Raw genomic sequence first — 108,177 nt, 5'->3', positions numbered from 1 at the left:
CCGAATGGATCTTAAGGCCATCATAGCTTCCTGCTTTCTCATGTCACCAAGTTGAGGCCCTGTAGTTGAACTTGTTTGTAAACAGTTGAAGAATGATTGCCTTTTGCATTACTACCAAGTATTTACTATACCTTTTTCCTTTCCAACTTCCTGTAAAATGAGTGTCAGAAAAAGTTGGGTCGAACACAAACCAGCTGTGTCCCGATCCTTCAATCTTTTGAGCAGATATTAGTGCTACTGTTAGCAAATATTAACTACTGGTGTTTAGGTAGTGGTACAGAATAATGTTCTGTGTCCCTTGAAACCATTTGATGTGGTTGCTAGTTCTATCCGGTAGATATATGGAGTAAACACTATACTTGACTTATACCTCAGTGCAGTTGAAAATAGGCGACGTTCACAGAGGGTAACCCTTTTGTCTGTGCACCTCAACTTACAGCAAGTCTACGCCCTCAATCTTTGTCGCTTTTGCTTATGATTATAAACCAAAATTTAAAATTTTAAGCTTTAATTTGAAGTTAATTTTAAGGGGTTTTTTACTAATATTTATTTGTCAAACTTGATTTTATATCGCTAAGAATACATATGTAAAAGTTTTATTTATAAATTTATTTTTTTTACAAATATATTGGTCAATCACCCCGTTAACCTGCTAGAAGGAATCTCGCAGAAGTCCTTATAAGACCTAAAATGCATGCTACCATGGAATTAAGGGTTCTTTTATTATTATTGAAAAGTACCTTGATGTAAAAAATTTGCTACCTCAAGATACTATATTTTTACATAAAAAATACGGTACCTCAAGGTATTTTTTTAAGGATGTTAAAAAAGCTATGGAATTAAAGTATGGAAAACGTAAATGCCGAAGCATAGTTTGATTCTTTATTACCTTCCTCCTGAGGCACCAAAAGCTGCACATCTACGATAAGATGTTCCTTAGTGCTGCTAGTGGTGTCTACTCCCAGTGCAAACACAATTCGTTTAACCCTTGTTAGGTTCTCACTGTTTGCCAAATGGCCATTAACAAAGAAAAATAACATTCGGCAAATGGAACTGTTTTCTATATGTAAGTCGTCATAGAATTTCTTGTGGTTGCTTCGTTCCTTGCTAAATGAACAATATCACTGTCACGATAAAATAATCTGTTTTCTATGCGATATAAGTACCAACAAACTCATTTGACAGGCTTTAATAATCCGCGTGTGCAGGTCTACAGTGGATTATATTTGGGATCGTATGTATGTACCATCTATGTGCTTGTGTGGCTACTTTTTATGCTGTAGTTTTTAGTTTTGTGCATGGAGACAATGACAATAATCATTTGATATTGTGAACACATAGGCCCATATGATCTCATGATTCTGATCAGATCCCACTAATTAATTAGTGAGTATATTATTGAAAAGGGAAGGGCAGAGAGGGAGTCAGATTATAATTTACACAGATGAACTAAAGTTGTCGTTTGAATGGAGAGGAGGCCAAAACTAATAATCTTTATTCTCTAATCCAAAATGTAATGCGCAGGCAACTAGGAATGCTCACATCTACAACTCGACCTAAGCCATCACAGCGAAAGCGCCAGGGACCTGACAGGTATGTTTCATCCCTGCCCCTTTAACTGTGTTTACTTGTCACCTTCTGAGTTCTGACAGTAAAATTCAAACAAACCTGTTCAATCATTCAGTATTTGCTTAAGCAAAGAACATCTATAATCTCAGCATTCTTTCTAGGATTGTCTGTAATAGAGCTGAACAGAGATAGATTTTCTAGCTTCCATGTAGCTTCCTTGAGATACTGCGATCTCGTGAAGATAGTAGCATGTAGCACTAGTGATTCTAGTGTATCTCCACTGTACAGTGGTCTCTTCCCGAAAATTTCGCTGTGTCCAGCAAGAGTCCAATTGGTACCCACATGGGTGGGGGGGTTTTGGTTACTATTTGCTCCATCTCCTGGTGTTGTCTAGTGACCTGAACTGACCCACAAATACAAGAGCAGAAAAGTTTGCTTGGAGGCAAGCTCTGCAGTAGTACAACTCTAGTGCCTTGCAAATGCATGCTGAACAAAAACCACCGTGGCATCCTTTGCAAACCGTAGGCCTCTCTCTTCTGTTGGACTCACTTGAGCTGCCCTGAGACAGTGCCGGTACATGCAGCTTGCAATGCAAATTCTGACCGGCGAACAGCGACCACGAGACGCTGATGCGAATGCGCAGGGAATCAACCGATCGATCAGCAGTATATGCATGTGGTGCTGTTTCCTTCGCTTTTGGATTGTACTCGCTACGTACCAGTGTGACATCAATGCACTGTTTCCCCTCACGGGTTCATATGTGTTGCCTGTTGGGGGCTGTACGCATGCCTGCCTGCCTCTACACTGGAAAGCCACTGTCGTTTCAAAATTCTATTGCCAATTCACTACACGACTCGTAGTAGTAGTCCCCATGCTACTGCATCTATCTATCACACCCTTCCATTCATCAATTACCCAAAACCCAAGATTGGACGGTAGGTTGCCGCACTCTACTGATCTGATCTGTATCTGCAACCAGGGCAGTGTCTGTTGCATTTGCACCAAAAGTCCTACTCCTAGAGCGCTGCATAATGTGTCTGCACAATTAGCTTTTCTTTGTTTGTGTCGTGTGGTAAAGATCGTGAAAAGTTGGTGGCCTGCTGAGTGTAGTAGACGATGGGAAAATAAATGCTGGTGGGGATGACAACAAAGCTTAGTAGTAATAAGCTTGCCTCAGCAAACATGTCGCGTCAGGGAGAACAAGCACCCAAGGAACTAAATAACACTGTTGTATTAGCATCAATTATCAGAACATTGATGCTAGATTAGACCTTTGAGCAAGTTCAATAGTATAACCAACAACTACTAGCTCTAATTTATCTATAGCCAATCTAATAGTCAACTCATACCATAGTTACCTACAAAACATCGATACATGGTCTCACATGTCATACACACATTTTGTCATGGAGCCCTTATACAGCTGGCTACAAATTAGTAGCTCACCTCTCTTTTCTCTCTCCTCTTCTTTCTTTAAAATATACTTAAAGCCTGTTACTGTACCTGCTCTTATTATAGATTAGGGACCTGCCTTCAAGAATTCGCTCCATCAATGGAGCACATAGCCAAAAGGGTGGGCATGAATCAATTATTATTACTGAAGCAAAAGTTGCTGGTTTGATCACTTGACAGCGTCCAGGTCGTCATGAGTGCTCTTGAGCTGATTGGTTGGGGTTGCCATGTTACCCGTCGCATTCACGGTCACGTAAAAATCGATCAGTGCACCCCACACAGCATTCATAGGGCCTCCCGTGCGCTGCTGTACCTTTTAATGTCTGATGTTTGCAGACAGTGGCTTGTCAGCCTTGGCTCGAGCACTAGTTGTTGATCTCCGCAAACAGCACCTCCATCCATGGCTCCACCTATCTCCGAATCCCCTTTTGATTATTCTTCATAAGCGCTTAAGTTAATGCCTAATCCTTCCTTAATTGGCATCTTAAATGCTTTAGCTTTTGGCCAATTCGCATAAAGTCCCTTGCCTACTGTTGCATAACACCGGTTAGCTTGAGTCTGACTAAAAGACAATCTAGGCTCTGTTGATCTGCAGCAGGTTCACAAAAATCGACTAATCAATTCAATTCCATATGTATTAAGAGTACGTCTACTGTTTTGTTTTGCCCTCTCTAGTCTCTACCATGGCTGTCACCCAAGTTTTCAAAGACAACAATTTATGTCCTTCAGTTAAAAAACCTAAACACTGTTACTGGTTACTGTTGCTGTAAAGCAGCCGTAGTCTGCTCAAAACGTGCAGGGCCATACTGATGAGCTGCAAACCTGAGCTCAGTTTTGCTTGCTTATTTTTCTATGCAATTAAATTCACTTGATATTTTCGTTTCTACTAACGATTACATGCCAAAATTTAAATTTTTGATTTTAAATTTATAGTTGATTTTATGGTTTTTTGTCATAACTTATTTTCCTTCTTTTGCTTTTAGATCAGTGAGTACACGTATATAAAAGTTTATTTATAAATTATTTCCGTTTATAAATATGTCATTTGACTTTTTAATTTTTTGCTTGAAAAGTCAAACAATCATCCCCTATGAATAAGCATGTTTTTCCATAGGGCATAGGCCAACTCTAGAAAATATCAGCTGGATGTACCTTTGGCTGTAACTATGTTGAAAACTCCCTACGGGTCTTCTCTCTCTCTTTTTTTTCTTCCTATATGGAGCAAAGAAATAACACAATTTCCATGCTTTCAAAGATCGTAGTAGTACTCTGTATTTCGAGGCACTTATGTAAGAATGAATTTACCGTCGTGGTAAATAGATTAGGCTCTACGTATGTCAACGACATAAAAAAAAGTGTGTCAAAAATTCCTTAAGCTTACCAAGATGAGACATAATTTGATAACCTTAACCTGCACTGGTGTTGCAACTTTTATTAGTAAAGTGTGGTTGTCAACTAAGGGGCTGTTTGGGACAAGGAGATAAACCATCGAATGTTTGGACATATATTGTAAATAGTAAATATAAATTTTTAATAAAACCCATCTATAATCTTGGGCTAATTCGCGAGACGAATCTATTAAGCCTAATTAATCCATAATTAGCCTACGTGATGCTACAGTAAATATGCTCTAATTATGGATTAATTAGGCTTAAAAAATTCGTCTCGTGGATTACCACTCATTTATAAAATTAGTTTTTCTATTAGTCTATATTTAATATTTTAAATTAGTGTCCGAACATCCGATATGACGTGGGGCTAAAAAGTTTAGCGCCATCTAAACAACCCCTAAATATCCTCTTTGTTTCGGTCTTTCCTGTGACGGATACTCGTATCATTATTATATGTTGATGTTAGTAAATATCACGGTTAATTAGTATAGTATCAACTTTGATCATGTACAGAACTCTCATAACTACATTTTATAGTTTAGGATGTAACATACTTCCTTAATATGAAATTTTTTGAGTATTTAGACTTTTTCTCAAAAAAAAAAACATAAGTGGGGGAAAGAAGGTGAATAAATCATTGCATACTCCTTTAAAAATTTGTAGCGGTGATCATGGCTATTGAACCATCCCACCACCAGCTAACTATAATTTTTAGAAATAAAAAGATACTGGAAAACATAGGGCTTATATGTCAACCTCTCTACAAATTCTCAATTTTTTGAAAGAAAAAAAAGACTGTATAGGCAAAGGCCCGAGTGTTAGTAATAAATATATGAAGCAATTAAGAGATAATATATAATGATAATTTTTTATTAAATCACTTTGTAATGCTTGAGCATATACTGCTCTAGTCATGGAGCCTCGTTTTTGGCTTTTGCTTATTTAAGTTAAAATTTAAGTTAAGACCTGCCCGAGAACAGCACGGTGAGGGTGGAGGAGCGTGGCCGTAGCAATGAGAAGCATTTTCCTTTGATGATTGCCATCCGAGTGTGCAAGGACAGGCACTGACATAAGGCACATGGTGCTGAATCAGTGCTGAGAGGCAGCCATGTTGCAGCTGTCCATTGGATGCACTCTCTCACACACTGTAGCACAGAGAGTAAGGTGGTAGGCCCCATACCTCGCGGGTCGGGTCTGGGTTTTTCGTTAACCCGACTCCGCAGCATCAATCTCCCGGGGATAAATTTGGATAATGATATGCATTTGGAATAATTCCACGGAAGGTTTCTCAACTTATCTTGCAGTCTGTTTTTAAGTACTTTGACCGTAAAACTGAATACAACTAGTCTCTGAATTATCAAAACCGACGCAAAAGAGGTCCTTCGGCAGTTTTGAAAACGCTTTTGGTTGATTTGGCGCCTACATGGCTAGTTTGACTAGGTTTCTATCCCACGTGACATTGACATGGCGCTTACATGGCAATTATATATCAGAAAAACAGTGGACCAGCTGTGAGATGCATACAAAAATGATTTAAAAATAACAGGCCCACGTGGGCCAATAGTCAGCTATCCAAAAGAAATAAATATGGTAGGGGAGAGAGTAGGAATGACACGTGGGCCCCACCATATTTATTTATTTTTTTGGGTAGCTAACTGTGGGCCCACATGGGTCTGCCATTTTGAAATCATTTTTTGTGTGCGCTGACAGATGGGTCTATTGTTTTCTGATATATAATTGTCCCGTAAGCGTCATGTCAATGCCACGTGGGACGGAGACATAGTCAAACTAGCCATGTAGGCGCCAAGTCAGCCAAAACCGTCTTCAAAACTGCCGAGGGACCTCTTTTGCGCCTGTTTTGATAGTTTAGGGATCGGTTGTATCCGGTTTTGCGGTCCAATGATGAAAAACAGACTGGATGATAAGTCGAGGGAACTCAATTGGACTTATTCCTATGCATTTTTTCCCTTTTGATTTGTTTTGGTTTAGAGCCAAATTCTACTATACTTATATTTTGTGATTTTAACAGTGTCATGCGGATATTTTCTTTCCGATAAATTTTGACATGCTAAGTTTTTTTTGCACTACCAAATATTTTGGTAGTGCAAAAATTGGCTCTAAACCAAACATAAAAAGGCATCAGTCCCTCACCCCAGCCCTAAATTGACGCAAATAAAGCCCAAGAACCCAAAGGACAAATCAACGGAAGAGTGTCTCGCCGACGGCGCCGGATCGGAGCAATCGTCTGAACCCAACCCGCCGCCGTGCATCGCGATTGTGTCGTATCAACGGGCACCGGCCCTCTCGTCTCCCCTACCTACCTACCCACTTTCATTGCATCCCCTGTGGTCCGCTCAGTACGTATTTATATGTTATACTATATATGTTTGACAAACAAATTAAACATGCACATATGCCGGCCGCTGGTAAAAATAAACACACACAATTAACCTACCTACACACGTACTACTGCACCAGCATCACAACAAAGGAATGGGGTCTGGGGCTCTCTACGGTTTTGTTCCTATAGTGATTGTCACTTTGTTCAATCTACATATGTACCATAAAGAATCCGCACCGAGTGACTTTGTTTCACATTTTCATTGTCCTTTTTAATTTTGGTGTATACATGCAAGGACGGAAGGTAATTACGTGTTCTCTCCGTCTTAGAATATATTTTCACCGTACTCAAATGTTTGATATCATTGATATTTTTATACATGTTTTACTATTTATCTTATTTTAAAAATTTATATAATTAATAATTTTTTATATCATTTCATTTATTGTTAAATATACTTTTATTCATGTATATATATTATATGTTTTTTAAAAAAATAAATAAGACGAATAGTCAAATGTATATAAAAAATTCAACGGCGTCAGCACTAGATAAAATATTTTAAAGATAAATCTGAACAATTATCCTTGTAGAGTTGTTAAATAGTAGTAAGGTAGTGTGGCACGTACTTAGGGTCTAGGCAAATGTGGCGGGTGTTTTACGTGCGTACGTGAAGTGGGGCAAATGTCCCGGTTCCAGCGCAGCAGTCCTGACCGAGACATTTGTCTCCACAAATTGACAAATCCGTCGTGTCATCTCATGGGGGAGCTCTGCCTCAGCTCACACCTCACCTACTACTCTCGCCCCACAAATATTGTCGCCATCCTACCTTCGGACCCATGCATCTTTTCTAGTATTTCCATGCAAAATGGAGTAGTATTCTACACCTTCTGAGGGAAAAAAAAGGTATTTCGCTTTTGTTTCTAATTTACTAGTGAGATTTAAACCAGTAGCAAATTTATAATTTCTCAAAAGGCCATGCTAATTACTATACCTTTCCATACATACTTCTAGAATTTTGTATCTTTTAATAAATAAGATGGCAGGTTTAGGTAGGATGAAAAGAATTAAGTAAGATATATTAATTTGACAAGTAGGACAGTGAATGGAATTAATAATTAAATACTAAGCACTGTTAACAGTTGTATGCTTTTAAAATTTTTAATAAGTGCATGCTTTGTGTTGCTCTGTCCATAATGATTGATGCGCGTTTCACGGCCAAACTGAACAATCTAAGCTTCGTCATGGGGCCCATTCAGTAGGTTAAGATACTGTTTATTATCTTAAATGCAGACAAAATGGACAAGATATCAGCTGTGGACAAATGAACTACTACTACTACTAGATCAAAAAAGTGCTGAGCAATGAAGTCCAGCGGTGCTAATTTCGGCTAGTAAAGTTTTATCAGTACCAGCAGCTGCTACCTAATAGGTCTTATCTTTCGGCTAATAAGCAGTTGAGATAGCAAGTGGATCATCACTCATCGCTACACACTTATATATATATATATCTCAACTACTCCCTCTGTCCCAAAAAAAAATTAATTCTCCGGTTTCTATGTCCAACGTTTGATCATCCGTCTTATTTGAAAAATTTTCAGAAAATTAAAAAAATTAGTCACACGTAAAGTACTATTCATGATTTATCATCCAATAAAAACAAAAATATCAATCGGAAATTTTTTTTAATAAGACGAAGAGTCAAAAATTGTAGGTAAAAAGTGAAAATTGGTTTATTTTGGAACGGAGGGTGTACTGATGAATCCCTTCGTTATAAAATTAAGCGGACCAAGCCTCTTCTTTTATTTATTTATATCCCTCTGTCCTAAAAATAATTTTATTTTTCTTCCATTACACACATATCAATAAATAACAAAATAACTTCCATTTTATCAAATTCTAATACAATTGTACCCTATTTTATATTTATATATATATATATATAGAGAGAGAGAGAGTACCTTTTGGGATCTCAAATAATCAGTTAAGGATCAGGATACGACGCCATTAAAGTTTGCTTGTTTACTCCTCAGTATCCGTGATTTGGCTGGGAGGCAACGAGCTTAGGAGATGTCATGCATGCAGGCATTGGTTGTTCTCATAATGCATCCCAATTAATACATCCACACAGAATGTTTCGTTTTCTGTCAACGAAAGCATGCAGGTACATACGTACCCTTGCTAGCTACTCTACTACTCGAACTCGATCTTGATAGTCATTATCGTTAAGATCGATCATCCCGGATAATCATGATGATTCTAAGGCCGCAAGCAAGCTAGATAATCATCGATTACTCGAACGTACGCATGCAAACCCCGACATATATATAATTAATTAGAACAAGTATAATAACATGTCGTAAGTCAGCTAAATGCTAAGATGAAGGAGGGATGACAGGAGAAAGGGAAGAAATAGACCGTAAGCTGATAGCCGGCTCGGGCAACAGAACTAAAAAAATTCTATGAGAGACAAATAAGTTATATATTAATATTAAAAAACTATTTATATGGATAGGCTAGGAGAAGAATACAGATAGTTTTACTGTCGGCCTGTGTTTGTTTTGTTGCAACGCGTTCGTGCAATTAATTAATGGATGTGGCAAATTAAATGTGGTGATGAATGAGTGGTTAATGACGATGTCTCACCCAGAGAGACCGGCAACTTAATGAGCCCAGTGACTTTATAACATCACTGCCCGTACACCATTAAACTCCATGCATGGCTGGCTTCTTGTTGGATATTGGTCGATCGATCTGAAGCAAACAAAACACACACACGCGGACGGACGGCCATTAACATGCACGTCTTCATTGCGGCGAGAAAGATTCAGAGATTTCGCACATACTACAGTAGTATACTCCTATATATATGTGTGTGTGCATCAATGGTTGAATCGATGAGTCACGGGCAAGTGAATCGGTCGCATATAGGATAGGTTGGTTGTTGCAGAGGTTGCATGCTTTGTTGCCGTGTGCGTGGCCGTGCAAACATGCATGTTGGACCATGCTATATGCCTATGCATGCGGATGGAACGTAACGTACCCAAACAGCAGCGAACAAATGCAAGCTCCAACCTCTGCATGGATGATTGGTTATGTTTTTTTAAGTCAAAATTTAAATTTAGAATGGATTTTAAGATATTTTTATCGTAGTTTATTTTTCAAACACATATGTCTTTTGAAATTTTCCCTTAAGCTAAACAAACACCCCATGGATCGACGACGGTGGGCCTGTCACGTCGGCAATGGCATGCGGCCATGTACACCCGCAACGCAACTTAACCAGCGCGGCATTTGCACATCGGTTCGGTTGCACGCTCCCCTTCCTGTACAATACACTTGCCACTCCTTCAAAAACGCATGATTGGAAAATATATCTTCTAACACATTCTCAAATACGAATCCAACGAAAATCTCTTTATCTCACTGAAATCCTATTGAAACGCATCCACGTGTGCCTAATATTCATTTAAAAAAACAGGATTTAAACTTAGCTCTGATAAGTAATGCCATAGGGATATGCTCCGCCATCACAACCCCAGTGTTTTTCCGCAACAACACCAACTTTAATCGCACTACCAAGTAGGTTGAAGCCAGCGGCGGAACCGGAATTATTTCAAACATAAAGCTTAATTAGTTGAATTTATATATCTTTATCTTTATCTTCTAGTTTTTAAGTTTTAAAATAAAATTTCAATGCATATTTAGGATCAGGAGTAGAGCTGCAGCCCTAACCGTCCTACTCCTTTCTCCGCCCCTGGTTGAAGTCATATAGTAGTAAAAGTAAAAGTCCAACGCTAAATCGGATAAACCCAATCTTTTCGCTTATATTTATGCTTATGCTTATAAGCCAAAATTGAAATTTTTAACCTTAAATTTTAAGTTAATTTTGAGATTTTTTTTCTGAAGTTTATTTTCCAGTATTAATTAGTATTTAGCTCGCTAAGAATACATATATAAATTTTTTATTCATAAATTATTATTTATTTGTAAATATGTTGTTTAGTTTTTTTTAAAAAAAAGAGCCAAATAATCGCCCCCTATAAAAACACGCGTACTGCCTGAAGCGCCTTGTATCAAGAGCTGGATGAACAAAAAAGTTCTGGCTGGAATGGAACTGATTAGTTGCAATCACTACTCAGCCAGTAGTACTGGTATACGAGAGCAGCGACCGTATGATGATAAGTCGCCGTCCATTTGACAGCAACAAGTTGTAAGCATCCATCCATAGCTAGAGAAACTAGCTATCCATCTCATCTGTCCTTCTCTTGATTGATCTGGCCTCTTCAATTCGTCCTCTCTTTGTCGCCTGCGTCTCCTCCAAATTATATATCTTCTCCACAATTTGGCACTTTGCATGCAATTGCCTTCACCACTTAATTAGGAGCTCGATCATGCATGATTGCCACAATTAATCCATCTATACTACTAATAATTAATTAATATCAGCCACTAATCATTCATTCATCCATCGATTCATGCATGCATGCATCACTGAGCTTGCATACGTACAGGCTGCAGCAGGAGGACGAGATCGAGCTGGATCGTTGTCGCTAGCTCTCGAACAGAACGTCGTAACAGTGACAGGTTGCTAATTAATCAGCTTTTTTTTTTGTGTTCCTTCTCCTGTTCTAAAAATAATTAAGCTTGGAGGCAAAAAGGAGAGGAATCAATCATCAATCTGCTGATATATATACACTTATGTTAGTGCCTGTAGGGCTGTGATCTAGCATCAGACATGTCGATTGGAGGAATTGTTTGAGCCACTCTTTTGGGTCCATGAGTGAATCATCTCAACTTATGATCAGCCCCACTTGTGGAGGCGACACAGGGATCATTTGTGTGTGTTTATCTAAACAAGGTTATCACAACAGAATTGTCGCATCAATCATGCTCCTGTTTAAACTACTACTACTGACTAGCTAGTATCTCAACTTTCATTCCCAAGTGGATTAATTATTTCGGCCAGCCAATTCATGGATTTGGAACGGGGAAGAGCAATCCCTAGCTAGTTCCTCCTGCAGCCATGCACTCCATAGGACATTCATGTCGGTATCTATTTATCAGGCATCTAAAACTTTGTCTCTCTCAGTTTATTTTTGCAATCCCATAGAATATATTATTTGAGTTCAAGTACATTACACCACGTTCCTTATTAGCAAAAGGTTTTAGGTTTAATTGACGAGGGTAGGCAACTTAATATAAACTCCTACATCCCGTTTTTAATATTCGACTCTGGTAAGTCATTTGTTTTATTCAGAAGTTTCTGGTAAATATAGAGAAATACAATTTATGTTTAAAGTACTTGCAATGATAAAAAAAAACACAATAAGTTAAATGATACTGTGTCTTTCTAATGAGGTGGGTGGTCAAATATGTTTCCACACAACAACGCCGTCAAACATTTAAAAATGAAAATATGCGAGTGTTAATCATTGAATTGGTGTTTATAAAATACATGAATAAATGCATTGAGAATACATAAAGTAAGGAATAATTACATATGATTTGATAAATTAACTGGAGAGTATTATATCCTTTTATTTAACACCATTGACTTTTGTGTCTACGTTTTATCTTTCGTCTTATTCAAAACGTTTATGTAAATATGCAAAACTATAAGTGATGCTTAAAATGTCTCCATAAATAAATTAAATCATAATAAAATGATTAATGATCATATTTTTTTAAAAAAAATGAATGGTTAAGGGCGCGTTCGCCAGGTACTTACCTTCCTTGTTTTCTATGCGCACACTTCCCGAAATGCTAAACGGTGTATATTTTGCAAAAAATTTCTATAGGAAAGTTGTTTTAAAAAATCATATTAATCTATTTTATATTTTTAATAATTAATAATGTACTAATCTATTACTATATTTTTCATGTCACCGTAAGTTAACTTACCACCCCAGTGACCGAACATGGCCTAAGTGTAGGTATAAAAGTCAGAGGCTTAAATAAACAAAATCGGACAGAGTATATATTAGCTTTATAGAGGAGCACCGTGCAATTGATAAGCTACATCCGTCCCTAAATATTTGATGTCGTTAACTTTTTAATATACACTTAACCATTCGTCTTATTAAAAAAATTACATAATTATTAATTATTTTTATATTATTTTATTTATTGTTAAGTATACTTTTATGCATATATATAACTTTATATATTTTAAAAAAAATTAAATAAAATGAATGGTCAAACTTATATAAACGTCAAACATTTAGGGATGGAGGGAGCAATAGTCATCACCTTTTGGGGTTTCGCTTGCAACCCTGCTTGGTCACCTGAGCCTGAATTCAAAAACCAGGCTTGGCCCTCAAAACATCAAAAAAAAGGGCAAATAAAAAGGAAAGGAAGTAATAAGGCACCGCTGGGAGTGCAACTACTACTCACATAGTATAGACATAGGGTAGCCAAATTCTTTATAGTGCAAAGGCTACATAAGCCTTTTCTTTTTCCATGAAAGAAGCTTTGAATCCCAAATGTTAGTAGATGGATCTGGTCAACTGGAAACCAAGTGACAAATAAATTAACAGCGACCAAACCTAAGCTGGAGGCCGGAGCACGATCAAGCAGCAGTAATTGTAGTAGTAAAAGAACAGCTAGCCAGAAACCAAATGGTCCCGGGCAATTGCTGCCGACCAGGGCAGTGATCAGTGCTCTTCTCAGTTCTCATGGCCAATTTGCTTACCCTTTCTTCTGCTTATAAACTAAAATTTAATTTTTTAATTTTAAATTTAAAGTTAATTTTAGTATTTATTTATCATAGTTTATTCTTTGGCCTTTATTTTAGATTGATAAAAACACATCTATGAACTGTTTCTCATTTATGATTTTACCATTGTATTTTTTCTCTGAAAAAAACAAGCAATTACACACTTAGAATAAAAGGCACGGGCTCTTGCAGCTGTCCATTCATGGTCGGTTCTCTGTTGCAAAGTATTACCTCTATTCACGAGACAAGATGTTTGATTTTTTTTATAACGTTGATCATTTGTCTTATTTAAAAATTTAGTATAAATATAAAAAATAACAAGTCGTGCTCAAAGTTTTTTTATAATAAAGTAAGTTACCAGCAAAATAAATGGTATTTTCATAATATTTTGAATAAGATAAATGATAAACTTTGACAAAAAAAATCAAACGTTTTACGTTATTAAAACGGGGAGTAGCTACAGTGATGGTTGCCGGCCGGACAGTGCAGTTGCTTTCATCTGGAGCAAGTGGTAGCAGTTAGCTGATGCTGATCTGATGTGCATATATAATTTTTGAGAATTGAGATGTGGCCAGTGAGGAGGAAGCAGTGCTACCCTGTGCTCCCTTGTGTTGCCTCCAAAGCATCGTCCAGCGTCCTTTGCAGTAGCCCAGGCTCCTTCAACTCACACAACCATCTTGCACGTGTCCTGTCCATCGTCTGCATGCAACCTTCCCCATGAACAGGAGAGAGAAGATTAGACTAGAAAATAAATTATAATAAAAAAACTTAAAATTAACTCGATTTAAAGTAAAAATATTTAAATTTTTGTTTATAAGAAAAACAAAAGTCAAAAGATGAGGGTGATAGAATTACCTCTAATATCCCCTAAAACTTTAAAGAAGACCCCTTCTAATAACCACTTTAGAGTACTTTACCCGTGGTAATTAATTCAGTGAACATAATCACAGAATAACATGTCAATAGTTATGGAGTACTAATTCATGAGATTTTGGTTAGAATCAAGTGCTTATTTGCTAGTAGTACAAAACTAGCGGAGTATTGTGCTAGATGGAAGTTGTGCGTCTGAAATCAACGATCCGTGCGAAACAAATACCAATCCGGGGAGATTCCAGTTGTTTTCGGGGAAATTTGCTGGTCGTTTTCGAATGGTGACCAGATTTGAAGGACGAAACGGGCAGCAGTGGTGGTGACCTGGACTGGAATCAGCGGCGGTGTGACTGCAACCGGCCAAGCAGAAGCAGTGGTGCTGGGGCTGGACTGACACACCGGGGACCACGCAGTTGGTGGCGACAACGGATCCGGAGAACTCGCCCATGGCTCCATGTGCATCAGTGCATGTCACAAACTTTCCGCCTGCCTAATCAAACCCGACCCGTCCGCTCCTCCCCTCCACAAACAAATCCTGTATATTTCTCAGGATCCGGTATGATCATGGTAGGGTTAAGCCCCCTTTAATATAAGAATTTAATTTTTTTTCTACGAAATCCTTTGAATTAAAAGAATGAACCCTATAAAATTCTATGAAATTTATATGGAATGCCTCTTCCTATATAAGTTCTGGAGGAAATTTAACAAGAAGTTAAACCTCATGTAAAAAATCCTTTGAGTCACTGTCTCTCCTCAAATTACTATGTTTTTCATTAAACGGTCATTTCTACGTTTTCCTATGTTTTGTAATCCTCTATTTTATATTTATATTCCTGTCAGAATCATATGTTTTTCGTATTCATTTTTTTTGTTCCTGTGATTCAAATGGACCATAAAGAATTTCAGTGAGCGAGGAATATAGAGGGGATCTGCAAGGAAGTGTTTGTTTGGTTTTTTCTAATGGTATATTTGTAAAAAGATAATCTTTAGAAATAAAACTTTCATATATATATTCTTAACGATTTAAAAATTAAGACTGAAAATAAACTTTGGTTTATGATATTTCGTTTTACACGTGTATTTATATGAAAATCATGTGTTTTCTCTATTTATTTTATTTTATCATGGTGAGTTTGAGAGGGAGAGAAAGAGGGGGGAGAAGAACATATGTAAATTGGATGAACCATCGGTGCACGATTAATTAGCTATTTATTATTTTAAACTTGAAAAGATGGTTAATATGATTTTTAAAGCGTACCGTTTAGTTGTTTTTTTTGGGGTAAGCATGGTCACTAAAAAGATAAGTTTTCACCCTTACAGCATCAACGGATGCACTCATGATCATGTTTCAACGTAGCTCTAAATGTTTAGAAGGCGACGGTGATAATGTTTACTTGGTCTGGGGCAGTAGAGAATGTCAGACAGTGAGAGACGGTTAGAGTAGGGTTAGCAGGAGGATTGGATCCTCTGACATTATGTTAGTACCGTTAAGACCATCGATGTGTGGATTTTACTCTTATTATCCATGCATGTATTAGAGAATGTAATTAATAGCATTACCACTATAGTAAAGTATGCGAATCTGTTAGAAGCTCATCCTGCCTGCCTTCAATCGCGGAATTATACTTCTCTTCAGATTCTTCTCAGAATGCGATTATATGGTGCCAACAGTTCGTAAAATCTCAACGATTTAGACAACATCCCCAATGATACCGTAGTGATTCTCAGGAGTTGTTTTGTCTGTTCCATGCATTGGTTAGGCCAAGGGCATCGTAATAGTACCCCCACTACAGCACAGTGATTACCGGTGTCATGTTCAAAACTCAAAAAGAAAAGGGGCATAAAAGAAACATGTTGATAGAACCTGGCCCTGGATGCAAAACGGAACAACACGACAAATGATCCCATATCATCAGTGAAGCTATACTCCGTAATAAAGATATTCATTTTATTCAATTTTTTTATCAAATATATAAAGCTATATATATATATATAAGTATATTTAATAATAAATAAAATAATATAAAAATAATTAACAATTATGTAAATTTTTTTAATAAGACAAATAGTCAAACGTGTAAAAATATGTTAACGGTATCAAATATTTAGAGAAGGGAGTAGTATAGTAGCAGCAGTAGCAGTATTTCGACATTTCTACAACTATATAACGCTCTTGATCGCCTGACTCTTATAACAAGAGCACCAAAAGCACGACCAAAGGATTCTTTATATTAAAGTTTCGTAATTATATTATATTAAAAATGACTTCCAAGATAGTAGTACTGCTTATATAATTGTCAAATCTAGTAAGTCTTACTAACTTAGATGGCTATCTGTGGGGGCTCACAGGGACTGTAGTCCACAAAAATATAGAGAGGTGAATATGTAGAGTGCATATGGTGAGTCGGTTAGAAGTATCGAAGTTTTTAAAAATTGAAGAGTGAGAGTCCGTTGAATTACACGTCAATTTAAAAATAAAATATTTTTACGTGAACAGCTAAACTAAGATTCATATAACCAAATTTTAGTCGTGCAGTTGAACATGCTCAAAATCAGACAGGCATGTGCTAAGGAGTAAGGGCTCAAGTACAGCAGTTATCGGTAGACCGCATCCATGACCCCACATTTTTGACGAAGGATATATTGCAGACAATACTCTAGTCTAGGTGAGGTTAATTCGGTGTTTTCACGGCCAGAACAGGAAGGTAAAGTAGTACGGTATAAATGCTTGTTGACTCGTCAGCCTGGGCAGCTAGCTCGTACGCTTGCAAGTGTGTGCCAAGGGATTAGTGATGACAGTGAGAGGTCAAAACACCCAAGGTAAGTAAGCCAGTGGTAGTTTCTGCTACTGCCGTGCCATGCATCCGTGTGTTGATGGATTTGTTGGAAATTCTAGCGAGAAGTAGTAGCATGCGAGGGAAGGAGTAGGGATTGCCATGCTCAACACTGGCCAGTAGCCACAGCTTGTTGGAGCTGATATATATGGCTGCAGAAACTGTGGTCTTACGAGCCTTCACGACGGTGCAACAAAAGCGGGGAAAGGGCGGGGGGCGGGGTGAGGGCAGCCATCCCAATCCCATTCCCATGCACTGCACACCACCACACCACACCACATAGCTGAGCTGCCTGCAAAGGTGCACACGCGCGTGCGCACGTAAAAGTCGGTGGAACACCAAAAGATGAGCCAAAAGCTACCGATTTGCATCTTCCGTTTCAGCCCGGTACCAAAGGAATTGGGGTACCAGCTGTTTATTTACTGTCTTTGACATTCACACAGGTTACAATACCAACTACCTAAGGCAAAAGAGAAAATAGTAAATAAATAAGGTTGGCTCTTTATACCAGAGTTATCTATATGCTATTGCTTAATTATTTAAGTGAGAAAAATAATCAGCGATAAAATATTATAGCTTACCTTATAGCTAACATGTTATACGTGTTAGTAGTATGTATAAGCTTATAACTAATTGGTTCTATCGGTAATTTTTCTCTTAAGTGTAAATGTATTAACATTATGTATTACTGTAGCAAACCAGTGAACATATGTATAACAATATAAAACATAAAAAATGAACGGGTATCCTATCCATCTCTAATAACGACGAGGAGTGCCTAGAGCTGTTAGGTATATGGTTTGCGCTTATACCTAGTTAGCATTGTGTTATATGGCTGTGTACAGAATATATTATTTCGTAGTTTGGAAACAAGATAATAAAAGTTAAGAACTAGTTCATCCTATAAGGCTGAAAGAATGAACCTCACTGTTTTAACTGGAGTGTTGTTGAAAGATGGAGGTGGTGCTTAGGGCATGGTGCCAACGTTATGGTGAGGAAGGAAGAGCCTGAGAGTAAAAGAGTGAAGTGAAAGAAAATGCTAGAGTGTGGTGTGGCTTTGGGTCACTTAACAATATATGTTTCACTCGTAGAAAAGTCAGAAATTAAGTGTTTGGATGTCGAAACTAACACGTTTGACCCTCTAATATTTGATATAGACAAGCAATGGCCAATAGACATAGTAGACCATGTCCTTTGAATGGTTATGTAACCAGCGTGAAAAATATAACAGCATATTAATATATAATTAATTAATTAATTAGATATACAAAATATAAAAATATAATGATATTATTCTGTAAATCAACTTTCATATATAAAAATACATGCAAAATATATCATTTAGTATTTTAGAAAATGTGCACATAAAAAAACACAAGAGAATCTGGTTTGTTTAACTAAGCGAAGGAACGCGGTCATATTGTGCCATGACTAAGATCTTGGAGAATGCTACTTTTGTACCGACGAGACGAGGACGACATATGTGAGAGAGGTTTCCAATGCAACTTCTTGTATTTTTTTTCTCTTTCGCTTATGCTTATAAGCTCCTGCCTTCGGCTCTAAATATTTGATGTCGTTGATTATTTTATACACGTTTGTTCATTCGTCTTATTTAATTTTTTAAAATATGTAAAGCTATATATATATATATGAATAAAAGTATATTTAACAATAAATAAAATGATATAAAAATAATTAATAATTATGTAAATTTTTTCAATAAGACGAATGGTCAAATATGTATGAAAAAGCGACATCAAATATTTAGGGACGGGGGAGTAAAATTCAAATTTAATTTTAGAGTTTATTTTGTGGTTTTTTCACCGAAGTTTATTTTGAGCACCAACTTAGATAGTTAAGAATACATACGTAAAAGTTTAGCGACAAATTATGTAAACAGCTAAACAATAAACCTCTGGATTTTTTTGGGACGGGCGGATGGATTATGTCAATTATTCCTCTTTGGGCGATTGCGTCATATCATAAGCACTCACTGGCCTTGACAGCGTAGTTAGACTTTTCTCTCTTCTCCCTATTAGTTGGTAATTATGTATAGCTGGCATCTCGACGTCTGCATATTTGTCTCAGGGTCTTTCGCTTGATCACAACAGAGCGTCACCCTGGGCTCGCTGAAATTGCTTAACGGCTGACCTGGCAAGGTTTTTGCATCCTGTAAACCCAAAGAGCATGTAAATTCCAAGCTAACTATAAATATAAACGTATTACAAGGAAACAAGAGAAAAGAGAAATAAGCATCGAGCTAGGTAGCATGAACTATAAGACATACACATGTGAAACCAATTATTAATATGTATTATATGTTTTATATATAACTATTATATAAATTAATTATTAGATTAACACCGTTGGCTATACTGTTAAACTCGCTCTTTAAGTATCATATCATTTGGAGGAGGAAACTGGAGACAGCCTCGGTCCGGTCCGTGGCACCCAACAACAAAGAAACAAAAGTGGTGGGGGCCCACAGGCGTGGCAGTGGGGCCCTGGGGAAAGTGATGTCGAAATTATCCCCCGTCATTTGTTTATTGGATTTGTGCATTTGCTAGGATGCGCTTCGATCTGGGGCGACGCAGCGAAAGCGACCGTCGCGACAGGGAAATCACACGCCACGCAAGAATTCATCCCCCTCCACATCATTCGCTCGCCAGCGTAATTCCAATTCCAACCGGATCATCATAATTCTCCTTATTATTAAGAGCAGGCAGGCTATAAGCCAACTATAAGTATATTTTATATAGGTAAGATAGGAGAGAAAAGGAACGTGAGCTACTAATTTATAACCAACTACACATGTGTTTGAAGATAAAATGTGTATATAATATGTGAGATTATGTACTAATATTTTATAGCTAATTATTGTATAAATTGACTATTAGATTGACTACAGATGAATTGGAGCTAGGAGCTGGCTATTGAACTTGCTCTAACTCATTCCCTGATTACTACTCCGACGCCTGACGCGAAGAGATTGGCACTTTCTTTCTGCTGTGTTTTGTCTCAGCTCTGATTGATTGCCATCTCGTAGCAACTGTACCAATTTTTTTTTCCGCGAGAGATCCAGCGTGAAAATAAATTATCGAGAGAGAGAGAGAGAGAGGCAGACAAAGCCATCTGCTAAAAGAAATGGTGAGAGACTGAGGAGGCCATTCTTACGGGGAAACCCGCGGTTTGAGAGCATAAAAAAAAAAAGAAGGAAAGAAAAAAACTACCCAAATGGCGTCGCAGCGTGTGAAACAGTATCCCATGGGAGGTGTTGGGGCGGGGGGTTAAAAGATAATCCAAACCATATGTGGATGATAGTTTTTAGTTTGCATGGGGAAGTGTGCCATCTTATCGTGAAAGGCAGCAGCAGCAGCAGCTACTGCTGTTTCGCTCGCTCGCAGTGAGCTGCAGAAAGGACAAAGAGAAACGGGACGGCGGCAGTGGTGGCTGGCTCGAGCCTCGAGAAACGGGGTGGGTGTGGGTGCCTTCACCACCTGTGGGTCCCGGTCAGCACCCGATATTACGCCCGTGTCGCTCACCAAAAGCTCAAACACCCCCCTCCCAATTATTTCATACTACAGTACTCCTACCTTCGAGGCAAACATCATTTTTTTTCTTTTTGCAACTGTTGATTATTAATGTTATTTAAAAAATTAGTATAAATATAAAAATATCAAGTTATATTTGAAGTTCTTTTGATGTGATAATAATGTAAGTCACAAGCAAAATAAATGATATTTCTATAATTTTTAAATAAGATAAATTATCAAATATTATAATAAAAAAGTCAAACATAATGAAGGGGAGTACTTCCCTAGCAACTTCATTTTTCAAGTTTTTTATTCCTGTCTTTAAAGTTTCATAATTCGTTTTATTTGAAAATTTATAAAAAACTTTTAAAAAATCATACATAAAGTACCATTTATCTTTATCATCGTAATAAAAAATTAATTATAAAAAAATTAAATAAATGAAGAGTCAAAACACTATATCCATAAACTAAAAAATAAAATTATTTTGGGACGAAGGTACTGCTTCCTTTTCTTTCAGCCCTCTCCGTTCAAAATAAAATATTTTACTCCCTTCCACGTGTATTACAAAGACTAAATACTTTAATTTTTTAAAGCCAGATATATCCATCCGTAGTATATGCTCCAATACATTTATCATTTCCATGCTAAACTCGAAATGTATTATTTATTTTTAAAATAAAATATTTGTGAAAAAAGTAAGACAAAATTAAAATAGTTTTTTAGAAATGAGTGATTACTGTTACTGCATCCATCCAAAAATATATGTCATTTTTAACTACTTTTGACTTTTTCACGAAATATTTATTTTAATCAATTATTTTCTTGAAATTTGATAAAGTAGAAAATAGAGAAGGTATTTGAAAAGGCATGATACAAATAGATTTTAAATTGTAAGCGCATTTCGGTCCCTGTAGATTTGCAAATATACTATATACGTGAGGAATGCTCAAAATGTAGGTATTCGTTTTTATTGCCGTACGGTCCTCCAGCAATAGAATGGCGCAATCAATCCCCATCCTCCACTGCTGGTACAATCAGGAGTAGCATGGCATATACAGCAGTAAGAAGAAGAACAAGAGGTGAGAAAAAAAAATAAAGGAGAGAAAGAGAGCGATAGAAATTGGAATTGGCCATGGAGTCCTCTCTGAGTGTGGAGGAGGAGCGGATCGAGAGCTGGAGTTGGACATGTATAAAAACGGGGCCCACGGAGATCCAGATCTATCCAACGCTGCACCCATCCAATTCCATCCCCAATTTTGCACCATGGGGAGGGGAGCTTCTCTTTTCACCAAAAACACCCTCGCTAATCCTCCCATTACCTGTCACTCCCCTCATGTATAAAGTAAACAAAAGTTTAGGTTTTTTTCTTTTATACTCTGTCTGTCTTTAAAAAAATCAATTCTTCGATTTTTGTGCCCAGCGTTTGATAATCTATCTTATTTGAAAAATTTTTTAGAAAATTAAACAATTAGTCACACAGAAAGTGCTATTCATGATTTATCATCTAATAAAAATAAAAATATCAATTGAAAAAAAATTAAATAAAATAAAGAGTCAAAAATTATAGGTAAAATATGAAAAATTGGTTTATTTTGGGACGAAGGGAATAGCGCGGGGTGCGCACTAGTCCTCCTCCTCCTAGCTGCTTCTTCTTCTAGCTCGGCTCGGCCTCGGCTCGGCTGCAGTGCGAGCTCGCTGCTCTGCCCTGCTCTGCTCTCCTCTGGGGAAGGAAATGGTGCTCCTTTCTTCTTCTTCTTCTTTCTCGCTGCCTCACTGGCGCCGCTCCGACTGATCCATCGACCCGCCCTTCAGCTTCTTCTATCTTCTTCTTTGCTCTTCTTCTTGAGCTTGCTCTGTAGCACGCTCTAGTGGTGTGTGAGCTTGGCAGTCAGGGCGGACAGCGGAGGCGGAGGAAGCTCGGTCGCTTGCTGGGGAGCTCGCCATGGACGCCTACGAGGCGACCAAGGTGGTGTTCTCGCGGATCCAGGCGCTCGACCCGGACCATGCCGCCAAGATCATGGGCTTCCTGCTCATCCAGGACCATGGCGAGAAGGAGATGATACGCCTCGCCTTCGGCCCCGAGGCGCTGCTCCACACCGTCATGGCCAAGGCCAGGAAGGAGCTCGGCCTCCTCCCGGTCTCCGGTCCGGGGACGCCCACCTCCGTCGCCGCTGCCGCGGCAGCGGCGCACTCGCCCTTCATGCTCTCGCGCCAGAACTCCGGCCGCTGCGGCACTGCGCCGTCGCCGCTGTCGGTGTCGTCACCCTCCTCCTGGGCACCTCCCCCCGTGTTCTCGAGGAACAACAGCATCAGCAATGGCGCCGGGGAGGAGATGGTTGGCCTCGGGGAGGAGCTCATCAGCCCGGCCAACGGCGGTGGACCGCCGTCGCCGTTCTTTGGTGGCGCGGGGGGCGGGGACCCGCTCATGGACGAGCTCCAGCTGCAGGACCAGCTCGCGTTCCTCAACGACGGTGGCGTCCCAGCCGGTCACCAGATGCCCATGTTCGACGGCGGCGAGTGCCGGAGCCCCGGCGCGGGAGACGGCGGCCTTTTCCCCTACAACCTGGGGTGGGCCAACGGCGGCCCCGGGCACCGCCGGAGCGCCTCCGTCAGCGAGCTCTGCCTCGGCGGCGCCGACGGCCTCGGATGGAAGCCGTGCCTCTACTACGCGCGCGGGTACTGCAAGAACGGCAGCGCTTGCCGGTTCGTGCACGGAGGCCTCCCCGACGACTCCGCCGCTCTAGGCGGCGGCAAGATGGACCCGTCCGCCGTGGAGCAGCAGTGCCAGGACTTCCTCATGCGCTCCAAGTCGCAGCGCCTTGCAGCCGCCGCCTTCCCCTACTCACCCACCGGCTCACTCCCCGGCTCCCCCTCCGCGGCTAGCAAGTGCCTTAGCTTGCTCCTGCAGCAGCAGCAAAACGAGAGCCAAAGGTGCCAACTTTCCACCACCGAGCTCCTGGTTTCTTCGCCCCAACCTGTTAGCTCCTAGCACCAGTACTTACGCAGCGCGATTCCGTCGATTTGCAGGGCGGCGGCAGCGGCGGCGCTGATGCTAAGCGGCGACGAGGCGCACAAGTTCATGGGCAGGCCACGGCTGGATCGCGCCGACTTCGCCAGCATGATGAACCCCGGCTCGCGGCAGATTTACCTCACCTTCCCGGCGGACAGCACCTTCCGCGAGGAGGATGTCTCCAACTACTTCAGGTATCCCCACCGCTCGCCGCCGTGCCGTGCCATGCCATGGCCGCCTAAGTAAGTTCAGCGCGTTTGGCCGGTGAAATCTTGGTGTCTGACGCCTGTGCCGCCTTGTAATCGAAGCATCTACGGCCCCGTCCACGACGTGCGCATCCCGTACCAGCAGAAGCGCATGTTCGGGTTCGTCACCTTCGTCTACCCGGAGACGGTCAAGCTGATCCTGGCCAAGGGCAACCCGCACTTCATCTGCGACGCCCGCGTGCTCGTCAAGCCCTACAAGGAGAAGGGCAAGGTCCCCGACAAGTACAGGCAAGCCGAGAGCTTCCCTCTCGCTTCCGGCAACAGTTACACCGGCCACATTGCCCCTCGAAACCCATTAAGCCAATTCTTGCTTGCTGTTACTTCGCAGGAAGCAGCACCAGCCGGGCGATAGGGTGGACTTCTCCAGCTGCACTACTCCAACTGGACTGGATGCCAGAGATCCCTTCGACATGCACCAGCTCGGTAAAGCCTTTCTCTTTCTTTCTTTGTTCATTGGTGATTGGGCGCATGATTGTTTGCTGAAACGCATGATTGGAATGGTGCCAGGTGCAAGAATGCTGCAGCACTCCAACAGCGCCAACGAGATGCTGCTGCGGAGGAAGCTGGAGGAGCAGCAGCAGGCGGCCGAGCTGCAGCAGGCGATTGAGCTCCACAGCCGCCGCCTCATGGGGCTGCAGCTGCTAGACTTCAAGTCCCGCGCAGCTGCGGCGCCGACCCCCATTGGTAATCCGTTCAGCCCGTCCCAGACCACCGCCACCGCCACCGGCGAGTCGCCGCCTGATTCCGGTAGGGCTTGGGACATTTGGTGTATCGCAGTTTCGGCTGCTGCAGCAGATGCAGTTGGCTAATGTTTACCACGAACATTTGCTTGCTTATAGCAGAGCTCGGTAAGGGAAGCGGCTTCCTTCTTCCTCACAAGAAGGCGGTCAACGGAGTCGATAAGGAGGAATCCGCCGGGGAGTCCTCCAGCCCTAACACAGACAGTGACCAAAGGTGGAATTTTGCGATTAACATATCGTCTCATCGTCATCATAATCATTTGTTATTTTCGTCACACTTAGCTTTCATCCAGCAATGCCGAGAAGTAACACTTCACCAAACTGATCTTTTTGGTCCATTTTGCTTCGCAGCGCTGAGCATAATCTGCCGGACAGCCCGTTTGCATCCCCGACCAAGGCAGCCGCCGGATTCGGCCGCGATCCTTTCGCTCCCAGTGAGGCTGAGATCATCGCCAGCGCGTCGACCGGCTGTAGCGCCTCCTACGTTGGCATCAACAATGGCGGCAGCAACGGCGGCACTAACCATCTCCTGCCTTCTGCCCTGGACATGCCATCGCCGAAACCTTATTTCTTCCCCATGTCCAGGTATGTGTGCATCATGTAATGTAATGTATGGCCCAGGTGCTATTTTTGTATTTCAAATTGTACAATACTACGCATCTGGGCGCCATGATTTGCTGAGTGCATTATTATCATGCATGCAGGCTGGCCTCCGATCACGGCGCGATCGGAATGTAAAGTTGTTCTGAATGGAAGTGAGTAATACAACTACTGCCTAATCCTAGTAAGCATTTGAGCTCTCTCCTCCTGCCTTTTCATAAAGTCTATATCAAGCTCTCAGCTCCATGCTTCCTAGTATTGAATCATTTGCTTTTCACCCCCCATTGGAATGATGATGGTGCCTTACTCTTTTCCTCTGGCCTTTGCCATCACTTGCCTCTTGCAGGAATACTAGCAGCAAAGAAAAGAGAATAGTGGAATATAGGAAAAGAGTGGAGAAGTTGCAGCATAGTGTTAGTTTCAGTCGCCCTCCTTTTTTTTTTCCTTTCCTTTTCTTTTTCATTTTTCAAGAAGATAGCTTTATTAAACCATAAAGAGAAGAAAGAGGATGCCCTGGCCTCCAGAAGAGAAGCAGCAGCATCATCATCAATCAAGCCACCAACAACCACACCACCAATGTTTTAAAATGCAGTGCCAATTTCAGATAAAAATTAGGGCCCCCTCCTATTACTACCATATCATATCCCACCTTAGTTACTGTTAGCTACTACTATTACTACCACCCACTCAACCCAACCACCCACCGCCATTGATGAAATTACTACCCAAGTTCTTGATAAGCTACCACCCATTACCATAGCCACTAGTTTTTATAGCATTAGGTGTGATGTTTAGCCACAAGACTAGTACTAGTACCAACCACAAGATACATGTAACACTACTGCCTGATTGCCTGTTTGCAATGGCAGTAAGTACAGCAGATATGTAATGGACCCAGAACAGAGAGTGAGTGAGAGAGAGGAGGCTAGCTAGTGTAGTGTATGTAAAATCACAAGAAGATGAACAAGTCAGTGTAGGTGTCGATGAAGGGGAAAGGACCACTCACTGCACCATTCTGTTGTTGCCAATATGGACATGTGTCAGCCTTGGTGTTCATGGTGATGGTCCCCCTGATCAGCAAATGCAGTCCAATACAAGAAAAAAAAGGAAGTTTTTTTTCTTTTTATAAATCCAGATCTCCTTCGCATCATACTTGCATTGTTTCTACTCTGAATGCGTTGAATCACTCTCATTTCCATTTGCTTTTGAGTTGAGATTCGTGGTTCCTTCCCCCGCCGGAGACGGCGTCGCCGCCGCCTGAGTCTCTCTGTTTGCCCCCTTGTAAGTAGATCCAGGGCCGACGGCGAATGGAGGCGTAACCTGCCCTCGCCGGCGGCGGCGACGGCGCTAGGGCTCGGGTTTTTTTAGTCTTGGGGGGAGATTGGGAGGTAGTCTGAAGTGTGGCTCATGGCGGTCGTCGGATCTTGATCTGACGGTTGAAAGATGACTAATCCAGAAGTATTTGCCTGGCAAAGCATACTAACGGAGTAAAGAAGATTACCTAGGATCGATTTGTACTGCTTGAATTTGCCACTGCTCCAGCGATAGATACCAGTGAGTGTGCTGTCACTCTTTTTAAAAGAAGATTTGGTCGAAAATAAGGATTTCAGAAGAATATATATAGCAGCAGTAGTAATAATGCATTATTGGTCGTGAAATGAAAGAAGGGAAGGCGTAAAAGTGGGCACCTTTGGCGACATGCTTTTGGGGATGCTAGTGCCAGCAGCCCCCCGCAGCGTCAACATCCAGAAATCAAAAGGAAATGGACATCCCGAATACGACGCCACAATTAAACAAAGTTATTACTTCCATTATTTTTCTACCACGCCAATCATATGTACAGTGCTCCCGGTACAGTAATACGTTTTTTTTTCCTCCTTCTGTTTTTTCTTTTTGACGTTTTGACAGACGGATAATACAGGTCAGGGAGTTTTACTGACAGTAAATCAGTAATAATACGTTTTGGGGGTAGATCGGGTCGGCGCGTGAAAAGGGGTGTGGGGCCCAGGATGTCAGGCGTGGATGACGCCCACGTGTCCGTGCGCCCTCGGCCGGTGTGTGTGTGTGTGTGGGTGTGGCTGTTCCGACAAGGACGCCGGGTCCATTTCCTGCCGGATTTCCGCGGAGCAGCAGCGCATCGTCTCGTCTCAGATTTGCTGCTGCAGCTACCCGCCCCAGCTGGTGCTACTGTACTCTACGTGTACATGTATTTACATGTATGGGAGTAAAACTTTTCCTTGTCCTTTTGGAACAGTTTGAAACAGAAGGCATTGGGTGCCATCTTTTGGCTTTTAAAAAGCTAAACATAAAGTAATTTATACATAAATTTTTATATACATATTTTTAATGATCTAAAAATAATTGCTGAAAATAAGTTAGGATAAAAAAATTCAAAGGCTTATATGGGCATAAGCAAATTTTGGCTTACAGTACGCAGTAAAAATGCATTTGCATTGGTACTATTGCACATACACTACTCCTCACTGCAGTAGTTCTGCGAGAACGTAGTTGTGCCACTGTAGCTGTGAAAAAAAAAAAGGCCGTAACTTTTGGGTGTGTCCGCTGTTCGCATGCACGTGAAGCCTTGCAGTCTTTGCAGAGGAGAGAGAGAGAGAGAGTGTGTGTGTGTGGCGTGTAGAGTGGACCAGTCAAACTCAAAGCAGAGCAATTTGCTGGGAATCACCCTGCTTAATTTAATCGATCTGCCTTAATAATCAATCATGCAACTACAGGAGGAGACCGTGTACACTGTACTGCCACTGGTGTGTGTGTGCGCATGCAAATGCAAAGCGAAATTGCAACAGCAAGACGGACAGGGTTTTTCTGAATAGTCAAAGCTTCATGCAGACAGGGAGGGCCACGCTTGGGTTGCAGTTTGGGCTCGTTAATTAATCCAACCTTTTGTATCATCATCAATAAAACGTCCATTTGCTTGGGCCGTGCGTGCGTGTGCGCCGTGTCGTGGTGGTCCTATTTGTTTTGGTTTAGTTTTGTTGACTTATAAGGTTTTTGAACTGACTTTTCGATTTATACAATTTATAGTACGATGGTTTAAGGGAGTTTAAGTTTAATGGTGATACCTCTATTTCAAATAAGCCAAAAAGAAACGTGTTGAACTTAGTTTTTGGTTTAATACTGTAATAGTAGTTTAGGCATTTAGAAACCTAAATAAAAAAGAGAACTATTTAATTTGACATAAAAGTCGCTTTATAAGCCTACATAAAGAGGCATAGTGTCATGTGTCATAAAGTCTTATCTTTTCGCCTCTACTTTGACTCGTAAACTAAAGTTTAAATTTTAGCTTTTAATTTAGAGTTGATTTTGTAATTATTTTTATTATCATTTATTTCTAGTCATACTTTTAAATCGGTAAGTATAGGTACATATAAAAATTTATTTATAAATTATTTATCGATTGATTTTTTTTATAAAAAAACAAACTACGATGCTGTGTAATAATATTGTACGTATAGCTTGTCGTGCTCGAGCTGGGTTGCATGCATGTGCCCTCCATGTGCGCTTCTGCGCTGTGTCCATCTCCGCTTTGTCCCCCCTCACACTGATTCAATACTACATTTTGTATATATATTCTTGTTTCTCAATTTAACATAATCAACCAGTACTCGTACCTTTTCAAAATATAAAATTTAAACATTTATTGTATTAAATTTTGTGCAAAAAAATAATTTTTTGGTACTAACCACAATATTACTCATCACATCAATTACTTTTCATTTAAAATTTGTTCAAATTAATTTATCTTTACCAACACTCCCACCCTTCATCGTTTAATAAGGAAATACGTAGTCTATTCTTTTCAACGTCTCTGATAAATAATCTATAATGTTTTTTTATATATTTTGGGATGGACACATAGTTACAGTAGTAGGTATCGCCCCTCGCATGCAATGCAGGTATAAAAATATGGATCCGTCGATGAAAGCCGATGTGAATCTGTAACTGAACCAAACGACACTGAGTGCAAGATGCTGCAAGTTTCACTGTCTCAGCACTAATGGTACGTACATCCATGGTGTTGTTATCAGCGGCTGCATGTTCATGTCTTGGCGACGTGCCACCATTACGGAGAGCAACGTAAGATACAGCGTACATGTATAAATCCATGTCAATCAGTAGCAGTACATGTAATCCAATCTGTCGAATGCGGTTGAGGAGAAATTACACAGGTTGTTAACAGTTCCAGCAGAATGAACACTAACTACTCCAGAGCTACAGATGGATGGAGACGCCGGGCCGGCCGTCGCGTCGTTGCCATCTCCTACATATGTGGCCAGAAAACGATCGAAATTAGGCAGCCCGGGAGTAGTACTAATCTGATCTGATCCCTCTGCACAAACCACTCGTTCATTCGTCGGATCAGATCTTGCTACTTACGCTCTGCTCTTGCATGCACGGCCAATTCGCTCTCTCCCCAGTCAGCTGGCTTCTTTGGTTCTTTCCTATGTCTGTCTGTGCCCCAGCACCAACACAATCAAAGGTAAAAAATCATCATCTCCACCTGATTAATAAAGTAGTATCAAACCGGAGAGAGCAAAACACCTGAAACCTCAAGGCAAAAGCATGCAACTAGTGCATGCAAAAGCATGTTTTTTTTTCTCCTTTTCTTCTGAATCTTTGCCTGATAGTAAAAAGTATAAAAAGCAGAGAGAAAAAATTAATTGCTCCGATACTAAAGCTTCTGTGACAACCTGACATAAGCTGCCATGGTACGTAGTAGGATTGTACAATCAAATGTTTCATGATTAGTATTCGTGCATTTCCCCCCAACAGATAAAGCGAAAGTATATCTGAGCTGGTTCCAAATAATCAAACCGTCTTCAGAGAAGGAAACATTATTAACCACCTTGAGAGGCAGCAAATGCAGTTTTGTTTTCCAAATTCGAGACAGTGTCTCATCCATCAATGAAGAAGGTGGTGGTAGTGTATATTGGATGGATCATCGTCGTCGAGGCCATGGCCTAGTACAGGAGTAGTACAATTGTTGTTTTTGTTTAGGAGGAGGATTAACTACACTACACTGGTTGTTGCTTGTGCCTCTCGCTTCTTGTTTATTACTCCATCCGGCGCCGTGCGTGCGAGGTTCTCCGCTGCAGGTTTCCGAGGTAAAACACAGCCCGTGCGCACGGGAGACCGCGCCTCGCCTGCTTTCCTTCAAACACACGGGCTGTTCGTTCTACTGCGCGCAGAGGAGTATCACAATTTTTAGTTTAACCAAAATCTGCTGCTCATCAACTGCATGCGTTGTTCTTCTAGGCGAGTTGTGGTTGGGTTCGAGTAGCTACTGTCGGCGTCTCTTGCCGAGGTGTATTTCTTGAACTGTAAGGTTTGCTTCGTTTCAAGTCCGGCTTGCGTATGTTCATCGCTAACGTAACGACTTGCTGATACTCTGTTTTCCAGTTTTGCAGCATACCGATGCGAGGCAGTGCTAGATCACATGCATTTATGACCATCTTCCTATTATAAGTATGATCCTTATTTTGTTTTGACCTTTCGAGAGAATATGACTCTGTTCTTTTACTAGTGTTTTCTTACATTTTTCTGGTCATCTGCGTATGCGCTTCTCTGATTACTAAACGGTATGTTTTAAATTATATGATTAAATATAATTTTGCCATTTTAAATTTCTAGATTAAATTTTTAAACTTTATAGTCGTTAATTTCATCGTTTATATTATTAAATAACTATCATAAAGTTTGAACAATATTTCACTTTTTAAAAAAGTAGCATATCCTTATTTTTTTCCCTGAGAACTCAAAGGATTTATTCACATACACGTGATCTAAATATGTTTTTTCCTAGGGTAAAGAGAGATTTTATTAATGGCTGAACATAGGATTACATTCTTGATTCAGAAGATCAAGGATTTCTACAGGATGTTTTTTTAATGAAAGATGAAAGATTATCTGATTTTTTATAATTATTTAGTAGTATAAAAGATGAAATTAACTACTATAAAATTGAAAACCGACTCTAAAAAGTAAGATGTCGAACTTATTTATAGAAACTTTTGTAAAAGATAAACCGTTAGTTTAACCAGCATGCATGTAAAATATGAGTAATAATCTGGTAAAAAAGGTGCAGGGCCGATCCAATGTGTCGCATACTCGCGTAGCGTTGATGAAATTTGATGGTAGCCCATGAGGTTTTCTCCATTATTTTGTTTGCGCTTAAATTAGGCCCAACAGTTTGCTCATGTGGGATTTTAAAGCCCACCATTGACTGTCACAGCATCAAGCTTCAAGACACAAATTGCAGCCCATGAACATGTTGATTTTGTTTTGTTTTGCTACCGACGAATTTTGGGCGGGTTTCGAGATGCTGTAAATCATGAAATTCGTTAGAATCCATCGAGATTTATTGTATCTGAGATATTCGTCATATATTTGTTAACTTATCAACCACAAGAAAAATTGAAACTTGCAAACTTAATTTTAGAATTCAAATTTAAGCCATTTTTCTTCGTAACTTAGTCTATTTCTAAGAACTCGTTTTCAAATCACCAATAACACACGTATAAAAAACATACCCATACATTATTTTTGTCACTTCGTTCATTTCTACAGCTTGCCGTGCTTGATAAACCAAATATTAGTATACTACAACTGATGAACATGAACTGAGCACCAAAAAGGCCCAGCAAGAGATTTTCAAAATTTATTGCTACACCAGAAGAGAAAAAAAATATATCACCATGCATGCAAACATACAAAACTCATCTAACTTAACGCTCTCTCCTCTAACGTGAGTCACTGACACGTGGTTTCACGTTTCGCTCCTGATAGAATCCACGAGTCGACTAATCACAGTTAGACAATAATACGTTGGAATGGAATTCTCTGACTTAAAGTCAGGAGGACCCGTGTCACTGACATGTCAGACATGGTGAGGCCCACCAGTGTCACCTCTTTTAGAGGATCCCTACCCATGCGAACATGGCAGGACGCCTTCATCGCTAGCTGCAGTTGGATGACGAGCCGAGGAATAATAATATGAGCAAACACTTGCAGATTCAGAGGCAGAAGGGAAGAAGAGAGAATGTCAACTACGTACAGTACAGAATACACAGTGGATGTCAGTGGATCACATGACGGCACATGCACTGCTGGGCGGGTGCGGGTACTCCTCGTAGACGAACTTGCCCTCCTGCACGATCCGGCACCCCTTGCACCCCCTGCACGACGACGGCCCAGGGCAGCACATCGGCTGCGGCGGCGCTGGCATCGTCATCGCCGGCCACCCGCCGCCGCAGGTGCCGCACCCGCCGCAGTACGAGGGGCCTCCGCAGGGCCATTTCGGGATGACTGGAGCGACGACGCCACCCCACGGCGGGTGCTGGTGGCCAGGGAACGCCGGCGGTGCCGGCGCCTCGCACGGCCACTGCGGGTGGACGAAGCCGCCGCCCAAGTGGCTCGGGTCGGTGCATGGCCACGGGTAGCATGTGCCGCACATCTGCGTGAACTGCAGGTTCACCGTCGTCGATGGCGCCACCGCCGCGGCCTTGGGCGCCTCCTCCTTGTCCTTGGGCTTCGGCTTCTCGTCCTTCTTGCCTTCCTCCGGCTTCTTGTCGTCGGTCTTCTTCTTCTCCTCGGTCGTCTTCTTTTCGTCAGGCTTCTTCTCCTCGACCTTCTTCTTCTCCTCAAGCTTCTTCACTGGCACAATCTCGATGTCTTTGATGGCCTCGCAGAGCTTGCATCTCAGCTTCTGGGCGAGCTCCTCCTGCTTGAAGTAGCCGCATATGACGATCTTGTTGCCTTTGTTGTCATAATCCACTCTCAGGATCTTCTCCTTCTCTGACGTTGTTGCAAATGGACACAGCTTTTATCACATAGAGCTCGATCCATGGCCTCACGTCAATTTGATTATGGGATTCAGTTAATTACACGATTCATTAAGCAAGGTACCTTTGAGTTTGAGGAGGACTTTCTGAATCTTCTTGTAGCACTTGTCGCACTCGAGGTTCGCCTTGATGATCAAGCTGACCGGTTGCTATAAAAACCATGGACACAGAGCTTATATTTCTGTAGTGAATTAACCTCAATGCAAAACTGTGGAAGCCAAGCAGGGAGGATTCAAATTCAGGGACTGCATGCTCACCTTGTCTGCCATGGTGGATCGATGGAACAATGCAACCACACTTCAGTGTTCAGCAAGCTAATTAGGAGTGTAAGATCGACATATATAGTGTTGTTAGTCACAGCAATAATCTAATCGGGAACGTACTTTACATCGCGGACAATCGTCGGTGCAGAAGCAGAAGTCTGCGATGATTCGTTACATCGACGTGCTGAAAACCTAATCCCTTTTATTCAAGTACAGAAGATTCCAAACAGCAACTTAACCTAGTGCTCCATGATTAGAGAGATTAGAGCGAAGAGCTAGCCTTGGAAGCCATAGTTTCCAGAGCATGATGGTCTGTCATACAAGAGTTTTTTTTTTTCATGGTATTAGAAAACATGCAAGTTGCCTGGTCCTGAAACTGCTGCTGATTAAAACCGCCCGCCTAATCACAATGCATATGAATGCAGCGAATAATGATGACAGTCAGATTGATGTTCTTGATAATCACGACTGCTACTTACTTGGGTCAGTATCCTCCGGGCCTCTGCCTTTGAGGGCATTGGCAAACTTTGCCGTCGCTTCCAAATACCTATAAAAAAAATTATTCATAAAAGTATTTTCCATTTGCAAACATACCGTCTAGCTTTATTTTTTTCATAGAAAGAAACACATAGTTCTATCATTAATTAAGTTGCTAGTGATGCCAAGCCTACAATGGGTGGTCCAGATGAAAGCAACGGAAATGTCTGCCTTTGCCCTCCTCAAAGGCAGAGGATACGGACCCTGCTTGCTAGCACAGGGTTATAAATTTGAGCCCTTCTCCGGTGTTCTTTATTGACAAAAGAATTTAATCACCACCGTTGATCTATTTTTATCGAATGATTATGATTAAATTATACTACCAACGTCATTAGCAATAGTAGAAATTTAGAGAGGTATTATTATCTTTTTAATCATGAGCTTGGAAAACGTAGGTTATTTGGGCTGTCAGGTTACTGCCAAAAGTCATGTACATATTATTTTCTCTTCTACTACGGATCATAATCTCACCGTCCTGGATAGCACACGAACGAAACGATCTTCTCTTCTCTTCTGTTGGGCTGCCAAAGGTCACGTACGTATGACCTTTTTTGTTTGCTAAAAAAAACTGAATTACAAATACTACTAATAAATTGATTAATAAAGTAATTAAATATTAATTTTTAATCAATGACTTAATTAATCTACTGCTAGTATAATAAAGAGCACCGAAAAGTGACCCTTTAAATTTACGACCCCTCATCACGCCTAATTTTTTTAACTGACTTCAATAATATTTTTAGAATCTAAACTTTTTCATACCGAAATGTTCTGAAAATCGGAAATTTTGGTCCAAAACAATGCCGGTTTAGATGCCAGCTAGGCAGGCGGCTACCTAGCTCAGCATCAGCGTCGGTGAATTCTTAATTTAGAGTTTTCTGTATGGAGTTGTTCAAACCATGCATTCTGGAGTATTGATCCCTGCTTAATTAATTTGCATTTTCAGCAACAGGAGAACATACAGAACCACTGGGAAAATTCATTTAAAAAGAAAATAATTACAAATAAACCACGTTCCAAGTGAGATCAGACAACACATGGAAGCAGCAATGGCAAGAGTTGGAAGAAGTGAGTGATCGATGATGCTTAATTACTCGACTCGCAGCTTCATTAGCAAATTGGTTTTTTTATAAGTCAATAGCAAATCGTATTATACTTGCATGGCAGTCTAACTATGGTCAAATTAAGCAGGCCGGTGTAGATGCCCCTGGATAGCTGGCATAAAGTATAGACTATTAAATGATCGATCCATGTTTATAGTGGTTAATTAGTTCGTCGTCTGATCGATCGATCAAACGCATGCAGCAACAACTCGATCGATCGTCCTGCACCAACCGCGCATATGATATATATGGATCCAGGAGAGAGGTCGATCTGACGCCGGCCGGCTGGCCGGAGGAATAGTTAGTTGCGAAGCATCTTAATCATGTCGCCCCGAGATCGCCGGCGACGATGGGTGGCGATCGACGCCGTGCTTAAGTAATTTGGATTTACATGGACACGGCAGCATGTGACGTGAGACCAGGGATTGTAATATCGGTTATGCCGGTGGGGTCGGTAAGTAACGGTATTATTTTCGGAAATTTCCCAAAATTATCGTTTATAGTTTTCAGAATTCAGGTATTTGGTGAGAGAACGATCGTTATTAGCATTTGAGTATCGAAATTTCCGAAAATTTTCCTGTGTATAACAAAATTCCAAACCCCGTGCGAGACTTAATTGTTGCCTTTCCCCACCATTTTCTTATGCTCGTAAGCTAAACCTGGTGTGCATGGTTGGCCGTGAATATTTTACGACTAGCATTATTATAATTATACATATACATAAGTATATTAATTATTTTAATTTTTAATTCCAATTCTATATTTTTCTAAATTGTATTCCTATGTTCAACCTCATTTTACTTTTATTTACTTTTTAATTCTCAATTTATATTTATAGCTTTATTTTAAATTATAATTATACTCGAACTCTTTTCTACATAATAATTTAAATTTTAGATACTTGTAAGTTTTATTTATATGTTGACTATTTCTCTTAATCTTACTTATTTTTAATTACAATTTTAGGTGTTTCCAATTTGCACTAATAGATAGACTCTTCACACAATATTAATTATTTTTTTAATTTTAATCCGAATTTAGAATTTTCTAAACTGTATTTATACCTGGATTCTTTTCTACCTTTTCTTTATGTTATACAAAATTGAATTTTTTATGATTCCAAATTTCACTTATAGATGAATTCTCACATTATATTACTTGTATTTTTACATTTTAATCCAAATTTTGGATTTTTCTACATTGTATTTACATATGTACTCTTTTTTTGCATTTCTTTGTTTTTAAATTCCAAAAAATGAATTTTAGATGTTTCCAAATTTCACTTATAGATGGACTATTCGCTTAATATTAATTATTTTTTTTATTTTTTTTGGCCTATATTTTGGATTTTTCTAAACTGTATTTACACATGTACCCCTTTTCCTTTTTATTATTTTTAATTCCGAAATTGTATTTCTATTCAGAATTTATTATTTATTTTCCGTTTAACGTGAGATTTTCTACCTGTGAGAGTGAACATACTTTATATATATGAAATGAATTTCTAATCAAATTCTATATATATATATATATGTGTGTGTGTAATAGATTTATGTTTTAAAACTTATCTTCAAAGTTGATTTGGTGTTTTTTTCCCATTGTAGATTTGTAGTTTAATTTATAGTATTTGATTTTAAATTATTAAGAACATGTATAAGTTTTGCCCATACATTATTTTCTGTTGCTAATAAATCGTATGAATAAGTGTAAATGAGACGAACGAGGAGACGTTAATTTCGTTCTGAAACGTAGCAGTAGGAGGTAAAAACCGTGGCCTGGTTGATGCTTTCGATCTCATCAGATATGTACAAACAGATCCATCCATCGGCTGGACCATGTGGGACGTCGTACAGTCTACATGCTTGACTATGCATGAATTGATACACGACGACTTGCCCGTCAGTCAACTAATTAAAGACACATCATGCAATGCACATGCACTGTGTAACGTGTACTAAGTGGGAGTACTGTCTCCTCCATCTATTGGATCAAGCACCGATGTATAGGGCTGTTGTTTTTCGCCACAATACTATACATCCACCCTAAATGTAAGAAATTGTATTGATAAATCTAAGAGCATTTTTTTTCATTCTTAAGGAGGTATCAGAAGGCACCACCGTTTTTCACGTAAAATTTGATACATCTTAATACCTTACATACTAGAAAATATTAAATTTTGAGCATATCCAAGGTATAAAATTTTACATAGAGAACCGTGATACTTCATGGTACCTCCTCAAGAATAAAAAAATTACTCTCAAATTTTACGTAAAAAATAGTGGTACCTCCTGTTACCTTCTTAAGAATAGTAAAATTGCTCTGAATATAAACTAAGATTTGTTTGTTTATCCTCAAATTCCCTTACATTTTGAGACAGAGAGTGTTGCATTCTACAATATCGAAATCGTTAAAAACCATGAGAGTTATTTTGAAGAGAATTCTTGGTTTTTAGCCTACAAGCTGAGTAAGCTTACCAATCCACGACACACTCACTTTTTTACTGAGAAGTAAGTTATATACAAGTAACAATGTAATTATATGTTATGTTTATATCGTAGTTACATTTGAAAGTTTCTATATAGATTTTTTTTTTGAATTTTGTATAATTAGTCCTGACATAGACAATCGGTTCTGCATACACATTGATCACAAGTAACGCAGATGTTGTCATGGGGATATTAAGCCGGCAATCACATAATGGACACGACAGTGAACATTGCACTTACCTTGGATTTTGCAGAGGTCCTTCTGAATCTTGGTGTAACACGTTCCACAGACAAGGTCGGCCTCAGTGAACAGACTGGAATCCTGCTATAAATCAAACAGCTTAATTATCTACATGTTAAATTACTGTAAACAAAGCTTCCGTTCAGTGCACAACAAATTGGCAAGAGCATCGTCTAAGTCCTACTATAATGCTCTATTTATTCATTAGTTTTTTTTCTTTAACTTGCTCTGTTCTAATTAGCAGTGAACAGATATCAACAGGAATGTAATAAATTAAATACGATCAAACGCTGGAACAATCACCTTGCCTGCCATGGGGGAGCAATCCTCAGCAAGTTCTCACAAGTAAACTGCAACGACGAGACATGTATATATACGAAGAGATGATCGTCTTGATCACTATCTCAGTGAGGTAGTAACCATATCTCATGATACCATGATCAATGAAAAAATGCTGCATAAACAGCGACTAATCCCATGCTACTTTTTAAGAAGTTGGATAGCTAACAAAAGACTCGCACGCGATGACACCCCGAAGCTTCGCACAACCACTAAATAATCGAGAGTAGCTAGCGGCATTCAGGCTACAAACTAGCTAGCAATTTGATTTAGATATCCAGGGATTCCAGAAAGTAATATTTTCAGTACAATAATGACAGAGAAGATGATGATTAGAACGACCAAGGCAACAAGGGCCTTCAGCTTCATTCTAGTATGAGTATATGCACTGCACAATGCACAAACGTTGGTCCAAACTCTGAAGAAAAATCAGCAAAAGAAATTCAGAACAGCGCCAGATTCCATCAACACAGGAGGAGACGAGCAAACATACAAACGACTAAACTATGGATTAGAAGGGAGTCAAGGGATGTCTCTGTACTAATAGACACGTTCCACAAAGCAAGAACTAACACTGACCAAACCGTACGGTCTGCCTTACATGAATACCACTCAGAGATTCATATGTGTAAATCTACGAATACTCTGAGAATATGCATGGCAATTCACGATATCTCCCCCTATCTGTTCGTGTGCAACCAACGTCAATCACACTAGAATACATTTCGCAATCGAACTGCACATAACTCACCATATGCACCCAATCAACCACTCAACATGCGCGTTGATCAATGAGTTTTGTCCCTTGTTGCGGTAGCTATTGTACAGTGTATGCAGACAGCGAAACAGATAGGGGGATGTTAACATTTCAATCAAAACACAGTAGGAGTGTCTCAATTGGATTTGGCCAAACCAACCACCAACCTACACTACACCCATTTGTCTCAATTGGATCAAGTAGTAGTACATGCCAGTTGGATGAAGTTTTATTGCCAGATCAAGTTAATGCAATGGCGAATTACTGCTGCTAAAAAATTATTTCCAGCACGCATATCTTCATTTCCACTGTACTGTTCTGATTAGCAGTTAAAATTAATCAATATACCTGAAAGGGGGAACTTGTGCATGGTATTCTCTGATCTATTTTCAAACATGCAAAATAACAAAAGATAGCCAACGATATATGGGATTCGTGTAGAAAAGTAAAGTCTTGACGAAATAATAACTTTCTACTTATGGAGAATACAGAAGTGCTAGCTAACGTAGTTTAGGGGAATGCTAGCTAGAGTAGAGGCAGCTTATATGTCCAATGTCGGGATGCATATTCAGTGGTTCACATTAAGCATAATCCTATACCCCTAGTATATAATATAATCCGATTAACAGTCAAATGAACTAGCTAAAAGTATAAACAGGATGCATGGCAGGCTACATCCAAGCCTTCAATGCGTGATTGGTTCTCTTAACCTCCTAAGGGCTAAGGATATTCTCTAGTATGGGACATGACAATGAACAGGGACCATTTGAGCACTATGGTAGGAAGTGACCAATAGCATGTTACTAGCATTTTTTAATACTCGTGCATCAAATGCAACCGAAGGATATAGATTGCTTGAATAAAGAAAGGATCAATTTGATATATGATATACTTAAAATTAATAATATATGTGATTGGTGAATCAGGGTATTGTGTTAAAGGTTGAATCGAAGTATCTGAAACTCTGGGTCGATCCCAATCTGTCGTCCAGTTTCAGATTCCAAGATTGACAAAAACAGTTCGTTTTCAGTTGTTCGCATGTTATACTGTACTGTTGAAACAGAGTTAACTAATACTCCCTCCGTTTCATAATGTAAGAAGTTTTAGCTATGCTTAGATTCCATCTATTAACCAATGTATATTGTTTATATATATATGTCTAGATTCATTCATATTTATATGAATTTAGGATACGCTAGAAAATCTTTACATTATAAAACGGAGATAGTACTTCCATGAAATATGCAAGGTTGGACCTTGACCACCTGCAGAGGAGAGGACGGAGAGAGAGCACACGCGTGCCAAGGCGGGGAATTTACCGGATTTTTCTGTGGCATAATGGAGCAGATCAACCATGGTGAGAATTGGAGACATGAAGAGCGAGAGGTTTTGCGCACCGTCGGCGGCGCCGGCCATGGGCGAGGAGAGGCGAGAAAAGCGTGGAGGAGGAAGAAGGGGTCGGCTTCGGAGTCCGCGTGGGCCTAGTGTACGGCCCATTCCAAATGAAGCCCAGAAGTACTTGCGGATTGTCACGGCCCATATACGGTGGGACTCTCAGGAGCCGGATCGTTTGGCCCACCTCCCGATATGGAGTGACGGATTATATATTAATTTAATTTTTTAACAGCTATTAATTAATTCTATTTTTATTTTACATGGATACCTTTTAAATCGTCATTTGTCTTATTAAAAGTTATATAATTATTAATTATTGTTTACGATTTATTTTATGATTAAATGTTTTAAACATAACTTATAATTTTTCATATTTACATAATTTTTTTAATAAGATGAATGATTAAACATAGATGAAAAAAGTTAACCGTGGTAAATAAATTAATAAGATTAATGCTCAAGAGATTAATAACTGTGCCAAGTAAACAAAACGAGGGGAGTATAGAAGATACAATATGATATACCCTCAAGAAATTAAAACACTTTCCCATGTCTCGACATGCTCTTCCGTACTTACATAATCCAGTCAATAATAATGCAAGGCATTCAAAACCCAGTCTAACACTAGTAGCAATTTGGTAGCTTAATGCCTTATTATGCAATGCATTTCCTAATTCTTGCACGTATATAACGCAGAAATCCATATATACTCGATCGATTTAATAAGCTCACTTTAATTCTATACTGTTGCTAACTTGGACTCCGTAGATTACTGTTGGTTAATTATCACCAGCTCTGAATCTGATCATGGCAGCTGCTCCATCTGCACACCTCTTCCTCCTCCATTGCTGCTGTCCAGTGGCTCGTACTCGCCGAGGTAGACGCCGAGGTGGTCGGAGAGGTGGGCCTTGTCGACGACCTCGCGGTGGTAGCTCTTGCAGACGAAATACACCACCGCCTGGGCCACCAGCGCCACCATGATCACCGCGCACAGCGTCGCCGCCATCGCCATCCCGAGGAGCGCCCTGTCCCCGAGGCCGAGCCTCATCTTGTCCTCCACCACCACCACCCTGAAGGCCATCTCCACCGCGAAGGAGAGGCCGCTCAGCTTCGCGAAGATGGCGGCCACCGTCCAGAGCTTTCCGGCGAGGAGTGCGCGGCTCTTGCGCATGGCGGCGGCCCCGCGCGCGTCCTCCAGCACCGACACCACGCTGGCCAGGTGCCACACGACGCCGATGTACACCAAGCCGGCGAGGTACACGGCCCCGCCGAGCAGCAGCAGGGACGCGAGGAGGGTGCCATGGTGGCTGTAGAGCAGCAGGACGGTCAGCACGAGCACGGCGATGGAGACGCCGTTGTAGAGGAGGAGGAGCACAAAGGCGGCGAGGAAGGTGTCCACGAGGCGCCTGATCCAGGCCAGCGGGAAGGCGCGGATGCCGCGGCGGAGGTAGAGGTCGTCGTACTTGGCGGCGGAGTAGAGGGAGGCGACGCAGGAGACGACGGCGGCGGTGGAGGCGAGCGACAGGGCGAGGAGAGCGGAGAGGTAGGCGGCCTTGAAGAGGAGGTAGGCGACCCAGTCCGCGGAGCCGCGGAGCAAGAAGAGGAGCGCCGCGAGCGCGGTGCCGGCCGGCGCGGCGGCCTCGAAGGCGTCGTCGTCGGGGACGTAGCGGGAGAAGATGGCGTGGGCGACGGCGACGTTGGCGAGGAAGAGGACGGAGAGCGGGAGGCCGTGGCAGAGCGCGACTCTGGCGACGATCCTGCGGCGGGCGCGGACGACGAGGAAGCAGTGGCGGTACACCCCGAGCACCCCCACGGAGCGGAGATCTTCCTCCTGCGGATCCCAGTCCCACTCCATTGCTAGCTAAGCTAGCTCGATCTCTTCTTCCCTGCTTCGCTTCGCTTCACTCAACTCGAAATCAAATCAAAACTGCTCCTTGGCCGGTGCTGGGCTGGCTGCTGCTTCCGTGCTTCGCTTCGTATTATAGATGATAAAAGGTGGTATTATTCTAGGAATTAAGAAGATGCCTACTCGTTACCTGAAGTAGCCCAAACACCAGGGTTGGCACTCGCTGACACGCTTTACCTCTTTTGCTACAATGGGAAAGCTCACCCGATCGAAGACAGGTGTCGTCGTATCGACGCCTTCTCAACTGACACTTTCTGCTGCTCCGGGCCGCCGGCGACGGCGAACGTGACGTGATGTCATGGATTTGGAGCAAAGGAGGCTCGCAAAAGGCTGGTTGAGAAGGAGCGGAGTTTTCTGGGCTTGCTGCAGTTCTGAAAGGAGCACGCGGCGGCTGCCATGGACGCCCCCTGGTGAGGAGAGGAGAGGGAGGAGGAAGACGACGATGGAACGGTTTGCTTCCCAAGTCCCGTTGGAATACGGCCCAGCATATGAAAGAAGACAAGTAGCGTTGCACAAGTAGGCCCGGGCCGCACGGCCCAAGTAGCGTTGCACATATGAAAGGAGACAAGATGCTTCCTTCTGAGCTAAATTATTTATGTTTATAGATTAATGTACTAACATGTATAATATATCAAATTAGTTTAATTAAATTCCACATTGAATATATATTTACAATATATTTATTTATTTTATGTTGACAAATGTTATTATATTCTTCTGTGAATCTGATCAATCCTAAAGATGTACAAACCAAGAGGGCATGCAATCCTTGTCATCTAAAAAGAAAAATCTTTGTTATTTCAGAATCATAGGCTGTATGTCAAATCAATTTCAAGCTCAAGTTCAAATAATGTCACTTCATTTCTCCCAAAAATGTAATACCCGTATCCAAATTTGACTTGCAAAAAAATCATTGAGGAACTATGGCCGAAAAGTTGCAAAAATCATTGACTTGCACAAAAAAAAAAACATTCCAGTACAGGTCATCTACAGACTACAGAGGTGTCAAAAGCTTCCTACAGAAATCTTTCCGTGGGAAGAAGACGATACATATAATCCACGCGCTACAACTAAGAACAAAAAAAACGGCTATCAGGATTACATATATTTGTGCTTATTGGCAGAAAAGGAAAAGAAAAACAAATCAAGAATCGATGGAGCGTGGAACGTACCAATGAGCCCAGGAGCTCACTGAAAATCCTATCTAACAATCTGGACAATGTCTATCTGGACAATAAGGATGACACCCACCTTTACTTGACGACCCATCAACCATCCATATATGCAACGTATGTAGTCCCCATATTTGACACTCTAATCCCATTGCAAAAATAAGTTAATCAATACCGTCAATTCAATGAATAGATAATGCTTTGTCCACCCTTCGGCCGACAATGATGGCCAACGAGGCAACGACAGCACCCCGTCTGTTCCACAGCTGTATTTGGTGTCCTACTGCACAACACAAACTTTTGGGAGCTATAGTACCCAGTCAGTATGCACATATGGGTGCGACACCTTGATGCACAATTGCACAGTGCTATCAGTTGGTCTGAATACCAGGTTCAATTGTGTTAGCCTGTTAGGGATTTACGTTGCACTCATCCATAAATTTATCTTCTCGAGTGAGGAACCTCTTCCAGTATTTCCTGTAGCTTGGTATACCTAATTCAAGCCAAGGTTTCATATTGCCATTGTAGTGCAATACTGCAGAACTACGTGCAACCTCTTCATCAATTGCATAATCATATCCAAGTCCAGACAAAATCAACCTCTCATCAAGGGGATAAATTAGATGTTGGAAAGATAGCAAACTTAGAGGAAAGGCTGCTGTTCGCAGAGATGTCTCATCCTTCATAACGACCTGAAATACAGCAGAGTCAGATTAATACGTGCCGTACAGTAGTAACCATAAGATGCATAAAAAACAATGGGACGAATAATTCTCAGAGTGAGACAAGAATAATACAAGTAGCTCCTCATTTTCTCTCCAGATCGCCCATTGTTGTGCCCTTTTGTTTTATCATTTTCTATCACAAGAAAATAAATAGACCAGAAATACACCAACCTTTTTCAGAATCAGCAGATAGTTCTCTGTAACTTTGTGCTTCCTCCATTTATCCAAATTTATAACATTTATCCCAGACATCCATGCACATGACTTGGCATCAAATGTTGTACCACCCAAGAGATTTCTCACTTGACCCAGTCTTAAACCACAAATTTCAATGGCACCATTTACATTGTCCCCCATATCAAGATTCCACAAGAAAGAGAGATCACGTTGAACAACCACATCATCATCTAACACAACCACCTTCTTTAGATCCTTGAACATTTCTGGAATGAAGAAATGTGAGTGACTAAAAAATGATAGGTAATCCATTCTTGTCTTCCCAGCAGGTTGCTCAGTGCTCCTAACAAGAACACGGAACTCCTCTGACAAATACAGGTGCCGCACACTAAACTTTGTTAACTTCTCCTTAATAATATCCTCAAAGTTTATAACATGGACAGCTGACTTTCTGTATGATTTTTTGTCAAACCAGTATTTCATGGCATAGAAATTTTGGGCATCAGTTAAGATATGAAAAATGATGCTTTTTGAGTCCTGCAGAAAGACCAACATGAACATCAGCCACACCCAGCTTGAATGTACAGACAAACTAATCATTGTACAGAATAAAAGATCACCACTCACATACCTTTGAACTGCTCACGGTTGAATTGATAACAACTGAAGCCGCAAGGATGTTCTTAGATAGTACAACATAGTGCCTACCATTTGCAGCATTAAATTTGCGAGTAGAAGAGTCATCTGAATCCAATGAAGAGGATTTGAAATACTCTAGTGTCAACCTCATAGACAGACAATGATGGCTCTTAGGCAATGTCTGAGCACCGAGGTTGTAAAGGAATGCACTCTGCTTCATATGAAAATGAGCTTCATCCTCAGTCATGTCAAGTATCTGACGAAGCTTCCTGTCAACATTGTGACAATCTACAGTGCAAGATTTTGCTTTCGCTATTGTTTGCTCCATCTGATCCATCTTCTTGTTGATACTGAAATCAAAGGATAACTCTCATTCAAATTATGAAAGTAGATTTATGTATTGATGATTGGAAAATTAGTCATGAGTTACTCTTATACTCCATTCAGATTAAAAAATGGGACAGAGTAAATTTCACAAAACAACATATAGTTTGATCAAACCATCAAAGAACTAAGATTTAAGGGTATGTATCACAAAACTGCAGATTATCACCAATTTTTTCACAAAACTACAGGTTTAACATCAAATTTATCCCAAAGTATAACTTTTGTAACTTAAAATAGATAATATTGAAACTCTAAAACCTGTAGTTCTTTGATAGTTTCACCGCTAAATTTGTAGTTTTGTGATACAAGACGTTAAATCTGTAGTTTTCTAAGAAATTCGCAGCTAAATCTATAGTTTTGTGATAATTTGGTCAAAGTATGTACTCCATTCAAATGAACTATGAAAGATCAGAAGATCAGAGATTTTATACAACCATTTCGCCTTAAGAGATAAAAAACTTGCAATTTGTAATATATCCAGACCCAGTTCTAGTATAACATGCATTGCTAAGTAGAAGATCACGTCAGTCACCTAGTCATAATTTGACTAGCTAGTTGCAACTTTAAGATGACAATGAAATGAACTATCAAAGACCAGAAGATTAGGCATTAGAATTTAATTCTTACAAGGATGGTAGATCGGCATCAACAGTAGATACACTGAGAACCCTCTCATGGTCTTGTATGTTTTGCTTTATTACCCGAGTAAGTTCCTCCTCTCCTTCAAGCTTAGCAATGCTTGGATAATATGAGCGTGCCACAAATAGTTGGTCCTTTAGCCTTTTCACAATGGAATCCTTCATGACTACTTTGTGTTCTCTGGACCAGAGGCAGTAGCTCCCAAATTCAAGTTGACATGTTTTCGCATTTTCCACTTCATCTGTGTTTGTGCCTTTGTCTCGTCTCTTTCTTTCTTCACTAACCTCCTGAAAGCAATGCATGCTCGTTTGTACCGCTTGTTGGTAAAAATGGTCAGGAAGAAAACTAAAGCGTTGATTATGAAATGAAGCTATGCTTCGCAGATACTAGGATGCAATATATTGAGCATTGCCCTAAAATTTTACCCTTGAAAGATACTGGGATGGGATGCAGTATATTTTCAGCATTGTCCTAAAGTTAGCATATTGGCATGTTATTACTCCCTCCATTTTCTTTTATATGATGTTGGTTAGCTCAAAACTGAACTAATCAATGTCATATGAAAAAAATATATAGGGAGTACATCAGCATGACTAAAAGGAAAGGCCTTTTTTTGTAATATTGCATATCATCCACGAATAATATAATATGTGTTTAAAGAAAATCTAGTACTACTGGGTAACTTCTAGTGTCATACTTACTACTACTGCTACTGAAGGACCGTAGAACTCTGTTTTAATGACTGAGCATGTCATAAAAATAGTAAAATAAACTACAAATTTGAATGCTAGAAAGCATACTCTTGTGCCTCGAGTTAGCTCCTTCACCGTCTCTGATGGGTCAGTTTTTGGTGTGGGAAGAACTGTGCATAGATAATTAAAAAATATTGTAAACATCAGACAGAATAAAAGACCAATCAGGAATAGATTTAGTAGAGCATGTAGACTGCTTAAACAAAGAGCAGCATCGAAAACAATATCAGTATCAGAACGACAACACTATTCCTAAACAATATTTGCATCTAGGTATGTAAAGTATTGGGAAATGGAGTGAAGCAAGAGGGTGGGGCTAAAGAAAACTGTTCAAATATGACATTTAGGCTGAAGAACCACACAGTAAAAATTATGTCCATATATAATCTTCATGATAATACCACTGTTTGTGTAACCCCATGCCAGATTTCCTATTAAGTTTTGCCAGATTACTGTGCATAGCCTATGATTCATGAACAAAATGCTAGCATTGGCAACATTTTAGTCACATCTAAAAACTTAGCCACACATAATTAACTGAACAGTACCTTTTGGTTTAGTGTTAACACGAGAGGTGTGCCTATCAGTTTGTTTATGCTTCTGCAGCTCTCCGCTGTTACCTTTGGGCATCTTCTTTGGTGTATACTGAATGGAAAAAACAAGTATGTGTTATGTGTTGCAGATACAATCACACAACCTTGACGCTTCTAACTTTTCATACTTTTTTGTGAAGTAATTTTTCGTACCTCATGGGAAAAAGGTCCGAGTATTTCCCTTGAGAGGTAATAATCAACAAGGATATAGTGCTGACCTCAGAAAGCTACCGAGTAGACTAAAATTCGCGTCTAAGTTGCAGGTAACAAGGTTTAGACTAGTATCAATCGTCCTGTCCACTCCGTTATTACATCAGAGGAGTATAAGCGAGTGATAAATTGAAGACCTCAGGAAAGCAAATACAATGTTACCATTTCAAAAGCAAACAAAATTACAGAGCAGTCGCCATCACCAAACAGTATTTGTAAATGCAGACCTGCATCAGTCCATTGACAGTACCGTCACCATCCGTCTTCTCCACGTGATGGAAGGAAGGCAGAACAACCTCCTAAATGCCAGCGTAAAATGCACAATAATTAGCATGAAGTAGCCTTCTAACACATCAAAATCAGAGACATGTGCAGGAGAAGGGCGAACCAGTTGCCCTGCCTGTCGGTGCCGCTCATCCGTAGAGACGTACCCTGCATCATTCAAACACAACCCAACCCAAAATTAGGAGGCGGCAGTCAATTTACAGAACCGCAAAGAAATCACAGAATAACCAGATGCGCAGATCCACCGGAAGTGGCACTGATCCGAGCAGGAAGGGGCGCTGCATTCCCCCCTCCCCTAAAACGGCAGCCGCGTGAGGGAGAAGGCGAGGGGCTACCACCTACCACCGGACTGAGAGCGGTCGAAGAGGAAGGCGAGGGGAACGAGCAGCGAGCAGAAGACGAGCGCCAGCACGGCCACGCGCGGGCCCCTCCGCCTCTTCGCCGCCCCGGGCGGCGGCGGCGTCGCCTTCATCGCCACCTCCGCTTGGGGGTCCCTCTACTGACACTGCTCATGGCGGCAACCACGAGAGACGAGAAGAGACGGCTCCGCCCTCCTCCGACGGTCGGGGGGAGGCGGTTGCAGCGCTCGCCGCCACTCCGCTTGGATTCGAACTGAAGTGAGCAACTGATCGATCGAGCGAGCGCGAGTGGGAGTGGGAGTGGGAGTGGAGGAAGAAATTAAAGATGGGGGAGAAAGAAAGAAATAGAAAAGGGCTAGTAGTAAAGCGAAGCCGTTGAGAGGGGCAGCGTGTGGGCGTGACGTGGGGTCCAGGCTGTCACGTGCCTCGTGCCAACCGTGCGAGCGCGCTCGATCAGAGTACTAGTGGGCCCGGAGCATTGGTCGCGGATTTCTAATTGGGCCTAAATTTGGGTCGCTGTCGTGGTCCAGGCTTGGCCCAAAAGTAAACGTGGATCGCAAATCTGTCGGCCGTTACTCTCTTCGTCATAAACTATATACTCCCTTTCCTTCGGTTCCATAATAATCATCATTTTAGATAAAGGTATAGTTTTTAAGAAAAAAATTGATCATTATTTTCTATCACAATGTATATAAAAAAATCAATAAATATTTGATTTGATTTAATTATATTTCAGGTTTAATCTACTTTAAAAGCTATTGACAGTTAAAGTTCTAAGAGTTTGACATCAACCTTTGTTCAAACTAAGTCTTATGCAACCAAAGGGAGTAAGAAGTTTAGTGTTATATTATGAGAAATATTTTGAATATTACAAGTTATTATACTTTGAAACCAACAAGATGGCAAATTATGCACCGAGATTCAAGCTCGACGTGATAACTATTTAAGTTTATAAATAACTAAGTAACTAATATAAAGTGAAAAATATTATTTTATAAAGACAACATGAACTTTTATGTAGAACTTTTTTTTTACAAAAGAAAAACTCAATTTATAAGCTTGGCCACGTTAATCGAAAATACATAATTGGATTCAAACGGGTCAATGTGCCGTCTGTCCGTTCGACGATGAAGGGCCAAGATTCCCCTTCTGCACTTGCTGTCTACTATACCGATTACCGAACCTAAAGTCTTCCCCTGCCATATGTGCCTTCGGTTTTGAGGTCCCTGCTCCATTGGAGGGAAGCGTTCCAGATTTCCAGTTTGGCTATATCAATCATATTGGAGGTTTACTGAAAATCAACAGGAAGCAGCAAACTCACTGGATCATATTGGAGGCTTCGAGCAAACCTACCGCTGATTCTTCTGGTAAGGAATTGGGGTCAGCTGCTGAGTCTTCCAAGGAATGGGGTACTTAATTTGATGATATTTTCCATAGGGGATTTGATTTCTGAATTCCAAACAAAGCAGACAAAATACGGATGGACTACAAAGATCAGTTTGCGAGTTACTCCTTTATATACATCACTCGAGCAAGGAGTCAGTTTCCTAGAGACAATCGAGTGAAATCTTGAAAGTTACAAAATCAAGTAGCAGCCATTCTTCTTGTACACCGAAAAATTGCCTTCAAGGCTGTCCAACATCTCGACGACGCACTCTCTTTTCGATCCATCGAAGTGCTTCACAACATCCTCCAGCGAAACCTGCAACAGGTGAGATTTTCAACGGGGAATAACATGAGTTCCAATCAAAGAAACTTCTGAGAGAATGCCTTACCCCATCGCCGCCTGCAACTAGCTCTAGTATTGCATCCTCGGTGGCACCAACTGCTGCCGTAGATTTTACCCCTTGCCCGTCTATCTTTTGTAGTTTACTTGCTGGCTCATCACCACAAATCAATGAGCCATCAGTTTGGCCTCTCTTTGTCAAAGGGCTTCTTGAATCACAAGCATCTAACTCTAGGACTCTATGTCCCTGATTATCATTTTCGCCAACTTCACTTCCATTGGAGGTGGGCTTTGGTGACTCCTCTGTCTTAGACAGGATCCCATCAGTAGGAACAGTACCAAAAACTTGCTCGGACAACCCAAGTCCCTCAATCACCAAGAATGTCTTGATCACCTCGTAAGTTACCTGCAAGCATCATGTTGCATTTTCCGAGGTGAGTTAGGCCTTGGGAATGCTTTGGATGAACTAATATCTAACTTGGCAGTGCATAAGAAGCAATTGTTTGTGGAAGCAACAAATCTACTTAATTAAAAAAGACAATCTAACTGGCCAAAAACAAACAAATATATTCTAATCATGCATGGAGGAAGAGTTACATTTTCTGGAAGTTCCTCTTTAATTGGCTTCAACCTCTCATGTGATCCAACCTTTGTAATGGCAAGACGGATCTTTGAGGCTATCTCATGTGTAAGCCCTACCTCCTGACAAAACCTACTCCAGTCCATCTCACATCCATCTTGAGCAGCATCAAGTATGTATGAGATAACCGTTTTCTCTTTTATTGGTACTGCTCTGCGGAAATACTAGAATAAACCAGCATGTCAAGCTTTGAACTTGCATATAAATCAGTGGCAAACTAAACAAGCTCAACTCACCGCAATTTTCTGGAACGAAAACTTCATTTTCTGCCACAATTCCCATGAACAAAATTTTGCATCACCCAAGTTTCTTGGGAGATTATTTTGTATAGGTTTTGGAGCAGCAGATATACTTTCTACAGCCGATGAATCATCCAATGGAAGATTCAACTCTTTTGCCAATTTTGTAATATTTTGGATGAAAATTCCACCGTATCGTGAGATGAAGTGCTGAAAACAAAAGGTTAGTTAGTATATGACAAATTATGATCGTGTTTGTTGTATTTTGCAATAGGGTGAACCATGAAGCGCTTTGAAATGCATAGCAGTTGTGTTGCAGTGTGAAAATATGTTAACTACCACTATTTTCCGAAGTGATACCTGGTTAACGCCATCAATATTAGCCAGCCTAGCTACGGTGCTAGGCCTCAACTTTGCAAAGTTTCTTAGAGTCTGATCTCCACATATAGCATACCTGAAATGATGGATTAGAGAAATCAAATTCAATGGTTGGTCCAATAGGTAAAGATCCCTGAACCCTAAACCTATTGTTGCCATTCAATATTTGACTCACGGTGCTGTTCCAATATCTTGTGCAAGTTGCATCCTGACATTCAAGAGTACTTGGTAGATTTTCAATTCATCCTGAAAGAGATATAAATGAGAGACTAAAGAACAATAAAATAGTGTATTTAATAAATAACTCCTCTAAGAATCTTGCCTCAGAAAGTCTTTCAGATTCTGATGGACCTGAAGGATTTAAGCCCCCTTCTTTACACTGGGAACTACCATGCCCCTCTAGCTCAATCATCTCTTCACTCAGCTGTAAAAACAGCGGAGCTCCATCCACTTTATCAGCAGTAGCTAGAAACTTGCACCCATTAGGACTAACACTGAACATAGACACAAGGAGTCAGTGAGCTGTGGGCCTGTGGCTGTTTAAGCATTCCTGCTTAGGTAAACTGAAGTCGACAAATTGGAAAAGAACTAGCGAAAAGGAACAAATACAATACTAGAATACTAGCTTAGGCTGTGGAAAAGAAAATAGTCAATATAGCACCTGATGAATCTATACGTATCACGTACAGTTTCCTTTAAATGATCTGCACACAGAATAAAAAGAAATAAATGGAAGCAACCATGAAGGACGCCAGAAATTGTTCTGACACCTGATGCATAAATTCACTCACTGTAGCCATTGCTGGGTCTAGAACCAGGATCTATATCACTTATGCCACGGAACAAAGTACAGCAAATGAGCTACATTTTCATTGATCTCAAGAATATTTTTTACATAGAAAGGGTGCATGTCCTAATACAGGACTTCTAGGTCGGTTTGCTACAGGGACCAACCTGATGCGGTAACTCGCTTTTACAGTTCAAGATACCTAAGCTAGTAGTAAATTTGCACTTTGGTCACTCCATGCATGTTCCAGTGATAACCTGAAGCAATTCACTTCAGCTTAGTCAAATCCAATTTTACCACTTCTTTCTCAAGAGAAAGAATTAATTTCCAACAGCCATTATTATCAAGTGACAGTACAAAATACTCTGAATTCAAGTGCTAAGGGACAATATAAAAAACAAACATGGTACAAAATTACAAATCTTGAGTTCTCAACAACCCCCCAAAAAAAATGATCTCTAGGAGAAAAAAAGTACTCCCTCTATCCATCTTTGATCAGCGCATAAGGTTGTAGCACCAAGACCAAGGAAAATAAATATCTGGCACCATAAATATAGCATTGAATGCACCATGCACTAAAGAAATGTTCGTGTATGGCCACAGGAAACGGCATGCAGCATGCAACACAGTGGCAGAGAAGAGATTAATTAAATCCAGCGTCCTGCTCAAGGAAAAAGCGAGTTCCCAGCTTATACGCTGATCAATCCTGGATTTCTCAATTTTTTATATACGCTGATCAAAGATGGAGGGAGGGAGGATCCAGGAAGAAGGGTTACCCAAATAACTGCAGCATCACATGAGTGTTGTTTTTTTATAAAAAATGCAACCATTTATTTCTCACAAAAAGGGATCAAAATAACAGTACAAAACTTCAAGTCAGCACACAACAGATATCTTTGTTTGCACAAGTAAATGACTGCAAATAAGTAGAGGTATATAATGGTACCATGCTCTAAAAGCACACTGCCAAGTGCTTTCCACCAGTTTGGTGGATAGTCTTTTCCCCGCCCATGCAATGGAAGTTTATCAAAATTGTTTTCAACGATTTTCTTGCCCTACAAAATGAGAATTAATATTTATTATGCAACACATTCCTTAACAAAAATCACCGTTCAAGGTAAGCAACTAAAAAAATTGTTAGTTGTATCAACTATACCTAATAAAGAACTAATTTTTGAATACATGAAAAGTCTGAAAAATAGGCACACCAAGATAGTTCAGCAAATATAAGACCCAAATATACATTCTTTAAAATTTTTACTAGCATTGATCCTTGTTCCCTAAAACATTATCAGCACTTCAGCACACAGACACAGGTGATCTTATCCAATCAAGTGCTAATAGCTAATTTATGTCACAACCTAGCAAAAATTGCAAACATCAGGATAGAAACCATACACGTGATCCACGGAGAACATCAATTGGCAAATTAAGGCCCCACCGCCCACCACAGGACTTAATGCAGGACAGCAACAAGAAGGATTCTTTTGACAAATCCCTCTCATTTTTTGTCCTTGTGCAGTTGTCACAATTACCTGCAAATCGAGACATGTCAAAAAGCCAATTTTCCACTACCAGTTGAAATAAGAGTAAGACTCAAATCTGTTGTGTACATTTCAATAAATACTTAAAATACAAATACATCTTACTCTTTTCAAATGGGAAACGATAGCAGATGAGTCCAAACTGACTATTAAATGTAAAATATAAACTTACCACAGTCGGTGGTGCGCTCTTCGCCAAAGTACTGCAACAAGAATTTTCTGTGACATGTAGTAAGAAGGCAATACTTTTGTGCTGCCATGAATGACTCCATGATGGCTTTTCGTTGAGTTTGCTGTCAGCGACCCAAAAGAAAAGAGAAAATAAAATAGGTAAACATCTAAAAGAACTAGCCTGCAGATACGTAAGATCTATCCCTTTGGAATGAACGAAGAATGGATGTACATAATATTCACATACACTTTTAGCTTCAGCACAATAGAAATCAGCTTTTGTAAAATCACTTCTTTGGTAATATAGCCAGCACACTGAAGGCAGTCCATCTCTTCCACAACGCCCACTTTCCTGGTAGTAGGATTCCAGGCTCTTTGGACATCCATAATGTATTACGCATCTAACATCTGGCTTGTCGATTCCCATTCCAAAAGCAATGGTAGCCACCATCACAAGTACTTCATCTCTAACAAACGATCTGCAAAGGAGAAGCATACATTATGATAAGCCAATGTGGTACCAAACCAATATTGTAAAAGGCTGCGTGTAGATTATAAGTTGCAATACATTAGTTTTTTTCATTTCATCCATCTAAATATCTTTCTAATTTAATATGTCATGATCTACTGCACTATAAGAATGCCAATACTTTTACAAACATTTCAGACCACATGGCCCTGCAATAGTCATAGATGTACTTCTTTATTTTGTTTCCCTCGTGAAAACTGTGGTGCAATCAATCAAAATCTAAAAGGTCGACAAACAATTGTGCAAATCATTCTTCAGAGAAAATGTTTAACTTGTTTAAAGTATTGGCGAAAATTTCTTATCTCAAGATTTGAACTGCTCAAAACAAAAGGGGAGTAAAAGTAGAAAAACATAATGAAACAGATAAACACAAAATTTAGTTAAGTAGATGGCTGACCTATGGGATTCCTCTCTGGCTATATTTCCCATTCTACCATGGTAAATGCCAGACTTGATTCCAGCAGCAACCAATGCCTCGTGCACCTGATAGGAAAACAATTTTCACAAGTTAGCGCATGTTACCTATAGTGAAAGTTCAAAAATATGAAAATGGATGATACTAGAAGTTGTGGACCTGTTCGGTCTCTCGGATGGTAGTACAGTATATTATTGTTGAGCCACCCGCAGTACAGTTCTTTGAGACATCTTGCACAAGTTCATCGATAAAGGACATAGATCGATTGCATGATTTCACACCGTAGAAAAGGTTAGGACGATCAAATGATCCTACAACGATGTGAGGATTTCGCAGGGTCAAGGAAGTGGTAATATCTCCACGTACCCTACAAAATGATAATGGCACCACGAATTGGTGTGTGGAGAAAACAAAAGGAATTTAGACACTATAAATAAGAATAATAAAGCACCTATGAGGCCATAACAAGTGAACATATTTATATTGAAAAGAATGAGCATCAATATATTTTATTAAAACAGAAATTAGCGGTCAGTTGCATTTCGGGGAATAAGTCAATGCCCAAAACAGCATGGTTTCATGACCTGGAGGGAGTACAATCATATCCCTCAAGTTCTGGCTACAGTATATCTTACACGCATCAAGACCTAAATTTAGGCCCCGTTCAGTTCCCAAAAACATCATATCGAATTTTTAGACACCTAAATGGAGCATTAAACATTAATGAAAATAAGAACTAATTGCGCAGTTATGAGGGAAATCGTGAGACGAATCTTTTGAGCCTAATTAGTGCATGATTAGCCATAAGTGCTACAGTAACCCATATGTGCTAATGACGGATTAATTAGGCTCAAAAGATTCGTCTCGCGGATTCTTGGCGGAATCTGTAATCTGTTTTGTAATTAGATTACGTTTAATACTTCAAATGTGTGTCCGTATATCCGATATGATGTTTTTGCAAAATAAAATTGCAAACTGGAAATGGGTCTTAGTGAAAATATCAAAATGAAAGATGAAAGTTATCCCAAAGTCAGCAACTACCACCCTGCTCCAAATCTATCACTTCTCACACATGTCAGTTCACACTTGAAGACAATAATGGTTAATGGAGGAGGTTACAACTTTTTTCAACCCATTTCCAGTTTCTAGGAATGTCAAGTATTCTACCACTACGGATGCAACTATACCCCTCTCAAAAAGAGAAAAAGGGATACAAATACAAATATACATTCTTATTTTTCTTACTTTAAATAGAGAAAAATTGCAAGCACAATATACATACCTTTGTGTGGCTGTTGCAGTTAAAGCAACAAAGGGTACACCCACAAGGAGGTCACGCAACATATGCAGCTGTTTGTACTCCGTTCTACAACAAAAAAGGAGAATTGCAATCAAGCAAACGTTTGCTATTCACTAAATTGGATGTGTGAGCTTTAAGGGTGGAAGGACAAATTGGTAAGCTGTATATAGCATGAGGTTAATTAATAGCTTTGTGATACATATGTCATCAGTGCATACAGGACTTTTTGTATACATATTTCTGAAAATAGAATCGCAGTAAATTATCAGCACTTTTTGTGAAGGCTTCATGCCCATACAGACATAAGAATAACCTGAAATCATGACCCCATTCTGATATGCAGTGTGCTTCATCAACAGCCAACAGGCAGATTCCAGCAGCCTGCAAGTTACTCCAAAACCTGGGAAGAATATTTAAAATGCTGAATCAATAGACCGATGCTATGTTATCAAACCCATGAGGAACTAGACTGTATGATACATTATCAGATAATTTAACGAACTAAGGTTCAGAAAAGAACATTGATTCCATGTGTCCATGCAATTGCATGTCTCCCACTTCCAAGACAAGCAGTTACGCAATCAACTAGTCTTTTTAGACTAACCAATAACAAGCATAATCACAAAGTGACATGCAACTCGTGTTTATCAAAGGATACTAGAGTCTGCTCTATATCCTGAAATGTTATGAAAATTGCAGGATTTTTACCTTGGAGGAAGTGACATGGCTTTCTCTGGTGTCATGTACAGAACATCGAACAAGCCTTTTTCAGCCTCACCACTAACAGAGACGTCTGTTTGGGTGCTGCCAAGGTATTCAGACTTCACACCACGCTGCTTTAAGCTCATGACCTGTTTTAAGTAGATGACACCAACGATATGTTTTCTTGTATATTAAAAATCAGCAATGATGAAAGCATTAAAGATCTGCATTGCGTATTTAAACCTTACCTGGTCTTGCATCAGTGACAGAAGAGGGCTGACAACAACAGCTGTCTTCTTTGTAACGAGTGGTGGGATTTGATAGCTGGGACAGAGAAAGTTCCAATTAACAATTACTAACCAAGATGAGCTATGTATGTAAACCCAATGAGGATGACCTTAACAACGTATATAGCTCACAGGCCCCACGGTTATTGCCAAACCCATCATGTTTTTGCAAGGGAGCATCAGTACACACTGGAAACTAGACAAACCCAATTCTCAAACAATGTTTTAGCTGCCGAATCAACAAAATGAACAAACGAACACTGCACGGTGTGACAAAGCACAACTCATATATCAACCAAATGCAACATTCCAACTTAGATTTCACCATTGCAGTTATCTAACTTGCACTACGACGGCTAGCAACAGCGGCAGCGCACTCAAAAGGGAGCAGCCGCAGGAGATTTCGCCCACGGGAAACTAACCAAATCGACTTGCCGCTGCCGGTGGCCATGACGACCAAGCAATCCCGGCCATCCAGGACCTTCTGCACGATCTCCCGCTGGCACGAGCGGAACCCCGAGAAGCCGAAATATGTCTGGAAACAGAAACGTCCAGTTTAGCAACACCCATCTGGGGATAGGGTTCAAGTCCGCGGGATGGCGGGGGGGTTACAGTGCTAGGGTTTACTAGGGAATGGGAGGGCGGTTCGGGGGACGAGCACTTGCCTTGAGAGCCGCCTCCATCGTGGAAGGGGCTCCGCGCCGGCGAGCGCGAGGAGGGCCGGATTGGGTGGCCTCGTGGAGGAGGCGGCGGCGGCGAGGGGAACGGAAGATCAGAAGGTGGTGGCGAAATGGTGGGAGAGGTGTTTGTCCCGGGCGCCCGGGCGGGTCATTTTATTGGATTTCCCGCCAATTCATTGCTTCCTCTCTTTTTTTTTATTTTTTTCTCTCGCGCGGTCGCGATTAATAGGCTGTGAAGCCCACCAATGGCCCAATTTATCTCCTGCGAGGCCCACCAGGTCTAAACAAAAAGACGGCAATTCCAAATTTCCAATTACTTTCATTTCACTCGCAATGATGCCGTGATTTCGTGGAAAAAAAATACTAGTATGCATGTTTAGACACAACTACCAGTGCAGTTTTTACAGACCACGCAAATACACCGAAATAGATGTACGGCAACAGAACCAGGCAGCTCCAACTGAATACGTTGTCGAGCAAGGCCTGTGTGTGTAACAGTGAATATCTACTGCAGCAATGCGCCCAGCAAAGAAGGCACATACGAGATTAACTATCATCTCTCCACTGACGAATTCAGCATGTTAAGATAGCTTCACTTAGAGCCAAAAGTCATCTACATAGGTCACAGCGTTCCTGGCCCCAAATATTGATGATTACAAAAACTCCTATGTTAGGCGAAGGGTAGAGAAAATGTCTGGGCTATAAGATCACAACAGGGTCTCGACTACAGTGGAGATCGCCTGAGGTCCTCCTCGCTCAAGCAGAGCCAAAGCAAGATCATGCTCATTCCAGCTCCGAAGCCCAGACGCTATCTTCTTCAGGGTGTCCAGTTTAATGTCACGCAGCCATGATGGGACAAACTTCACCACAAGGAACACAAAGCGTGATACGTATGCCTTCCACGTACCATGGTCACAGCCCAGGAGAATGTGGCCGTCCAATACTCCGGCCATGAAATCCATGTGGGTTCCTACCACCCGTGGCCTCCTTGACAGAAAAGACAGTTTCAGCATAGGAGAAGTTCTTTCGGCTCCCCAGAGCAGGCTACCACAGAAGAAGAGCATGTTGGCCATGGCGTAACCCTGGAGTGTGCTTGAAACTGGTCCAGGGTCTTTCATACTCTCGTCTCGAGCTGACAGCAGAAGCGTAGGCAAGGTCTCCTCATACAATACCTGGACCAGAAGAGGTCCACCTGCAACACACAGGAGTCCTCCACCGAGCATCGCAACTTGATGTGCCATACATGCAGCGCTCGATAATGGCGTACGCCCTGATTTTAACTGTGGAGGGCCAATGGAAGAGAATCCATTTGCAAGTTTGTCAGCCCACTCAATCACTTGCTTCAGGATCACCTCACTTACAAAGTAGGTGTCCTGGAATGTTCGACAACTTCTCAGGTAGATGAAACCAGGGGCCATGGGAAGCTGAAGACCTTGGCCAGTGATTGAATCTCCCATTAAGGCACCAACTCCACGGTTTGCAGTAAAGTCAGACCCACCACACGAGGACAGTAGAAAGGATGAGAAGCAACTTTGGATTAGCTGCGCAACTGCATCTTTGTCTCTGCCGAATGGGGAACGCAGACAAGAGAGGACAATGAAGTCATGCCATCTTCTCACTTTCTGTGTCCACAAAGCTCCTATGATGGGCATGCTTGGCCAGGAACTACCCCCTGTGCAGTTCTCTAGTGCCTGGCCACTGATTGCATGAATGTACTCCAAACTCTTATCAAGCTTAAATGTAATCGTTAAGCTGACCAGTGCGGCCATTGGTAAAGGAAGCATTGGCGGTACACCACCTGCAAAAAGAATAGAAGAAAATATATTTGCAGTGAAATTAAATGGAATGAAGTTAAAAAGATCCTATATAATGATGGAGCTGAAATCTATTGGTAATTGGGTATGAAGCAATGCAACTAAATTGATGCAAATGAATAGGGTGCAGGTAATACGTGGGTAGCAGCTGGGAATCTGAATGCCGGCAGATGCAAGAATTTCCTTTATTTCTGCTTCAATTGAGTGAAGAGAAGCACCAGGACTAGGCCATTCAGTTCCATTCATCGGGACCATTTTCCAGATTCCTCGTGTTATTTCTGCTAAGAAGTAGCTAACAATAGCAGCAATAGAAGCTGGCAAGAAGTCCACAAGATCTCTCAAACCTACAAGACATAAATGAGATTAAGACTTGGGGATGAAAGTGATACAGTGGCATGAGAGAAATGGAGTCTCCTCACTTGTAGTCAAGTCTCGGCTGGAAAATCGTCCATGAGCACAAGCTGTAAGAACAGCTTCAAGAACAAAAGGAACAGCTTCCAAAAATTCCCATGCAGGAACTGTTGGTCTTTGGTAAGAATCATCTGACGTACTTACAGAGGAGCCGCTGACACTACTGCTAGAAGTGGATGAAAGATTGCCAGATGATATGCCAGGTTTGTTCATTTTTCGGCAAATCATACTCAAAATCTTGTTTGCAACTTGATGAACAGGATTTTTGTTGCAAAGACCAGAAAGGGTTGAAGCTATGCAGGCTTGATTCTGAAAATACCAAGCCCTTAACTTGGGGAAGGAATCAATATAAAGTGGTTGAGCAGGAACCTCATTTGATGGACCTATATTGTTGCAGTTTCGATTACTGGTAGACGAATTTGCAAAGTCAATATGGTTGTTGTGCATTAACAGCAGGTAGTCCAGAGTAAGCTCCAATCTAACTGAACCTCCGCGTCCAGCTAGACAGTATTCTTGAGGGGGTTTATAAAATTTCCACAATCGAAGAAGACAAAGAAATGCACAAGAGAACACCGAATAAACTGATATTTCCCCAACAATGGCAGGCTTGTGATTAGATGGAGGCGGTATTGACCCAAAAACTTCACAGATTGGCATTAAAGCTGCAGCCACATCTGGAACCTGTGTTTTACACAAAAAAAAAAAGGTAATAAATAAATATATGTGCAGACGTGCAGTTTGCGCTAATATGACATGAAATTCTGCTAGTTATAAGTAAAACATTAATAGATGGCTTTAGTATATTATGTACAATGGCTCTCAGCCTCTCACAAAGAAAAGGATATGTGGGCCTAATGATACATTAAGCTAGGTCAGTCATTAACTGTAAGCAGCAACTAATAATAGTCATTACAGCTTACTGCAACACCAAGCACGAAAGAATAAGAAAATAATATGTTGGCAAGGAGAGGAAAACTATAGGATTTGAAATTGAGACTATACAGGACTCCACGGATCAGCTCCCACGTTTAAAAGTGAGAAATTATATAATGACGATTGCATGTGATCTTACAGTGTGACACTCATTTGTAGGCAATCCCATAATTTTAACTTCAGATCAGGATGCATTTTTTTATTCAGAACAGTAAAATAAAGGAACTACAGTGAATAAAAAAACAATGCAAAACATTCTCCAGCTTGATATTTTGAGAACAAATTGTACAGGTAAAAAGTAAACGATGCATTGCTTACCATTCCATACAAAGAAATAATGTGGATAGCATCACCATAAGAAATACCAAGCAAAAGTGCATTTAATGTAGACATCTGCGAGAGGTAGTGGCTCACGCTGCCCTGTGTTGAGGAACTTGAGGGCAAGGGAAGTGATAATAGCCTGATCACCATGCGGACTACATGTTCCTGAGACGATACATGCAGTTTAAATAATAATCATTTTAGGTTAAAGAAGGTATGCCAGTGCAAATGGACCTTTTTGGCTTGTTCATACGCACAAGGTTAAAACTTGAAAAAGAACAAAGGCATAGAACAGCAAATGGCCACTTGCAATCGTGCACTAAGATGGTATGACATGATACAACATATAGGAAAGACAAACTTGCAACTTTGCAAGTGGACACAACTATGGAATAAGTGGACAAATCAAACGTGATTCAATTGCATTTCACTTAAACTGTACCAATAAGGTGAGATTTTAAAACCATATGAACATACATATATTGAACTTGCAATGTCAACAGTTTCGAAAGCTCTTTACATAATATAATGCAAAATAAGGTACCTGGATATTCCAACCACAAACAAATGATGCACCACAAAGAATTTTTGCAGCAGCTGATTTTTCTTCTTCTGAACCATTTAATACAATGTTATATAACCTATCCAATTCTGTGGTGCTGAAACAGAAAGCAAAATTAAGCCAGGGATATGACAATGCTGATAGACCAAAAAAAAGTATGAATAGGGAAATACAAGGAATCATTGAAAGGTCAGCCTAAAGATGGATGTCCTAAAGGTAAAGCGCTAGTCCTAGCCTCCTAGGTTTTCTGTTTTAAAATTCATGCTCCAATTGTTTCACAGTAAATCTGAATGTTTGCAAATGCATAGTTTGGATAATGGCAGAAGAGTTGCACATTAAAGTTATCATCTTGTTTGTCCCACACACAGCAAAGTGGAAACAGGAGAAAGTTCCCTAGATGCAGGATGAGTGGTTCACTTGATTGCTATTTACTTGTTGGCTTTTCAGTGGATTCTAATATGTGAAGGTAAAAAAAACTTGCCAACCAATAAGTGACTATAAGGATTATGAGGTCATCAGCAAGGAGATATTGAAGATCAATGTAGATGGATCTGAGGAAAAGTTTGGGGAGTGATGGCTATGGTTTGGAGTACTCCATCAACTCCAGGACAGTTTCCAACCAGATATTGCGGTGCAACGCATGCACTGCAGAATGCTTTTAATATGGACACCCACCACATCATACTAGAGAGATGTAAGGAACTATGTGGTTCTTCGGTTCAGATGAGATGCATAGTAGCATCAGTGATGTAAACATTCAAGGCCATACTCCTAATGGTGAATGGTTTAGCTTGAATTAAGTTTCTACTTTTTTTATAGAGGTCATGTTTTGCTGCCATGTGAACATGCGGATTTCAGCATGGCATTGGATTTTTTTTCAGCCCACATGCTTGGCCTGAAGAATCACAGATTCTGCTCAGCCAGGGTTGTTTAACTCACTGTGCTAATGTAGGTATTTTACCTTCTTAAAAATTGCAATGCAGCAAACCAGCCCATAAAACTTATAATTTTCTATAAGAAGTTACTAGCTGCTAGTATAACTGCATACCTTGAAGCAGGAGTAGCAATCAGAGCATCAATAAGTGGACCAGAAAGAGGTGCTCCTTGCATAAAGTTCAACCAAGGAGATTCTTGGGATAAAGTTGCATCCTTCAAATGCCCAGATGATACAACATAGCCAGGCCATAAGTAAGCAGATGTATCAATCAAATTCCTCGAAATGCAGGCTTCAACTATAAGATGTAGCATATTTCCAACTGAAAAGGGCTATATGTTAAGACAAAAGATGAACCAACTTCCCATACAAAAATAAATATTTTTTCATATAGAAAAAAAGGAAAAGTAGCATGTGAGAGCAGCTAGCAATTGAGCATACATAACAAAAAATAGCAGTCAAGAGGATCCATTTGCCCAGCAGTCAGCCCTCAACAAAATTTATGAACCCTTACTTCTTACACACGCATAAGTCACCGTACACCATCCATAAATATCAGATTTTTTTTAATGAGTAAAGACAAGGCAATCATGCTTTAGATAAAACATAACAAAAGTAACCCAAAATATCCGCATATCAAATCTTGCATGCTTATGGGAATACCTCAGTACCAAATCAAGCATCGCACACTGTTCAACCATCACAAGCCATAAGCACAATATAGGCTTGTTTTATCAGTGGTTTTCATCAAGTCGGTGCCCACCTAACCGATTTTCCAGTGTAGACAATCAGATTAACAATGTTAGGAGTCCTGAGTATGACATGTAGGATACAGATTCCTCTAATTTTTCTTTCTTTTTTTTTTTTTTGCTAACTGAACTTTACTGACACAAGGTTAACCATCCATGGCATCATGTTAGTAAAATATGTACAGGCGGATGTAACAGCATGCAAAATTAGGGTGGTTTTAGGCAAGACCGAGAGGGGTTGTTTTGCATGGTTTTGATAATTGTGGGGAGTCATATACCAGAGGTAATAGCACTAAAGAGTTGGAATAATCTACATGAGTATTGTCAATCTATAAGAACATAGGTGAAAAAAGAAAGAGAAAAGTATTCATGAACAAAGAAAAATTGACATTTTTTTTAAAAAAAAAGTTATCTCATATCATCACTAACAGAAAGGCATGCAATACTTGTGTCACCAAAGAGAAGTGCCTAGAATTCATAGACAGGGGGAATATTGTTGATAAGACCAATCTCAATTGAATATGAGAAGTGTACCAGGTTTTGTCGAAGAGTCATTTTGGCCCATCATGCCAGGGTTGCCACCTCCAGACTTATAGTTGGCCTTAAATATTGCCGCTTTTGAGGCTGCAGCATTGGCTGCATTTACCACTGCTGAAGGAGGTACTAGAAGTCCTGAATACTGGACCAAATCCTGGAGAGATGACACGAGTCCTAATCTTTTTGGAAGATTTTTGCCTCCTTGAACTCCAGATACATCAGTTTCTTCTTTAAGAATTGCACCAATAGATAATGGAATAAGAGCTAACAGCATGCATAATCTTGCATCTAGATGGGGAATTGGTCCTTCGAGAGGTTCTCTAGCCTAGTTAGAACATTAACATGTGAGCTACAATAGAAGTAAATATATATATTCAACAATAATAGACAACACAGGAAAGGTCTATTCACCCGCTGTACAAGGCGAAGGGCAGAAATCCAAAGAGCTTTGAAGGTTTCCTGCCAGCTTGCCTCATTAATTGCTTGGAGTGTCTTGGTCATTTCTGATTCAGATGAACATGATATTAGCCAATAAAAACATGTTAATCTCATAAGGAACTAACAGTATGGCGGTGCGAGTTACAAAAATCATTTTCATCAACATTGGTAGCCAACATGTAAGATGAACTCACGGCACACAGATAGATCGATGTTTTACAGCCATTTTAAAGAATTAAATACAGAAAAACAAACACAAATTTATGTCAGTTTAATTGGATAGTGTGGGCGCACCTTTCAGAACCTCGATAGCAGATATGGCACTTAGATGTTTTCCATCGATCGCATTCTCAACATATATGTCAAATATAACCCAACATGCAGCTCGCCCAGCTCCAGTAAACTGTCCCAGCATGGATCCACTGTATTTCATGTTACCAAGAACACCCAAAAGCCTTTTGTTGTTTGGTTGATAGGCTGAACTGCTAACCCTCCGTATATTCATCAACAGATCATCAATTTTACGATTAGCAGTCAATAGTGTCTCCAATTCCATTTTGTGAGCTTCAACCAAGCTCAACCTCTGGCTTAAAGTACTAAACTTTTCAGGCCTAACCTAGAAAAATCGTCCCGTTAGCATGCATTTCTAATGTGGATTGCTAGCTAGTAGGTACACGCAAAGTGTGTGAAGAAGAGATGCATCATTTAAAGGTTCATAGGCAATTTGTGGTAATATGAATCAATAAAAAAACTTAGAATTGGATAACAACATCTTAATTGTGCAATTTCAAAAAACTGAGCATAACTTACATGTTCAGGAATATCAAGCGTAGAAATGATTGGATCTTCCTATCAGCAACCATCATAAGCATCGCATCTAAAGCCATAGCAGTGTTCTTTCGGCGTAATTGTGCACGGTGCTCATTTTGCTTCTCAGTTGAAACCCCTTTGACATCTAAGTCCATATCTTGTGGCCCTTCGATGGCATAAATGCTCTCCTGCGCCTCTGACAGCCCAGATTGAAAACCACAGTCCTCAAGTGTGCAATCGATGAGTTTGGTGATGACAGAGAGCATGAAGAAAATGACGACATGTCCAGTTTCGATTCCAGAAAATCCATAAGTCTTCGAAAGTTGCAAAGCATCATCGATGGACTTAGTTATCCTGAGAAAAAAAGTAACTGCATTTGAGCAACACCCAGCAGTATACAGCTAGTATAGTAATATACCCCTACTGAAAATTTCCCTGTATGAAGTAAGGTGCGGGGTACAACTTTGTTAAAAGTCAATCGAAAATCATGAAATTTCATGATCTCGAGCTGGTTTGAGAGTCAATCTCGAGTGGAAATTCGAGTTTTCATGAGCCCTGGTATGGTAAAAACATCGCGATCGATTGTACACATCAGAAAATAAAACTGAAGACCGCGTACTTGCCTATCGCACATTCAAAACAGAACTCTTACTTGTCACGATTAGGCCCGGGATCCATGGAGAGAAAGGAGGACGTGACGTTACACTTGAGCAACTCGAGGTAGAGCCGGTACGCCTCTGGCTGCGCCCGCCGCTGCGGCAGCACCCTACAAACCCGCCAAGGAGGAGTCACTCTCCCAAACGCTTGAAACAAGATCACCAAATCCCCGGACGAACTGAGAAAAAAAAATGGGGGGAACCTGGGGGTAAGGAGCGCGAGGACGTGGAGCGGGCAGAGGAGGCGGGAACCCACGGCGTGGCCGACGAGCTTCCACAGCGAGGGCGAGTTGTGCGCGAAGCAGAGGTTGGAGACGAGGATCCCGGCGAGGTCGGCGCTGGGCAGCCCCGCCCCGTCCCCGGCGACGACGCGCGCCACCTCCACCGCCCACACCAGCGGCTGGTCCCCCCGCGCCTCGGACGCCTTGAGCGCCGCCATCACCCTCCTCTCCAGCTCCCCTCCCTCCCCTCCCCCTCCCCCGCCAGCCCTGGCCGGCACCATCGCCGCCGTGGCCACCACGGTGACGCCGCCCGCCGAGGGTTTTGGATTTGGAATTTGTTCGTCCTTCCACTGGACGTGCTGCTCACGTGGACCTCGAGACTTCCTCCGATTCGTGAGGTCTTTTATGAGGTGGGGAACAATGGCGGGGCGGATCTGGGCCGTCAGATCTCGCCCCCGTAGTGCGAAAGAAAACGAGATTTTATTAAAATTATTACTGGTATCTTACTGATATTATTTTTTATATTTATTATTTCTTAATTACTGTTCATATTTATTATCGACATGTTGTCAATTCATTTTACACGTATTTCTCTTCTCATGAAAAGATAAGTTAGTGGAGATGGTTAACATCCAGGGTCTCATATAAAAGTGTTTTGATATATGGGACTTTTATTTATTTATTTCTTTAAGAAATACTACTCCATCCTAAAAAAACAGATTTCTCGGTTTTCTAGGTCGAGCGTTTGACCATCCGTCTTATTTAAAAAAATTATTAAAAATTTGAAAAAAAAATTAGTCGCACGTAAAGCAGTATTCATGTAGTAACAATAAAAATATTAATTATAAAAAATTTTCAAATAAGACGAAGAGTCAAAAACTCTATCAAAAACACATGAATTCGTTTATTTTGGGACGGAGGTTGTACGAGATATACTACAGATCCACTCTCACCCATTATCATAGTTGGTTATTTTTAAAGAGTATATATGCATAAGTAAAGTTTGATATTTATATAAGAAACGAATTTATAACAGAGTATTTGGTAAAAAATATCTACAATAAAAATATGATCTTAAAGATGTAATTTAAAAAATAAGAATATATATATATAGAAGATTTACTTACGTAAACTTTAATATTTACGTATTATTTGCGCGGGCTAACGGGCACGTAAACATTTACCGCTAGACTTTTTAGGCCCCGACGTGACGGGCGGCGAGACGAGACAAAACCGGGTGACCGTGACGGAGCACGAATGATTGGTTACTTCACTTGTGCTGCAAAAAATGGAGCAGCACGTAATATAAACCGTTAAAGCTGTTGGCTCACAACTGGAACAGTGCGGTTTCTGCTCATCTTGTCGCGAATGTTTACGTATACATGTTTATCGAGTTTCGAATGTGTTCTTTTTTTATTAGCGTATTTTGATAAATCCGTCGTTTAGGATGGTGGTGTGAATCCGTTGGTATTTAAGGTGGATTAGTTTCTTGTGAGTTAAGTAAATAAGTACAGTAGCACATGCTATGTTCGATGGATCGGGCCAGCTGTGCCGTCACGGCAGACGTAGAAGCTGACGCAACGATTTTTTTTTTCATTTTGTGGACGGGAAAAGATGAGCAATCTCAGCTGCTACATGTACTACTCCCTCTGGGTTTATTTTGCTTGATGTTATTAACTTTTAATATATATCTTATCATTCATTTTAAATGTCAAACGGTATATCTGTAAACGAAAATCAATTAATGAATAAACTTTTAAATACGTATTCTTAGCGATCTAAAGTAATCGATGCTGAAAAAAAACTTCAGTGAAAAAACTCAAAATCAACTTTAATTATAAGATTGAAAATTTAAAATTTAATAAGCATAGTATAAGTGAAATTTGAAAATGGTGAAAGCGTTTGTTCGAAACGTCAGATAGATCTGAGCGGATGTAGTAATTGTTTTGTTGCGCTCGTCTCCTTGATGACGAAATAAATAAAAGATGGCAATTGATGTCCATTGTTTTGCGTGCCACGTGAAATTTATTAATACGAGTGTATGTGTTCTTCCCTGTTGCTTCATACCTTCTTAAGGTTAAGGTGGTGTTTAGTTGGTGAAATGAAAATTTTTGCGTATCATATTAGATATTTGATCGGATGTCGGAAGGGGTTTTTGGACAAAAATGAAAGAATGAATTTTACGGCTAGCATGGAAACTGTGAGACAAATCTTTTGAGCCTAATTAATCCGTCATTAGCGCATGTGGGTTAGTGTAACGCTTATGACGAATCATGTACTAATTAGGCTCAAAAGATTCGTCTCATGATTTCTCATATAACTGTGTAATTAGTTTTTCAATTTATTTATGTTTAATAATCTATTTAGATGTCTAAAAATTTGATGTGATGTTTTTGGGTGAAAATTTTTGGGAACTAAACGGGGCCTAAGAACGTGAGGAGTATACATGTGCAAAGTAGAGCCAAAACAAATAGCCTGTCAAACACCGAAAAATATCTAAAAGCACTGTTATTACAATCCATCGCGAATCATGGTCACTACGATGATTGACCAGTGGCTAATGGATGATCAACATGTACGTTCCTCGTAATCTCGAGGATAAGAACGTTGACCTTGACTAATATAGAAAAAAACAAACTCCATTGCTGCAGACATGACAGTGTGACGCTGCTGGTGGGCCCAGTGCGCTGAATCGGGCCTCTCTTCCCAACCAGACTGGGCCGACCATTTTGGTAGCCCGCGGCGGCCCAATACTGTGTCATTCCGCCTTGCACAGCAGCCCAGGGTCTCATGCCGTAGTGGGCCGTATTTACGGTCTGTAACTCGGTGTACTGGCCCAGTAAAATGATGTCTATAAACCTTGGCTAGTAAAACGAGAGGTTTTTACCTGTGTGTCATTAAAAAAGATGGTGCCGCCTCTGTACCACTAAAAAATTCGAGCCTCCCTCTATGTCATCGTTGAACTTTATCACGTCCTCTATGTCATTCCGTCCATGTTCTGTGCCATCGTTGAACTTTATCACGTCTTCCATGTCATTCCGTTCATGTTCTGACAGGGTTTAACCATTTAGCAGCTCTGATATGTGGGTCCGAGCTAAAAAAAATCCATTTTGCCCTCCTTTGACCGATGCTTACCGTGTCTCTCTCTCCTCACTTGATTCCCGGCGGCGGCAGCGAATCCCTAGCGGCGGCGGACAAGTTCGCGGACAGGTTCTTCGTGGAACGGTTCCCGGCGAGCCAGTTCGTGAACGACTTCCACACCGTGAAGTTGCCGTTGCTGCCGCCGTGGAGGGTGAACCTCCTGCGCGAGTGTTCTTCCGGATGCTGTACGTGGCGAACACGACGGTGGTGCCGCTCGCCTTCCCCTACTTCAACGAGGTGCCGGCACTGCTCGGCGCACTCAACTCCTAGCTGCTTGCCATCTACTTCCCCATGGAGATGTACTTCATCCAGAGGCAGGCCCCCAGGTGGATCGCCCCTGCAGGAGTTCCGCGTTGTCTGCCTCCTCATCAGCGCGTTCGCGCTCGTCGGCTCCATCTAGGGCCTCGTCAGCTAGAAGCTCGGCTGAAGCTTAATCTAGCTTGGCCTCAGCTTCGGATATATCGCTTTCTTTGTTTAACCGTAATGGAGGGACAACTGCACTGGTACCGATGCATGCGTGTTATAGAAATCGGAGAGCAATGTATATGATTGATGAACGATGAATAGCTCGGGGGTGTGGCAATGAGCACGCGCAAGCCATGCCTGCATCGCTTCGTTCCATGTTGGCATCCTGGCAGTGAGCGCGCGCAAACTATATATCTGCGTGGTCAATTACTGAAATGGTGGGAAAAGAACATGATTCGGGGTGCTTCTTGGAACTGGCAGCCGCTGCCCTTTGTGTTCTTGTGGAGCACATAGAAATATGCATCTCCCCTGGCTGTAAAGATACTACAGGCCTGTGTACTTCCTCCTCCGAATGGCGTAGAAGAAAACAAATTATTAAAATTGCATTTCAACCCTAAGGCAACTAAGTCATTTCTACCCACCGTTAGCACCAAAAACAGACGGAATAGCATGGAGGGCGCGATAAAGTTCGACGATGACATAGAGAAAGGCCTGGACTTTTTAGTGGCACAGAGGCCGGCACTATCTTTTTTAATGACATACAGGTAAAAACCTCAGTAAAATGATGATCACACTTTAGATAAGCCTACTTAACATTTTTTTTGCTACTAACATATAAGATAAAAACGTGGCTAAATATAACTGTGGCATCAACCAAGTAACTAGCTATTTGTTTAGCAACTAACTTTGCTACACCTAGTCTTAGACAAGCCATGGTATTGGTAGATTGTATTTTGTTCCTCGCACAACTTTAACTTGGTAACTCTTAGGGCTTGTTTAGTTGTCAAAAATTTTTTCTAAAAACATCATATCGAATTTTTGGACACCTAAATAAAGCATTAAATATACATAAACATTAAAACTAATTACACAGCTACGGGGAAAATCGTGAGACGAATCTTTTGAGCCTTATTAGGACATGATTAGCCATAAGTGCTACAATAACCAACATGTACTAATGACGGATTAATTAGACTCAAAAGATTCGTCTCGCGGTTTCCCGACGGAATCTGAAATTTGTTTTTCCATTCGTGTCCGAAAACCCCTTCCGACATCCAGTCAAACGTTCGATGTGACCTCTTTAGCAAAAATTTTTGCCAACTAAACAACCCCTTAGTCACATGATCAACATTTCATTCACATTTTTTTTCTAATTTTGTCAATGGTTAGTTTGTTATATTGTTTGCCATAAAAGTGAGCTAAGAACGTGTGATAATATTCGCTCTGGACCAAACATTGCCATAAAAGTGTGCCACGTTTAAGGTTTGGCTCGAAATATTCTTTTTCTTCTTCCTCTTCTTCTTTTGGACGAATAATCTTCTAATTCTTTTCAAGTGCGTTTATTTGAAATTTCTACGTTTCAAAAAGGTCACAGGCGAATATGCTATTTCAAGCGATGGAAAAACACAAGACACCAAATTTTAATGGTTGACGTGCTACTTCGATGCACAGTCAAGAACATCCACATCACTATTCGCTAGTAATACATCAGTAAGCGTACGTACGTAAAATGTACATAAACACCACACAACTAGATATGCGAATACAGGCCACAAAAAGACGAATCTCAGGCCCAGCAAATCTGACGCACAACCGCAGGGATAAGATCGTAGCCGCAACAAAGTACTTAAGCTTAGCAGAGATTAACACCAAACCTACTGTTCTTGCTGCGATTCATCGTCTTCTCTTACTTCAGAGCTTCAGAAACCTTCAGAGTAGTGCAAGACGTTGAATTTCAGATGCAAAATTCGATTTGAATTTATCGAACTTGACTCGAAATTTCATTGCAAGATTATAGCTTTTTTTTTGTTAAGGAAAGTAATGAGGAGACTTACTGAAGTAATCAGGCGCCAAAGACGGTGATCCCCTGCATCATGCACTTGAACTCGCCGAAGTCGACGCGGCCGTCGCTGTCGCGGTCGACGTTGCAGATCATCTCCCGCACGGTGGCCAGGCTGCCGGCCTCGGGCATGCCGAGTTTCTTGAGCACCTCCTGCAGCTCGGCGGCGGAGATGAAGCCGTCGCCGTCCACGTCGAACACCTTGAACGCCTCCTTCATCTCCTCCTCGTCGCCGCCGCCGCCGACGCCGTCGTCGGGGAGGTCCAGCGAGCCGAACAGCGCGTCGCCGAGGGCGCGGTGGAGGGCCTCGAAGTTCTCGAACTGGAGCCCCGCCGCGCCCTCGGGGACGTAGGCGCCGACGGTGGCGGCCAGGCCGGCGCGGTCGGCCTCGAGGCCGAGCGCGTCCAGCGCCTGCGCCAGCTCGTCCACCGTGATGTGGCCGTCGCCGTTGCGGTCGAACAGGTCGAACACCCGGCGGAGGCGCACCGCGTTGAGGCTGCCGTTGCGGAGGCGGAACGACGGCGACGGCGCCTTGGCCAGCGACGGCTTCACCGCCACCGCCGCGACGCTCTGGCCCTGCTGGTCGCCGTCCATTTCTTGGCCAGCTCTTTTTCTCGTCGGAGGAAGGATGCGCGTCGAGTGCGCGGCGAGCGCGAGGCCCTCGTCGTTTATAGCGGCAGAGCGCGACGCGTGCGGCCGGGGAACGCGGAGGCGCAGCGGTTTATTTTAGCGACCTGGCAGTTTCCTTTTTTTTTTTTGCATTTTTTTCCTCTCTATCTATCTATACCGCCATTTCCATGGAGACGATGGACCAAACAAGTTAGGTTTAACAAGTTTGGCGCCATTTAATCTGCGAGATTCCATCAACTTTAATCGCCTTGTGTTCTTTGCAGCAAGAACAATCTCGCTCGTTCAGAGCGCCCCCTTTCTGCTGCTATACATGTGCATTTCAATTTGTTTTCATGGCTGGATGGATCTCCGATTCGCCCAATTCTAGCGACCATCTACCAACCAACAACCTATGCGTTCACCACTTGATTTGAAACCGCCAAGAATCACTGTTCTCAGTCAATACGTCCCCCTTCCACTAGGATTTGTTTATCAATCCACCTTCTGCAGATAATAAACCAGTACTACCTACGTTTTTTTTTTCCTTTTGACATAGATAACTTTTAAATCCAACTTAGACCATTTGCTTTATTTTTTTAAAAAAAATATACAGAGTTGTTTATTATTTTATTATAATTTGTTTAATCATTAAATATACTTAAAGTATGACATGCAATTTTGCGTATTTGTATAAAAATATTTAATAACATTAATAGTCAAACACGGATTCAAACGTCAACGTTAGACTAAAAAACAGCAGGACGGAGTGGTATACATTATCTACTAATAGCAATTAGTACATTATGTCTCGTACTTCTATTACCACATTTTTTCTTTTCGCATAAGCCAAAATTTAAAATTTCACACTTAAATATATAAGTAGATTATAAAGTTTTTTATTGTTATTTATTTTGCATTCTTAGCGTTTAGATCGTTAAAAATATTTTATTCACGTATTACTTTCTATTTATAAATATACCGACTGACTTTTTTTTCTTTTAAAACCAAACAGTTAGGCCTCAAGTTTGGATATACTCCTCCTAAACAACTTTAGGCAGTCCGGAAGCTAAAAATGCGCAGAGCAGAGGCACCGGCGCGAGTGACAGAGCAAGGCAACTTCCATGCATTTCCTTGCTTGTAACCGAGAAATGGCACCACATGCAAGTGCTCCTGAAATCCTGCAGTAATCGCTGAAGACTGCAGTGACTGAGGAGAAAAAAAAAAAGCTCTGCCTGCCGGGTGACCTGCTTCAGTTGACCTACTTTCTTTCAGAATGCAACCAAGGCAATCTTAAATTTTTTTCCCAAAAATATTACATCGAATCTTTAAACATCTAAATAAAACATTAAACATAGATGAACCAAAAAAACTAATTGTACAGTTACGAAAGAAATGTTGAGACGAATCTTTTGAGCCTAATTAGTCCATGATTAGCCATAAGTGCTACAGTAACCACCATGTGCTAATGAAGGATTAATTAAGCTCAAAAGATTCGTCTCACGGTTTCCAGGCTAGCCGTAAAATTCATTTTTTTATTTATGTCCGAAAACCCCTTCCGACATTCGGTCAAACATTTGACGTGACACTTATTGCAAAAATTTTCTCAATCTAAACACCCCCAAGTCTTCCTTGTTTAAAGCTTTACAGGAGCAAATCGTGGATGCAACCTACATTTTAAACCTACAGCTTTCACACACCATTTGTCATTTTATACTTGCACCATGCTAATGCCAAGTTAATGCACACTAAATGTAGCTCAACCCGTGACAAGCATGGGCCCTCCTAAGAAATCTTAAGTAAGCGAGTTCTTCCCTGTGTTTAGCTGATGTCGCTATCATTTGTGCAATGATATGACCATGCTCTCTTTATCCAGATTCCAGACAATGCACTCGATGTCCAACTAACAATGACCGTCGTGTCAAAACCGTGTCACATGAAATTCGGAGCCACAATGATTACTCCCTTCGTTTTATATTTCAATATGTTATGACTATAACAAGATTAATTTATTAATTAATATATATTTTTATATCAAAAACTGAAAAGTCTTACATGTTAAAACAAGATAGCACCAAGTAACATATAGAAAAGTTTGTTATATATGAAATAAAGGTTACAACACAAACTTAAACTTTTGTCCAATAACGGTGTCAAAATCGTTCCAAAAGTACCCTAAATAAACTAGTGTTATACTAGTGCTAACGCAATGACTAAATAAACTATTTTATGCAACCATGTTTTGCAGCCTGTACCGTTTCATGTCTCCTTGTATTAAATAAATTTATTAAATATTTGTATACATGAAATGAACAAATTGATTGATTGTGCAACTCTTAAATAACATGTATTCAACATCTATATTTTTTGCGAGGTTAAAAATAAATACCATCGTGTCTCCTAGTATTACATAAAAAACTAAATCAACTATTAATTGACCATACAATACATAGCATATATTTATTGTATGAACTACTTTAGGTTCAAAAAATATATCGTTTTTAACAAAGTTACATTATTTGTAATGTTTCTACTGGCTGTATTCTCTTTCATTATTTATGTAGAGTTGAGTATATTTCTAGTTCAATGATTAAAAATATCCCGCAATGACGTACCATATGACAAATTAAGTAATTAACATGTTTCACCTAAAACATGGTGTCAACACAATATTCCTAAAACTCGAAATACTCATTACTATTTTTCGGACATTTATTTGATAAATAGTCATTGTTAGTGATTTGGTCGTCTGAGTGTCCGGTAACAGTGCTTTAGAGCCTTAATCATTCAAATGATGAGTGCAGCTACAAGTTTTGCACCAGCTTATGTTATTGTGCCAATGTTATGATTGAACATTGATTTTAAAGGTGTATATGAAAACTTTATAATTAAAAAGTTTATCTATTTATATTTATATAAAATTATATATATATATAGTGTTTGATTTGTTTGGAATTAAAAATATAATTTGCAATATATGAAAATTTTATAACTGGTAACATAATTTCTATTATTGTTGACATAAAAAATGTGATCTGACGTGTCACACACGAAGGCTTGGGAGTCAATCTTAGACAACTCCAGTGTAGGACCTAAATTCTTAGAATGATGCGCGGGCGTGCCAGTCAGTTTGATCATGCAACTGACAAGATAAACAGTAAAACAAGCCGATCGGCTATTGAGCCGATAGGTAACTAATAATCCAGCCGATCAAATGTTTGTCACGCCCGGAGTTTTATCCCAAGCCTAAATCGTAAAAAGAAATTCGTAAATAACAATTGGCTTAATTAACTCAGGAAAAATCCCTCTAAAAAGAACCTAATTCAATTAAATCGAGGCTCGTAAATCGATTAACTGGATTTAAATTCAAATTGCAGAAGTATAAAATTCGACCAAACAAATTTAATTTAAAATTCGGCAAAAGTGGGGTTTTCCTTTTTCCCTCCTTTTTCCTTTCTTTTTCCCTTCCTTCCCAAATTGGGCCGAAGTCCAATTTTCCTCCCTTCCTTTTCTTTTTTATTTTTATTTTTCTTCTCCTTCCTTCCCGGGCCGGCCCAGCCGAGCCGGCCTTCCGCTCCGTCCCCGCGCACGCGCGCGCCTCCTCCCGGCCGGGCCGCCTCGGCCCAGCTCGCCCGACTCCTCCGGACGCCGCGCCGCCGCGAAGTCCGCCTCGCCTCCCTTGCGCCACTGACAGGCGGGCCCCGCCTGTCAGCGACCAAGCTTCGTCCGCGCCAGCCCGCGCCCGCGCCGCGCCAGCCGACTCCGCCTCCGCCCCTCGCCGCGCCGCCGCTGCAACCACCGCCGCAACCGTCGCCGCCGAGTTCGCCGCGTCGTCAACTCGGTCTCCACCGGCCGCTCCGCCCTAGCCGGCGCTGCCACCCTATAAAATCCCCGCGTCGCCGCCCCGCCGCCACTTTCCCCTCTCCGCCCGAAGCTCCCCTCCGTCGTCGTCAGCCGCCGATTTCCTCCTCGGTCGTCGGACGTCGCCGCCCACCCGCGTCACGACCTCCGCCTCGGCTTCGCCGACCTTCCGCCGGCCTTCGTCGTCACCGGTGGTCGCCGAGCTTCCTCGCCGCCTCCTCGTCCTCTTCGCCGTCGTGCCGACTTCGTCGTCCGCGCGTCGCCGTCCGCGCTCGCGACGTCGCCGCCCCGCTCCGTTCGCCACCGTCCGGCCCTTTCTCCTCGCCGACTTGCCGCCGTCGTCCTCGTCGCCGGTAAGCCGTCACTGTCCTCTCTATCCCTCTCTTTTCCTCTCCGCCCGTGGCTGCCAGAGCCGCCGCCGCCGCATTCTTGCGCGCTTCGGCCATCTCCGTCGCCCGTCCGCCGGCCGCCACCCTCGCCTTGTTGTCGCCGACGCGACCCCGCCACCGTCGAAGCACCGTCGCGCTCGTCGCGGCACTGCCGTCGTCCTCCCCGAGCGGCCACCGCCCTGCTGCCGAGCCATCGCTGCCCCCGCGCCGCCGTCGAGGCCGTCTCTCCTCTCCTCTGTCGCTGCCACTTGGCCGCTCCGCTCGACTCCGCCGCCGCTCAGCCGCCCTCTCCCTCTCCCGTTCCTTCCATCATCGCCTCCGAGCTCACCCCGCGTCGTCGTCGTCGTCGGCCGCTGGTCGCCGCCCGACGTCGTCGCCGACGCCGTCGTTGCTGCGCCGACGCCGCCTCCCCGGCTGAACGCCGCATCTCATCCCCCTCTCCCTCGCGACGTTGTCGCTGAGCTCCTCCGCCCGCCGCGCTGCTGGCTGACTCACCGCCGTGCCGCCCCGATCCCTCTCCCTCTCGGCCGTGTCTCCACGCCGTCGTTCCCCTCTTCATCGCAATCGTCATCTTTGCGTCGCCGTCGCCCCTCCGCTCTGCTCCACCACCTTCATCTCCGCCCTTCGTCACCGTCGTCGCACGGTCGCCAAGCCCCGCTGCCGGCGTCCGTCACCGTCTTTCCCTCCCGCCGCTCGTCGCCGCTCTGAGCCGCGCCACCCCGTCGCGGTCTCCGCCTCCTCCGCGCCGACTCGTCGTCGCCGTTCTCGTCACCACCTTTGCCATCGCCACCTTCTCAGTCGCCACCGCCACCTCCCCTTTCTCCTCGGCCCTCGCCGTCTCCGCCGCTCCCGCCGCCGCTGCTCGCACCGCCGACATTCCCGCTTCCCGGCTGCCGTCGCCGTCTCCGCCGCCGCCGGTTCGCGCCGCTCGTCGCCGGGCGCCGTCCTCCGCCGGTCGCCGTCCACCGCCGCCCGGGCATTGCCGCCCCTCTCCCTCTCCCGGCCGGACCCCGCTCCCCTCCTCTCTGTTCCACGGTCGCCGACCGACGGGTCCCACCCGTCAGCCGCCGCCGCGCCGTCCCTTCCTCTCTCTCCTCCCCGGGCCCGCGTGTCAGCCGCCCACTTCCCCTCTCTCCCACTGACAGGTGGTCCCCACCTGTCAGCCGTCAGCCTCCTCTCTCCTCGCTGACGTCAGCAGCCCCATTAATTGCGCAATAATTGATTTAGGACTTTTCTGTTTAGCTAAAAAACCCAGAAAACTTCTAAAATTCATAAGTAATTCATCTAGTCTCCGTTTAGGTCCAGTCAAGTTTTATTAAATCCAGAAAAATGTCAAGAATCCATTAAAAATAGTTTCTTTCTTTGTTTCAGTAGTTTTTAGCCTGTTTTGTTTGTTTTGCCTTGTTTGTCGTAGGTTTTGACCCCGTCGCAGCGCCGTTCGTTCTCGAAGTCGTCACCGAAGTTCCTCGTGGGTCTAAGCAAGGCAAGTGGCACCCTTCTTTGATCATATTGAACCTATGTTTATAAAATTCCTCGCTTTACATTCAAACATGCATTGTTTTATGCAAATCTATTTACTTTATTTATCTATTGGGCATTTACCCTTATACCCGTTGATCCCCATTTATTATTATTGTCATCCCATGGTTAATTTGACTAGACTTAGGGTTAGGCAATGCTTAGCCATGCTTAGTTCAACTAGCTCACCAATTATCGTTTAATTACTGTTACACTTTGATAGACCTTTAATGGTTGAAATCATTATTAATTTCCCGTTGTGGATTAAATACAACTAAAATATTGCTTATGGTGGGCTGTGGGTGCATGGTTTTGAGAGTCGTGCCCATGGCAATTAAGGACCGGTTCTCAGGAAACCCTGAAGGTCTTACACGTACTAACCACAAGCCAGAATGGGCAACGGTGAGACTCGTAATCTAGCTTGTCCCTATTCGACGTACCCAGGCAAGGGTAGGCGTGATGGAGTATGGACGGGCAATCGTGGTGTAACGAAAGCTTCTCCTGCTTCCGGATCTACCAAGGCACAAGAGGGGACTGCCCGACTTGGTGTAAAGGAGGGGGTGAAACCTGAAGTGTGGTACGATTGTCTAGGGATGGTTAGGTGAAAGGTCTTATCATGGTTTCCGTACTGAGGTATCGTGGTGATACGTTGGGGCATGGTAACATGCTTGGCAGCCATGTCTTGTGGGTAAAGTTGTACACCTCTGCAGAGTAAAACTATTCGAATAGCCGTGCCCGCGGTTATTGGGCGAATTGACAGACTCACTGGGATTAGTTGAACCCCTTTAATAATTTTACAAATCTTGGAATTGGTTTGACCCTGCGCAATGTGGTGTAACGTTGGCAGTGGTTTGGGTCTGTCGCAACGTGGTGTAACGTTGGACAGAAGGTTGACCCTGTCGCTACGTGGTGTAACGTTCGACAGTGGTTTGGGCCTGTTGCAACGTGGTGTAACGTTGGACAGTGGATGATTATTTTAATTGCTTACTTTACTTTTGTTTCAGTCTATTTTATCTACTGTTTTGCTAAATTACTGTAGCTTTGTACAATTTAACCTTAGCCTATCCCTTGATACCCTATTGCATTCATTATTCTCCCCTCTTGGGTGTTACTTGTTGAGTACGGTGGTTTGTACTCAGCCTTGCTTACTTTTTCCCCCACCAGAGCAAGTGACAGAGCCTGTGTCAGAAGAAGGTTGTTCCGAAGGTTGAAGTAAGGTTCAGTCCACCGTCGAGAATGCCTGTGGTGTGGAGCCGTCTTCGCTAGCTGAAGCTGAAGATTAGATGGTCTAGTCTTGTTTTCCTCTTTCCGCTGCATTTCGATAGATAATTGTTTTTATTTGTTTTTAAGTCGTGGAACTGTGTATTAATTTGTCATAGTGTGTACTCGGGCTGATGCCTGGACCGAGATTTAATACATGCTATTGTTCAGAAATTTGGTGTAAATTTCTGGGCGTGACAATGTTGATGCTGCAATGGTTAGCCGATAGGACAAACAATCGGGTGTAAAAAGTTTGGATCGGCTAGAAATTCGCTTCAAATAAACTTGAAATAACTATTAGACCAACATAACCCGTCAAGTCACTTAGTAATCCTAGTTGATTGGATAAGCCCCTATAACCAGATTGAACTAGACGTACAGAGATTGGACTTAACCAAGACAGTATGCAGTCAAGCACGATATGGCTATAGAAAACATGAAGATCGATAAGGCTAATAAATAAACCGACGAATTAATTGGAATAGCAATGAATCATATGTTATGATCGGCTAAAACCAATTTGCATGTAATTCTCATAAGCCGATGCAACATAGAGCACAACCGATCTAACTAAATCAAGCCGGTTGGGATAGAAATAATACAGTAAAACAATTGTCTACTTTATTGATGTAAATATGATAAACATGTAGATCGGCAAAAATCATCGCCTATAGACGGCGGACCAACAACCAAGATCTATAAAATATCTAGCCCAGATTGCTAGGTATAATCATAGAAGATCGGACCCAACCGAGACAGTTCAAGATTAAACCTAGCAATATCAGGATAGATACTAAACAGATCTAGATTGCTATCAAGCCAATAAGCCGATGACTAGTAACTTATTGGCTAGTACTCCGATAAAACAATGAGTAAAATATATCAATCCGATATAAACCATCTGACAAACGCAATCTACTATATCGGACCTAACCGAGACGGTACTAGATTAAATATATCAAATAGCGAATATCAAACCAACATAGATCGCTCAAAGTGGTCGACCAGATCAACTCCGTGGGGCTACTATATCTAGCCCGGTGGCCCGGTGGAACATATGACTTACCCCTCCGTCGGAGATCGAGACTATGCAGCCCCACGTCAGGTGCCAAGTTTCGCCGGAGTTAAAACCTCGGAAGAGGGTGGCGATGCGCCGAAAGTATTTGATCTAATTGATGTGTAGATGAAAAACAATAACCCCGGGTATACATATTTATACCTTCGGTTTGAGGCTAGGCCGTGTTGGACACGACATACAACTCCTAATAGATAAAAAGAAATAACAAACTGCTATATAGATTATATCTCTAACACACAAGTCTCGATTAGACTCTAACAAACTTAGAGATAAAGAAAAAAATCTAAACTAACTCTAATTAACAGAGAAAATTAAATTACACGGACTCTGATTATTCCCGAATCTATCTGTAACATTCGAGGCCTAATCGGACTCTATCTCTTATTCGATCCGGACTCCATCGGCTGAATCCGAGTCGTATTCCACCTGGCCTCCTATCTGATTGCCCTGCTTCCTGTCTGATTCGGTCTTTAATCACAGATTAATCCATAGCAGTGATTTGCTAAAATCTGGTGTTAACAATTATATAAAAAGAATTCAATTGGAAATTGTATAACTATATCTTTGTAGAAACTTCCTTCATAGAAGATGATCCGACCCTTTGGATTAGGGTGGATGATTCTAGATTGTAAGAGTTTGTACGAGGAGTAAAATTAGTTGGTCCACTCTAACACAGAAGAAGATTGTTGTTGACGGTGCAAGCTCAAAGCCGAGTATATTTTTTGCAATACCTAAATGGGCTGAAAGCACTGTTCACAAAAGGCCCAGATTGGACTAATCAAACCCGGACCATGTACAGTTGGGCCTCATTTTCTTGAGCAGTAGCCGCACGCCATGCTCCGGCTCCACGATGAGCCTCAGCACCGGCGAGTGCACGTACCCCGGCGACAGCGCCACCTCGAACCTGCAGAGCACGAGCGAGAGGAGCACCTTGAGCTCGGCCATGGCGAAGCTCTGGCCGAGGCAGGTGCGCGCGCCGGCGCCGAACGGCAGGTACGCGTGCAGCGGCGGCCGGGCGTCCGCGAACCGCCCCGGGTCGAACTCCGCCGCGGCGGCGCCCCACAGCTCGGTGTCCAGGTGAAGCGTCGAGACCGGGACGTAGATGTGGACGCCCTTGGGCACGCGCACGCCGCCGAGGACGAGCTCCCGCAGCGCCTGCCGCGACACCACGGAGCCCGCCGGGTACAGCCGCAGCGTCTCCTGGATCACCATCGTTAGCTGCAGCGGCAACAGTTTGGATCGATTCAGTGATCAGCGCCGGCGAGCTAACTTCATGCATGCGTACACGTGCGGCGATCAGCATGTAACGTACGTTCTTCATCTTCTGCAGCGCCGGGAAGTCCGGCGCCAGGCCGCCGCCGCCGTTGCACGCTTCCTGCACCTCCTCCCTCACCCGGCCCTGCCACTCCGGGTGAAGCGCCAGGAGCATCATGCACCACGCGGCGGTGACCGCCGTGCTCTCGTACCCGGCGAAGTAGATGTTCTTGCAGTTGTCCACAACGAAGTCCTCAGCCGCGGCGCCGCCGCCTCTGGCGCTACGGAGCATCGCAGTGAGCAGGTTGTCACCGTCCTCCCCGCTCTCTCCGACGAGGTCAAGTATCAGAGCGCGCACACGCCTGTTGAGCCGCCACGCCGCCCGGCTGCTGCTCGTCGTGGAGAAGAAGCTGAGCCCGGTCACCTCGGCCAGTAGATGCTGCTTCTTGCTGCAGGACACCGCCCTCTGCAGCTGCCTGATCATGTCGAAGATCTGCTTGCCCCTGACGTAGCTGCTGCCGAAGCACGTCCTGGAGATCACATCGGCAGAATAGGCCCTGATGTCATCGTCGATCATGAAATCCAACGCACTCGCGTCACCTCCGTCAGCTCTGTCCTGCCATGACTTGACTAGGACCTGTGCCGAACGCACCATCAGATCCACCATGCCCTACGCATTGCATCATCTCATCACGCATGCGCAGGATCATATCATCAGATTAAGATGAAATTAGAGAATTTTTAACTAGTGTACATACCTTGACCTTGTCGGGGAAGAACTCGGGAGCAATGAGGCGGCGCTGGTGAGCCCAGGCGTCGCCGTTGGACTTGAGGATGCCGTTGCCGAAGAGAGGCTGGTGCGTCGCCTTCATGTAGGAGCTCTTGCCGAGGTCCAGCGACACGCACAGGCTCAGCTCCCGGACCAACTCCGGCCGGCTCACGTGCAGGAACACCATCTTCCCTACTGAATACGTGAATACAGGGCCTACGGCACCAAAACAACGCACACCAATTTCTCACAAACACGACTTATCTAAAAACGAAAAATAATTTAAAATTTAGGGGTTGTCTATTCAGTAGTCGACTGATATTTTTTAAACTGTCAGTCGATTTATTTGTGTGTAAGATTTGTGTCGCACTAATCTTGGCGCTCTTGGCACTCTTATCAGACACCCGGCAAGATCGACTGACACATAGAGGAATAGACAGTGGACTGACAAATAGTAAAAATGTAAAATTTAACCATAACATAAATATAAGCAGAAACGAAAAGATTGGGTAAAAGTTAAGAGTAGTTTCCAATCTGTTCACATGATGCTGATTATGTTCATGCAAACTGAAACTGACGGCAATATTTTTCTTTCGTATGTTCGTTTTTCCAGTCGTTTAATTTCGCTTTGCACATGCGGCTGAGCCATCTACCTGCAACCAATAATACGTGGAAATCAAGGATTTTCGCAGACGGATTTCATAGCCACCCGGAAAAGTAAAGGAAAAATCGGTTTTCTTAAACGGTCATAACCGCCTCTGAAGTCTGAAGATCCATGATCTAAACGTCCATTACCAGGACGGGTTTTCAGAAGATGACAAAACAGAGCGCAGTTGCATTATGGGTCACTGCCACACTTTGCAGCTCCATTGACGCTAGCAGATCAGGGAGGACAGATCACGTCGGTCCAAATCAAAAGCCATATATTCACTCTGGAATCAATGATCGTGTTTATACGCACGCGAAACGTACACTGATCGATTCGATCGCATGCAGCCGTCTAAGGGCAACAGCAATGTATATTGTCTAATAGCAAATCCAGCAGCTTATGCATCCATCACGTGTATTTAGAAATAAATAATATGAAGAGAAAAACAGTCTTCAACATATCATGTATCCTATCATGTAAAAATAGACGACCACCCAAATTGAAGAGAGGTCTCTCCTTCATGCATATTTCAATATCCAATCACAAAAGGAGAGAACAATATCATCATAAGAATAGATGATTGCAAAATATTAATAAAATAAATATGGATGATGCATTGTCTCTTGTAGTGCAAGATAATATGGATGGAAAATCTTTTTTTGGATGGTCATCCAAATGACCATATAGATGATCATATATGCGTGAGTTGCTGAGTTTACTCTAAGTACTCCATCCATGTCATTCATTTTTTTAATAGGTGCATGACACTGTTGATTATCAAAAATTTATATAAATATGCAAAATACAAGTTCTAATTAAAATGTATCTATCAATCAAAAAAAATAAATGATAATTATGTAAAATTTTTAAGTAAGGCAAATTGTCACATGTGTGATAAAAATCAACTTCATCATATATTAAAATACCGATGGAGTAGTAAGCACGGATCCATTAGACATAGGGAAGGTGGGGTCACCTTTTAAAGAAAGAGAAAAATATTTGGAGTGCAGTGAGCAAAGAGCATGAAGAGACGAGAGATTTTAATATCTGTTCAGCTCTTGTTACGGGGCATTTAATTTTTTGTCACTCTTAGAAATGATATCTAACATATTTATCACTTGCTGTCTATGACATGTGGGTCCTCATGTGTCTATAACATGTGGGCCCAGTGATAAATATGTTTGTACCATTTCTAAGAGTGGTAAAAAGTTAATTATTCTCTTGTTACGTGGCAGTAGTGTTATTGTTGATAATACTACTACCCACCTCGTTAGTTGACTTTACAGTGATGGACCAGTTAATACTCTATTTATGTGTCTAAAGATTTGATGTGATGTTTTTGGTTGAAAATTTTTGAAACTAAACCGGGTCTAAGACCCTTTGCCTCTTGCTTTTTCACATACTGTGGTTGCTCTATTTTGCTTTCAAAACGTGGCATGTTTTGCATGAACAGACCGGGCCTGGTCGGTCTGATATATCATCGCGCATGGATATATGTTTTGCTAAATCATGAACATCGCTATCAATCGGCGATCGATGGTAAATTCTCGATCGATCACGTCGTGCAATAAGCTATTTCGACACATGTACAGTGGCTCCATCTGTGTGTGCAACTGCAACAGTGCAACGCTGGCTAGATAGCCATGCATTATTATTCACTGGATTCTTCCTGAAAAGGACACAACTTGGTAGTGACAACTTGTGTTAGTGTACACCAGACAAGTTAATAATTAGTGTACACCATGTTGATCTGGTGGCAAAATCTATATATATGGCTAACTATCTCGTCGATGAAATTAACTTGGTGCAATTACTATGCAAGCTTTTGTTGTTCAATGAACCGATACATATACACTTTTATCTTTTCATTGGTGCTTATGGCTATAAATTAAAATTTATTTTTTTAATCTTAAATTTAGAGTTAATTTTAGGAGGTTTTTTTATCTAAGTTTATTTTTCGGCCACGGCTTTTAGAACACTAGTAATACTATCAAAGTTTTATTAATAGATTATCATGTTTGGTTCACCCCATATTCATAAACTTTTTTATAAGTGTACTTTATAGAAAGAACCAATCTTTACCGTCTTTTAAAACAGATACACGGATAACATATACAAGGAAATATTCGCGCTTTAAAGGATGGGCAGTAATTAAACCCATTCATTACAGCCGTTGATTTCTCCTTTACGACCGGTCATATTGTTCTTCCAGAGACATGACCGATCGAACTAAAGCAGCTAGAACGGCCAGCCATTCGACCAATTCAATTATATTTGTCCTTCTCTTTCAATCAAATTCGTCAAGCATGCAACCAATTATCAAACAGCACCCAAGTAGCTAATTAACGTGAAATGATCATGTATTCATGTCGATCGATGTGTGCAGCACAGCACGTATATATACGTACGTACCGTGTTGTTTTCTCCACTTCTCGTAGAAGGGGAAGACGGCCTGGCGGTAGTCGTGCACGATGGCGGCGGCGCCGTCGCACCGTCGTTCTCCGGTAGCCTTAGTGGCGGCGGCGGAGGCGGAGCTCATGTCGGCGAGGTTGCCGTAAGGGAAGGAGGGGCGTGGCCCGCCGATCCCTTGGCCTCTCAGGCGGGCGCGGAGCCTCTCCGGCACCACCCAGAGGACGTAGTAGAGGTACAGCCCCAGGCTGCACGCCGCCACCGCGAAGCAGCACGAGCTCGCCGCCGCCATGGCCGCCGCCACCATCGTCTCGATCGATCGATCGGTGACGTTGATGCGCAAGATGGCCGGAGAGGGAGACAGAGAGATGACTAGTGGAGAATGAAACTGCGTGCAGGCGAACCGGGCGGTGGTATGGATCGAAGCACGTAAAAGCGAGAGCTAGAGTCCAAATAGCAACTTTGGGAGGCTGGGAGTTAAAAGTGCGGCGAGTCCGGCCGTTTTCGCCGTAATGACAGACAAATATCACGGGCAGGTAGGGTTGTAAATTAAGTAATCATTCAGTTTTATAAGTAAGATTTCCTATTTTTATTTAGATTTATCCATTAATCCACACCTTAAAAATAAACTAAGCTACCAAAAAATTTAGTGCAAAATTTTAATCAATTAAGGCTTATTATATCTTAAGCTACTAATTTTTTACGCTGAAAAATATGGTAACTCGAGATACTTTTTTGAGTAGAGTAAAAAAGCTTATACACATATATATACACACCATATATGTATTTACATTAATTATTAGAGTTTTTTTACCATCCTTAAAAAGTAACTTAAGGAAGTTTAGTAGGTACGTTGTACTGAGGTATTAAAATTTTATACTAAAACTCTTTTATGTGAGTATATATGACATTTTTTTAGCTTACGATTATGCGAAACAACTAATGACGAGTTTCTCAAAATCTATATAAACTGATTATTTCAATTCTTGACTTCTAATTTATTTTCTAAATTTGATGACTTTAAATTCTCGAAATATTAGTGTTCTTATAAGAAATTCTCACTTATGAGGATCTTGTGACAAACAACATGCCCACATAGAGACTATGTGTTCTTCACTGCTGATTGCGAGGTTGGGAAGGGTATAAATGAGCAATTTTAGTCCTTAAGTAGGTATTAAGAGATATTAAAATTTTAGTGTAAAATTTGGTATCTCATGATACCTAAGATATCAAGAAATATCAAATTTTACAGAGAAAAAAATGGTTCCAGAACTGTAAAATTGCTCAGTATAAATAGCCCAGTTTTTACACTGATTTTTTTTTCTGAACAGTGCGATACTGATCAGCCGATTTACTAAACAGTGCCACCAAATGGTGTTCGCGTTGTAGTGAAGCTACATGTGCTAAGAGTATGTTAGTTAGACCGTCTAATCAGAAGATTTATCGATATACGAATTCTTCTCCGAATCAGGCGAAATATTGGACCGCATCTGAAAAAACACGCTTCTTTCTGCATACATTCTGCACGCGTACACCGCACCAGGGGCAATTGCGGTAACCACAGCAAACTGTGAAAAAAAAATAGATATTACCATTACCAATTTAACATTATATCCGCATGATTACGGGTAACAGCGGAAATAGGCTCCTATCTTTTCGCTTACTTTTTTTAAAAGATATTTTTAATATGTTGAAATATTTTATAGTGTAAAAACATAATATCTCTCTAGTAGTTATATCTTAGTGCCATAAAATATCTATTTTCACCATAATTTATTTTTAAATCTACAAAGTTTTATCCATACATTATTTTTTTATCAAAGAGAGAACCAAACGACGCGAGCCCAGTTACATGGTGTAGAGACCTGCTACTCGGAACTTTTCTTTTAGAATTAAAAAGAAAAAGGCTGCATACTCAAGTTAACACCGTATTGGTACTTGAGATAAGCAACGAAGCGCATGATGAGTGATGGTCATGGGACAAAGTACATGGGGTTGGGTACTTTGAAGACACGGTCGCCGAGGAAGTCGCCCTGCAGATCGCTCCACTGGTCGCCGACGTTGCCGCGGATCCGGTACCCTTCCTCCTCCACCAGCTGCCTTCTCATCGCCGACTTGAACACCACCGAACTCACTCCCCGGTACTCTGCCCTTCTGCAATGCCGTATACAGATATCATATCACCACTTCTTTTTTTCCACCCAATTTATACTCTCTCTGTTTCTTATTTATACAATAATATAAATAAGGCTCTTTACTCAAATCTACGGAAATAATATAACAATACTCCTAATACCAATAAAATATAACAATAATTGATTAAATTAAATTATTTGGTGGTGAAGATGTTGGTATGTTTCAGTACAAATTTAGTTAAACTTTAAAAATTCCAACTTAAATAACAAAATTAAAACAGCTCGCGTCCTAAAACAGGGGTAATAACTTATACTGCTAAGAAAAATAGTGAGCCACAATCTCCCGTAAGTAACCAAAGGCCTACAAAGTAAATCGATTTTCACATATGGCTACCCTAAAGAGACCTACTCTGCAAACGATTTTTTGGCAACAGAATGCAAATAAATTAGGCCATTTCCCGTGCCTATGGTTGCTTATATACCAACAAAACGGATCCCTCTGCATTCTATATATCATAGAAATAGCTAGACTAATCACCAGACTGTCGGTCCATCAAATAAAACAATCCCGTTATAGCCGAGTCTTACAGCATAATCCTTCTAAATTTAAATTTAAATTTTTAACGTTAAATTTGGAGTTAGTTTTAGAGTTTTTTTCTCACTTAAGTATATTTTGCGGTCTTGATTTTTAAAGCGCTAAGAACACATATATAGAAAAGCTTGTTCATAAATTGTTTGCAAATATAACGCTTGACATTTTTTCTTGAAAATGCCAAAAAAAACACCCCCTTATTTTCTGCATCGTGTAAAAGTAAATAGCTGGTGTTGTTTTTTTAGTGTAAAACGTGTATAGTCTGTTACGACTAGATTGTCGGTATATGAAAAAGCTTAAAGCATCGAAACTGTCTAGATAGATTGCAGTCCACAAAAAAAATTCGCTGTACTTCTAAAAATATCCTTTACATGCACTCTGCTTTCGAAAGCTAATTAGCAATCTATAGATAGGCTTCTGGCCAGTTGTCTGAAGATAAGAATATGCTAATTATATCCAGCCCCTGTTTTTGTATTCCATCATGATCTTGCACGAATGTCTAGTGGCCCATGAGGATATGGGAGGAAGAAGAAACCAAAAACTAGCACGATCGGTACAGTACAGTACAGTAGGAAGTGAAGTAAGGAAAAAAGATTATCGGTACACAGTCTATCTACAGTCAGTAGTTTGTATTCTTTTCCAACTATATAAAAATAAAAAAATGTTTTCGAATATTTTATGATAACTATTTAATGGTATAAATGATAAATACTGAAATTTATATAATATTTTTTTTAAAAAAATACATCATAGTTTTAAAACGGCACCTGGGCCTTGATTTTTATTTTATTTTAGGCCCACTCGTAATTACAGATATATTGGGCCGTTCCAGTACTCTTTCAGGACCATGCATCTTTTAATTTAGGCCCATTGCTTTACTTAGTTAGGCCCAGTTTTCAGTTGTCAGAGATGGTTTTATTGTCGTCTCGTACCTCATGATGAGTCGGTCGTAGCCTGCGAAGCCGGCGGCGACGAGGTTGGTGGCGGTGCTGGAGCCGAGAGTCTGCTCGTCTCGGCCGGAGAGGATAAAGACTCTGAAGCCTCTGCCCTTGAGCGTCTGGAACAGCTGCGCCATGCCAGGCACCCCCGGGCAGATCGCCTTGCTCGCCCAGTTCTTGAACGCCACCGGATCATACGCCCTGATCCATCCATTATTCAATCATACACATGTTGATTTATATGATCTAGGTAGCAATAATCGTGTAGAGGTAGATATAGATGCACGTATTACGTACCCGAACTGCTTTGCTTGGTAGTAGAACAGGTTGGAGAGGGACGTGTCGTCGACGTCGAACACCCACGCGTCAAGGCCGTCGTCCCCGGCGGGCACCTGGGAGGCGTAGGCGGCGATCTGGTCGGTGACGCCGGCCACGTCGCGGGTGTACTGCCCCCACGCCATGTAGCGCCAGACATAGCCGACGCACGGCGGCGGCACGGTGCGCCAGTTCTTGGCGTTGTTGGCCTCCACCATGACCCGCCAGCTGAGGCAGTAGGGGTCGTCGCCGGCCGGCGGCCAGAACCACGGCGCGCCCTCCGCCGCGACCGCCATGCTCGCCGCCGCCGCGACGAGCAGCACGGCGAGAGTGGCAGCCATGTCGTCGTTGCTCGCAGATAGCTAGACGGCGAGATGCATGGATGGATCGAGATCGAGCTGAGAGGATCATATCGATGCATGGATTTTATGGGCGACGCGAACGCACGTACGCTCCCGCGCTTTAATCCCGTGCTGCCTTTTCGGCGGACAATGCCCTGTGCAAAAAAAAAAAAAAAAGCGACGAATTGGCGCTAAGATATCGGCCAAATGAATCTAGCCTCGTTTTCTTTTGGATTAGGTCCAGTACTACTGACTGTGAGTGATTAATATTAGCGTTTTGCGCTACATGATAAACGTGGACTAAAACTCAATCAAGGCACCAACCCCGGTAATATGTTTGTCTCTTCCTCAAGGATATTAATCTGTAGTTACATCATTCATCAACCAGTTTATCCCGAAAAAAACCCCCTGACAATTATCATTTTTAACCGTCAATTGTTTGACGATTAAGAACGGAGGATGTCATAATTAATTGATGGAAGGAGATATATAGCTGATGTATGCAGGCTCCATTAGTTTCCTCTGATAAAGCAGTGGCAACAACTAGAGTGGAGTGGGTGCCCATTGGACCATCCTAGCTAGCAGCAGCACGCAGCAATATAAAGCTTAAAAGGATTTTCAAGTTGACATTTTTGCGTAGACGATCGAGCTAGCAAGCAAACGGGGGATCGATGAAGCTTCGTGCAACGTACTGGGACACACAGAGCAATTAAAAGTCGCCTCGATCTACCTTTGCCGCTGTCTGTCTGGCCGGTCGTCCGTCGTCGACGTCGATGCATGCATCAGCATCATGCGTGTAAATTGTGCAAGCATAACAAACATGCACTAATCCACATGGATGATCCAAGCAGCTGAGAGCCAGAGAACGAGGACGATCGAGGCAGATACATGATTTATGTCTGATCTGCATGCGTCGGCGACTGGCCCAGGATGCATGGATCGATTTGAAATCTTTGCAGTGTGACAGGAGTGCATGCATTCAGGTAGCTAGAGAGAGGGTCAAACCCTGCATGCATTAGTTTTCCACTGAAAAAAAAAAGATTCAGTGGTGCTTACTGCAGGTGTTACCACTGAGCAGCAAAAGGGCAAGAAAGAAAGAAAAGAAACCGCATAGCATAACCATGCATGAACAGAGGAAGCCACTAGCTTAGCTACACTGCACTGCAGCAGTGGCAGGAGAGAACGTACTGGCCGGCAGGCAGGGAGGTTTGTTGATCAATTTGACGTTGTCCGATCCATCATCCATGGTGTTTGTGTCAGCGATAATGCGCTCCGGCGAGAAGATCCGATACGTTATGGTCGCAGATCATGGCGGTTAATTTGCAAACATGCATGGCCAAAAGCTGGAGCTAGCTAGCTTAGCTTAGCTATGTATATGTAGCTAGCCATAGGCAGAATGGATCACTGGTCCATGCGAGAGGAGGTAAAAGGAAGAGCACTGTTGGCTGTCGCTGCCCTGAGACAGAGGCATGTGTACAGAGACGGCCATGGATTAGAAGAAGAAGAAGAAGAAGACTTGTTTAAGCGATCCTGATCAGAGATTCAGAGGATGGATGGCAGCCAAACCACAAGAACTACTTGACCTCTCTGCACTGCAGTGCTGCCATGATATCGAGGAACAGCGTGCAGACAGGGCAGCAAAAAGAAGAATCCCAGGGTCGCCGGGCCCGGGCACAAAAAAGGAGCAACGGATCGACCGAGGGAGTAATTAACAAGGAAATTGCAGGTGCTTTCGATTTTGATAAAAGGAACGAGATTGAGTTGTGATCCCCACACCCAAAAGAAAGGTTGGATGGATTACAGCCTGAGACATGATCCAACAGCTCCAGTTTTTGGTCCCCAAGGTTTACAATGGCAGGCAGGTTGCCTTTTTCTTTATCTTTTTCTTCTTCTTTTTAGGCTTTTTTAACATACTTAAAAAATATCCAAGATACCATATTTTTACCTTGAGATAAAAAAATTATGCGCTAAAATTTTTGGTACCAAAAAAACTTTTTTTTTACGAGGGAATGGATTAAACAATATGAGCATATCATCTGATCTACCAGCAGGCCCGATCTAGTACAACTACTTTCTCTTGTTGGGCCAGGCCTTTTCACATGTCAGCCCACGGGGCGTCAGAGAGAAAGCGGCCTGGTAGCAACGGCGTCCAATCGAAGATACCGGCGATTAGGGGGCCGAACCAAAATGACAAATACCGAAATTCTAGGCAGTGAATGATCGAGTTTTTGTTCGGTTAATTCAGTTAGTCTGGGAAGGACCCAGAAAATCGATTTAATAAAAAGAATAATCCCAAATGCAACCAACAATTTAATAGGTTAAATGTGACTAAATTCTATTTTCCACACCCATAGGCATCCAACCCAAATTTTTCCCTTGGTCGTGCTTACAATTTTTCATGTTTTGTGATTTTTGCGTTGAAAATTTCTGATTTCTTTGCATACATGAAACTGTTGCTGAATGTCGATCATGATCGAGACTCTGTTCGGTTCTCATTTTTTATCATGCCCGATCTATTCTAAGTTTCTAATGACCATTTTTTATAGGACATATTGATCCTAAGTTTCTAATGATCAAAATTTAATTTAAGACTGAAGATAGAGGCCTAATTAGCCAAGCTGCAGTAGCAGTTGCAAACGCGCCGGCCTGAGTCTAGACACCCACCAATTAGGCCTTGTTGTGACAACACCATTGTCGCTGACTGAATATAATGGTGAGCACTAGCAATGCAGCCTCTGCAGTGGTACTGCAACTAACAAAGGCTGCAAGTTAATTACTGGTCCTCCTCTCCACTCGGTGGTTTTGCTCCTGTGGTACTACTCCTCCTCCTCCATAAAACGTACTGTACCATCACTTCTCTCCGTGCAATCACTCCAGGGCACCTTTTCCCCTTTTCTCCACTGCAGCTGAGCTGAACAATCGTTGGTCATTATTCAGTAATTACCTCTCAAATCCACCGCGAAAACCATAATTATCATGATAATTATGATTATCACCGTGAAAAACCGTTGAAAACACGAGAATACAGTGATAACTGTGATTTTAGAGGTATCCACAGAAACGGAAACCCTAGGCTCCAAACGTTTCGCATTTTAAAAGAAAAAAAATGAAAACACGTTTTTTAAATAAAAAATAATTTGTAGGTAAAATTTTTAATACATGTACATAGATACTGAAAGCAAAAGTTATAAAAATAATATGATGAAAAACCATAAAATCGAATCCAAAATTAAGTTCTAAAATTTAAATTTTGATTTATAAGCCATTGCAACTGTGAAACGATGGGAGCCCTAGTGCCTAGTACTGTTACCTCCATCCTATAGTAACTACAGTTCTATAGTTCAAATATAAATTATAGAATCGTATTTATTATCAGACAGAGGTAAACAAAGATAACTCTCTGCTTCAACTTGAAAGCATTTTCAATGGAACGCACTGCTACGAGCGTTAAAACATCTTGTTGGTCATCGTTTTTTTCTCAAGTAAACCACTAACGACACGTATCTGATTATTAGAGAGTGATTGTTTAGTCAAACGATATATTTAAATAAAAAGTAAGTCATGAATATATTTTTTTATACATGTGTGTTTTTATCAATCTCAAAGGCAAGAAAAAAAAATTAAATTCTATTCTAACATATAAGGTTAAAAATTTAAACTTTGATTTATAATGCAGAAGGTCCGGCGATACCACGATGCAAAGATACGATGACGTAGGCCTGTTAAAAATAATCACTACTACTGGTTAACTGAATAACTGCCATGTAATGTACAGACGAAACAATACACGTACTATATAATATACGAACGTACCAATGTAGGACTACTAGTTGTCCATTGCATCATCACCTGGCAGTATACGGACCTACATGCCAGACAGCTGCAAGGTGACAAGCAGTATACTAGTACGTACCTGCATGTACACTTGCACCTTCACATATTATATACTAATTGATTCCTTTTGATAGCGAAGTGTCTTTCAAGATAGAGGCCGTATGCTGTTTCTTGCAAGCATGCTCTTGGCTGTATTGTCTGGGAAACAAACTGGTAGTACAAAACAATGGCCAGTTGGAGTTATTAGCATAGTATACTTCATCCGTTAAAAAAAAACTTTTTTTTAGCTCACCTTACATTTCACCTCCATCTTTTTGTTATACTTATATGTCAAAATTTTAATCTTTAACCTTAAATTTAAAGTTGATTTTGGTTTTTTCATTGAAGTTTATGTTTCATTATTATCTTTTAAATCGCTAAAAATATGTATATAAAAGTTTTATTCATAATTTATTTTTTATTTACAGATATTCGTTTGACTTTGTTCATAAAAAAACCAAACAATCACCCCCTTATGTCTGTACAAAGTTACAAAGGTTAAAATATCATTCACTCCTTTAAACCCCAATACATTTGCCTTATTTTTTTAAATCTCAATATATTTATCTCCTACTTTAGCAAAGTCCAATACAAGAATTACATAAAAATAAAATTTGGTAGGACAAGCACAAAAGTTAAAAATCTTTTGTGATTGAATTAGTACTGTATTGTTCTCAAATAAAAAAATAGTACTGCATATGAAGCCTGTGTTGACCGCATCTTCCAATGGCCTTATACCCGCAGGTTCTTGGCTCGTAGTAGCCTGTGACTTGTTTTCTTCTGGCGATTCTGAAACTGCTGGCTAGTAGTAGGCTCTGGTGATGGAAATGATAAACAACGCAGAGGTAAACACAAGCCTAACAATCCGCTAATAATAGTGACAATAATACTGTCCTCTGGATTAGTAAACCCCTGGCTGCAGAAGCAGAAGATTCCACACTGCCAACAGACGCCAAGTGCATGTGCTGCATTGAGCTTATCACTTGCTGGCTGTTGCCTGTTGGCTCAACTTCTGGCTCCAACCAAACAGCGTTAAACTGTTTAGCTTCTGAATGTTACTAGTGGTACTGGGTTAATGCAGATCTCTTCCTGTAATTTGGAAGCATGTTTATCGGTTCAGACTCCAGAAGAGCAGTTAAACGCAATATACATCCATTTCCCCGTTGTTCTCTAAACAGAAGCTCTTTTTTTTTTCTCTGAAAAGTATATCCAGCAGACATGTCTTGTTCATGTTCAGTCACAGCAATGACGGCTACCTGAAATCGACATCGTCTTCCGATAATTGGATCAGAATTGGTTCCATCACCTCCAGGACAAAAGCGTCATGGCTCACAAGAAACAAGCTCCGTAATTAAGCACATCTTGATTACCAGAGATTCCAAGAAGCTAGTCCAAGCAGTTTTAATTCTCTTTCAGGTTAAACCCATTGACCTCGCTGTCGCTGTGAGATGAAATAGCACTACTGCTGGAACACTTGACATATGCTTATAGACAAAAATCTCATACCTGTGTGCTGCTACCAAATTTGACTGCCGATCACACGCAAGAGAAAGGCGTGGGTAAGGAATAAAAAACCCATTGGCATTTTAGTCAAAGCAGATAGAAGACAAACATGGTTAGGTGGGTGCTTGTGTCATAACCTGAATAAAATTAAGCAAATATTAAAGTCAGTAGGTAGTGTTTGCTCTTTTAGTTTCATCATAACTATTTATATTTGGTGAGCTATTTACTAATTAGTGATTATTATTATTATGTTAATAGATGATAAAATGGTATATGGAAAATTATATGGATAGTATAAATGAGATATAGCTAGTTAAGCGTAACATGAGTTCGCTATCCACCTCTCAAAGCATGCTTATACAGTCAATAATATAGAGACAAAGCTAAACAATATAGTGGAAATCACTACAAGTTGACAAAAAAACTCTGAAGGAGAATGACAACACAAGGATGAAGCCAAACCATAAATTTGTACCACATCATATTTATATGAGATTTGCTTCAGTCCAATAAAAAGTATCTCGAGGTTCCGGTATATAGCGGTACCAAATCGTTTTTATCATTGGATCTAATAGAATACATCCTACTCAGCTTCAATAATAGGAAATAATTTGATACCTCTAAGTACCGGTACATTAAAATATTTTTATTAGACCGCAGCAAATCTATATATATATATGCAACAGTAGGCAATCACAAAACTATAAAATGCATTGTTGACCTAAAATTCGCCTACCGTACTGACACTGTACCTCTATTATTGTCGGGTTGATAGTGACAGCTCAGTTGATCATTGTCATGTGCCTTTTCTGTAAGGCACCCCCAAGCAGCAAGATCCTGCAACCACATTTGAATAGCTTGTGATATCAGATATTTAGACAATAATTTAAAGTATTAAAAATATATTAATAAAAAACTAATTTAGAGCTAATCTACTAGACGAATTTTTTAAGCCTAATTAATCTATAATAAAGATTTATTATAGCATCACATAGGCTAATCATTGATTAATTATGCTCATTAGATTCGTCTCGCGAATTAGTTCAAGATTATGGATGAATTTTAATAATAGCCTATATTTACTATTTATAATAAATATCCAAACATTCGATATGACTAGGAACTAAAATAAGTACCAAAAACAAACACCCGGCTGGCTCGTTACCTAGGGCAGCTGTATGTGGCACGACATGCATCGCTATTTTGCAATTACTCTAGCCGTTGCAATCCGCTAGAGATACACCCATATCTTTTCATTTTTCTTATGTTTATAGGTTAAAATTTAAATTTTTAATCTTAAATTTAGATTTAATTTTAATGTTTTTTTGCCAAATTTTATTTTGTATGTTTTGCTTTTAGATCGCTAAGAACACATATGTAAAAGTCTTATTCATAAATTATTTTTTATTTATAAATATACATTTTGATTTTTTTAAATAAAAAACCAATCATTCACCCCCAAACAGATATACTAATCCATAGGTTGTTCATCTGTGTCTGGTTATTCTCAGCAATAACAATGTTAGCTGTCGAATGACGTCCGTGGCGTAGATTGAACGATACAAATCATACTTTTGATATGATGTATTCTTTTTGTTAAGGTATAGATCAAATTATATATATTTTTGTCGCTGATCGAAGAACTCAACCTAATGCCAATCATTTATCGGCTTGAAAACTCATGGTTGGATTCTCAACCAGTAAAACTAGCTACTTTATCATGTTTGTCTTTAGCGTATTTATAGAATCGTAAATACACGACTCTATCTAAAAGATTCAAATCTCACTATCTACAATTGCATTTTTAATTAGTGCAGAGGTCAGAAATTATAATTTATTTGAAATAAAAAACTCATACTTCTGTTTTCTCGGATGATACATTCACTGTCTATTACCGATCTATTTACACTTAAATGACAATTTTTTTTCTAAGCACCTCATCTTTTGATTTTTCTTATGCTTATAAGCTAAAAGTTGGATTTTTTAACCTTAAATTTAGAGTTGAATTTAGCTTTTCTTTTACCATACTTTATTTTTTGTTCTTAGATCGCTAAAAACACATATACAAAAGTTTTATTTACATATTATTTTTTGTTTGTAAATATATCGTTTGCCTTTTTTTCCTAAAAAGCCAACAACCACCCAATAAAATCCCTGAAAACAAAAGAAATTCTCTACTACTATTTTTTTTTGCATTTTACATTTTACAATTGCAATTATCAGTGGTACTGTAGTGACAGAAAGAACCGGAAAAGAAGGGGGCCAAAACAAAACAGCATTTACACTTCCATTTATCACAGGCGCAAGAGGAGAAAAAGAGCGATGTGTACTGCTAGTTGTAGTAAGCATCAAGCAAGAGAGTACAGCACAGTGGTGGACTATACCAAGCCAGCCAGCCATCCACCACCGGTGCAGCCTGCACGCTGCTGCCCTCGCCTCGCCTCGCCTCATTCCTCCCCATAAATGCGCCTCCCTCCCGTCTCTCTCCTGTGCTGGCTCGGCTCGAAGACTTCTCTTTCTCTCTCTCTCACACACACACACTAGTAGCAGGTCGACCACTCTGCGACCGTGGAAGGCTGGGCGTGTGTGGGCTGGAGCAACTACCCCCAGCGACCACGGCGCCGGGGGAAGCGGGCGGAGCGGAAGCGCGCATTTCGCGGAATTCCGTGGGCTGTACGTACAGGCCGGCGACCGGCCGCCGCCGGTGAGGTACCCCGCTGCTCCCCCGGCTCCGCATTTACTCCCCTGCTATTTCTATTTTGGTTTGGCTGCCGCCTGCGACCTGCTGCAGAGATGTTCTTCGGCCGCGCTGCTAATTTTTTTTCCCGTTCTTTAGGGCATCGTCTTCAGATTGACAGGGACACAGGGTATTGTTGATGCAGTTGCAAATGTGTTTTTTCAGGGAAAAACGGGATTTTTATGGAATCCTACGGGCAGTTTTGTTGATTGTGTTTCTCTTGTTCTTTTAAGCGGCGACTGTTTCGGATTTTACCCTTACATTTCGAGCTTCAGTTGTACACTCCGTGCTAGTTAATACGGAGTACGTAATTAAGAGTGAAACCGTACCATTTTTCAGTAGAGTTATCTATTCGTCCTTCTAGGTTTTGATCTTTCATTTACTTTGTCAAACCCAATTTTACCTATTTCCGGAATAGGGAGGGATTGTTGCAACATTCATCCTAGGTCTAGTTGATTGGTGCTCACCGCTCAGTTACACTCTACGCCGCCGTTTAAGGTGAACTAATGAACTTGATGGAGTGAAGCATTCTTTTCTGTCCTATTTCCTTTGTTTGTCTGCTCGAAGCGGGTCAATAATAGCGGGAACATATCCACAATATTCAATAAATTTTACTCTTTTTGTTTCATCTTGCGTTTTTGCTAGCTCGAACTGTTCAAGGATTGGATCTTTTTGTTCTTGTTGCATACTTCCGTGGCGGATCTAGAAGATTAGCAGCAAATAGTTACCAAGGGAATACCAGTGTTGTAATTTATCTTATGATGCTACTGCTTTAGTTCAGAATTCAGTCAATTGATCTATACTGTATACGTAAGTCTGGTTTACTGGAATGCCGGTCTGAATGCTGAGTTTTCATTTGGGGGTTGGGGGCTGGAATTTAGAAATGTGTGGATCCTGGCAAACTACTGGGTGCTGACCTACGAGCTTGGGCTTTAGACTTTGGAGAACTGCTCATTTTCCATTTGCTGTCCGTGATTAATAAATTGGTTCATACCAGGTTCTCTTTAAGTGCAAATGAAGTAATTGCGTACTGCTCTAGATCTTGTAGTCAGTAAACAATGCAGTAAATCTGCACTCACGTTGCCATGTGCAGCAGTTTCCCACGGAAAAATATATCAGGCGTTTCCACCTTCCCATGTTCAATCTTTCATTAGGTTACGTTAGCTCCGGTTTTTCCTTTATTTCTTCCTCTTTTCGTTTAAACTTTGCCTAGTGGCTTCTCTGATCAAAGTTGCTTAGATGCCGCATTAGGCGCCCAGAAAGTAGGTCCATTTTGGCCCTAAGAATGCAGAAAGCTGTTGCGTGATAAATTAGTTCGGTTCTGTCGGTACTACTGCATTGCCAGTGTAAGCATGCTATGCCTGATTCTAGGCTCATCTAAGGCTAGTTTACTAGGAATTTCTAAGTACTAGCAAACAGTACATATATGATGTGATATGATCATCTTTGTGGGAGCTGTGGTAGGTTCAGCTTTGTTCTTGCCCTCATCTTTTGTCCCTGCTTTGGTTATGCTTTTGGCTTTTGTGTGCTGACCGTATCATTTTCCTCTTCTTTTTCCTTCTTCCCCATTACTTTCTGTCCACAATCTTTTAGGCCATGTTTTCTTGTTTTCAGACTTTAATGGGGCCATTCTTTAAGGGTGGAATTTTGACCACTGTGTCAATTCTTTGTTCATGTTATCGACATTTCCACAAAGTTATCGAGAAAGATGGCTTGCTTAATAGGAACCTAAAACGTCTGGCTGCTGGTTCCCACAGATAGATAGTAAATCAGGTTCCATGTACTTGATCTCACACAATGTTTTGTGCTGCCTCACTATGTTTTACACAATTATGCTTGATTTACATAGGATTTGTGATCCCTTTGGGGCTTGGGGGAACTTCAGAGGCTTATAAGAAATGATTGGCAACCTGTATTGACATTATTCTGATGAAATGCTGTTCTTATCTGGAAGTTTTTTTCTCCACCGGGCGTTCTTATTTGGAAGTTGGAACTACGTTTGAAATATTAGTCCAATTGTTTAACTGTTATCACTGAATGCTCTCCATTTTTATTTGAACAGGGTGTACTACTTATCTGACATAAATAAAAGAATATGGTGTCCATTTAGTTTCCTGATCTGGAGATTCTTCTAATGGATTGTCTCAGTCTTAGAAGTCCTCTGTCTCTTCTGCTCTTGCTGCAGTTGTCATTTTTGTTATTCAGTCCCTTGTCTTTAGCAGACTTAGCCTCTGAAAAGCAAGCCCTTCTAGACTTCGCCGCTGCAGTATATCATGGCAACAGGCTTGACTGGAGTCAAAACACATCATTGTGTTCTTGGCATGGTGTAAAATGCTCAGGAGACCAGTCACACATATTTGAATTAAGGATACCAGGTGTTGGTCTCATCGGAGCAATTCCTCCAAACACTCTTGGAAAACTTGATTCTCTCCAAGTTTTAAGCTTGCGGTCTAATCGTTTAGCTGGAAGCTTTCCATCTGATGTGACTACACTTCCTTTGTTACGCTCAATATACCTTCAGCACAATAATTTTTCAGGAGATTTACCTTCCTTTTTGAATCCTAACCTCAGCGTGGTGGACCTCTCCTACAATTCGTTTAGCGGTGAGATTCCTATAAGCTTACAAAACCTTTCTCAGTTATCTGTCCTGAATTTACAAGAAAATTCTCTCTCTGGATCCATTCCTGATCTCAAGCTTCCGAGTCTGAGATTATTAAATCTGAGCAACAATGATCTGAAAGGCCAAATTCCTCGCTCGCTCCAAACATTTCCAAATGGATCATTCCTTGGGAATCCTGGATTATGTGGGCCACCTCTAGGTAAATGCTCACTTCCTTATTCACCGACACCTTCACCAGAATCACCTTCATCAGCACCACCTTCGACATCTCCTCATCATGAGAAAAAATTTGGCGCGGGATTCATAATTGCAGTTTCTGTTGGGGGCTTTTCAGTACTGATGTTTGTTGTGGTTGTGTTGGCTGTGTGCAATTCAAAGAGGAAAGGCAAGAAAGAGAGTGGTGTGGACAACAAGGGCAAGGGCAAGGGCACTGTTGTCAGAAGCGAGAAGCCAAAACAGGAATTCAGTAGTGGTGTTCAGATTGCTGAGAAAAACAAGTTGGTTTTCTTGGAGGGTTGCTCCTATAGCTTTGATTTGGAGGACCTACTGAGAGCTTCTGCAGAAGTCCTCGGCAAAGGAAGTTATGGAACTGCTTACAAAGCAATACTTGAGGATGGTACTGTTGTTGTTGTTAAGAGATTAAAAGATGTTGTGGCAGGAAAAAAGGAGTTTGAGCAACAGATGGAACTCATTGGTAGGTTAGGTAAACATGCAAACTTGGTCCCACTTCGCGCTTACTACTATTCTAAGGACGAGAAGCTCATCGTCTACGATTATCTCTCCAATGGCAGTTTCTCATCCAAGTTACATGGTATACTTTTCTTCCTTTTGTCCTTTTTGCAAGATATTGCTAAATCCCTCGTGCTGATTAGAGACTCATAACTATGGTGGCTAATGAATAAACATAAAGAGTCCCACATTTCTTAAAATGTGGAGGCCGCACTAATAAATGTCCATGTCATGCTAATGTAGATACTAGATAGTTGATTCAGTCTCTTGCCCTTTAGTATGACATTGACTAGATATTAACAAGTTTAATTTTTCACTAAAGTTGGAAATAATACTTGTCTAAATTTCTGCATATTTCACTTGCCTGAAGTTGCATCCATATTCCTTAATCCTTCTATATATAGCTGAAGTGTTTGTCCTTGTAGAAAGCCTGATCCTATTTTCTTCTACAAATAGAAAAGTGTGCAGTTCTCCCATACGCTAGAAAAAAGTGCACGTACTCAGAATGCAGCATGTGTTATATAAGCTAAAATAATTAAACGTTTTTAATTGATACTAGTGTTATATAAGTGAAACTAATTAAATGTTAAATTAGTAATATTTCCTACTGATTTGCGGGTGAACATTCAACAGGTATCAGGGGTGTTACCGAGAAGACACCATTAGACTGGAACACCAGAGTGAAGATAATCCTTGGAACAGCATACGGCATTGCACACATTCATGCAGAAGGTGGTGCCAAGCTGAGCCATGGCAATATCAAGTCAACTAATATCCTCCTTGATCAAGATTATAGTTCTTATGTTTCAGACTATGGTCTGAGTGCCCTGATGAGTGTTCCAGCGAATGCATCTCGCGTTGTGGTTGGCTATCGAGCTCCAGAGACCATCGAAAACCGCAAAATAACTCAGAAATCTGATATCTATAGCTTTGGTGTCCTCCTCATGGAGATGCTCACAGGGAAAGCTCCACTACAGTCGCAAGGTAACGACGATGTTGTCGACCTCCCAAGATGGGTGCACTCAGTGGTCAGAGAAGAGTGGACAGCTGAGGTGTTCGACGTCGAGCTGATCAAGCAGCAAAACATTGAGGAGGAGCTGGTTCAGATGCTCCAGATTGCAATGTCATGCACATCAAGGTCTCCAGATCGACGTCCAACAATGGAGGATGTGATCAGGATGATCGAGGGACTGCGCCACTCGGCTTCAGAGAGCCGAGCTTCATCTGATGAGAAGTTCAAGGACTCCAATCCTCCATCAGTTTAGTTGTGTGTTCATATGCCTCACCAGCAGCTGCCAGCTGCAGACCGTTTGATTGTTAGCTAATTTGTGATCGAGTTCATGACAAAACATGGTCGACCTTAGATGCAGACTCAGAAAGCTGAGCATTCTGATTGGAACTATGTATGTTGAATTCTTTATTCTTGACAAATGTAGGTTTTTCCCCAGGGGATTTTGATTGTTACAACCGGGCATGTTGTGATGTGATTTCACTATTTCCTTTCAAACCAATAGAATATTACTGTAGCAGCTACTACCTCTGTCTTCTTAAACTATTACTGTCCATTTCAAAATCATTTTTAGGTTGTTTAGCAGGATTGATTTTTCAGGAATACTGTTGCTACCTAAGTTGTGTTCCACCGTTCTTTCACAACCTGTTGTCATTCAACAACAGGCTTAATCTTTGGTTGCTTACGCTTCACAATTTAATTTTTGTACTTACTGATTCCTGCTTTCCTGATGACCAAATTTAACTTTTGTGTGTGTTAGTTGCTTTATGGTGGTGTCCTGAATTTAAGGTTTATGTGCAACTTAATGCATTATTTTAAACCTTTCCGATGAATATGTTATTTGCAATGGTCATGTAAATGCTGACGGCTTTTAATTTATCACATGAGTTGATTTTGACTGCGATCGCAACCATACGCCCTGTATCGTTTTTGTGCTGCGATTGAAAGTGGATGTCAGTTTATGGGCGTGTTGCGGGGAGTAATTCCGTAGCTCCTGGGGAATTCTAGCACATCGTCCCGTGTCCGAGAGAGGAGAGAAGATAAAATAAACAGGTTTAGGTTATAGAAGATATAGAGGAGAGAAGAAAAAACAAACAAGTTTTAAATATATAGTCAACCATAGCAAGAAGTTTTGTTGAAGATTTAATGGTGTTTTTAACCTTGCTCTAAGAGAGTAACAACTGGAGTCGGTCCTTTGTGTTGTGCACTTGGTTGCACTGACAGAGCTAAATGAGCCTCTGCGCAAATGCAGGTCACTTCGCCTCTTTCGCCTTGTTTGCTGCACGTTTCCTTGCTTCACTCTCACGGTGCTAGCTAGTCTTTCAGCCTGGAGGTAGAGGGCGGCTTGACTTCCTGGAGGAACGGAGCTGGCCTGACGTAGGTGAACCCCGCGAAGCTGCTGTGCCCGGCGCCGCCGGCGACAGGGGTGGCCACCGGCGAGTCCAGCACCGGCATGCTCGTCCAGCACTCGTCGAAGTTGGCGATGCAGGTCAGCCCGCTCACGTTCGGCCGGAAGCTCGGCTGGATCTGCCGGGCCTCCAGCTTCCTCCAGTTGATCGGCTTGAACCACTTGTGCCTCTTTATCTCGTCGCTGCCGCCGGGGCCGCTTCCTAGCCGCTTGCCACCTTCTTTGTGGAGCAGCTGAAATGCACAGAGGGGTTGCCAACTTTTCAGATAACAAACACAAACACAAGTTCATGATTCTTCTGATGCTTACTGAAAGAGTCAGAATTTGATTGTAGTCATCTGATGCATTGAGAAACTTACTCCTTTCAAAAGGGAATGAGCTTCACTGGACAAAAACGATGGAAGCTTCAACTTTTCTTTCACTATCTTCTGCTGAACTTTATCCCTGTTCCCAACAAATGGGGGCTACAACATGCAAAGTGTAAGAATTGTTGGATGGACATGAGAAGCTTGGTCTCTCACGTAAGAAGGAAACACACCTTTCCCGTCAGCATTTCAAAGAGGAGGATCCCAACGCTCCACCAGTCAGCTGCCTTATCATGCCCCCGGCCAAGAATAATTTCTGGGGCCATATACTCTACTGTGCCACACATCGAGTTTGATCTTGTATTCTCATGAAATTCTTTCGCAAGGCCAAAGTCAGTGAGCATGGCCTTGAAATGAGGACGACGAAAGAGAGATCAGCAAAATTTAAAAATGGCAAAAAGGAGATTGTTGGTTGTTACAAAGCATCCTTACATGGCCATTGGCATCCAAAAGGATGTTCTCGGGCTTTAGATCTCTATGCATAATCCCATTCTCATGAAGGTGAGCTACAGCGGATACAATTTCAGCAGTATAGATCCGTGCAAGTTCCTCTCTTTTATACAAAAACGGTTTAGTTTAAAGGTCAGGAACATTGTTTCTTTACAGATAAAGCTACTAGCAAGAAGTAGACAGCACCTGAACAATCCTTGCTTGTAAAGCTGGAAGAAGAGGTGACCCCCATTTATGAAGTCCAGGACTAGATAAAGTCGATATTTTGTCTGTGTTGAAATATTGTTACTAAGATTTGACTAAATGAAATATCAACACAGAGACAAAACCTTGGATACATACACGTACCTGAAAGGAGTACCTGAGCTGCACTACAAAAGGATGGTCAACTTTTGTCAGTATATCTCTCTCGGCTTTCATGTACTCCGCATGGTTATTTTCCAAGATCTTATCCTTCCTCATAACTTTCATCGCGTATATCTCTGAAGTACCTTTCTTTCTCACCTGAAAAACCTTCCCAAATGCCCCTTGGCCCACAAGCTTCAAGATTTCGAAGTCATCAAGCCCAACACCTTCATTTTCCGTTGTGGCATTATCAAACTCTTCATCACTGAGCTGCCCTAGGTTCCTTTCCTTTTCTTCCGAGGTGCATTCTACAGGATCTGATGACCCTTCTGCTTTGTTTAGAGCAAGATTGCTAAGTCGCAAGGAGTGGCTAACAAGTGATGTTGGACCAACAAGAGAATGGGATCGTTTGATTATGACGATAGGATCATTGTAAACCTCCTCGTTGGATTCAACCAAAGGTGCAGGGCTGTCTGGACCAGCTACAGAAATGCCTGTCGGCGTCTGGACTGGAGTGGTACCAAAAACATCCGAGAAATCAAACTCATCACTTTCAGAGACAACATCCGGGGGACCCATTGGGAGAATTATCTTTGCTGTGAAGAGCTCAGGGTGCTGTGCGATGGTTCTTGTCAGATAGGATTTCTGGGAAGAAACCATCACTCAAAGTCCTACCGTTTCCAGGGCAAGCTTCCAGCTAACAGAAACTAAAGACTTGTTCTACAGTAGACTACAGAAGGTTCCCTCCACAACTTCCAAGGATGAAAGGAGATGCAGTGCTGCAAACGGTCATGAACAAGTGGCTGCCAGGAATTCCCAGGTATCCTGCAAAGAGGCAGAGCAAGAAAATGCTGCTCTTTCCTGCTGAATAGGAAATGCTGGATGCCAGTGCTTTTCCTGAACCTGAACTCATGAATCTGAGTTTGTCTAGACTGGAGGCAAATGAATATGTTGTTAGTCTTTCTCTATAGAAAAAGAGAGTTAAACAAAGTCAACAATAGGTAGGCTCTTTAAGGATTAAACAGGGATACTTTTTCGTGGAATTAGTCAATTTACCCCCAAAAAAATCCTTTGTATGAAAAGTTTAAGTTATTCTGAATTTTTCCGAAACATTTTTCCTACCAATGTTTGAAACTATACATAAGCAGCTATCTGATGCTGAACATTGCATTTAGTTATGAATGGCACAATAAAGTTAAATCAGAATCTATCACGCTATCTAGTAGAAATATGTTTCGAACTTCGAAGTAAAAAATGCCAGTTGGCTTGGCCGTCGCAGCCTATCACAATACAAATATCAGATTCATATAAAAAAGCAACCAACGAGCTTCTAACTTTAGAACCTAATCCTTGGAATCCAGTTGAGGCACAGATTCATAAAGTTTCCCTCTAAATTTCTAGAGTGGAAGCATTATCCCTGCTTTAGTAGGAAACAATCAATTTCCTGCTCCTAATAAAGCAGGGACTATGCATTCAGTCTAAAAATTAGCTCAACAATCTATAAACCTAGCTACACTATATTCGTCAACGCCAGATAATTGTACACACTAATAATCCCTAGTAAACCTCAGACTGGATACTGATAAACAATAGCTTGCTGCGAACTTTTTGCTGGACGTCTAAAGAGCAAATCAACCACGATAACCCGATCAGGGATCATCTTTTTTATCACATTGATATTCCCATTGAGCACGCGGACCTCAGCATAAAACGCACAAGCTCGAAATAATCAGTTCGTCCCACCGCAGGTAATCTACCACACCCTAAAATGCAAGCCCTTACGGGATTGAGGAATCCACGGAGGGGATTGGGGAAGCAACTCCCACCTGAAACCTTAACTGATCGTGCAAAATCCAAACCAAAATACAAAACCAGAAAACGTGGCTCGACAAATGAAGCCAACTAATCAAGATCCGCACCGAGAAACGATAGAGGGAGTCATTGTATCGACCAAAATCCACAGCAGAGGGGGAAAAAACGAAACACGAACCGATTAATTTTTCTTTCCGCAAGCACCCCGCCGATCAATCCTAATTTCAGACAAGAAACAAGCCGGAAAAAAAAAACGGGGTGGCGGATTCAGAGATAGACCTCTTGGCCTTTCCGCGGGGGAAAAGATCGACAGCGCCGCTGCGCCGGCGAGCTTGGGTAGCGGCGGCGAAACGAGGGTGGCTGGGGGCGAGGGAGCGAGCGGTTGGGAGGAAGAAGAGAAGGAGAAAGGGGAAAGGGAAAGGTGGAAACGAAATGGCCCACGTGGAGTCGTGGATGTGATGTGAACGCCCGCGTCCAGTTACAGCGTACGCGGGAGGGAGGTAGGGCCCACTCTCCAGTGGGCCGTGGGCCAGACCAACCAGCTCGTTTATTTTTTTTTTTAGGATTTCTATTTAACCATATGGAATATCCTCTTCCGCTTTCGCGCCAAATGTTTGACCACCTGGAGATCGAAAACGAAGTGCAGCCAGCCAGGTTGGCAGCTGGACTCGTGTTACATGCTTTAGGACACCCACGGTGTTGTAAAAAACCAGATAGTAATCATTAAATGATATCTTATTGTCTAGTATTAGCTATTGTGGAAGTAGTACATAGTAACAACTAGAAAGTAGTACTACTGCCGACAATAAGAGAGTAAAAATGACATGTGTATAGTGGTTTCTGACAAGAAGTAAAAAATGGCACGTGGGTAGTTTATACTCGGCGAAGGAATTGAGGAGTGCTGACTTTTTTTACCCAATGAACCCCACCTTACTACCCTCTCGCCAAGATAAGCAGTGGATGGGGTTTCTTCTTACTGCCTCCTGGTGACCGGGTCCCACACTAATACCCATATTGACAATATACATTGGTGTTGCCCTTATGCTTACGACCGGGTCGTCGCCGTAGTATCTAGGATTTTTATTTGGGTGGTCCAACGTATATAATTTTTTAAGAGAATACCTATTGATCAATCGTTTGAAAGAAACTTAATTCATCCATCGAATTTGTTAGTGGTTGAATTGAAATAGAAGAAAAATTAAATAAAGTAGCATGTTCACAAGCATAAATCTTGAAGCAAATTTAATGGAAAAAAAGTTGATTGATAGATTAAAAGTTTTCAAGCGATTGATAAATACAAACCTGATTTTTTAAATTGTCACAAATATAACATACAATATATATAATATAATAGAAATAGAAATTGGGCAAATGTGTATTTTGCATATGTAAATAAATAATATTTTTCTTTTATATTTATTATTATATATATTTATTTAAGTTGGAAAATTTTTGGATGGTCCCGGACCACCCTCCGTCTCCGTACACCACGTCCTTTTTAGGGCGAGTATTTTTGTTTTTAACAAAAATAGGTTTAACCAATTTACTCATGTAAAATGATGTCAATTATTACTTACACGAATAATTCTGTTATTTTTCATAAAAGATTATAAAAATATTTTTTAAAACCACAAATAAACTCATTTTTAAGTCTGGAATATTGATATGTAATTAATAATGTGCTAATGACTTACACCATTTTATGCTATTCTACACATACGCATGTATGAGAGAGATGATTTGAGTTTTATGGGGATAAAACTTGGTGTACACATTTACTTAGATTTACTTAGATTGTGAAACTCATTTTAACATTATACATTTAATCGACT

General features: G+C 41.4%; 11 protein-coding genes and 1 long non-coding RNA gene across 19 annotated transcripts; 3 read left to right on the top strand and 9 right to left on the bottom strand.

Moving 5' to 3' along the window:
• The first annotated feature begins 22,371 nt into the window (after nt 1-22,371).
• LOC102717080 (zinc finger CCCH domain-containing protein 53) lies at nt 22,372-26,456 on the top strand. Of its 2 annotated transcripts, none has more exons than XM_006658081.3 (9): nt 22,372-23,641; nt 23,738-23,914; nt 24,029-24,214; nt 24,315-24,409; nt 24,494-24,733; nt 24,826-24,940; nt 25,078-25,311; nt 25,431-25,510; nt 25,673-26,456. In XM_006658081.3, the coding sequence occupies exons 1-8, from the start codon at nt 22,653-22,655 to the stop codon at nt 25,462-25,464; spliced, it is 2,070 nt and encodes a 689-aa protein (XP_006658144.1). In that variant the 5' UTR covers nt 22,372-22,652; the 3' UTR covers nt 25,465-25,510; nt 25,673-26,456. The 2 variants fall into 2 exon arrangements, with proteins under 2 accessions (XP_006658144.1, XP_015695256.1); XM_015839770.2 differs by having other exon boundaries at nt 22,373-23,641; nt 24,829-24,940.
• Nucleotides 26,457-29,702: 3,246 nt separating this feature from the next.
• LOC107304649 lies at nt 29,703-30,830 on the top strand. Its single transcript, XR_001550716.1, has 3 exons — nt 29,703-29,824; nt 30,601-30,670; nt 30,745-30,830. It is a non-coding gene; the product is annotated as an uncharacterized LOC107304649 (long non-coding RNA).
• A 1,049-nt stretch (nt 30,831-31,879) lies between these two features.
• On the bottom strand, nt 31,880-40,314 carry LOC102716795 (protein PYRICULARIA ORYZAE RESISTANCE 21-like). 5 transcript variants are annotated; one of them, XM_040526039.1, is made up of 6 exons: nt 40,231-40,314; nt 37,815-37,899; nt 33,928-33,995; nt 33,443-33,499; nt 33,250-33,334; nt 31,880-33,138 (listed from the first exon to the last, which is right to left on the bottom strand). In XM_040526039.1, exons 4-6 carry the CDS (start codon nt 33,452-33,454, stop codon nt 32,429-32,431), a joined length of 807 nt encoding a protein of 268 aa, XP_040381973.1. In that variant the 5' UTR covers nt 33,455-33,499; nt 33,928-33,995; nt 37,815-37,899; nt 40,231-40,314; the 3' UTR covers nt 31,880-32,428. The 5 variants fall into 5 exon arrangements, with proteins under 5 accessions (XP_040381973.1, XP_040381972.1, XP_040381974.1 ...); XM_040526038.1 differs by having other exon boundaries at nt 37,815-37,896; XM_040526040.1 differs by lacking the exon at nt 40,231-40,314 and having other exon boundaries at nt 37,815-37,929.
• A 797-nt stretch (nt 40,315-41,111) lies between these two features.
• On the bottom strand, nt 41,112-42,161 carry LOC102710140. Its single transcript, XM_006658908.1, has one exon. It carries the CDS (start codon nt 42,159-42,161, stop codon nt 41,112-41,114), a length of 1,050 nt encoding a protein of 349 aa, XP_006658971.1.
• Nucleotides 42,162-43,072: 911 nt separating this feature from the next.
• On the bottom strand, nt 43,073-48,464 carry LOC102716333 (probable galacturonosyltransferase 7). Of its 3 annotated transcripts, XM_015839920.2 has the most exons (9): nt 48,134-48,464; nt 47,895-47,938; nt 47,734-47,805; nt 47,252-47,348; nt 46,752-46,813; nt 45,940-46,238; nt 44,918-45,275; nt 44,281-44,823; nt 43,073-44,076 (listed from the first exon to the last, which is right to left on the bottom strand). In XM_015839920.2, the coding sequence occupies exons 1-9, from the start codon at nt 48,261-48,263 to the stop codon at nt 43,795-43,797; spliced, it is 1,887 nt and encodes a 628-aa protein (XP_015695406.1). In that variant the 5' UTR covers nt 48,264-48,464; the 3' UTR covers nt 43,073-43,794. The 3 variants fall into 3 exon arrangements, with proteins under 3 accessions (XP_015695406.1, XP_006658141.1, XP_015695407.1); XM_006658078.2 differs by lacking the exons at nt 47,895-47,938; nt 48,134-48,464 and having other exon boundaries at nt 43,795-44,076; nt 47,450-47,805; XM_015839921.1 differs by lacking the exons at nt 47,895-47,938; nt 48,134-48,464 and having other exon boundaries at nt 43,795-44,076; nt 47,515-47,805.
• Nucleotides 48,465-49,215: 751 nt separating this feature from the next.
• LOC102716053 (probable ATP-dependent DNA helicase RecQ) lies at nt 49,216-57,551 on the bottom strand. Its single transcript, XM_006658077.2, has 20 exons — nt 57,534-57,551; nt 57,291-57,403; nt 56,830-56,905; nt 56,588-56,730; nt 56,193-56,279; nt 55,862-55,945; nt 54,739-54,946; nt 54,562-54,647; nt 53,883-54,114; nt 53,637-53,757; nt 53,319-53,455; nt 52,867-52,975; nt 51,795-51,837; nt 51,456-51,627; nt 51,309-51,379; nt 51,116-51,209; nt 50,753-50,965; nt 50,474-50,680; nt 49,926-50,282; nt 49,216-49,852 (listed from the first exon to the last, which is right to left on the bottom strand). Exons 1-20 carry the CDS (start codon nt 57,549-57,551, stop codon nt 49,727-49,729), a joined length of 2,697 nt encoding a protein of 898 aa, XP_006658140.1. The 3' UTR covers nt 49,216-49,726.
• A 348-nt stretch (nt 57,552-57,899) lies between these two features.
• LOC102709861 (mediator of RNA polymerase II transcription subunit 33A-like) lies at nt 57,900-66,300 on the bottom strand. The gene is made up of 12 exons (XM_015839285.2): nt 65,917-66,300; nt 65,710-65,823; nt 65,058-65,411; nt 64,542-64,858; nt 64,221-64,312; nt 63,807-64,134; nt 62,638-62,845; nt 61,572-61,686; nt 61,025-61,192; nt 59,782-60,454; nt 59,500-59,706; nt 57,900-59,346 (listed from the first exon to the last, which is right to left on the bottom strand). The coding sequence occupies exons 1-12, from the start codon at nt 66,213-66,215 to the stop codon at nt 58,256-58,258; spliced, it is 3,966 nt and encodes a 1,321-aa protein (XP_015694771.2). The 5' UTR covers nt 66,216-66,300; the 3' UTR covers nt 57,900-58,255.
• Nucleotides 66,301-70,828: 4,528 nt separating this feature from the next.
• Nucleotides 70,829-72,309, bottom strand: LOC102709582 (probable calcium-binding protein CML24). The gene is made up of 2 exons (XM_040526090.1): nt 71,376-72,309; nt 70,829-71,248 (listed from the first exon to the last, which is right to left on the bottom strand). The coding sequence occupies exon 1, from the start codon at nt 71,972-71,974 to the stop codon at nt 71,384-71,386; it is 591 nt and encodes a 196-aa protein (XP_040382024.1). The 5' UTR covers nt 71,975-72,309; the 3' UTR covers nt 70,829-71,248; nt 71,376-71,383.
• Nucleotides 72,310-80,736: 8,427 nt separating this feature from the next.
• LOC102715773 (cytochrome P450 714B1-like) lies at nt 80,737-87,134 on the bottom strand. Its single transcript, XM_006658076.3, has 6 exons — nt 87,089-87,134; nt 86,692-86,741; nt 85,177-85,615; nt 82,105-82,331; nt 81,405-82,016; nt 80,737-81,310 (listed from the first exon to the last, which is right to left on the bottom strand). Exons 1-6 carry the CDS (start codon nt 87,132-87,134, stop codon nt 80,867-80,869), a joined length of 1,818 nt encoding a protein of 605 aa, XP_006658139.3. The 3' UTR covers nt 80,737-80,866.
• LOC102715495 (acid phosphatase 1-like) lies at nt 86,924-89,567 on the bottom strand. Its single transcript, XM_006658075.3, has 3 exons — nt 89,136-89,567; nt 88,833-89,039; nt 86,924-87,327 (listed from the first exon to the last, which is right to left on the bottom strand). The coding sequence occupies exons 1-3, from the start codon at nt 89,492-89,494 to the stop codon at nt 87,147-87,149; spliced, it is 747 nt and encodes a 248-aa protein (XP_006658138.2). The 5' UTR covers nt 89,495-89,567; the 3' UTR covers nt 86,924-87,146.
• A 7,812-nt stretch (nt 89,568-97,379) lies between these two features.
• On the top strand, nt 97,380-102,406 carry LOC102715219 (probable inactive receptor kinase At5g58300). Its single transcript, XM_006658074.2, has 3 exons — nt 97,380-97,579; nt 99,670-101,038; nt 101,590-102,406. The coding sequence occupies exons 2-3, from the start codon at nt 99,742-99,744 to the stop codon at nt 102,219-102,221; spliced, it is 1,929 nt and encodes a 642-aa protein (XP_006658137.1). The 5' UTR covers nt 97,380-97,579; nt 99,670-99,741; the 3' UTR covers nt 102,222-102,406.
• Nucleotides 102,407-103,054: 648 nt separating this feature from the next.
• LOC102714934 (serine/threonine-protein kinase AtPK2/AtPK19-like) lies at nt 103,055-106,750 on the bottom strand. The gene is made up of 7 exons (XM_006658073.2): nt 106,625-106,750; nt 104,537-105,465; nt 104,375-104,457; nt 104,171-104,291; nt 103,912-104,085; nt 103,733-103,837; nt 103,055-103,606 (listed from the first exon to the last, which is right to left on the bottom strand). The coding sequence occupies exons 2-7, from the start codon at nt 105,191-105,193 to the stop codon at nt 103,280-103,282; spliced, it is 1,467 nt and encodes a 488-aa protein (XP_006658136.1). The 5' UTR covers nt 105,194-105,465; nt 106,625-106,750; the 3' UTR covers nt 103,055-103,279.
• Between the last annotated feature and the right edge of the window lie 1,427 nt (nt 106,751-108,177).

This window comes from Oryza brachyantha, chromosome 7, assembly GCF_000231095.2.
Source record: "Oryza brachyantha chromosome 7, ObraRS2, whole genome shotgun sequence".
In the NCBI taxonomy this organism is placed as follows: domain Eukaryota; kingdom Viridiplantae; phylum Streptophyta; class Magnoliopsida; order Poales; family Poaceae; genus Oryza; species Oryza brachyantha.
The sequence above is the reverse complement of the archived record's forward strand: the minus strand, read 5'-3'. Positions and strand labels throughout refer to the sequence as shown.

Coding starts and splice junctions, on each gene's coding strand:
- LOC102716333 (XM_015839920.2), bottom strand. CDS start 48,263: ATGAAGGCGACGCCGCCGCCGCCCGGGGCGGCGAAGAGGCGGAGGGGC. Junction 46,239..46,751: donor AGCTAACTCGAGGCACAAGA/GTATGCTTTCTA, acceptor CATTGCTTTCAG/GAGGTTAGTGAAGAAAGAAA. Junction 45,276..45,939: donor GATGCCGATCTACCATCCTT/GTAAGAATTAAA, acceptor CTTTGATTTCAG/TATCAACAAGAAGATGGATC.
- LOC102717080 (XM_006658081.3), top strand. CDS start 22,653: ATGGACGCCTACGAGGCGACCAAGGTGGTGTTCTCGCGGATCCAGGCG. Junction 23,915..24,028: donor GATGTCTCCAACTACTTCAG/GTATCCCCACCG, acceptor TTGTAATCGAAG/CATCTACGGCCCCGTCCACG. Junction 25,312..25,430: donor TATTTCTTCCCCATGTCCAG/GTATGTGTGCAT, acceptor TCATGCATGCAG/GCTGGCCTCCGATCACGGCG.
- LOC102715495 (XM_006658075.3), bottom strand. CDS start 89,494: ATGGCTGCCACTCTCGCCGTGCTGCTCGTCGCGGCGGCGGCGAGCATG. Junction 89,040..89,135: donor TACCAAGCAAAGCAGTTCGG/GTACGTAATACG, acceptor TGGATGGATCAG/GGCGTATGATCCGGTGGCGT. Junction 87,328..88,832: donor TACGACCGACTCATCATGAG/GTACGAGACGAC, acceptor ACGGCATTGCAG/AAGGGCAGAGTACCGGGGAG.
- LOC102714934 (XM_006658073.2), bottom strand. CDS start 105,193: ATGGTTTCTTCCCAGAAATCCTATCTGACAAGAACCATCGCACAGCAC. Junction 104,458..104,536: donor AGCTCAGGTACTCCTTTCAG/GTACGTGTATGT, acceptor ATTTCAACACAG/ACAAAATATCGACTTTATCT. Junction 104,086..104,170: donor TTTTGGATGCCAATGGCCAT/GTAAGGATGCTT, acceptor CCTCATTTCAAG/GCCATGCTCACTGACTTTGG.
- LOC102715219 (XM_006658074.2), top strand. CDS start 99,742: ATGGATTGTCTCAGTCTTAGAAGTCCTCTGTCTCTTCTGCTCTTGCTG. Junction 101,039..101,589: donor TTTCTCATCCAAGTTACATG/GTATACTTTTCT, acceptor AACATTCAACAG/GTATCAGGGGTGTTACCGAG.
- LOC102716053 (XM_006658077.2), bottom strand. Junction 54,115..54,561: donor GCCAGAGAGGAATCCCATAG/GTCAGCCATCTA, acceptor TCTCCTTTGCAG/ATCGTTTGTTAGAGATGAAG. Junction 50,966..51,115: donor ATATTGATGGCGTTAACCAG/GTATCACTTCGG, acceptor TTTTGTTTTCAG/CACTTCATCTCACGATACGG.
- LOC102709582 (XM_040526090.1), bottom strand. CDS start 71,974: ATGGACGGCGACCAGCAGGGCCAGAGCGTCGCGGCGGTGGCGGTGAAG.
- LOC102710140 (XM_006658908.1), bottom strand. CDS start 42,161: ATGGAGTGGGACTGGGATCCGCAGGAGGAAGATCTCCGCTCCGTGGGG.
- LOC102715773 (XM_006658076.3), bottom strand. CDS start 87,134: ATGCGCTTCGTTGCTTATCTCAAGTACCAATACGGTGTTAACTTGA. Junction 86,742..87,088: donor CCAATACGGTGTTAACTTGA/GTATGCAGCCTT, acceptor TTTTTTTCACAG/TTTGCTGTGGTTACCGCAAT. Junction 81,311..81,404: donor CGCTGCAGAAGATGAAGAAC/GTACGTTACATG, acceptor TTGCCGCTGCAG/CTAACGATGGTGATCCAGGA.
- LOC102716795 (XM_040526039.1), bottom strand. Junction 33,139..33,249: donor AGTCCTCCTCAAACTCAAAG/GTACCTTGCTTA, acceptor CAACAACGTCAG/AGAAGGAGAAGATCCTGAGA.
- LOC102709861 (XM_015839285.2), bottom strand. CDS start 66,215: ATGGTGCCGGCCAGGGCTGGCGGGGGAGGGGGAGGGGAGGGAGGGGAG. Junction 60,455..61,024: donor TTATTTCTTTGTATGGAATG/GTAAGCAATGCA, acceptor TGTAAAACACAG/GTTCCAGATGTGGCTGCAGC. Junction 59,707..59,781: donor CAGCCGAGACTTGACTACAA/GTGAGGAGACTC, acceptor TATGTCTTGTAG/GTTTGAGAGATCTTGTGGAC.